General features: G+C 38.1%; 3 protein-coding genes across 7 annotated transcripts in view; all 3 read right to left on the bottom strand.

The window, feature by feature from the left end:
• The window catches only part of LOC134536135 (leucine zipper putative tumor suppressor 2-like), a 221,479-nt gene extending 188,022 nt beyond the window's left edge, over window positions 1-33,457 (bottom strand). The window contains exon 1 of the mRNA XM_063375728.1: window positions 33,125-33,457. The gene's annotated coding sequence lies outside the window, so the exon portion shown is untranslated. The remainder of the gene's footprint in view (window positions 1-33,124) is intronic.
• Window positions 33,458-49,225: 15,768 nt separating this feature from the next.
• On the bottom strand, window positions 49,226-86,768 carry LOC134536133 (uncharacterized). Of its 5 annotated transcripts, none has more exons than XM_063375721.1 (11): window positions 86,646-86,751; window positions 80,458-80,915; window positions 78,089-78,277; window positions 73,289-73,405; window positions 72,289-72,352; window positions 70,564-70,651; window positions 66,785-68,812; window positions 63,412-63,631; window positions 58,393-58,503; window positions 57,873-57,991; window positions 49,226-55,959 (listed from the first exon to the last, which is right to left on the bottom strand). In XM_063375721.1, exons 3-11 carry the CDS (start codon window positions 78,263-78,265, stop codon window positions 55,806-55,808), a joined length of 3,078 nt encoding a protein of 1,025 aa, XP_063231791.1. In that variant the 5' UTR covers window positions 78,266-78,277; window positions 80,458-80,915; window positions 86,646-86,751; the 3' UTR covers window positions 49,226-55,805. The 5 variants fall into 5 exon arrangements, with proteins under 5 accessions (XP_063231791.1, XP_063231792.1, XP_063231794.1 ...); XM_063375722.1 differs by lacking the exon at window positions 86,646-86,751 and adding an exon at window positions 86,002-86,626; XM_063375724.1 differs by lacking the exon at window positions 86,646-86,751 and adding an exon at window positions 86,179-86,560.
• Window positions 86,769-89,867: 3,099 nt separating this feature from the next.
• Window positions 89,868-124,117, bottom strand: LOC134536132 (mitochondrial proton/calcium exchanger protein). The gene is made up of 12 exons (XM_063375720.1): window positions 124,008-124,117; window positions 123,211-123,782; window positions 121,720-121,863; window positions 119,153-119,290; window positions 117,263-117,466; window positions 116,155-116,406; window positions 113,518-113,661; window positions 112,364-112,465; window positions 111,966-112,094; window positions 109,101-109,300; window positions 103,743-103,893; window positions 89,868-101,943 (listed from the first exon to the last, which is right to left on the bottom strand). Exons 1-12 carry the CDS (start codon window positions 124,066-124,068, stop codon window positions 101,572-101,574), a joined length of 2,469 nt encoding a protein of 822 aa, XP_063231790.1. The 5' UTR covers window positions 124,069-124,117; the 3' UTR covers window positions 89,868-101,571.
• Between the last annotated feature and the right edge of the window lie 20,062 nt (window positions 124,118-144,179).

The following is a 144,179-nucleotide window of genomic DNA, read 5'->3' as shown; positions in this document are numbered from 1 at the left end:
TCTTTTGTAGTTTTCTTCTACAGACATACATGTGCTTTAGCAATGGCGTATGTCCAAAAGCTTACATCAAGTCATGCACTCCCAATGCACAAATCTTTCAAAGATAATATTGTGGTTCCAGCGATATCGCGTGGTCCGGCGCGGAGAGTAAAAAAAAAACGGGTAGAGCAGGAACATTTCTCTTCTGTTGGCGTTGTGACTAGTCTGCGCTCGGCCTGGCTGCACGGACTCGATGCAACCTTCGAATATATATACTGTATAGAAGTCGCCAGCCCAGGTTAAAATTTCTAATACGGTTTTGAGGTAGTTGGTTAATTCACCGCCGCAATCGCCACCATCTCTAGGGCATCGACTTGTGGTGGTCCCTAGCGGACAAGTGCCGAACTCTTCAAACACCCCTTCCCCCTCCTGTAGAACGACCTCGAGCTGCAGTGAATGATGGATGAGGGGTGCGGGGAATGACAGCGGGCGACAGTGCTGCATTCTAACGTGTACACAACAACTAAGACGATACAGGGCGTTACGGCAGCGCACTGCAGCGGTGAAGTTCCCAAGCTGCTCATTTTACGCTCTTGAAAAACGTAGAGTAAATCCTATCCACTCGCGACTTCTATACAGTATATATATTCAAAGATGCAACTCTCTAGTACCTTCCCACACTGCGCTCATCCCCTCGTCCACCCACGGTTCGTGCGTCCCACGTGCGCACGCTTGGCCGCTGGTCGCGGCTACTCGGGAGGGGGGGAAACGTCGTGGTTTCGAACCCCGACACCCGGCGTAACTCCAACTTAACGAGCACAAAGTCGCTATAGCCACGGTGCTTCCAAAGCCCACCACGCCATTAGTACCGTTCAAGCGTTCTTTCTTGAAGGAGAAAAACCATCCGGATCCCGCTCTTGCGCATCCAAGATTAACGTTCCATATCCATGTTTATATTAAGCACGAAAATATGCGATCGGTTAGGGTAGGCCTTAGTTTAGAATGATTAACAGCCATGGGCAAACATCTGTAGGATTATCCCCCCCCCCCTGGGGGGGGACGTTAATCATTTCCATTTCACAATTACGATTTTGCGAGCGGAAGCGGACCCCCTGAGCGTTGGTTTTTTTTTTCGAATCCATGGGGGGGGGGGGATGGTAGGGAACTGCCCCCCCCCCCCAACTTATCGGGTTATACGCCCATGGTAAACATCGATTCCATGCTGTACTCCAATTCTTCATTAAAATTTCTACAAAAAACAATATGGCAACTATAGGTTCCAAAATTTGCAAATTAAATTTTACTAATTACAGCAGGTCCTTTCTTTTAGGCCAGTGTGGATCAGTATATTGGCATTATTTTGGGTTTTTGTGAATGAGGGTAAAAATTGTAGTATTTTCAGGTAAAAAAAAATCTACAAAGATAAATTTTATTTATAAAATAATAAACGTCAACAATTAGATTTTCTGGTTAGTGACATTTGTAAGGGCCAAAAAATTAAAAAAAAAACGCACGAGCTGTTCTAGTACACCACAAGTGCAAGCGAAGTACACGGAGTCACAAGTACATAACTGTGTACTTAATAATATTCAAACACGGCCTTAATGCAGTGCAGTCACCAAACGGGTGTTGATACATTTTCATTTAAAAAACAAAAAGCCAGAACCCCGTTGTCGAGAAAAGTCGTGTTCGGCACGACGAAAAACACGATTCTTTACACCGCCACGCATTTCCAGCACGAAAAGCATCAAACTTATTTATTCATGCGTCGCGGTTGGAGATTTAACGATCCGGTGCATGTCGCTTGCATCCTTACAACGTTTTCTCTTTTCCTAATGATCCGGAATAACGACGCGGATGCCTCGTACGGCTCGAGCTTCCATTTATCACGGGGAGATAAGGATGCTACCTCACATATTAAAAAAAAATATATATTCTTTTATGTTTTCAAGGCAGGATCCTAATACTGAATTAATGAAGCACGCCGAAGTATTCCCTTGCTTGTAAATCGCTACGCTAACTGCGCCGGCGGCGTCCTTTGCTTCCGCCCGTCTGGTCGCTTGGTTGTCACAACACAACACATAGCGTAGAACGAGACAACAACTGTAATGGGCCCGCATAGTCAGGGGTGTGTGTGTGTTAAGGGGCGCCGCCTACCCGGGCACACATACGGTGTGTAGAGCTTCAGGAAAAACAACGCGATTTCAAAACTACTCAAGGTATCCGAGTGGGGCCTATTTACGAATAGCATTTAAGAGTTCGCTGAGGACCGAAAAGTACTTTTAATTTCGGATTAAGTTTTTAAACTGTATTTTTAGAAGCGTTAAAATGCCTAAAACGCGTGTTTTCAGAGTAATTTTTAAGTAAAAAACAATCAGTACAGATTCTTGAAAGCACTTAAGGAGCTTGCGTAACACCTTTATCTTCATTTCTCCGCCATATAATGTTACGGTCACCGCTCAAATTTCACAGTTATCCTGTGACGACGAGACGAATGCGCGCCAGTTCAGAGACTTGCGCTTAGAGGCTATACCGCGCTGGAAGCACCAGCGAGAGTCGCGCTTATCATCCCGCCTCACTAACACACATACACCCCTGACGAGGCGGGCCCCTTAAATGAGGCGGGATGATAAGCGCGACGCTCGCTGGTGCTTCTAGCGCGGTGTCGCCTCAACTGGCGCGCAGTCTTCTCGTGGTCCATGGGACAACTGTGAAATTTGAGCTGTGACCGGAACACTATATTGCGGAGAGATGAAGATATAGGTGTATTGCAAGGCTCTTAAATGTTTTCAAGAATGTGTACCGGTTGTTTTACGCCAAACATTTACTCTGAAAACATGCGTTTTAGCCATTTTAACTCTTCTAAAAATACAGTTTAAATGCTTAATCCAAAATCAATAGTACTTTTCAGCCCTCAGCGAACTCTTAAATGCTTTTTGTAAGCAGACCCCAGTCGGATATCTAGAGTAGTTTTGAAATCGCGTTGTGTTTCCTGAAGCTCTGCGCGCCGTGTGTGTGCCCGGGTGGGCGGGGGGCATTAACACTGAGCGCACGAGACTGAGGCAAACAGAACAGTAGCCATCGACCCAGGGATGTCAGAGAGAGCTTTGCCAGTAATTTAATTTTTAATAAAGATCGCAGGCTTTCACGGCCATTGTCTGCAATTTTTCTTGGCTTCTGGGTGTAGGCCGTGTCAGGTAAATTGTCTTGCGACGTTTCGGCAGCTGCAACGACTGCCGAAACGTCGCAAGACAATTACCTGACACGGCCTACACCCAGAAGCCAAAAAATGCAATTTAATTTTTTACTTTCGCCTAACGTGACGTTCATTTAAGGCGGTTGGGACATGCATACGCGGTGTGCAGAGCTTCAGTAGGAGGGGAAAAAAACGCGATTTTGAAAACTGTCCTAGATAATATTAGTGTTTACGAAAAGCTTTTAAGGATGAGCAGCTCTGTTTCTGAATTTCGCTTTTTAACTGTAATTTTAAAAACGTGAAAATGTTTAGGAGTGTTTTCAGAACAATTTAAGACATGAAACACCCGGTATATATTCTTGAAAGCACTCGAGGTACTTGAATCACACCTTTATCTTCATGTTTCCGTCATCTAATGTTATAATTACAGCTCACGACGAGTGTAGAAACACCAGCGAGCGTCGCACTTATTAATTCCGCCACACTTACACTAGGCGGGCCTCTCCAGGATTCCAGCATTTTCCTGGAGTGATCTCGGGATTTGGAGAACAGCGACACAGTATAGCTGTATCGGGATTCAAACTCGGGCCCTTGTGGAACGCGAGTTAAGACTCTTACAACTGCGCCATCTCGTTCCAAGCAGAATTTAAAAAAAAGGTTGTCTGTAAAGTCGGTTTACGGACGATAATTTTACGTGATAACGTCATAAGAAAACATTGATGAAAAATTGCATACTTTTTAATTTTCAAATATTATTTACAGTTTTTGAAAATTTAATTTAAATAATTTGTTTAAATATAATCACGAACAATTAGTTATAGAAATAAACTGAAATCAAATCAATGTCAATAAATTGTTAATTTGAAAAGACGAAATTGGACAAATAAATCAATTTTTTTTTTTTAAATTGCTACTTTTAAAAAGCCCGCCTTAACCTGTTTGATATTATAGAATATTTTCTCGCACGGTGGTTGGCAGGTTCTTGCACGCTCGGCTCAGGCGGAACGTGACAATGAGTCATGCTTTTTTCGTGCGTGCAGCCGGCGTTCATCGATTGATAAGACGTTATCACGTAAAAAAAAAAAAGCATGGGATGAGGATGATGGGTTAGATTTACTACAGATAACTTTCCAAGCGTGATGTTTGCGTCACGCAGCTTTCCTGCCGCGCTGTTGTTTACGAGAGCGCGTGATGCACTGTCGGGCGGAGGAACAGAGGCGTCGTCCCACCTTTAAAAAAAAATGAAATAAAAACGTAGCACTTAAAAAAAACAAAAATCCGGCGCGCGGCGCCGTCTCCCCCTTAACCCAGGGGCCGGCGACCCCGCGCCGTTCTGCAACGCTTAGTTCGGGACCGGATTCCGGGCGTTACGTAGCACGGGGGGGCCCCGTCACATATATTCCTGCTCCTTATTTCCCAAAGGACTTTGAGGAAGGAAGGGAGGAGGGGGGGGGGGTTGACAGGTATTCGACAGCGCGGGCCTGTGAATACACAGGAAAACCACCGGAAACCCCTCACCCACCCCCTCGGACGCGGCAGTGGTTCCCGGGTCGCGGATGCACCGCGGCAAGATGACAGCGGCCGAACGGCGGGTAGAGGCGGTTCGTTGCGACACGGGCCCGATGGGTAGAGCGCGACTACTGCGAGGCGACACCAGCGCCAACGTCCACAGCGTGTCTCGACCTTACATTGCAGCGTGCATTTAAGTGAGCATTCGCTCTCTCTCTTTCTGGATGCACAATTTCTTGTCGTTAGCGCTGTCGTTGTTGGTGTGCTCTGTTGCCAGATGGAAACCATAGAGCGCAAACATTTCAGACACAACTTCGTAATACAATGTAAGAGAGTATATATGAATGTATATCCCTACTAATATTATAAATGCGAAAGTGTGTTCGTCTGTCCTTTCACACATAAACAGAACAACTGATCGACATGATTTTTTATTTTGCATTTATATAGTTTATGGGCTGGAGATTGTCATCCCCAAAGAAGTGAAAAGAGTAACTTCAGTTTTATAATATAAAATCATAGTAGGTATGTCATGGACACACAAACAGTGAGTTTTTATCATTTCTCTACGTCTGACACACGGCCATATAGTAAGTTCTGGAAACTTCATATCCTTCTTCATGGAGAAACCCATCCGCTTAGTGAAGCTCGCGGCTGCTAGCGAACTAAATGAGGTAGTAACAGTTTAGTTGAAAACTTCGTCAATAGATGGCGTTGCCTTGAATTCGTAACGCGCTATCGTTTGGTACGTCCATCACGTCTTGCCTAGGGGTTACCTACTTTCCCACAAAATGAAGCTGAAGATTAGCGTCCCGGTTTCGCTGATGCGTAGCCTTGATGCACCGAGATTGTGCAATCAATGGGACTTTAAAATCAAATTTTCCCGTCTTTTCTAGTGTATGTCCCACAGACTTGAAACTCAGTAGTGATGTTCCTTATATTAATGGCGTGTTTAGACCGGGCAGTGCCGGGTACTTCAGTTAGTATACATGTGTGTGTTTCTGAGTGCGTATGTATGGGATTAGAAGTGGCACACTAAAATAACAAAAGTTCGAATCTTGGTTCAGGCATTTAAATTTATGGTTTCCGTATTTCCAGAAATCACTCCAAGCACGTGCTGGGATTGTTCGTTACCATATGCCATGGCCGAGTCTTTCTCCAGTTTCATCTAATACGTTCACACGACTCTAATGAGCCCGCTGTTAAGCCTAAGTAATAAAAAATGGGTGCGTGTACTTAGGTACGCGCGTGAGAAGTTATACTTCTTTGGCATCATTAAAAAATAGTTTTTAATTGCATGCAAAAATAGTGCGTGGAGTCCCTCCGCGCGGAAGAAGTGAAACTTCGTAATGTGGAAATTAAAATAGGAAGGGGTAGAAATTGATTTTTAGTGAAATAATATTGTATCAAATCAAACTAAAAAAATAAATCATGAAATCATTCAACGATAAAAGCTGTTTATTTAATTAAGCTGACGGGTTCGCCCCAAGGAGAAAATTGACGCGGCGAGACCTCGTGGACATAGAGAAATGACACACACACACACTATTTATGTGTATATGAAACATGATTTTTTTCTGCAATTTAAATTGTAATATACAAAAAGGGTATTGAAAATTGGAACAAATATGGCGGCACTACAAACTGTCAGGATCTTTATTTTTTTTCTTATTCTCTACTTAATTCCTTACTATCGCTCAGTCTTTTTGTATTCCCCCTCCCCAAGAGCGTTAAACGTTTAACGCAACCTTGTTGAAGTCGCATTAGAAGTATAACTTCAATAAAAATTTTGTGTTGAAACAAAGTGACTCTTTTTATGAAATAATTGTTTTGTGTGTCAATAATAAATTAATTTGTTTAGACAGCAAAATTATTTGGTCGTCACCACACAAACATTTGCCAGAAGACTGATTTTTCATTCCCCCAGCGTTTCGTTCAGTTTACCCGCCTCTGAAGATCTTGTTGACACACTCACAGACCGAAGTGTCAAAACGTAATAACGCTAATATGAATAATGAGAACTTGGGACGGACAAAGTCTATACTCACTACCGGGGTGCACCTCCGAATTACTCTATTAAGATAAAACATTAAAAAATTAAATACAATAATTAAAATACTGTGGTGGTTTGATTTACAGTTCATTACCGTGCATCGATACGCGTTAACCCATGCTTCCAGCTCATGGCAGTTTAGAGGGGTGTATGTGTGTGGGTGAGGCGGGATGATAAGCTAGACGCTCGCTGGTGCTTCTAGCGCGGTGTCGCCTCTGGACTGGCGCGCAGTCTTCTCGTCGTCACAGGATAACTGTGAAACTTGAGCGGTGACCGTAACATTATATGGCCGAGAAATGAGGATAAAGGTGTGATGCAAGTCCCTTAAGTGCTTTCAGGAATCTGTACTGGTTATTTTTGGCCTAAAAATTGCTTTGAAAACACGTGTTTTAGCCATTTTAACTCTTCTACAAATACGGTTTAAAAACTTAATCCGAAATCAAAAGTACTTTTCGGCATTCAGCGAACTCTTAAATGCTTTTCGTAAACCAACCCGACTCGGATATCTTGAGCAGTTTGGAAATCGCGTTGTTTTTCCCCTGAAGCTCTGCATACCTTATGTGTGCCCGGGAAGGCGGAGCCCTTAACGCAAGCGGCAACTTAAATACTGATACGCAAACGTAATTCCCGTGCTAAATAGGAACTTGAGAGTATCCGGGACCTGCCAGCGAACGCGGAGACACACACCCCATCACGTTCCTGGCGGCACGGTGGTCCTAGTCTACGGGGGCCACAGAAGCGCCGGCAGGGGTAACGGAAAGACGCACGATTTCCGGGCCGCTCCTCACGACCTGTTGGGAAATACCGCGCGCGGCTCCGGGCGTTTATCTTCCGAGAGAAATGTCCGGCAGCGGTCTTTGTCGCGCGCGGGGGGAACAAGATCGTAAAGAAGGCAGCTACGAAGGTACTTTCCAACGTCTTTCTTTAAAAAAAAATTGATTGTCTGTAAAGTCGGTTTACGGACGATAGTTTGACGTGACAACGTCATAACAAAACATTGATGAAATGATTGCATACTTTTATAAATAAAATTGAATCATTTTTATTCAATTATCACTATTTTGTATTGATACAAAGAAGGAGTGAAATGAAATCTACAATTTAATAGATAAATTTACTTTTATTTGCACTCATTAATTCAAATATGTTTATTACTATAACGAAGAGATTATTTTAACTATAACTTTTATACATGTTTGCTATTCAACTTCTTCCAATCTGTGTTATTCTGTTAAGGATAGGACGATGATAGGAAAAGTAGGAAACGAATGGGAGTGTTTCAAGTTTAATGTGCCTCGCAAAAGTCAAATCGATGGTTCCAATCGAGTGGAAGAGAGATAGATGCGGCGCAAGCGTACAATGAGCGTAACGGGACACAGCGTAACGGGACAATGTGCGTTACGGGACACTATTTCGTGCCTGGAGCCGGCGTTTATCGATTTATTAGACGTCACGTCAAAAAAAAACGCGTACTTATGTTCTTTTTATTAAGAATCACAAGGTACAGGTAGAACAGTAAGCGTGACCTTAAAAAAAAAACTGCAACCTTTATTTTGACAAACAAACTAGTCAACTTCAAAACGCAACGTTCGGATTATTGAAGATAACCAAAAAAAATGATAAGGTAAAATCGACGCCATGTACGTTCTAACACAATTTTCTCGGCTAATACAAGAAAACTCTGAATAAGACCAAACTGCAACTGTGTTCGTTGGTTCAGCAATAAAAAAAAAAGTTAGGAGTTGTAGCTATTGGTTAAACATTTCATTTATATATGTAAGTACATGGTTTTCGATCTGTTTTCTTTACATATTTTTTTAATTCCTTCGAAAATAAAAAGCAAGTTATACGTTGTATGGTTATCGTTTGTTAAATTTAATTTGCCTGGTGCGCGTGCATATCGTTGCAAACTGAAATTTTTCACCCTCGACGCACCTAAAGACGTATAACTTCAAAACGGTCATACTTAGTTGCCCGGATTGGAAAGGGGGAAAAAAAAGGGGGGGGGGGGGTGACCAAGCAGCTGGGAAAAAGCTACTTTGCTTCTTTAGAAAACGACGTAGCTAGGCAAAGCAAACTGCGTGGTCCGGGTACTTTGCAAAGCACCGAACCGAGGTTACTGAAATTATGAAAAAAACATGTTTATTCAGCGTGACGACGTTTGAGTCTTGCCTAAGCGAACGGGCTATAGCTGTGTGGTATGGAGTAACCGCGGAGAACCGAAGATAACTTTGCGTTCCAGCGCAGCGCCAATCACAGATGAAAACACCCGCAAGCATCTTCCATCTTCCGCATTCCTTCTTGAGAAACTTTGACGGCTTTATAAGACGAAGCCTTTTAAATAACTACCGATTAAAAATAAATAAATTTAAAAAAAATAATCCGGGAGGATCCATCTATATCACAGGATCGCGGTTTCCCCCGCGGGGTGCCGGAGCGGAGGTGGTCATTTCGCAACGGTCGGGCTGTAGCGGCGTTAAAAGCCGCCGCCGTCTCTTCGGCCGGGGATCCGCAGATATAACTCCAAGTCGGCGAAGAGCTCAGTATCCATCAACACGCGATAATATACCCCCCCCCCTTTTTATTATCATGCCATCATTTCTTCCGGGGGTGGGGAGGGGGGGAGGAGGCTTTAGGCGGCTTTTCGGGCCCGCAGACTCGATAAGCCCAGCCGGTATTTTCGAAAGGTTGGCTGGCCCGTGACAGGGGTAGAGAGGGAGTTAGAGGGGGGGGGGAGGGGAGAGAGTGTTGCCCAACAGGGGCGATCGCGCGTGTGTCGCCGTGTCCTTCGAATCCTCGGGAAACATGTGAGCCCGAAGTCCGAAAACTCCGCGTTCGTGCAGCTACCGCTTTTCTTCTTTTTTTTGACGTGACAACGTCTAATAAACTGATGAACGCCGGCTGCACGCACGAAAAAGTGTCCCGTTACGCACATTGTTCCGTTACTCTCATTGTTTCGTTACGCTGTGTCTCGTTACGCTGTGTCCCGTTACGCTCATTGTTCCGTTACGCTGTGTCCCGTTACACTGTCGGCGAGTGCAGTAATAATAGGTTATGTTACGATTAACTAAAAAATTATGGTGATTCATATAATTTATGATAGATATTTGATTACAGTTTATTTATATGAAAACTTGTTCATAATTATATTTAAACATTATAGCTACACGCCAGTTTTTAAAATTAATTACAAGTCATCTACACATGAACTGTTTCGTCGACTGTTTATAAAGTGAATGGAAAAGTTGATGTGGTTTTCATTGCTTATTACAACAACAATTTCTGCAATAAAGGTTAATTATTCTTGCATTTTTAAAATCTGGTAGTATAATTTCAAGTATTTATTCTTTTATTATTAAAATAAAAATGATTCAATTTAATTCATAAAAGTAAGCAATCATTTCATCAATGTTTTGTTATGACGTTGTCACGTTAAACTATCGTCCGTAAACCGACTTTACAGACAACCAATTTTTTTACTTAGGTCTATTACACGGATTGAAATTCCCGCGAAAATCCGTTTTTTTTTTTAGGTTTGAAGGGTGAAACTTCATTACAGCCGGTAGTGTGTGTAGAGGCTGAATAAAAAAAAGTCAATCGCTCAGGAATGAGGGCACTCGAACGACACGAAGTAAGTACCTACTAGAGTGAGAAAAAAAAATTGTGAAGACTCTTCGCACGTTTTTATTCCGTTGCCGTATTTTGTTAACGATAGCGAACTTTCGCTTCTAACGCGCGTCGTGTGGCAGCCACGAACCCATTAAGTGATGGTTAAAATGTATAATATAATGTAGAAAATAAATTGATCTATTAAAAAGCACGAATAGATCTGTTTAATTTGCCTGGCAGCATGGGCGGGCCCAACTTCGAAATTTGGAGGGGGGGAGGGAGGTAGCGAATAACAGGACGTTAAACTTCTATGAATTTAGGAGGAGGGATAGAAACCAATACACGCCATCTTGGTTTCAATATTTTTTTTTGCCCAAAATAATTTTTCTATTGTTTGATTTTTCAAATTCTGGCTACGATAATATTTTGGTTTATAATTCAAAAGAATACCTGACGTTATTTGTGAATAACTACCCCGTGAAGTCATTAGCGTTTAGCATTTATTTCATTTTTTTTCGTAATGCCTACGACTGCAATATAATACTGTCATTATATGTACTATGTCATGGAGGTCTTGTCTCTGCCTTGATGATGATGATGATGATGATGATGATGATGATGATGATGATGATGATGATGTATCCGTGACAGTGATGACAACCGCGACACTATGGCAGGATGATTCCACTCAATGAAGGTGAAAGGGACATCACAAACACCCAGTCGTCAACTAGATCACCTGGTTAACTTAGAAACGCACACCTTAGAACAGTCATAGCTTAGAATTCTCGAGAAAAAAAAATTCACATATATTAGAACTGTAGTAATTTAGAAACATCGTAACTTAGAAAGACATGACTTAAAAACATCATAGATTATAACTATCATCGTAACTTAGAAACACACAACTTATAGCTGTCATCACTTAGAATCACGTAACTTAAAAACACACAACGCCGAACCACATAACTCAGAACAGGAATAACATAGAACATTATATCTTGTGAGTTTCTAAGTTATGTGTTCCTAAGTTTTGTGTTTCCAAGTTACACTCGGAAATCTAACCCGGGTCCTTTGGCCCACCAGCCAGGCATGCTAGCCACTAGACAAAGTGGGAACTCTGCCTTAAAGATAAAAAAAAAAATTCAATATAAAACGAAAAATAAAAAATTGTAATGGCATAACAACTGTTGAAACTAATACGGTGTATTTCAGTTCGCATCCCTTCTCCTAAAAAAGAGAGGAGTCGTATGTCATTTGCTGCAGCTAAATATAGAGTTGGCTGATGATGTTGAAGACAAGAAGTGGGCGAGGGAAAGAGGAGACATTACAAAAAACTGGCTAGGTATGTACCTGCGACCTCAAGGCTAAGTGGCAAATTACACCGACAGCCAGCTACTTCTAAAATTATTGCGGAGGAGGAGAAAGAGAACACTACTTGTTGGGGGGGGGGGGGGGGTGGAGCAAAAGACAGCTTGTCATGCGCAATAACTAGCGGCAGTTGGTACACAGTTTCTCTCCGGCGGACGCGATACCCGACGCCGAGATACCGGGCGGTCGTGTGTTGATGGGGGCGGAACGCGCATGCACGCTGTGACATCCATCCTCATTGGCCAACACGGGAGACGTGAAAACGCCTGCTCGCCGTTGCCAAAGTTCTGCTTTACCCGACGCAACACCTGAGCCTGTGACGCAGCGCTATACACATCCGCGAGGATTTTAACCAGTGGTGAAGGGAAACAGGGTTGCGACTAAATAAATATTCTATTTTAAAAAAAAAAAAAATTGGTTGTCTGTAAAGTCGGTTTACGGACGATAGTTTAACGTGCCAACGTCATAACAAATAATTGATGAAATGATTGCATACTTTCATGAATAAAATTGAATCAATTTTATTGAATTATCACTATTTTGTATGGATACAAAGAAGGAGTGAAATGAAATCTACAATTTAATTGATAAATTTACTTTTATTTGCACTCATTAATTCAAAATAAATATGTTTATTACTTTAACGAATAGATTATTTTAACTATAACTTTTATACATGTTTGCTATTTAACTTCTTCCAATCTGTATTATTCTGTTAAGGATAGGACGATGATAGGAAAAGTAGGAAACGAAAGGAATGTGTTTCAAGTTTAATGTGCCTCGAAAAAGTCAAATCGATGGTTGTTCCAATCGAGTGGAAGAGAGATAGATGCGGCGCAAGCGTACAACGAGCGTAACGGGACACAGTGTAACGGGACAATGTGCGTAACGGGACACTTTTTCGTGCGTGCAGTTGGCGTTCATCGATTTATTAGACGTTGTCACGTCAAAAATTAATTTCAGATAAACTTTTACTCATATTACAATCAGACTAGTAAAGTAAAAAAATTTACCACGCACGCCAATGGGGGCAATAGTGGTTTACTGGTCAGATCACCTGCTATCCCGGCCAGATGATCCAGTAGTTTTCGCATGCGGGGAACGTGGCGGACGTCGCTGTCTATCGGTGGGGTCCCCCCCCCCCACCAATAAATTCCCTCAATGTTCCATAATTAACACATCATCACCCCATCATCGTCTCTAGTGACGAGACATTGAGCACATTCGTCCACACGAGTTTTATCTCTAGAAAATACCGAGAAACAAAAAATAGTCACAACTTGTATGAATAGACTGACGATAGGTATCTCATAGGTTTTTGGTGGCATACAACTGTTCCAGCATATCATGAAACTGTTTTTCTTAATTGTTTGGAATATTGTTTTTATTACTGACCATTTTGTTGTTGGTACCGCAGTCTGGTGACTACAATAGTAGCGTATAACAGTTCCTCCGGCGCCAGGCTTCAGGCTGTGGAGCGTGGAGTGGGGTCAGTGACCGATTGCTCTGACGTCACGGCGGCCATATTGGACGACCTTGACCTTTGACCTTCATCTTGACATTTGACCTTGACCCTAGTAGCCATCTTTAATCCGCCATTGTTTTCGTCTGCTGGAGGCAGCCATCTTGGATGACGACACGTTCGCCATCTTGAAATTTGGATGTCATCTTGGAAAAATGTAATTATTTAGCTAGATATTTCGGAAAAAAATTCCGAAATCAACCAATGGGAAAGCAAACATGGGTAGAGCGCACCTATGACTTGGAATTCTACCCATGAGCCAAACGAATCCACGAAATTTCCGGATCTCTAGCCTTTGCCTTATTTGGCTGGGGCTATTCAGGACAGCGTTTATTTTCGCACGAGATTGTTATTTGTAGGCCGACAGCAGAAATGTACCAGAAAGGAACTCAACCAATCACGAAGCACAGACGATGCTACAGTGTTTCAACACACAGCTAGTCTTGAAATCTTTTGCAAAAAATACATGTCCCTAACAATACCGTTCGAAAGAAAAATTTGTTAAAAACATTCTGGCCTGTAGTCAAAATAAATACGTGTATTTTTTGCAGGTTTCTAGTTTCGCGCACCGAAAGAGAAAATCGCGGTTAAAACAGGCGCGGGAAACAGTTTGTGGAGAAAGAAAGTGTTTCCCGCGCCTTACACGTGCCTTCGCTATCACATATTGTTCCTCTCTACTGTGAACTGTGATTTCTCACGCTTTCGCTTCACGTACTGTCACAGCCAAGCATTTAGCCCGACTGAAGTGCATTCCAGGTTGTTCAAGCGCTTCCAAACGACCTTGCCAAGTCTTTAATTTCTGCCAGTAAACAGTAAACATCCTGTCTGAATACTTTGTTTAGTTGGTACAGGTTTAAAAACCAAGCAAGAACAGAAAAAAAACAAAAAAAAACATGAATGTGAATTTTTAACTTATTGCGTTTACACCTTCTACATCTGACGAACGTTTTACCAACACTTTATGAGCATAGAAAGCTTCAATTTTCCGTAACGTTTACACTTTCTAAATTATTGCACAAAATTTATTAATCAATTTATAAGAATTTCACACGCTTTAAGAGAAAAAAAAGGGTATAGAACCCTAATGAATAAAAAAGTTTAAAGCTGTACAGTTGGTAAAGTCTTGCAACTTACGTGTTTTACAAACCACAGTAGTTTTCTTTGCGTTTCTTGCGCTATCGCGTGACTTGCGAAGTTTATAAACTAAGCCTAATGCAGGCCATGTTTAAGTTAAAAGTTTGTTGCAGTTGTAAGCAGGAATGATTGTCGGGAGTTGATTACAAAATGTACAGTTTAGCTGGCACGAACTGTGCTACTTTTTTTCTTCTTTGTTTTATCATCCACCATCGTCGCACAAACTGCTGTCATCGCGAAACACAATTATCGCGCTCTTTATTTTTTTTTTTGCGTCCCGTCGCAGTTCGACGCTGCTGATCGCGCAAGGCTTTGGGTGCAGGGCAGGTCGTTGGTTTGTTTTCTTTCAATGCACGAAGCAGTCAGACCCGTAAGGAGTATTAATTAGTCCATGGAGTGGGTGTATGTTCTGAAGTTGAAGTCAACTGGATAGCTTTAGGATAGCAAAACAAATCGTAAATATCTATATATAAAAATTAACGTTCGTGTGTACGCCTTCTATGCGTTCGCACATCATTCATCCGATTTGGTTGAAACTTTGAACAGTTGTTACTTTCGCGAAAGTATCTGGCATAGTACCATCAACGTGCAATAATAGGTGGGGCCTGAGTTGTATCGGATAATGTTTATAATATGTATGTGTATATATAAGCTTTATTTGTATCCATGGCAACGGACTTTATCATGTTCATGACTTCTGCGTCGCCATGGCAACGGCATTTGCAACGGCAGTGTCGTACCCACGAGGAAGGGCATGTATAATGAGCAGTGCTAGAGTGTTCTGCGTGGCAAAACAGGGGTACTCCAGATGGTATGCTATAAATTTGTTTTATAGCTTGAAAAGAACTCGCTGAATATTGCTAAACAAACATAACATCAACAAAACTGCAAGAAATTAGCGTTAAACTTCATTATATCCAACAATGTTTTTTTTGTAATACAGAAAGGAAAAGAAAAAAGGGGGTGAGGGGGTCTTTCTCATTTTGACTTTAACTTTAAACATGGCAAAGGTTGTACACACCAACTCCCTCACTTATCGCCTCCATGGGCACCAACGCAACGGCGGAACCACAGAACTTGCAATTCGGAAGGAACACTACAGAAATCCCGTTTGGCCAGGAGCAGACTAGGCAGAATTTCATTAATAGCCAGGGGAGGGAGAGGGGAGGGGGTAGTACCACTTTGAGATTTATTGGTGGAAATTAATATTTTTTTTTGACGTGACGTCTAATAAAAAATGAACGCCAGCTGCACGCACGAAAGTGTCCCGTAACGCACATTGTCCCGTTACGTTGTGTCCCGTTACGCTCATTGTACGCTTGCGCCGCATTTATCTCTCTTCCACTCGATTGGAACAACCGTCGATTTGACTTTTTCGAGGCACATTAAACTTGTAACACTCTCATTCGTTTCCTACTTTTCCTATCATCGTCCTATCCTTAAACAGAATAACACAGATTGGAAGAAGTTAAATAGCAAACATGTATAAAAGTTATAGTTAAAATAATCTCTTCGTTAAAGTAATAAACATATTTGAATTAATGAGTGCAAATGAAAGTAAATTTATCAATTAAATTGTAGATTTCATTTCACTCCTCTGTATCCATACAAAATAGTGATAATTGAATAAAAATGATTCAATTTTATTCATAAAAGTATGCAATCATTCCAGCAATGTTTTGTTATGACGTTGTCACGTTAAACTATCGTCCGTAAACCGACTTTAAAGACAACCGATTTTTTTTTTTTTTAAATTCGGAGGGGTAGATATGTCCTCCCCCCCCCCCCTTCCCACCATAAACCCGTGTACGACCAGCATTGAGCTACCCTGATTTCTACAGAAGATATGTAGTAGGCTTACCCGAGATCGCTTCAGGACAATGCCAGAGCGGTACCGGTTTCTCCCCCCAATTCCCTTTGAATTATGGCGCTTATGTACTTCACGTCTAACGGCTACGCTCCGGGGAAGTCAGCGAGTTAAACGGCCCGTGGACTAAGACTTCAAAATTTCTGTGCAAACTGAGTCCAGTGTTCTTTTTTAACTGGCTGCTGTGGCTTTGCGCAACTTCCTAAACTTGTTTGCTCGTGATTCGTGATTCGCCTGTTACAGGCGAAAAGTCCTCCAGATGATCTGCGAGCCTGAAGCTGCCGAGTCATGACGTCATACACATGGCAGAAAATAGACCATTTTTATATTTAGGGTAGTGTTGCGGTTGCGAGGCTACGAAGACGGGACTAGAAAAAGAGAGAGAGAGTTGCCCTCATACATTTCCTGTCGCCGACCGCGGCCGTTGAGTTTCGAAAACAAAAGAAAAAAAGAACAAAGGATGATGCTGGCAAAGGGGAAAGAGAATTGGCGGGAAAGTTCGCAACGTGGGGAGGAGTTTGAAAGAAGCAGGGGGGTGCTGGTGGGGGGGGGGGGGGGGGAGACTCAGCCTACATTTCCGTCAAGGTGATCTTCTTTAGCGCGTGGTTCTTGCTACACGTCGCGCCGGCCCATTGTAGACCATGGTGAGGAGTGGGGGGGAAATGAGGGTTGATCAGGGGGGGGGGGGGTTAGGAGAGAACTGCAATGCTTTTCATGTGGGGCAGGACACAACGGCTGCCATTATGTCGCAAGCCTTCCTGCCCTCCTCTCTCTCTCTCTCTCTCTCTCTCTCTCTCTCTGTCGCGCTCACGAACGACGCCATCTGCCCCCCTCCCCCCTCACCAACTCTTTCATTCCACGTATTATGACGCCAGCTTTGCCAGGCTCTTCCGCCTTAATTTTGAAAAAGTTAAAGCCTTGGGCAGAGTCATATTTCGTACGCTACGCTAACGGGTGGGGGGGTATGTCATCCCCCAAACCAAAAATTTCTAAAAAAAAGTAATTTAAATTAACAAAAGGAGAGAATCAGAAAACAAACCGTGGGTAAAGAGCCACCCCTTCCGAGCCCCCGAAATCCACTCACTACCCTAAATGAAATTTCGTAAATGCTCCTGACCTCGTTGGCAATCACCGCTACAACTAAGGAGTCTTTCCACTAGTTTGGCATCTCTTCAGTAGGTTTATTCGATAGGGGGACAGTAAACGTCAATTATTATTTTTTTTCTCACCCATATTAAATCACAGAGAGAAGTATTTTCCCACTGACTTTATTGTGCTGGAGGAACATGTCTTCCCTAACGGCACAAACATTTTGAAAACTTTAATCCTAATATGAAAACAAAATGGAAAACCTTCCATGCACTTATACTTTTCGCAAGTTCTTGTTATATACCACAACAACATATTGAACACATAAGAAATATCAAAATTGATTGAGGGAAAAAAATGAATCCCAAGAACAGCGCCATAACGAACGATTAACTTTATTGACTTTTTTTTTTTTTTAGTTTGTCACCTAAATATTCTTTCATCATATAGAAGTAGACTGTAGTTTGGAAAACCAAGTGACTTGTTTTATTTAATACAACAGTTTGTTTGGGTGGGAAGATAAGATTTGTGCCTCGCGTGAGTCTGTCGTTCGCGTGGGAAGACCACGTCACTCTTTCACGTGGCGAGAGGTCGTCCAGTAACATGAAACACCCTGACGTGGCGGCGGATGAAGGGCGGCTGTAAGACTGAAAAAAAAAAAATCGCATGGCAATTAGATCTGCTGGGCTGTGGAAGCAGCTGACTTGAACCCTTACCCGGACGTAGCTCCACCTGGGGATTTCTGTATCCCGGTTCCTGTGAAGCCACTCTTCTAGCCCAGCGGGTGCTGTAGTGGTGGAGGGAGCATGTTTCAGTAAGGCGGGGCTCTGGACTACACAGATCTGCAAGCAGACTCCCAATCTACCCTTAAGGGGCCCGCCTACCTGGGCACACATACGGTGTGCAGAGCTTCAGGAAAAACAACGCGATTTCAAAACTACTCAAGATATCGGAGTGGGGTATGTTTACGAAAAGCATTTAAGAGTTTGCTGAGGCCCGAAAAGTACTTTTAATTTTGGATCATGTTTTTAAACTGTATTTTTAGAAGCGTTAAAATGCCTAAAACGCGTGTTTTCAGAGTAATTTTTAGGTCAGTACAGATTCTTGAAAGCACTTAAGGGGCTTGCATTACACCTTTATCTTCATTTCCCCGTAATATAAAAATACGGTCACCGCACAAATTTCACAGTTATCCTGTGACGACGAGAAGACTGCGCGCCAGTCCAGAGGAGACACCGCGCTAGAAGCACCAGCGAGCGTCGCGCTTATCATCCCGCCTCACCGACACACATACACCCCTGACGAGGCGGGCCCCTTAAAGGGCGCACATTTGGGAGGGGCGGAAGGCGGGTGCGTTGGCCTTCGGGCCTCCGAAAACATGTAAGACTGATAAAGTCTCAGGGCCCAGGACACAGCCAACTGTCCTGGTTAGCTGAGTGTGGTAAAAGGGATGAGGCGGTGACCATGCTGGGTTGGTGGCCCCAACCGCTGGTCATTGCCGAAGCCCTAATACCCTCCCGATCAACAAAAGGGAGCGATCCCTAACAGCTCTTTTTTTTTTCTTAAAAGCTCTGGAATGTTATTAAAAGCGAACTGGAACGCTACTCCCACCCTACCCTATTAGGGCGCATATATGGGAGGGGAACGTGAGAATGCCGGCCGTAAGGTCGGAATAATCTGCAAGACCCAAACCGACCAAAAGCAGCGTTCCCGACGCGAAATTCCGTCGTTAGTTTCACCTATCCGGAGATCGAACCCAAGTCAGCCTTAAGTGAGAAGCGTCTAATCCGAACTTCCGCACCAGCCTAGCTCTACGTCTCGTCGACAGAGAGACGTCTACAGGTGTCGAAAACGCACGGAAAACCAAAACATAATTGGGTGTGGAAAAGGGATGGGCCAAATCCTCAAATACCATCAAAATCATCAGTATGCGAGGGATTCGATGTTCGAGGAAAAAGATTCGAAGGAAAATATTAGAGGACAGGAAGTAAATTAAAAAATTCAACACTGATAACCTATGAAGTTTATTAGGGCAATTGTTTTCTTCATACCTATGTTGCTACAATTCTTCAAGATATTGTAATTTTAACATGCAATTATATGCATAAAAATACAATATGTATTGATTCTGGAAACTTAGTTTGTGAAACAACATTTTAAAGCGTAGAACGCTTCGACACATTATTTATAATTTTTATCTATTGTACCTTCTTTTATTTTTTGGCTTTCTGACGCCTATATTCGGATTCGAGGGGTGTATTCCAGGTACTCTCTGGAATTCGAATTGGAGATTCGGATTCGAAAGAAAAAAAAATTGGGATATGACCCATCACTAGAGACAGGAAAAATTCGCGATTTCATTTCGCGATAGACTAGAATCCAAGTGCGTTTAACTTATTGCCGCTTTAGTGATTGGAACACAGTTTGCCTGTAGGACTGTGAGCAATGAATGACCCTCAACGTAAGAAGTATCGAATCACAAGCATCCCAGTAAGCAGGTGCCACGAGTCAGTGGCCAATCAGCTGGTGTAATTTTCTCGCGTACATAGAGGATCGTGCGGAGTCTATCCTAGAGGTCATCGAAGACACGAATTTTTCCAGTCCCTACCCATCACTAGTAAGGAACCATCCTAGCACTTGATAGCCTTTTATTTATTTATTATGTTTTTTTTTCAAGGGAAACAATGCAATCCCGAAATCAGGATGGCACAGCCCGGATTCGAACCAGTGTCTTTCAGGCGCGAAGTCCAGTAACTACGAGCAACCACTCTCTCTTTTCAAGAACTAATTTTTTTTTTGACGATGTTAATTTGTACATTGACCATTTCAGTGACGGTAACGAGAGTTAGGACTTGATTTAGACAGCCCGCGCACTCGCCCGGGACTCGAACCCCAGAACCCCTTCGCAACCGAAAGCCTATCCTCCACTGCGTAGCCCACAAGCTTGCGGGGATCCAGCGACGCGGTGCCTACCCCCCACCGCACCGGGCACACGCTGACGTCAGCGTCTGAGCACTCTTTTGAGTGGTCGACCCACCCACTCGTCGCGACCTCGGGGCGGCGACAAGGTTTGCTCTGAGCACTCCCGAGGCCTCTTCGGGGGCCTGAAGACCAGTGCCACTCCCGGCTGCAACTCTGTGCTCGCGGACAAGCGGCAAGCCTTCTTTTCACAGACCAGAGAGAGCCAAAACCCGAAGTTTCCCGAAGTTCGTGCTTTTTTTCCCCCCATATCTTTAATGTAGCTATCCTAACCAAATCAACCGTCCACAATGTTTTAAAGTATTTATAACGTAGCAAACCTAATTGACCATTAGTATCCTTTTATCAACACCGCCAAATTTATTTACAATGAACAAAAAAAAACCCGAAAAAGCACGATCCCAATTTGCCTCATAACGTTTTCGACCGATATTTTCCATCTCCGTCTCTATATTTTACGTATCAATATGGAAATAATTTGTGAAAAAAATTACGGCAGTTGGTTGTAGAATCCACAAAATTTTAATTTATGAAAAAAAAAAAAAATATTTTATTGGACGATCGTTTTGGTGGACATCTTCCCGTAAGTCGCGCCTCGGTAAGGACTGCAGTGGGTACGTAACCTGCCTGAAAAGAAGCAAACTCCTGCCCTATGAACGCGGGGCAGAACAACAGTAACCAATGCCTAGAGACCGGAAAAATTCACGGTTGCATTTCGCGATAGGCTAGAATCCAAGTGCGTGTAACTTATTGCCATTGGAACACAAGTTTGCCTGAAGGACTGTGAGCCAATGAATGACCCTCAGCGTAAGAAGTACCGAATCACAAGCACCCCAGTTTAGCAGGTGTAACGAGTCAGTAGTCAGTGAGGCTGGTGTAATTTTCCCGCGCGCATAGAGGGTCGTGCGTGGAGTCTATCCTAGAGGTCATCGAAACCAAGAATTTTTCCCGTCCCTACCAATGCCTAGGGACACCTGTATTTCGCGAATACATTTCGTGTCAAGGTATTTCACAAAACACTGTAGCTTTTCTCCTGTGGTTATTGGCTGAGGTCGGGGAGAGGTGTCGTCCCGCTCTTGACGGGGCCAATGAGAATGTTGTCACCGTACTGCTGCACCCTCACAATTTGCCATGACTAGGGACCGGAAAAATTCGCGGATTCAATGACCTCTAGGATAGCCTCCATTATCCTCTGCACTTCTCAAGTAAACACGCGTGTTCATTGGTTACTAAATTGTGAGTCGTCTCCACTGGGTAGCTTGTGATTCGACACTTCTTTGGTCGATAGTCTCTCATTGGCCCAGAGAGCTCCAGTTAAACCGCGAGCCAATAGCAGAACCAGCAGAATTATACACATGTTTGAATTTCAGCCTATCGCGAAATGAATCCGCGAATTTTTCCGGTCTCTACCAATGCCTAGAGACCGGAAAAATTCGCAGTTTCATTTCGCGATAGGCTAGAATCCAAGTGCGTGTAACTTATTGCCGCTTCAGTGATTGGAACACAGTTTGCCTGAAGGACTGTGAGCTAATGAATGACCCTCAGCGTAAGAAGTACCGAATCACAAGCATCCCAGTTTAGCAGGTGTCACGAGTCAGTAGCCAATGAGCTGGTGTAATTTATCCCGCGCACATCGAGGGTCGTGGAGTCCATCCTAGAGGTCATCGAAACCAAGAATTTTTCCAGTCCCTACCAATGCCTAGGGACACCTGTATATCGCGAATACATTTCGTGTCAAGGTATTTCACAAAATACTGTAGCTTTTCTCCTGTGGTTATAGGTTGAGGTCGGGGAGAGGTGTCGTCCCGCTCTTGACGGGGCCAATGAGAATGTGGTCACCGTACTTCTGCGCCCTCACAATTTACCTTGACTCTTAGAAAAAGCTACAGTGTTTTGTGAAATACCTTGACATGAAATGAAATCGCGAAATACAGGTGTCTCTACCGATGCCACACGGACTGTGCGACTCAATCGTGGCCCCCACGTCGATCCACGGGAACGAGAAACCCGGGAATGTCGTTTCTGCGGCTCGCGTAGGTTTCGCTCGGCAAGCAGTTCTCGTGTTCGGGCCGATTGTGGATTGTTTCTGCCTGCACGCCTGAATAACTAAGCAGTTTCTGCGGGCTTGTTTTGTTCTTCGCCCGTGTGGAGTTTCGTCACGTCCGCTTTGTGTTTCGCCCACTTCACTTAGAGCAACAGTTACGTTCTCCTGTCCCGAAACACTTCTCCTCTCCTCCTTCTCCTTCTACCTCCTCAACCCAAACTTTCTAAACCCCAATTTTTTTTTTCCATTCATAATTTTTCAAGTTTTCTTCGCACCTGCAAAGCTATATATAATATATAAGGCCAGGCATTTTTTCGCGAAAAAAAAATTAAAACACTCATCAGACTGCAAATTTGTATGCCTGCGCCAAATGTTGCTTTCTTGTGACAGAGAAGCAATCGTCTCGAAGAGAAGCAATTCCTTATTTGGCCAGGCTATTCGTGATGCAGTTGCCTCTACACAGAACTACTGTGCCGAAAGTGTGGAAACTCAACAACTAATCGTTAAAAAAAAAAAAAAAAAAAAAAAAAAAAAAAATACGGTGCTACAGTGTTTTACACAAGTGGTCTCGAAATCTTTTCACGAAAATTACACACACACAATCACAAACACGACCACACACATATATATATATACATACATAAACACACACACGCCTAATCCCACGTGTGACTTACTCATTGACTAATCAATTCAAATTTTAACCCACTTTCAGATGAGTGAGAAACTTGGATTTTCAAGGGCTCACAGTTCTTGGTCCGTAACCATATCCAACATCCGACAATACAAGAAAAGATACATTCGAGAATCAGTAGAAATAATAAAACACCCAGAAAACATTAATAGAGAAGATGGCTACAAATTAAACAAAATATGGAACCCACTCTTTAGAAATTCTCAAAACATAGCTCCACATCCAACATCGGACAGATCGCCCCTGATTGGCAAAAAAAGCCCAGCCAACCAGAAGAAAGGAATGCTCTGATTGGCCCACAGCTGCAGCCAATCAGGAAGCCCCTTCCCCTCAGGCGAGAGTATATAAAGGCAGAAAAACTGGTAAGAACCTCAGTAGGTAACTGCTCCCTGATGATGGCGACTGCAATGTCGACCGAAACATCGGTGAATTATTCGCCAAGGTAACGGCTACAACCCAGAAGCCAAGCTACTTCACTGATTGTTATTATGTAATTATTATTTGTTTTATAATTTTGAAGTTGGTGCCTATTATAAAATAAAAAAAGAGCGTTTGTAACTAAATACACGTGATAGTAGTGAAACTTCCCTGGCATTACAAACCTCAACTAATTATGTATACTAGCGCTATCTTCATATCCCTTTAGCCAAATACCTATTCTCTGCCCTGTTCGCGTTAGAAACGTTTCACAAAAAAAAAGTTTCACGAAAATGTTGCATCAATTATCGGCATTGAAACATTTAATCTCATCGCGACCAAAGAAGTTTCAATTCCAAAAGTTGTAATTGATGGTCACTAAATTCCAACTCCTGTTTAAAATCAGCTTCAATGCCAGTTAGGAAACAACTGTCGCATCAACTTCTGAGCCGTCCAACCCATCGGCATGGGCAAACAGAAAATCATAGGTCATAAGACATACAAAACAGTATGGTGTGTGTCATTTCTCTCTGAGTCCACCACACTGTCGTATAGCGCTATCCATTTTTCGCTGACAGTATATCATCTTTGTGTTCAGCCCGGGCAACGCCGGGTACTGCAGCCACTATTTTATAAGACAAGAAAGTTGTGTAGGAACGCGATATTTACCACTTTGTGATGTTAACTAAATGTTTTGTTATTCTTTCCAAATGAGTAATTAGGGACCGGAAAAATTCGCGGGTTCAATGACCTGCAGGATGAACTCCATAGTTCTACGTACACTCGGTCAAATGTCACCCACTCATTGGCTACTGTATTGTGAGACGTCCCAACGTAGCAGCCTGTGATTCGATAAAGCTTTGGTTGGGCGTTTCTCATTGGCCCAGAGTCATCCAGGTGAGTTGTGAGCCAATAGCAGAGACAGCACTGAGGTATAACTATTTGTATATTAGCCTTATCGCGAAATGAATTCGCGAATTTTTCCGACCTCTAGGGTATAACTAGGGCCATGAAAATTTCGCGAAAAGATTCCGAAAGTAGCTGGAAATTAAAACACTGTAGCATCGTCTGTGTTTCGTGATTGGGTGAGTTACTTTGAGGTGCATGTCGATTGTTACAACAACCAATCACACTAATTCAGTGTGGAAGCAAACTCGTCCTTAGTGGCACGTGCAAACAAGGCAACGACTTCTCTCGCAGACGGCCGCCAATCACAAGGAAGAAACCGCTGGTGTGGGTATACCTTGTTGCAGTCCAGTAGGCGTTCAGATTTTTTTCGCGAAAATTTCCTGCCCCTAAGTATAACATCTAGCGAGTGTGTGCAAGTACTTGTCGTCGAGGAAAACAAGACCTTTACTCCGCGCCGCCGCGCCTTCAGGAGTTGGGCAAAGGGGTCCAAGGAGACTGGGGCGGGTCCCGAGATGAACTCCACTTTCTCCGCGGAGCACGGAGATGACGCCAGGTGCAAGCCGAGACAGGGAACAGCATCATCCGGCAGTCATCCTCCCTCCTCCTCCCCCCCCCCCCACCCCACCCCCGCGAGCCGACACACACAACCAACCCGCCGAAAGGGAGGTCACGCGGTCGAATGCGTGCCGCGTGGTCACGATCCTGAAAGGCCAGGGGGGGAAACGTTAGAGGCCTCGTTTCTCGACAATTGCGTAAAGAACAGTTGTTACCCCCCCGACCGCAAACAGCAAGTCGCTGGGCGCTTGAGGGGAAACAGGGTTCGACGGTGTTTTTTTTTTTTTTTTTTTTTTTTTTTTAAACGGCACTTCTCGGTTAACCAGAACTGGAAAACTCGTACCAAAATTTGATTCACATTTGAACTGAAATACCTAGGGCCGACGAGAAAAACTCAACGACCGTGGAAGTATCGAACCACGAGCTGCTATGTAAGTCGAGACGCCTCAGCAGCCACTGAACAGGTGACATTGGCACCCTGAAGTACAGAGGTATACGTACAGTCTATTCTAAGAGCTAACTGAACCCGCGAACTTTTCCCAGTCCTTACAGATGTATATATTTAGAGGCAAGAAACGTCCGCTTATTCGCCTCGTGGTGGGGCTTCAATTCAAACAAGTTTACCTTCCTCTGCTTAAGCGACTGGATCACGTTTTGTGTGTAGCACCCTGGGCCAATCCTCAACAACGAGGAATAACAAGCATCTTAAGTCAGCGAGATCCCCAAAATCAATAGACAACGATCAGTTGGCAATTCGCCCAAGCACGTTCGGGCCATTAAGCTCGCAAATTTCGCCAGTCCCTTCAGATAAATATATTCCTCGAGAACCATCAGGAGGAAGAGAGTTGGGTATGGGGGGGGGGGGGAAAGTGGAAGACATACCGGTGTTTTAAGTCAAGTTTGTCGCCAAAAGAAACACGCGAATCCTCTCGGCGTGATATAAGCTCGAACGACCGCAGAAAAACCCGGGAGGATCCCAAGTACGGAATCCCGTTTGGGCAGTTTTCCCGTTGTTGTGCTGGTAACGACTGCACCGGCTTTCGGCCTTGACATTCCGCTCGGAGGCGGAAGTCTGTCACGCGCTGTCACGCACGTCAATTAAATTTAATAATAATAGATTGGGAAAAACTGTTGTAAAATGTTTTTCCAACCCTCTGGTTGGGAGATCCGAACTGTTAGCAAGGTCCCGTGTTTGATTCCTGGTCTCATATAGTAGCTCCGTAGTCATCTGAACTCCACACTGCTCCCAAAAAAGGAGTCCTTGCAAACGCGTCACAGCTTGTGTGGCGAAGGGTCGAGCGCTCGATCCAAGGACTACGTAAAATCCATGAGCCCCAGGTCGTTACCCAAGCGGTTAGGAGTCCAACCAAAAACCCTGCAGACCCCCTTTTGTCTTGAGTTTGTGTGCATAACTATGTGACGTGTACATGCCCAACACCGGTAACTCCTAAAGCATGGTTTAATACTCTGTTCCACGAGTTGCAGGAACAGTTCGTTATATATGGTGCGTCCAACCCAGTTTGCTGATGAACCTGTACTTAGCGTCCGGGAGGATCGTGACGACTGAATTTTGGTTCATGCAACCGTACATTCATCGCAGTGAAGGCAACGACAAACCACAATGGAATATTACCTCGTGAAGAAAAACCTAAAAGGTTATGTCACGGTATGCACACAAGTGAGACGTCACGTACGATTTATCACCACATTCAGGATTGAGCAAAAGGACATAACTTTTTGCAGTACTGTATTACGCCAGTTTTAAAGCGAATATAGCTGATTCAAACTGCAGTTGTTTGACTAAACATATTTGAAGATTGTGTGGGTGTGTGATAGAGAGAGAGGGATTGGGAGTTACAATACTAAACGATATCCTTTTGAGCAATAAAATTTAATTCAAAATTTTGACTTACTCAAAACTATTTCAAACATTAAAAATAATAATAATTTAATTTAAGACGGCAAGAAACAATAACCAAAGAGGCTAGATTGAAAAATTCCGTATGACAGCGTCACTGCTAATAGGAATAACGTTCAGTATTCAAAACGTTAAATAGGCTATAACATTTTTTTCGTTTGTAAATCGCTCAGCTGTATTTCGATATAGACTTTTTCATTATCATTATATCATTATCACGACCATCATTATCATAATCATCGCCATAATGTGAGTGTTATCTTGCGCCTGTTTCACGAATGCGCTCTGCTAGTTGCATGACGAACTCCAGTTACCACCAACCATCCCGTTGAGACATAACTCGCCTTTTCTGGTCTACCTTATCTCTCGGCCTCCATTACATTTATCTGATAAACGGCAGTAATCCTGTTTACACAGTAATAACATGGATCCACGTAGATAATCGCTTTCGAATCCACCACGCCAAAGAAATACAGGTTCAAGAATATTACTTCAAATCAGCAAAGATAGCTCACACTCATGCCGCGTTCGAAATTATAGTGGAGCGAAATTGTTTTGTTCACAAAAATATGAAGCGTGTACGTAAGTACACGTGTTAGAAGTTATAGCCTACTTTATGGCGTAATTTAAAAAAAAAATCAACTTTAATTCTGCATGCAAATAATAGAAATAAAATAATTGAAAGGCAGGAGTGATATTATAAATACGGTTGGTATCAAACAAATTAAATAACTTCATAAAATATCTTCAAATTAGTATGCAAATAATTAATAGAAATAAAATAATAAAAAATAAATAAATATTCAATATTCACTATTAACATAAACACACATATAATATTTATTATTTAATTTTGTAAAATCGAGATGATATTTAATTAATAACGAAAATTAATAAATATGATGAAATTTTGTTCTAATTTATTAATTTTAATTATGTATTAAATAATAATGTAATAATTTACAAAGTAAAAAACATAACCTCACTTACATAAATACACTTGAAAGCGTTTATAAACACAATTTCTATCAATAATATATACAATAATTTTTTTTTATGAATGATATGTACCAGTATTCAATATAAATCACAAAAAAGTATAATTTTTAAAAGCATATACTTAATTTTCATTTGTATGTAACTTTTTTTTATACATTCTATAAGATTTTGTTATATATACATATAACCAATATATACGTTTTTATTTTTTTTATTTTTTGAAACAACTTTTTAAAGTTCCTGAGTTTTACCAGTTTTACAGTTTCGCTGTCTGCGGGGACTTTTTTTTTAGACGTGATAACGTCTAATAAATCGATGAACGCCGGCTCCACGCAAGATAAAGTGTCCCGTTACGCACATTGCACGCTTGCGCCGCATCTATCTCTCTTCCACTCGATTGGAACAACCATCGATTTGACTTTTTCGAGGAACATTAAACTTGAAACACTCCCATTCGTTTCCTACTTTTCCTATCATCGTCATATCCTTAACAGAATAACACAGATTGGAAGAAGTTAAATAGCAAACATGTATAAAAGTTATAGTTAAAATAATATCTTCGTTAAAGTAATAAACATATTCGAATTAATGAGTGCAAATAAAAGTAAATGTATCAATTAAATTGCGGATTTCATTTCACTACTTCCTTGTATCCATACAAAATAGTGATAATTCAATAAAAAAGATTCAACTTTATTCATAAAAGTATGCAATCATTTCATCAATGTGTTGTTATGACGTTGTCACGTTAAACCATCGTCCGTAAACCGACTTTACAGACAACCAATTTTTTTTTTTTTTTTTGTGATTTGATGTCAGCAGTAGGCATTATTTTTGCGATTGTTACGGCATGAATAGAGATCAGTCAGACGTGTACCACGACGGGACTCTGGCGTGGCGTCCCAGCTTCCCCGGGCCTCTTTCGACGCCGCGCTCGACGGTGATCGGTGCTATGAACCCGGACGCCGACGGAGAGGGGGGGGGGGGGCGGGCAATTTCGATCGCTTTGCCAATACATCATGCGGTGCCGGGCGTCCCGCCTTCAAGGCCAACGGCAACTTCCTCCCCCCCCTGCCCCTAACTCCCCCTTCGGAGCTCCTCAGAAGGCGCGGTTTCGTTACCGGTCGACGGAGGCCCGGATGTGCAACTCAAGGTCCCTGCATCCGCGCATCGGCCCGCCGCGGCGTCCAGAACACTCGTCCGCAGACAGCAACACCCCGACGCCATCTTGGCTCCGACAGTTTTTTACGTCAGTAGCGTTTTAGACGTGACGTCTAATAAATCGATGAACTCCGGCTGCACGCACGAAATAGGATGACTCATTGCCCCGTTACGCTCATTGTCCCGTTACGCTGTGTCCCGTTACGCACATTGTACGCTTGCGCCGCATCTATCTCTCTTCCGCTCGATTGGAACAACCATCGATTTGATTTTTTCGAGGCACATTAAACTTTAAACACTCACATGCGTTTCCTACTTTTCCTATCATCGTCCTATCCTTAACGGAATAACAAAGATTGGAAGAAGTTAAATAGCAAACATATATAAAATTTGTAGTTAAAATAATCTCTCCGTTAAAGTAATAAACATATTTGAATTAATGGGTGGAAATAAAAGTAAATTTATCTATTAAATTGTAGATTTAATTTCACTCCTTCTTTGTATCCATACAAAATAGTGATAATTCAATAAATAAAGATGATTCAATTTATGCATAAAACTATGCAATCATTTCATCAATGTTTTGTTATGACGTTGTCACGTTAAACTATCGTCCGTAAACCGACTTTACAGACAACCAATTTTTATTTTTTATTTTAAGAACGACTATACAACAATGTTCTCAGGCTTTCACGGCCATTGTCTGAAGTAGCTTGGCTTCTGGGTTGTAGCCGTGTCCTTGGCGAATAATTTACCAGACGTTTCTGTCGACATTGCAGTCGCCATCATCAGGGGGCAGTCACCTACTCAGGACACGGCTACAACCCAGAAGCCAAGCTACTTCGACTGTACAACAGTCGTGCTGATATTACCAACAGCCAATGTCTAATAGTCTAAAAATATGTATTGTTGTCTAATATTGATGTTTGAAACCGAAGTGTGAAAAAATTATATATTCAAAATCACAACTAACACGCTTAAACGTGTTTCCAAAAACGCGCCTTGCGTAAGTAACGTTGTTTTTGTATTATTTTTATTACAGGTTATATATATATATATATATATATATATATATATATATATGGTAAAAAAAACATTTCAGGACCTTTCAAGAAAAACATTTTTACAAAATGAAACATGATCATTAACGTAATTTTTTAAAATTGTCTGTAGCATACTGATTTTTTAAGCAAAAAAAAAAAAAAGCTAAATCGTCTTTAGAGATCATTTCCTCGCGATTTAAATGCACAGTCTCTATAACTATTCATAGTTAACGTGCGACTACAAACTGAAGTGAGGGTCCAAAAATAAAATGTGAGCAAAAGGGCTAGTAGAAATTAATTAAGTTTTAATTAAGTTAAACATATTTTGGAAAGTAAATTAACGTTTTTCCAGTGAATTCGTAAATGTGGTTAAAAGAGTAAGAAACAATTCCGTCCAAGTGGGAACTGATCCCTGTAATCTTTTACTAATCAATTTTTGCGCTTTCATTTATTTATAAATCCGAATTACGTCAATATTATTTTAGAAGAAGGTTTCAGTTATTTCAGCGAGAAAGTCAACGCGGCTTTACTAAATGAATGAATCAATGCATGCATTAGGACTTGGCGTCTCTTCCGACATTGGTGTCATGGCGGATGTCAACAGTGTCACGATGTGGCGACACGGCGAGATGAAGAAGCAACGGTGAAGGAAAAAGCAACCGCGAGAAAACGTTACCAACTTGAGAAAAAAAAAACACACGGGGCGTTAAGCCGTTGACCCTGTCGGGAACAGAACCCGGATCGCCTGGCGAGGAAGCGATTGATATCTGATCCACCAGACCACCGCGGACCCTGCTCGGCTTTTTAGCGAGGGCGTCAATAAAGTCGATGATAAAAAAAATTGAGGGGGGTGGGGTTGGGGAACGTTTCGCTTGACGTAGCAGTGCTTATTTGCACAGCGCAAGCACCAAGAGGCATGGCTCACAAAATGGTTGGTTGCGTGGCGCGTTCAAACACACCCCCTCGTCCCTTACCATCGGTCGGACGGACGGCTAAGTTGGCATTACACGTCCTCTCTTTTACCTATCCTTCGCCCGGACGGCTTCGGTGCCATCATCTTCAGACGACCTTGGGAACTGATCACAGGCGGCGCGCACAACCTCCGACAAGAAGGAAGGATAGCTCCTTCAGAGCACGTCCCGGAGTCAGATACGGCGAACCTGAACCTTCCAGACAAGGGCCGTCGAGAGAAACCAAGAGCCCTGGGACAAACTATTTTGTCGGGCCACCTCCCTATTTGTTTATTCTACAACTTTTCAAACCCGCACAATTAAGAGAAAAAAAAAATTCAAGATTGTAAACGTTACTATGGCCATAACTGCAATCGTGATATGTACGTATTGCCATTACCTGTATGGTTTTCTGTGAATTCTATTAACAATATACTTTTGTCACTAAATTAGCTTCATATTTGGTTTCCAGCTTCATTAGCTAAAACTTGAGAGCATACATAATTGAAATTATTTCGAAATCGGGTCGTTAAAGAAACGCCTGCGGTGTGTACATAATAAATATGATAAGTTATAATTATTCAGTAAAAATTATTTCTTTAATTTTAAAAGTGATATGGTTAAAAATAACTACAAGAATTTAAGACATTTCAAAAATAATTTGAAGTCAATTGCGGAGTGTGTGCTTTCAAAAATCTATGTCCTTGAAATTATTTCGATAAAAACTGTAACCACAAAATCACAGATGTGAAACAAGACTTGCGTGTACTCGAATCGAAACCTACAAAAACTGAAATTACAACATCAGTAACCGACTAATTAGAACGGCATCACAAATGATAGAAAATCTGCGTAATTCATGAAGAAGATGTTTAATGAGACCGACATCAATTACAGTTATGGAGCGAGGTGGATCGGTCGTCGGACACTTGCCGCTACAGAAGGCCCGGGTTCGAATATCGGTCCAACCATCCTGCTTTCTGTTCTCCGTGATTATCAGAAATCACACCAGGCACATGGTGTATGTTGAAAGAAAAAAAGACGAAAATTATGTTTTTGGATACTACTAATGTTTTTTGACTTTCCAGCATGAATACCTACCTTTAATTTATTTCCACTGAATGAATGAAACCAATGAAAATGGCGGGGTGAAAAGCATTAAAAAAAAATCAAAACGAAAACATACCCAGCGAACATTATTAAAATCGCTATATACCTACATTAAATTACTATTTAAATAACTTCTATCAATATTTACAAGTCTTTTACTAGTTCAACCACTTAATTTTCCTCGAAATAAAAGCCTTACACAACTACTGAGTTTTCCAGAGTTCATTTGGTATAATTTTGCGAGAATTCATACATTTTAACGATTTTACAGTAAGTTGTCACTAACATAACATAACCAAACTTTTACTTTAGTCATGATCACCTAGAAATGCAAACACATAGCCTCGTCGAAATACCAACACTAAAAACCCATACCCTTCGCAAAAAAAAAAAAAAAAACTCATGTCCGTATTTACTATAAATGCTTAGTTAACATGACTCGCGCAGACGTCGAGAAAAAAATGCGATTCACCATGAATTCGTTGAAATATTGAATATCACACAATAACTGATAAGTTAAATAATCATAAAACACACCATTTCTCACTACGACCACTCGTAAATGCATCAAGAGACTAAATAAATTTCAATTTTCTGTGACAATAATATTTTGTCTTCGCTCCAACGGTTCAAGCTCGAAAGGAGCCCATTCAAACGTTTCAATTTTTTTACAACCAAAATGAACTAAATAAACCTTCAAAATACATAAAATACACTAGTTAGAAATTAGATGGATATATTTAAAAGTTCGCGCGCATTGAAACGTCTAATAAACACATAAAATCAAATAACTACAAAACAAATATATTCTAAGTATAGAAAATTTCAGTGCATTCTGTTAAAATGACGACTTATCTTATCTCAACTACTAGCTGAAATCCCAAGATATCCATAGCCTGGACGTACGTAGTTGCCCCAACAATAGAATGCTTTATTGTCGGGTAAAGAACTACAAACCAACATTATAGGTAGCTAGCAATGTTAATATTACGAAAGAAAAAAAACTTATTACTCACCAACTTGTTAATCCTTCATGCAGAACCCTTTTGAATAAAAACGCTGTTTCGAAATGTAATCTTGCAGCCACGGACCGTTTTTATTACGCAAAAACAATCCGAAAAATCAAAACCGATGGCGAAGTCCGTTGGCGGGATTTTTTTTTCTTATCGTTCCGTAAACGCGGCAACCGAAAAGCTATTTGTCTTACGCACTTCTTTCTCCGTGACGCGTTTCGCTGCTGCAGTTCAAACGACGAAGAAAGAGTTTTTTTGCTTTTGACGCGTCCCCGTAGCGGTTAAAACTGTCCCGCCAACACTTCCCTGCCGAACTAGATGTTGCGCCCACTGCTTGCTGCGTTCGACTGTTCGATGTTCACTTGTCTTTGCCCGCCTACTTCCTTCTCCCCGCTGCCTGCTTCGCGCGAAGCGAGAGCAACCAAGCGGCAGGTGCCTGAACTAACCACACCTACCACTTTCCATTCAATGGGGGAGGAAAACTTGATTATCATTCTCTTTCCTGCAGCTACTTTTTTTTTCCCCATCTCTTTTTTTATCTCCGTCTCTCTATTTCCTTCTGGCTTTATTCTCCTCCCCGACACTAACGGCTTTACTTTACACACCCGTAGTGTTTCTTCCGGCATTTGCACCGGCAAGTCATCCAGAAATTTTAAAATAAGCGGCTAGTTAAATGAATTAGCGCTCCAAAAGAAAGGTGCGATAAAAATAATTAGATGAATGGAAATGTGGAAGCACAAGCACTCGGCGGTTTACATTTCAATATAATTACGCTTAATCATATATTTTGTCAACATAGGTATTCATAGACTAAATGTATGATGCAGGCTAAACCGTTTATTGTCTTCTGCACATGGAGCCACCATTGGTTTACGTTTTTCTAAGGAAAAACTGTCATATCAGAGGATGTCAACAAAGCCATGGGTATAAGTTTACTAACGGTGCACAGACATAAATATATGTTTTTTGTTTAAATCTTTAAATGTTAAGCAGTAATTTGAGACAAAACATTTACATGTACGTGTAGATAATAACATATAAAACATTTAGGGCTCGGTTAAACGCGACTCAACTACTTCAGGTAAATATGTTCAACTTTTTTCGTGCGTTTACACACAGTGGAACGTTTTGTTCTAGGCCATTACTCATTCAACCTAAATATGTCGGTAGTTCAGAACGACATCTCTTCTACATAAACCTCTGATTGGCTGTTGATAGTAGCATGGGCGTCGCAAGGATATATTTTTTGGGGGGGACTTCAATTGATTTAGTTGTTGAGGAATATCCATACCCTGGAGAAAAAAAAGCGGGGGGGGGGGGGGGGTCCGGGGGTCCTCCTCTGGGAAAATTTGGGGTTTGAAGGTGCAAAAAGGTGGTTTTTAGGCATTTTTCTTTCCTAAATATTCTAATTATAGTTGGTTGCAATATATAATTTATTTTTTCTAAAAAATATTTTCAGAGAACAAATTTATAAAAACACAGTTAACATATCTGTATTCGGTATCGGACCTGATTTTGATTTTACACGAAGACCGAATTAAAAAGTGCTCACATTACCACGATTGGACTAAATGCACCATGCGCAACATATGGGTTGTATCACAGAAATCATATTTTTAATATAACTACGAAACTGAATATATTATTGGAGGGGACGAAATTGAAGACTTTTATTATTGGGGTGGACGTGCCCCCCCCCCCCCCCCCCCCCCCCCCCGGTTGCGACGCCCATGGATAGTAAAGAGCATAAACAGTCCTTTGGGAAAAACGCAAGATGAAGAATGTTCCTGGCACAAGTTCGTGTAATATTTTACCGACTGCAACAAAAAAAAAAAATATATCTCTTTCGGCACAGCCTACAGGTGTAAGTAAATTTCAAGGTACTTTTTTTTTATATAAATATTTTGGAAACTTCTATAAACGCCAGGAAAATTTTAAGAACTTATTGTAGCCGACGTAACAACCTATATGTTAGTCAATATTTGAAGAAAGATCGATTTAACATTTTCTCATATTCCATGCAGCGAAAATATTTTGAATGTTTTTTACCTTAATGCATCCTGCATTTAATGTATTTACGAATTTTATAATATGCCTAGTAAGGTAGTAATGCAGTAATTTTTTATTTCAAACTCTATTTTTCATCCCTCCCTTGTACTAATACATGGTCATGTAAATATTGTTGGACAAAGGTTGAATGTAATATTAAGATAGTTATTAATAAATTCCGACGAATTTCGTACTAAAAAAGGTTCTTTTTTATTTCAACCCCAGTTTTTACGGTAGTAGTTCGTTTCATCAAACATTGTTCCAGCCAAAGATTTGAGATCAAGTTTAGGCGTTTTACAATAAATTATAATGGAAATGAAAGCAAATATATTTTAAAAAAGTAATGACATTTTGTTTTTCTACCCTTGTTATTTCCACCCTTGCTGGAATAATTTGTATTATCAAATCTTGTTTCAGACAAAAGTTTTAGGTAAAAATTATTTTTAAATTTACAAACAATTTTAACGGATTTGATAGTGTCCCAACAAAGTGATTTATGATTTTTTTTTTAAATTTATACCCCTCATTTTTTCAACACATTGCAGTTATAGTTCGTCTAATAAAAAATTGTTTCAGTCAAGAGTTTTTGATAAAAATTATAAAATCAATACGCAATTCATACGAATTCGATGTTATGCTTACGAACACAGTTGTGATTTTTTTTTGTTCTCCAACACTTGTTTTTTCAACCCCTTGCAGTTATGGTTGGTCGTATCAAAAACTTATTCAGACAATTGGCATTACTCCTACGAATATTAAAAAGCTTAAACGGATGTGATATGTTCCATATTAAGGGAGTTACAACGATTTTTTTTTTAACCTTCCCCATTTCTACCACTTTTTTCGGATCTCTACCGAGATTTTCCTCTTTAGTTTTTATGTATAAGTTTGGAAGTGATTTGAAAAAAATTGCGACAGTTACCGTGTCCAGAAAATTTTGAAATATGTATATAAACTTTTGAGTTGACAGTGGTTTTGGGGTCTATGGACCATGAAACGAAAAACTATATAAACATTTTCCGGAAGACGCACCATGTTAATGGCTACAATAGGTAGTATTTCTTTGAAATCTACCTAGTATCTTGGAAATGTCCATAGATGCCGTGGATTACGAATAAATGGCCCCAAAACTGCAAACTAGAAAAGTTGCAGATACTTTCTGTTATTGCAAATGATGTCCGACACGAATAATTTTGTTTCGAAGCCTATTTTACTGATGTAATGCTTCTGCCTTGTAAAGTGACTAATATCTAAATAAAAAAAAATTAATGTCCGTTTGTTTAAAATCTTAAAAAGTTCTCCGATTGCTTTGAATTTTGGACACAACGTTGCATTCGAATACGCGCGTGTTTTTACTAGCTGCAGTACCCTGAGTTGCCCGGGCTAAACACAGGGTGAAGGGGATTTCTTTCGAAATCAGATGCAGACAGATTTTTTCTTCTTAATTTTAAGGTAAAGTGAACAAAATAATTTATATAACATGCATAACCCGGCAGACGTTGTTCTGCCAGTGTATAATTATTTACCTCTATATATATTAAAAAAAAAAAAATGGATGGTCTGTATGTAATCTAGACTCTATGAAGATCCATAGAAAAAGTGGAAAAATGAATACTGATATTGAAAAGATTCCATTATCTCGCTAATGCTCGGCATGCGTTGCAATATGCCTCATTCAATTTTGTAGGTAACACAATTTATTGTTGAAGCGACTTTCGGGCTACGTACCTATTGTTTGTATCACACACGAACTGAAATGTCGCTGTTTGAGTTTTATTAAATTCAATTCTGTTAATTATCGCTGATCTAGGTTACACATATTTGTTGAAACGATTCGTGCACCACCTATTATAAAATAATTATACTAACGCAGAAACCTTCGCGGGCATGCGCATAACAACTCACCAAAATTTCATCGCAATCGGATGAATGGTATAGGAACACATACGGGACAAACGATCGATTATTCAAGACGTGACGGACGCCTTAAACGATAGCGCGTTTAAAATTCAAGGCAACGCCATATATTGATGAAGTTCAAAACTGAACTGTTATTAGCGCCGTTAGTTCGCTAGCCGCCGCGAGCTCCACTAAGTGGACGGGTCTCACCAAGGAGGACAGGAAGATGGTTAACCTTACTATGATTTTACCCCATTTTCCCCTTCTTTAGGGATGGAATTCCATAGTAATATGTGGCCTAGGTGTTAATCCAGGTTATGAGCTAGCTATTTACCAAATCTGATATAAATCCGTCCAACAGTTCGGGCGTCAAGGAGTAGGTAACAAACATACACACAAACTTTAGCTTTTATAATATTAGTAGGATGTCATACCTGTGACGGAAAAAATAGATAGATAAAAATATATATGGGCAAATATAAATAAATGAATGTTTGTGTAAAGTCAAATATAGAGATAGGATGATATATAGGGCCTACATATGGAGAGAGGTATAGGGAGATAGAGCGAGGGATGTATATTGTTGCGTGCGCACTAGTAGACAAGGCCACGACACGTGCCAGGTACTTGAGCGGGCCTTCCGGCGGCGGGAAACCTTTTCACAGACGAGAGAGCCAAACGCCCGATCGTGCATCTTCGGTTTTTTTTTTGTTCATTGTAAATAAATATGGCGGTATTGATAAAATGATACTAATGGTCAATTATGTTAGGTTAGCTACATTATAAATACTTTAAAACATTGTGGACGGTTGATTTGGTTAGGATAGCTACATTAAAGATACGGAAAAAGAAAAGCTAGCATGAACTTCGGGTTTTGGCTCTCTCGTCTGTGAAAAGAAGGCTTCCCCTTCCTGCGGTAGTCTGGACTGGCGGCCCCGCGCATACCTTTGGGGATTAGAGCGGCCCGACCTCGCCACCCCGTCCCATGCTCCCTCCTTATTCGGTGCTGTCATTGACCCCTTAGTGGCCTAGGCAGCTTTCTGTGGGATTTCAGAGGCCGCCGCGTGGATTGGCGTGACTCGCGACGCGTTTCTGGATGACGCGACACGTCGCAACCACTCCAGTCCGTTCCAGAAAGACGGCCGAGGGTATAAAAGTGGCGACGCCGGCCTCCGCGGGGAGTCCAACAGGCGAGAGAGTGAAGTGCGAGTGTGACCGAGTGGCACGAGACTGTGTGTGTGGAGAGTTGCGTGGTGACGGGCGAACCACTGTCGAGCCTAGCTCCAGTGAGGAGTGCGAACTGTGGACTTGGTCTTAGTGATTTGTGAACAGACATTAAGTTTTGGTGATTTAATTAGCAATGTAAATATTTGTAGCCAATAAAACTGTATTAAATTAATTGAGTTATCCTTACGAACCCGTTTTCTTTCCACATGTAACAATATAGATATATCAGGGGTGCCCACAAGGGGGGGTAACGACGCAGACTGCGTCATTAAAATTTCAGGGGGGGGGGAGAGGGGTGTTAAAAGACGAGAAAAATGTATATATTATTTACATACTTATAGCTTCTAATGTTAAAATACGTTTCTGGTGCTTTGATAGTTGAAAGGGATCTTGTAAATCAAATTGGCAACCCCGCACTTTCCTCAACAAAAGCAGTTTGACATCTGTCGGTTCAGGATGGAAATATTACCTGATATGACCAAAATTGTTATTATAAAACCAGTTTTAACTAATGCAAAATGTGACAAAATGTAATACTAAAAAAGTATTATAAAATAATTGAGTAAATAATTGAGAAAACGGCATAAATAATTTCGGGGGGGGGGGGGGGGGTGGCGCAATATTAGGTTAGGGGGGGGGGTTAGTCATAGTGTTTGGGGGGGGGGCACCTCTGGATATATAGATATACCTAGATACAGAGATATAGTGATATGGAGAAATATGGATATATATAAATAAATTAAGAGAGATTTTTATATAGAGAGAAATGTAGTGAGCTTTATAGAGGGTCATACGTAGAGAGATGTTTTGTATATATGTACCTACTTCAAACAAATTTTAAAAAAAAGAGGCATAGCAACCCATGCCAGGCATTTGCTAGTGATAAAAAAATGCAGATTCATTTTCAATCTCTGCTTACATCATCTGGTATGCAACTAGTTTTGCTGTGTTGCATTACTGTGTAGCCGTACGTCAGTTATGTCTCGGCTTGAATTAATTCAACCTTCTCTGAACCTTTCAGCCAATAATTAAAAATAATATGAAACAGTTTAACATAAATACGTACATTTTAAGAGAATTCACTCATACAACAGACTTCTTTTTTTCATTACCATTAGCTCTCAAATTTCCAAGACATACCCATTAGGAGAACTAAAATGATTAGGGTCACCTGCAGAATTAAAATTTTATGAGGAAAATTCATCTAAATAAATAATAAATAAAAATAAGTTACAAAAATTTTTGAAAGTACGGACACATGCTATCCATCAAACTCATTCATTGGCTACTCACTTGTGATGAAGACTTTTTTTTGCGAGTATTTCTCATTGGCCCATTTCTCCTAAGAACTGAATAAACAGCAGTGGCAAAAAAAAAAAAAGAAACGTGACTTTTTTCCCAACCTCCATTAAAAAGTTTTAGAAAATTTGGTACCAATATCGTTGAGCTACAGGAGTTACTTTTTGAATGCTACCCCTATTTTGCTACTACTATCCCACCTAGGGTTACCAGACGTCCGGCAAAAGGAGGACATGTCCTCCTTTTTATGTATTTTTTTGCGTCAGGCCGGATTTTCCTTAATGCTCCAAAATGTCCGGCTTTTTTTATAGTGAGATAATTCCTGCAGTTACACCATTGAATATATATATTATATATATTCAATGGTTACACTCTGAGTAAAGCGCGCGGTGCGCGCTAATGCGCTGTCCGCAGAGTCACCCCACTAGTAAGTAGTTCTATGACAGCTTGACAGATAGCAGCACATGCAGAAGAACGTGTTTTTAATATGCTGTATATGCGTAGTTTGTTTGATTCTTTATACTGAAACTGTATTAAATGCCAAAACATTGTAAAATATCGTACTCCATGTTAATTAATTTATGGCTTTAAAAAAAAAAAATATTGTCCTCCTTTTTAGTGAAATGTCCTCCTTTTGCGAGGTGAATGTCCTCCTTTTTTGTTATCAGTGTCTGGTAACCCTGGTCCCACCCCAACCAGAGATTGTCCCCAATTACATCAGTTCTGCCATTTCCCTGATATAAAGTTTGATTGACATACCTAGATTATAACTTAAGTCAAGACTAGTGCCAGACTAAGTAACAGCTATGCATGTCTTTAATAGATATTTAAAATAGAAAAAAAAATTACTTCAGAATTTCGTCAAGAGCATACTTTAGGAAAGAGGATGCAAGGTTCATGTGCCCTCTTCTAGACCTGCTCTTGGTTGTTAATTTATCTCCTTCAAAATTAGAATACCATGGTTGTGCACACACATATCTAGTGGCTGCTGTGGTGGTTGAATGGCAGAACTAGGCACTATCTACCCCTTCCGTGAAGCAATGAGAGGGTGGGACACACTCGCTTATATCATATATTGTTGCCCATGCTAATGCATTGTGCAGACAGTGAGAGTAGTGATTAAACCACTCTCTCCCAAGACTCAATTTTTATAAGCCTCAACTCGCCACTAAAGTGGTTCACAGCACACTATCACCACCTCCAACAACACACTATTTCTACATACTTATTGAACTTTACAGCACAAGGTGATGCTTCTGCAATAATTGTATAAAAAGTACCTTAAGTTTTGTACACAATTGTATGTTAAGTCAGGAGCTAGTGGCTCCTCCATGAGTGCCTCTTTACAATTCTGATCAGGGCCGGTGCAAGGTAAATTGGCGCCCTAGGCGAAAAAACTTAATTCCCCCCCCCCCCCTCCCTCCGGACACCACAAAAAAAATTGTCCTTGCCTCAAAATACATCACGTAAGCCTAATATTTTGTCAACAATCAAATGTAAGCAGGCTTTTGTTTTTTTTTATTTTTTACTTATTACAAATCATAAACAGGTCAACGTGGGCTTTAAATAATTACTTATATCAATATAAACATTCCAAACTGTTACAAAAATACATTTTCATCTAGTTTCAATAATTGTTAAACATATTATATGAGCTGTTATGTGTCGTGCTGCGCCGCCCCCAGCTACTTGGCGCCCTAGGCGGTTGCCTAGTTCGCCTATATGTACGCGCCGGCCCTGATTCTGATGGCATAACAAGTCCAGAATAATACAGCTTAAATTTTGGAAAAATAAACCAAAATGAACACTTTCCTTCCATAATAAATTGGTGTTGAGGGAAAGCTGTAAATACTGCAAAATGTTAAAAACAATAATTCAGGATCAAAAAGAGGAAAGTTTAACATCATAATAAAACACAACTGCCTCTTCTACACAAAAAACTGCCATTTCCTAACAGTAGAACTACCTTAAGATGTTTCTACACATGTTCTCCCACAAAATTATACTCTTCATCACTTTCCATAAATCCTTAGGGCAATTCTTCCTATTAAACCGGCTGTGTTTACAGATGCTTCCTGCATACAACGGTCAGCATCCAAGGGAAAAATTACTACAATAATGTTTATTAACTTTTAAACTACATTATTGGTGAATTTTCATTTCCACATGATAACTCAGAATTTTATAATTTTTTCCTCTTAAGAAATTTTCCCTGTTAAGTTTTTAGCATTTAGTCACTCAAAAAAATCTTAACAGGTTTTACTGAATTTTATTTCATGCATTAATTGTAAATTCCAATCGACTTTTGGGTCTAATAACTTAAATTTTAATGACTGTTAAAGGCATACTGTTTCATACTTACAACTTCAGGCAATCCACGACTTTAAAAGGCAAGGCCTTTTCAAAGAATAGTTTTTTTATAGTAAACAAATGTTTACATCTTGAAAGTACAGTAAAACCCTGTTAAGAAGTTTTTCAAGGGACTGGATGCTTAAAACTTCTTAACAGGGAAAACTTCTTAAAAGGGAAAAGTAATTTCCAACGTGAAAATCGATTTTACTCAAATGACATGTAATGTATTCACACAAAAATACACTTACTATCATTGGCATGCTGGAAGAACGGAATAACTAATGACATATTTTTTATCAGTAAATTGAATTATTAAAACTGTATTTAATTTAATAAGCACATTAAAATTAGTATTATCAAAACACTAGCAAAAAAAGCAATAACTAACATTTATTGTTTTAAAAAATATACGCAAATAATTCAAAGAAAGTAAGAGTTGGCGGTTATGGTTTACTTTGTTTTCGTCAAGTGACTTGAATTTTGGTAGAAATTAATGTTAAAATTCATTATACAGTATACCGCATTTAAATTTCCGTTTCACTTATGCTACGTATTACTATTTAGTAGTGTGTTAAACGTAACAAAGTAAAGGTGGGTTTACGATTGAAAATTATGAATTAAGACTTAAGACTTAGTCGTGTACTTACCATATGACTCTATGTAAACTAGTGGAATGGTTTATGATTGTCGTGTGTGAGTTTTGACGGGTCGTGTGCGAACCATATGATGACTTAAGACTTAACAGAAATGGTTATATTTTATATTTTTCGTTAAGACTTAAGGGAAGCGACCAATTACAACAAACCGGAAGTTATGTCTTATTATTGGACCGAGCGAGACAGTATTTTTGGTTAGAATTCGTATATTTGTCATTTGTAATCATCATCCATTTCGAAAAATAGATGTCCCATTTGTCAATAACCTATTTCAAACCTGCTTCTCCGTTTCGAACAATTGCCGAACATGTGTTTTGTGCTGTGATTGGTTAGAATTAACGACTTCTATGTCAATCATAAACTGGAAAATGTAGTTTTGACTTAATCGTGTGCTCGATGTTAAGTTATAATTCTTAAGGAAATCAATCGTAAACCCAGCTTAAACAAAGAATGCAGCTTGCCGAATCAAAACAAATGGCTAGCTGCCATGGTGAAGCATACGGCCATGAATAACTTCGGTGACGTGACCGCGAATATTTGTCCATATTACTCTCTGACAGAGAGTCTCTGTCCTATGAATTTTAAAGAATAATCTATGATAATTATGTTGTTTGAAAATTTTTTTTACATAAATAAAGTGGATTACTGTGAAATTATTCTTTTGAAGCAACGTACCAAATTGCTGTAAATATGGCGTCTTCGTGCGTGTTCGGCAATGTTCGTTTTACAACAAAGAAATATTGTGGAAAGATAGTTGGCAACAGTGTTGCCAACTAAGGGGTATTCCCCCCAGATTTGGGGGTTTTTGGTTGCTTATGGGGGCAGAATTTTACATCTGGGGGCTAGGGGGAATTTTGGGGGTTTCCCGCATATCTCGGGGGAATTTGGGGGAATTACATGTATATTTATGTATGTTTATTTCTGAAGTTGGCTGTATGTTTGCATGTTTCCTAAACTGTTGTTATTGTGTTGTTCAACAATTCAGCATTATTATTTATGATTTATCTAGTAATCTTATAGTGTTATTCTGCATTCTGCAAGTGAACAAAAACTAAAATCAGTCTTTTGTGATGTAATTTTGTAGGTAAATCTAGCCTATATTATGCCAAACAAAAAAATTTATCATAATTATTTGCAGCGATTCAGGCCAGAGTGGTTTTCTGATAATGAACTAAAGGACTGGATTCAGGAAGTTACAGGACAGCCGAAGTTAAATGTCAGTTCTGCATGTGTATTCTGAAGGCACACAAAAAAGATTTATCTGCCCATGCTAAAACCGGAAAACATAAAAAGGCCGCAGAACCATTTTCTTGTTCGAGACAAGGCAAGCCTGTTAAGAAAACGCTAAGCCTTGAAACTGCCGCTGCGGAAGCTGGTATGTGTTTGTTTACCATCTGTCACTGTTCTACCAGATCTATTGATCATCTTGGTGAACTAAATAAACACATATTTCCTAGTGCTACCAATGCTGAACTGGTGAAAATTCATCCCACAAAATGTAGTGGTGTGATTAAAAATATTTTTTATCCCCAGTTCATTGATGACCTGAAATGTGATATTGCGGACAGCTACTATAGCATACTAGTTGACGAGTCAACAGACTTAAGTGTTGATAAGCAGCTTGGAGTTTGCGTAATTTATTTCTCAAAAAAAAAGAAAATAATGTGGTGTCAACTCTCTTAAAGATTTCTTTGCTGGATGCGGGTGATGCTGAAAGTTTGTTTATTGCTCTTCAGGCAGTCATAGAATAATTAAATTTAGATATGCAGAAGTTATGTGGACTGGGGACCGATAATGCATCTACAATGACTGGTATAAATTGTTACCATGTTGGCCTCGACCGTGTGTGATTACTTGCTGGTCACTATATTTAATTGTTTTATATTTATTCAATTTCTTGTTATATTTAATTACTTTTATTTACCTTTTGGTAATTTAATGGGTAAAATTAATTACTTGAACTTTTATGAATTTGCACTGTCGAGCTAGCGAGAGTTAAGTTGGTACACTATACTGCACGCTTTCGGTATTGTTCGGGCCGAGCCGAAGATAGTAGTGATGGGCAGAACGGTTCTTTTGACCGAACCGATACTTTCGGATCAGTTCCGTGAAAGATTCGTTCAGAACGATTCGTTCATCTCGGTCATTTCGTTCTTTTTTGTGTATAGGATCTGGCTCTTTTATCAGGTGTCGTAACTCGTTCATCCTTTAGAGTATTGGCTACGTGTTTGCTTCCAGCCTCCCCTTGTTATCGCGTGACCCGATAACGAGAGGAGGCTGGATCGCGTGGGTGGTTATCTTTATCTACTCTGCATGGGTAAATGAAATTTCAAACGTCTAGTTGTATACTGACTGTTATAAAATTATTGACTGTTGATCGCTGCAAATGCTTCATGCAGTGATTCTATATAATACGGGAGCATTAAATCTAAGAATGTTACGAAAGTGATCTTTCTTAACTTTAATTTGTAATCGCACTATTTTAGCTAGTACTTGAACATTGCTTTTCGTAGCCAGTGAATCACAGTTGCGTATATGAAACAAGATTATTTATATTGTACTACTTTTTAAGTTACAAATATTAATATACAGGCTATTTACACTCTAGAGAGAGTAAAGTGTTTACATGTAGACCAACACATTTAGAGAAAAAAAGACAAAAATTGAATACTACTACTGCGATTCAGTATGAAGAGAGAAAAATGAAGTACATTAATTAACACCTAAATGGTAAGTGTGAACATTTGTAGTTACTTTCCCTGTTATTTTTAATTCATGTTTCCCCCCCCCCCCCCCCAAATTTGTGTATGTGAATGTGAAAACGCAATTCGCAATTTTAAACCACTACTTAACAGTTGACATTTTCAGGTATGTATACTTTTCATGTTACCCTATTTTATTTGATCAGTTATCGTTTGCTCTTATGAACATGCGCACGTTGTGATTACTAATTCTTCAGACTCCTGATGTCATGAATCATTTCACGAACGAATCAGACCGGGCGCGTGGCCGGTTCTCTCATCTCGTTCTCTCGTTCTCTCGTTCTCTCCGCGTTTTCGTTCTTCCGAATCTTTCAAGGTACCGGCTCTCAAAGAGCCTACCGGCTCTCAAAGAGCCGGTTCTTTACATCGCGACCGAATCTCAAGATTTCGTTCTTTTTGAACGAATCGTTCACGAACGACCCATCACTAGAAGATAGTCCGAGTGGAATACTCCGTGTGAAGACCGCGAGGAAAGGGGACTGCTCGAGGTGACGCCGGTGTGGAAGGACCGCAAGGGACGAGTGCCTACGCTGATCGAGCGTGGAGGTTTCGACGGCCGGGCCGCGTTGGAGAGACGCGAGGCGATGGACATCGCTGATGCCCCGGGGTGGTCAAGTGCCACGGCAGCGGCGGACTCGCTGCGACTCTGAAAGTAAGGCTAGAGACCCTGATTTATTTTCTGGTGATGGTTCACCTGCATGGAAGGTGGAAAAAGAAAATTGCAATTTGACTTAATGCTACGTAAAACGATCGTGACTGCGTTTAACGCCTGGCGCTAATGTGATTAATACTCTCAAGAACTTATAACTACTTCTGAAGCGTGCTCGATATAGCTCGATATGTTGCTACAAAAACAATGTGGAAAATACCGTTCGGTAAAAATGGCCATACAAACGTTTTTTTTTGAACTTTCATAATAATAGTTCATAATAGTATTCCTTTTTTTAGTAAATCCATGCGCATGGTGTTGTTGCGATTATATTCCCTGTATCACTTATTAATTTTTCATGTCAGTGCTAAATGTATATTATTATTATTGTATGGCGTCATCACTCGCATTTACAGTATTGCATTAAATTCATACTCCGTAGGTCTGTTTGCTTTATATGTGACGTTCCATCGATCCCACTTCAATTTGTTGCTTATAGAATCTTTTTCGAATCCCATACACACAAGACAGGGGAAGGGTACATATAAGGTTTTTATTATTATTTTCCTTTGCTTCCCTGTGGCGGTGTGTGTGGAAGATTTTTTGTAGACCCCGGTAGCGATCAAGGTTTTTGAGATTGCTGGAGGCCGGGGTTTCAAAATTCTGGACTGTATGTGAAAATGAAATCAGTTGTACCTCATCTTATTTTAATAAGATGTGTTTGTCATTCAGTACAACTAGCTGTATCGAAGGCAGTTGCTGACTGTATGCCCAGGAACCTTGAATTTCTTCTGAGCAATACCTACACATGGTTTTCAAGGTATTCAGGACGTCAGCTCTCTTACAAATTATTGTACAATGCCATTAATGATGGTGGTTGTCTGTTGAGGTAGCTGTATCTCGTATACTGCAACAGTGGCTTGAATTGAAAAAGCATTTTGAAATATCAAGAGTCAGTGAAAAGTGTTATACAGCAGAAATACTATTTCAGATGTTTTCTGACATTCGCAATGAAATATACCTGGCATTCCTTCAGCCTATTCTACATGAGGCACAGCATGTGAACCAATCATTCCAGTCAAATACAGCAAATCCCAGCAAGCTTTTGAATGATCTTGTACTGTTGATTCAGAGTCTTGGAAAAAGAGTTGTACTTCAAGGATACAATGCTCCTGACCTCCTAAAAGTTAATGTTAATGATTATTTGAGCCCCAATCCTGTTAACTTAGGACATGCTGCTGAAGTTAAGATGAGGGAAGCTCGAAAACAAGGAGTACTGAAAGTTGATGAAGAAACTGTAATCAGGGGGCGATGTAAAGAATTTCTGATTACTTTAGTCACCCAACTTCAACAAGAGACTGCCAGAAAATGTGGATATTCTTACTAAAGTATCTATTTTTGCTCCTGAAAATAGCTTGAGAACCATTAAACAACCCATAGTTCCACTAGCAACACTGATGAAAAAATCTAATGCAGAAATAACACTCATAGAAAATCAATGGAATAAAGTCAACTTTGTGGAATGGCAGAATATATCAAGTACTACAGCACTGTGGGCAGAGATTCTAGGCTACAGGGATGCATCTGGAATTAATCCATTTCAGAATCTTGCACAGTTGGCAATTCAGTTCCTTGTTTTGCCGTGGTCCAATGGCGAGGTAGAGTTTTCAGCCAAATGAATTTGGTTAAAAACCACCAAAGAAACAAGATGGAAATTGGTATGCTAAATGTGATTTTGTGTGTTCGTGCTGGACTCAGACGTAAAAAGAAATGCTGCAAAGATTACACATTCCCAACTGATGTGCTGGAAAAAATTGGAACAATGGCAGCGTATGGTGATGTGACCCTCCAGCTTCACGGGGAAGTTCATCAAAAGAACCATCTAGTGTGGAAAAATCAACTAGAACTGATTACTTGACTCTGCTACTGAATGAAGATGATTCAGACAATCCGGACCCGATGGCCTGGGACTCTGGTTAACTGAGTGCTAAAAATGTTTCGAAGTGACTTTGTGTGTTTGCATAAAAAAATTGCAAACGAAAATAGGACTACATTATACAGGTGAGGTGATTTGCCTACATGTGTGTATGCTGTTTAGTTGATAAAACCGTTAAAGTGTTTGTTTTTCCTTAAATTAAATTTTGGTTTTTTTTTTCCTCATCTGGAGGTTTTTCAAGTACCATTTGAGGGGGATTGTGTCCATGAGTTGGCAACACTGGTTGGCAACCGTGAATTTCCAAACATTTCTGTTTGTAAACGTAACCAATCATTCTGAAAATAGCTGTGATATTTTAGTACAAATATTTCCGTTAAAAATCTGAAATTAAATTACCGTAAATGTTAACACGCGATTGTACACAAAGTATAAATATTAATTGTGTAATAAAAGGTTGCCATTTTGAGATACTTCAACATTCACATTTTGACACAAGAACAAATATTTTAATTTTCATCTTTAACAATTGTGATTACTGCAATATTGGGTGGATTTATCGTTTTCCCCGTGAGAGGTAAGGATGTTTTAGTTAATATAAAAAATCGTGAACATTTTGTTTAACAATGTTTCTACTGTTGCTTTCAGCTTGGAACTAATGTTAGCGGTGTTTACACCTTGGGTGCGAAAATAATGCGTCTTCCAATTTTTGCACCTCGTTTATGTAAAAATGGCCGCCTTACATTTGGACAAATACAGTATTAAATGTTTGGAAATATGTAAATTTTTAAAATTAACCTTAAAAAATTGTTCAAAAGCTTAAAGATAAATATTATTTTATTTTTTCCCCCACAAACGTTGAACGTTATATGCGGGAAGCATATATAAAGACAAACGTTATGAAAGGGAAATATTAACATAGGGATATATGGAAGTGATCAAGGGAATAATTTTTTTAACTTAATAAACGGGTAAACGTGTTACGCGGGAACGTCTTAAGCAAGTTTTACTGTAGATACTACCTATATCCAAACTGTTTTATAAAGCACCGTAAAAGTACAAAGCCTACATATACATCCTGACAATTTAATTTTTGTATGATTAGAATGTGCTTGTTTGGCACAGAAGGGTACACTATGTGCATGCCAACAAGTCTACTTGTGAGCATTTAAATAGCACTGCAGGATTCAGCAAGGTAAATTCTCTTTACACCACCAAGACAAAAAATTTGTTTCGGCAAATTAGCAACACTCAAAAATAATTAATGAAAAGATTGCATTGATTTAATTTCTTTATTGGTTAATTCAAATATTACAGTCAAATAAGTATTTTTATTTACGTAATTTAAACAGGAGCATCCATTTTTTCCCTTTTAAAAAATCAAATATCTAATAACAAAAAAATAATATTCTAATAAGAATTAGAAAAATTAAAAAAAAAAAAAAAAAAAAATCCAAAACTTAGTTGATGCTCCTTTACAAAAATTTTTATTCATACAATAGGTTTATAATTCAAAGTTCTTTATGTTTATCATTAAATGTTGCAAAAAAAATTTTTTTTAATGCATACAGTTTAGCTATAGGAAAAAACTGCAACAGTATGTGAAGACAACCAAGATGCATATATTTTGACACTGGAAAGGGCAAACAGTATCTTACAGCAAGATCACCAAATGTTACAGGAATCAAGCTCATATCCATTTTATGATTCATATGATAGTAATGTAATGTCTCACAAAAGCTTAACAGTGTCTCATAATGGCTTTAGACATTCATGACATCTGAGGTTACAAGGGGTTACACATTTAATTACTTTCAAGTGGATATGAAATTTAAAGGGAAAAAATCTAATTATCAAAGGAAATGGCACCTTGGTTGTAACTATATTATTTTATTATTTGAACTAACTGTTGCAGAAGTGCATTTACAAAGGGCAGTATCATTTTACAGAACTGCCAATTTTTTTTTTCCAAATTCATACTAAGTTTCTCTAAAGGCTGTCATGTTTACCAACTTTAAGCAAAATAAAAAAAATTAAGAGAGCCTTAGGTTTATTTAAAGATTCTGTGAGGAACTTGGAGTGCTTCAGCACATCATCATTCAACGAGAAATAAACTATAAATGATCAGTTTTGCCTCACTCCATATTCAACTACAACAGAGAACTCACAAAATGCTGGAGTATATTACAATACCTTTAGGCTCACTTAACAATATACTCACTGGTTCAATTAGCACACGTTCTTGCTATGCCTGAATTTGTCATGGAAGTTGTCACGAAGCACATTTAAAGTTGGTAAACATGACTATTTAACACACACGTACATCCACACTCAAAAATCAAACACAAACAAAAATGTTATTTGTTTCAAGCAGCCAAATCCAAATGTTGTTAGGAAATTAAGTACGTCTTATGTCCGCAACAGAAGCATGGAATTATTAATCAAATGTGTGGGGTGCATTTTAGAAACTTGAAACAAATAACATCGTTGCCGGAAAACATTTTCGCATAGCCTCTCATAACACTATCAAAATAAAAACATGTGCAACGTGACAAAAACCATATTACTCAACATACTATCAACCTATATTTTTTCTTTTCATTATTCAAGTTTTTAATTGATTTACCAATCCAGTTTTCAGTTTAAACTAGGAGAATTTTATCCAGATCACACATTTATAATAGTACAGCAATGACCAATATGATTGCAAGTTAACAGTAGAAGCTAACCCCCCCACCTGCCAGGCACAAAAAAAAAACTCATATTTAAATTAGTACTACTTATAAACATTTGTATTTAATGACAATTTCCAAATCCACTGTTGGACCAAAAGAAAGAATACTAATTGTTTAAAGCTTCTTTCCTGGATGCAAATTCGAGCATCTCCAGATATTAATCCCGAGTTTCACAGCACAACTAGTTATGAACTTGTTTCTAAAACATAATACCTGATAAATGCTGCGAGATGGACGGCTTTACTTTCTACCGGGGCAAGCGGGCCCCCACTGTTTCAACTAACGTGCAATCACAAAATTTCTGAATAGTTTCCTTGAAATTGCTCGAAAGAATAATAAAAAAATCATCTTTCGGGAGAAGCTCCAGTTATCCCAATCACGAGCGGACAGATGTCTACCAAAGAGGGTGTCATTTTAACTGCAGGCCAGGACTTTGAAAGAAAAAACCTTAGGCTTGGAATTCAAATCAAACAAATTGGGTCTAGGTATGCAAGGGAGAAGGGATGCCAAACTTACGACGGAAACATCCATATTTTCTACACAGTAAAAACCCATGCAATACACCGGGGGAGGGGAACTATCATCAGCACTTATCACAAAAGAAAAATATAGTAATAATGCAAATGCATCTTCTTTTAACTGACTTCTTATAAATAGCAATCTTCAAATTTTCACCCTGACACGAAAACTGGATTGAGTCAATTGAAACAAGAATAACTACCTCATTAATAAATAAACTGCAATTGTATTGCTAAAACATTTGCAATCAATCAAAAGCAGTAATTATTATTATTATTTTTTTAATGGTCTGAATAATGTTGACCACTGCAGTCTGCAGCTTATCCTCAAGAGTTTCACAAAATTTTATTTGAGGAAAATGGTCTTAAAATAAACTGACCATTCCAAAAATAAAGATTATTAGAAACATACTGTCCACAGAGGTACATACTTTTGTACCATCATACAAAACTTTCAGGACACATACTTCTGAAAGTAGGGCAATTAAATTTTTGTAACTTCAGTAACAAAAGTCCTTTACAACTTAAACAATTAAAAAAAAAATCCTTTAATATTGAAAACTAGAATTTAGATACTCATATTAAAATTTTACACCCATACATTAGCCACAGAATATACCAAATAAATAGCTTTGCAGGTTTTACATTGCAATTAGTATTTCATAAGTGCATTCTAAGAGATGACATTAGTCCTGATAAAATACTGTACCTGCAAGATTCTCATTTTCAATTATTTGTAGAATCTAGTTTCATTAATGATTTTTGATTTCAGCATTCTCAATACTGACTGTATTACAGCTACACCTTACACACTTATCAATATGTATTAAAGAATATTACTTTTGTTCATTAAATAATATAATGAGTAACAAATTTTGCAGAAAAAAAAATCAAACCAGTACACAGTTCATGATATCCAAAATAAATAAAATTTACCTGATAAAAAACAAACATCATCTATTTGTAAAAATTTCTAAGAAACAAAAACTTTCCACCATTTCTCATCTATGGCTAAAGAATCTATAGGTATTATTAGTGTATCAAAGAATAAAATTTCCAATCATTTCAAATGACTGAAAATAGATTTTTCACGTGAATCAACTTTTCAAAGCAATAAAGATGTTAATTACCTATATAAGATACTTGCTATTACATTTCACTGAACTCCCAGATACAGGCTACAAACCAGAGTGTAACAGAACGTCCAACACGGCCACAAATCCAACATGACCATACAGTATCTAGAACTGGTAACTGGGATCACAAATTTCAATCTTCCAAAAATGCTACACCATCCCCCACAAACAAAAAACCCATGCACAATTGTTTTTACTGTGCACGTCATTAACATCTGTTGTAAAATACCTTCATCAGGTCATGAGAAGAAAAAAAAAATCCTACCATGGGCACGCATGCCAAAGATAAGCTGAATACTTTTTATATTTACAATGCACCTTTCCACCTCATTACAATATCAAGATGCAAGAAAGTGATGAAAGAAAGAGACAAAATATACATAGCTGTTCTATCCAGAAACTACGCAAGCACATTTGTTCAAATGTGTGATCAGAAAAAATTTTCACGAAACGTTAACTCAAAAGAGGACTACTAGGAGTATCTACATAATGTTCACCATATTGCTTCGAGTTGAGAAGAGCGCAACTTTGCACCCACATCAAAGTTGCAGTGTACACTTGAACATCTGTTGTCCACGTACAATCAGCAACTGTGTTGCTACAGCACATACAAAAACCATGCACTCCAATCACACAGACATTCTTAAGCACCTCACACAAAGCTGCTCAGAAATTTTCCACACGACAAATTGTACAAATACACAACTAACATTTCGTACACCTCATTACAGCCGTAAGCCATGAATTCCAAACTCTCAAACAACTATGAACATGCCCTTCAAATTCATTACACATTTGCTATTTTGTTTATCAAACTTATCGATAATTCTTCACATAAGTTTATATAAATTTGAAAACTGAAAGGACATATTTCAAAGGTGAAATTATGATTATAATCTAGGCATCTAAAACTCTCATCTAACATCATTAAAACTATGTTTACCAATAAAATTAAATGCATTTCGATGAAGCAGCATAAAGCTGATGCAAGCCGCCAAAAAATTAGAGATGAGAAAGGGAGCCATAAAATTATTATTGAATTTATATAACTATAAAAAAAAAATCTCACTGAAGGACTTACTCCCAAGTCCTCAAACTAACAAGCTTTGTATAACACAGATACATTCATAGATTGGCCAGTGAATATGAAGGACATGACATTACATTCTTAACCCACGCCACATTTCTCATGACTGCATGCACACACACACACACACAACAAATAAGTTTTGCAGAGCAAAATTCTTTGCAGAAACTTACTGGAAAATTCAAAAATCTTGCCAGTAGTATTTGCAGCATGGTAGATAAATAAAAAGTTTCCATGACAACTTATTACAAGCAAGATGGTCTACAAGATCGATGGATTTTAATAGATTACACAATGGAAAACGACCTCAACATGCTCAAATCTCTTTGAACCCCACTTCTACAAAGTAAACACACATGCTTTGGAAATGGGCATCTCTCAGAACACATGGAATCCTACACCATTTACGAGCTATCTCAGCTCACATTTAATTTTCTACATGTGTAGTCACAAGCAGTGAGGAAAAAAAAAGTTTATGTACACTCCTAAAGCATACACGTACTGCTTGTTTAAACATGCGATGGTACCTACAACAATCAGTGTAAACTAAACTACCAAAATTACTTCTTGGCATATGGTAACTGCTGCAAATGAACAAGAGGAAAAAGAAACTATGCAAAAACAATTTAACTACTGTCACTATAACAAATTAAATACATAGATCCTATTTTTTTTTTTATTATAAATACCAAACATGGTAATTTGCAACAGCATACATATCAAGTCTCCTAGCAGACTTCAAGGTTTCAACAAGAGATAGCACCTTGACTAAGCCGAGTTATGCGCACTCTGCAAAATTCACGCTGGGAATAGAACAAATTTTTCCACCCCACACATATTCGACCTAAAAAAAATATGCTGAATATATATATATTTATACATACACAAAAACTAAAACAAAATGCCTACATCCATCAACAAGAGAGAAAAAAGTTAAAGACTTTCACAGCAGTCACATTACACAAACAAATATGTATATTATGTCTTGGACTGACTGATGCACGTGGTATATCTTTGTTACAAATATCTGAATAATTACTCTTGCAACAAAAATGAATTCAACAATTCTCTGCATAGTGTACACACACATTGTAACATTAAAATCAGTCTACTTTTACTATACACACAAACTGTTTCAAACAATTATAATGCTTTTAATCTACTACTCTATTTGTTACACTACACTACAAATAACGTATCGTAACAATGTTTTCACTATGCAGCGAGACAACAAATGCCAGTTTGACAGTTATTACTCCGCTCATTCGAATGTCTCTACATTGCACATTCTGCTTTTCTTTCTGTGCTGAAAAATTCCTGGTTTGGCAAAAGTCTATGGTGAGATTAGCAGTGTTGGAATAGACTATTTGCCTAGTATGCAAAAAACATGTGAGACTTCACTTAAACAAAAGTTGTATTTTTATATAAGTAAAACTAACAAGAGAAGTTGAACTGTTTCAAAAGAATTTTAACAATTGTTTCAAAAAACAAAATTAACGAAGGAAAATAATTCTCCATAAAACAAAACTGACTATTCCTAATTCAGCACAGCACCGAACAACACTAATATATGAGCCTCATCGTTGTCACCGTCATTCTGAACTTACTCATGCAATATTTTTAATATTTTATGCATTTTTTTGAGCTTACACAATCCATTGAAAAACTCTGCACAGATTTTGATGCCTAATGCACACACACAAAACTACCTACAACATTAAAAAGTCTCCACGTGTGGGCAACTTACTCAAGCACGCACGCACCACATACACACAAACAATATTCCACAGACGGACAAACACGCTAATAGTTCGTGTGGTTAGGCGGCCCCATCATGCACAACAACAAAACAAAGCACAGATAGGGGACTGTCACAAAAACGGTTTCGGCGGCGGGGGGTGGACGCAAACCTTGTTCTATTCCCAGAACGGCAGGGAAAAAACAGCCCTGTTCGCAGCTCACACATACAGAATAAATACACGAGCTTATGTTACAGGGTGCCGCTCCCAGCCGCAGCAGCGACGCAGCCCAGGGGCGGATATTTGCCGCACGCCGCTCCCTCCAACCGAGAGAGAGAGAGAGAGAGAGAGAGAGAGAGAGAGAGAGAGAGAAACAAAAAATTTTCCATTAATAAATTTTATAGCTAATAAGAAGAACGATGGAGGAACGCCCGCTCACTTGAGCACGCACGGCACCCAACGCGCTAAAGCAAAATAATAATATTAAAAAAAAAATAGTCAGAGAATCGGGTGCATGCGACACGGAGCGGGTGGGGACCGTGCACGGAAGGCCAACAGGCCCGCCGCCTGGGGACAGCGCGCGCGGCTGGGGGGAGGGGCAGGGAGGCAGGAGTTACAATTGAAGCTAAGGTCGGCGGCACCCTCAGAGGGTGACCGGTCGTAGAGCGTGCCCGCCGGCGCTACTCGCGCGCAGCGGGCACGCCACTCCCTCCAGGCAGGCGGCATCCGCGACCAGCACGGCCCGGCACGACACGTCCCACGGGAGCGCGCACGCCCGCTGGCTGGCCGAGTGTCTCCTGCACACACACATACACGCCCGTGCACTCTCCCACGGGTCGTTACCACAACGCAGAACGTGCAATTACACCGAATGTACAATAACGCCGAATGTCAAAATTGACCACAACGCCGACAGCTAGAAAACTGCTGTGTACCACAACGCCGAAAAATGATTTTGCTGGGTGGGGAGGGGGGGGGGCGGGAGGGGGGGGGGGGGGCACAGGAGTAAAATGAAAAACAACTGAACGAATTTGTGTGGTAACCTTACCAAACGTAACCTTCGTGGCAGTCATGCAATGACATATTTCGGCGTTGTGGTACACAGCAGTTTTCTAGCTGTCTGCGTTGTGGTCAATTTTGACATTCGGCGTTTATTGTACGTTCAACGTTGTGGTGCGTCCCCCTCTCCCACTCACATTCTCTACGGCCAGCAGCATCGAACCTCCTCTCAGTCCACACACGTGCATCAGGGACGTAGCCAAGAGGGTCCAGACCCCATCCCTCCCAGGGTTAGCTACATAAAGTTACCGACAGCATCATTGTAATCCTTATACATAGTAGGCTAAAATAAATGCATTTCCTCACCGCATCCGGTCCAACATGCCCTTTACACAGCAGCAGCAGGAATTGTGTTTCCGAGTAGTCTATATTATTGATGCCGGTTTGCACATGTTTTAGTTGTAAGCATAATTTTTCATACAAAACTTGACATGTGCGTTTTATATATTAAATAACATCAGTATGTACGATTTGATTCAATTAAAACTTTAAACAATAGACTTATGAAAAAAAGTAACAAAAACAATTACATAAAAACCAAAATATAAAATGATGTTCAGTTTTCATCCCTCGAGCAAAAATCATTACTTAAATTTCTATGTGTTAACATTGGACTTCTACAAGTCTACTGTTTGTTCCCTGAGATTTTGGTGAGAAATTTCTTTTAAAACTCAATTTAAAAAAAAAATTATCATAAAAAATGTTTCAATGGTTATGCTGGACCCCCTCATTCACAAAATCAAGGCCTCCGCCCTGCTGCATATGAACAAGTGAGATAAAGCCCATGGTGTAGCACTTCAAACTATTGGGACCACATCAAACACCTCCCACCTACGATCCCGCTAGGACTGAACTTTTACTATTCACCACAAGTGGGGAAACAAATGCCACGAGTCGGAAGGATTTGTCGAGCTGTTTCCGTTTCCCTTCCACCCACGTCAATGATTAATTCTCCCCGTTACAGCGCAGTCATGGCCTCTAATGACCCCTGTTACGTATAAACACTATAAACTAGGTTGAAAATGGCATGTAGGAACAAATTTTAACTTTTGAACTGTTGGTGGTACTGCCTGTTGAAGGGTACCTCCACTAGGCCCCATTGTTAACTCCGTCATATGAGAATTGAGGAACATGAGGAACATGGTGCAGGTGGGTTGCAACCTTATGGGCAATGGGTGTGCCGTGCAAGCAATTCCGGCTGTCACTCCTCTGTGGATAATCCCTCTGATATAATTTTCTATAAAGTGCAGTCCTCCAGTCGAAATTACAACCCCAACGTTCGAAAGACACAAGGCCCTGTTCCACTCTCAGTCACTCACTAAAATTGTTAACCAATAAGAATTCAATAAAATAATATATCAAAAAAGATCGTGAAAGGAAAAAAAAAGTTAAAACCATTTAGATCCATTTTATTTCTGAGCCACAAAAACCAATACATTACATTAATTCAAATTACATTAACGTAATAAACTCAAGAGTGAGTGAGGGTTCTGCGAACAAACATGCTTACAGAGTTAGAACCTGCCTGCATTTAAAAAAAAAGAGTAACCAAGCAATCTCTTGACCAATCACATTTTTATTTTTTTACGGCATCCAGAGAATTTCCACTACAGACCTACCATGCAGTGTTCCCAACAGGACGACTGCTTACCTTTTGCGGTCCTTTGAGATGACGCTGATGCTGAAGGGTCGTTCGTTATGCTTGCAGCCGGCTTCTCTCGGAGGCTGGGTCGCCCCGGGCAGTCTCCCCAGGATGCAGCCCGCGACGCACTGGGGGAAAGAGACACGACGTGACCCCCACCCGTGGACCGAAAATGCAGGGAAGCCTAAGATGTACATCAAGTTCTGTCCCTGCCCGAACACGCCCGAGTATTCACCTTCGGCCAACCTCGGGTTTATAAATATATGTATATATTTCTCTGTTTATTTTAATGTAGCTATACTAACCTAACTAACCGTCCATAGTGTTTAAAAGTGTTTTAATGTAGCTAACCTAACCGACCACTTTTAATATTTGAATTCATTTTTCCTGCGCAAAAATAAAACAAATCCAGAGGTTGGCCGAAGGTGAATATTCGGGCGTGTTCGGGCGTGTTCGGGCAGGGACAGAACTTGATGGACATCTTAGGCTTCCCGAAAATGCAGGCTGGCACGACGGTCTCACGCTTTACCTTTCCTCTCCCAGCAGGTGTTTGGTTAGGCGTGGGCACACTCCCACGATCCTCTGCATAGAGAGAGATTTCTTGGGGCGACTGATCAGCCGAAGAGAGGCAGGTCACCTTCTGAGAAGAATTACAAGTGCAAGTGTTAAAATATAATATATAATATATGTAGAATAATTAAGACACATTTTACCTTATCACATCTCTCAAATCATAAAAAAAAAATTGCTGCACTATTTATGTACTATCATTAATAAATCAAAAATACTAAGCTCAATGGAAGAAACATTATATACAGCTTCTATAAAATTTCTTAATTTTTTTTCCAGCACAAACATTTCAGTAAAATAAGTGTTTTAAAATAGCTAAAATAACACTTTTAGCTACATGCCAAAAACTTTACATGTATATATATTTTAAATGTTGCAGAAAATTCAAAAGACTGCCATAATAGTAGTACCCACTTAAACACTGTAACTTTTATTTCAAACTGAAGGTCAATTACACAATCTTTTGTCAATAGCTAGCATTCTATTTATTTATTTTAATCATACCGTGTTTTCTAGCATAATTGTCGCACATTTTATTCTAAAATCAAGTTTGAAAAGTAGGGGTGCAACGATTATGGGAAATTTTTTTTTTTTTGTTAGATAAAGTATTCATAAAAACAAAACCCATTCATGGAAAGTACATTTATTTACAAAGTAAAGTATAAAAGAGCATGCCAAACAATTTAAATTAATAAGTAATACATTGAAAATCTTTCTTCAAATTTAAATAGAAAAATATCTGTGATCCAAATGCAAGCCCAACGAACGCGTAACTACCGTAGTAAACAGAGAGTGCGGGATATCAAATGTAGTTATCTCGGTACCGGATAGAGTGCGCGCGTAGCATGCAATCGGTGAGATATCGATATTCGACTACGTGTGCGCGCTCTATACAGGAAGCAACATAACCAAACAGTAATGATTGCAACGAGCTATAGCCACTTTTTTTTTAATGATACACCGCGGTGACTGGGACGAACAGATGAAGGTAAACGTTTAAAAAGTCTTTAAAAGAAAATTTACACATCAGAGAGCTTCGTATTTCTGATATTTAAATAAGTACGCGATAATTTCTGAATAAATATTATATTCATACTTTAAAATACATTGTTTTATACGGATAAGATACCTACACAAAGCGCTCTGTATCCAAGAGTGGGACCAAAAACATCATGCGACGTCTACGCGAGAGGTTTTTTTAATCCAAATTTCATACCTGCCAACTTTTTAGTTTGGTCATCAAGAAAACTTTTAAATTGGGAAAATGTACCGTAAATCAAATGCGGCAATTTTTTACATGCTTTATGTGCAATTATTTTCTATTTTTCTATTCCATTGGTTTCTGCTAATTTACTAATGACATGAATGGCATATCGATGGCCTAGAATGAAAACCTCATACAGTCAATATTGTAAATGTACTGGGAAACTAAACCTATCCAGAATGTGCCAATTTACACAGCATGCATATGAAAAGCAAAATGATCACGTACAAAACAAAAGCAATAGTATTCACTAAACAAGATTACTTAAAGACATACCTTGCTATATCACATGTTTGTTACATATTTCAGTCATCTCCTGATTATCATCCTTGATGCAATTTTAAGAATTAGAATGTGCAGTAGTTGCCTTCTTTGCTTTACCTAATAAATCTGAGGTAAATCTTTGTTCATAACAAACACAATTCCTTGATTTCAACACAGAAATAGACTGCAAAGTTTTAGATGATATGGAGGACCTAAATTGGGTTCTGTTTATTTTACCATACTGAAAATGTGCTCACATTCTGAATTACTGTGGGGGATTGACAGAATTGATAGCATTTGACAGTCTGTTATACTTCAGGAAGCCATCTACTCCACGAACTCTTGATAATTCAGCCCACTTGACATCAACAGTGCCTGCTTTCGTCACTGCCAACCCCGTGTGTGCAGTACTGGTGAAAAAGCTATCAATTTTCTTATTTTATTCCTCAGAAAGCACGTTTTTCCTATGCTTAGGACACTTAACGTGTGTAGTTATGTCGGACCTACCTCCATGAGCAATACTAAAATCACACCGGCACACTGTGCAAAACACAAAAGTTTCTCCTTTTTGCGATTTCAGAATACACGAGAATTCGTTGTTATACGCAGCAAGGGAAGTCTGAATATATTTCTTGTTGGCTAGCTTAACTCATGGTTCCCATCACGTAAATACAAACGAAAAAAAAAAAAAAAAAAAACGGTTGCGCAGCAGTACATTGGAACTACGAACATATAGTCAGCCATTTTGTATATAATATAAGGAACAAGGAACAGACCAAGGAGGTAGGGCTGACGTCACAATTGTGGTCCGTTCCTCCGTTTAAGGAAGCACTTTTTCGCAAGACTTTTTCGTTGCGTTAGTGGAGGAAAACAAACGTAGACCAGTCCAAACCATATACAGTCAAACCTCGTTCGTACGGCCCCCAGTTCGTACGTACACCTCGGTCGTACGTACAGATTTCAGAAACCGTGAAATATGAGGCGAAAAATAAAAAAAAAGTTAAAAAATATGAAAAGTGTAAGAAATACGTTAAAGTTTATTAAAATACAGTCTTAACCTGCAGTGTTTATAACAAACATGGGCTACATACACTTTGCATCACAGTAAAAAATTAAAAAAACCCCGCAAATTGATGGATATTTACCGTCAAAAGCGCGCCGTACGCAGATAAGGTCATGTACTCGGTCAGCTGTTGTTACGGCGCGGTGTAGCCGCCGGCTGGCTCTCTTTGTTCCCTGAGCTGCGCATGCGCAGTATATCTCACTCTACGCTCCGCCCAGACTCGTGACGTTCCATCAGCAGCCAGCCAATAGACGTGAGCTTAGCGGAGAAAAATATATGCTCCACCTCCCGTGTACCAGTTTTGTTCAGTTCTAATACCAGTTTATTGGTATACGCACCAGTTTTCTCGCTGCCATGACACGTTCAAGTTTACGTTCATCTTGATGTCTTGATACCAATGATTAATTATTTACAATTCCCTGAAATAAATGGTTAGTTAAAAAATATGCATCAACTGTGAAATACTTCTTAAATTATAAAATACGTATAAAACAGTTACAAGACACCGCTCATTTTATTTTGTGAAGATTATATCTCATACGCACCAGTATTTCGGCTAAGTTATGAAATAAATACAGTATCAGAACTTACAAGCCACGTAATATTCCCGTTACGTTCATACATAGTGAGTTTACGTTTTTTCCTCGTGCATTTTAGATCGTCTCGTGCTATAATTACTCGGACTTATTGCTACTCTTAACTGACTACGATTTGGATTTTGGTTGGATTACGATTTTCATCTGGATTTAGATTTTTTGTTTCATTACTTGGATTTATTTTGCTTCGGTTTTTGAAGACCTTCGCTACTTTTTGGACACGCATTTCGTACATCATGAGCGGAAGCAAGAGAAAAGCTATTACGCTTATGGAAAAATACGAAATAAATAAACTATTCTATAAAATATATATATATTTGCGATTTAAAATGCTCATTGCAGCCTATAAATGTTACTTTTTCATGATGTTTTTAGGCCTACTAGCTAATCTTATCTACATTTATAAAGAACCCACTGTAATTTTTTATTTGAGCAAATATGTTATGCGTTAATTCCGGCATAATAAACATACGTACATGTAAAAAATTTACTTGTTTGCCAAAGGCACATGTACGTGCCGTGTATAGACACGGCAACGGCAATTCATTTCCCGTGGCAGCGGTGGGAAAAAGTATGGGGGGGGGGGGGGGAGTAGCCACAAATGGACGTAATTTGGCCTCACTGGTTCGTACGTACAACTCGGTCGTACGGACAAATTTTGGAGAACCGTGAGTGTACGTAGAATCGAGGTTTGACTGTATACAAATAACTATCTATCTCTTGTTTTGTTTTCATTCCGCCTTCCGTCGGTGCGTCGGTACAGTAAAAGTTGGCAGGTATACATGGCCGGTACAGTGAACGGTAATAAACCACCACGCAAAAATAAATCCGTAAGATATTAAAGACGTCCGTAAAACAGTATTAAAATCCGTAAAACTTACGGACAATCCGTAAAAGTTGGCAGGTATGAAATTTTGACGCCCTAAAATATGGGTGCGACGATTATGCGATAAAAGAGGGTAGGTACATATTTATTTATGCAATCGAGACCACATGCAGATAGTATGTTCAGACACTGAAACACTTGAGCTTGAACGGTCACACAAATCTACAATGAAATTTCTCCATTACTATTAAAAAAATTAACTTATTTTGCAATTTCCTCTTGCCCACAAAAAATAATTCCATCCTCCACCATCATAGCTGGCATAGTTGTCTCTCCACACACTTTATTTCATACAACACCCTGCTATGTCACTAATAGACCATAGGGGACAAAATGCTTTCATAATTCACAGTTCGGTCGACGGAAGAACGGAGCATACATACCTCCACGACTTTTCCCGAGACTTCAAGTAATTTCCCTAACTTTGCGTGCTCATTCTCAACTTCCCCCACTCGACCCAAACATTTTGGAACACGGGACACCCACCGCTCGTACCATTCACAGAGACCGTAAAAAAATTTGCGAAGTTCATTTCGCGACAGGCCGAAATACAAATCGTTATACCTCGGTGCCGCCTCTTCCATTGGCTCACAACTCACCTGGACGACTCTGGACTGATGAGAAACGCCCGACCGAAGCTTTATCGAATCGCAGGCTGATACGTTGAGACGTCTCGCAAGACAGCGGCCAACGAGCGGGTGTGGCATTTGACCGAGCGTACGTACAACTACGGAGTTCAACCCGCAGGTCGTCGAACCCGCGAATTCTTCCGGTCCCTAACTTATTTTCGGTCCCATTTTCTTCGGATTTTCGGGCTATTTTTTCACGGTTCCTCGAAATCGGGTTAAAATAGAGAGGTGGTCGCAACAAATGGGGTCGCTCGACGAGACGAGTCAGTCAGTCACCTGGGGCGCGGCAGGCGGGGCGCCGTCCTCGGGCCAGTCCGAGCCCAGGTACAGGTGCTGGAAGTAGCTGAGGTCAGAGAGCAGCTGCTCCCCGTCGCGGCTCAGCTCCTCTCGCAGCCGCCGGCGCTGCACGCTGCCGGCGCCCTCTCCCGCCAGCACGCAGCGCTCGCACGCCGCCTTCCCCGCCGCCACGTCGGCGCAGTCGCTCCAGATGTCCGGCCTGCACCGCCCCCCCCCACTCGCAATAATCAACATGAATGAAGAAAAACACAAAACAATACTAATACAATTATAATGTAGCCACCGCTCACCCTCTCGCTCCTGACTGGCTGCGTCGGCACCGACCAGGGGCGCAACAAGGGGGGGGGGGGGGCAAGGGTATTTTGTCCCCCCCCCCCCCCCTTTGAAACCTTGAAGTGGGGGCAAACGGGGGTACAAAGAAATTGCTGTGTAATCAATTTTTAGATGATAAAACTGCTTAAATAGCACCGTTTGCCACCTTGAAATACAAAATTTTCCCGGGGGGAGGACCCTGGTGGCACCAACCGAGCATTATCATCTTGTAACTCCAACCTACCGTTTTACGTCACACCTTTCAGAACTGAAATTCTGTAATAATGTCAACATGTATGTTATAAGCAACTAGGAGCACATCCGCCCAACGCTCTAAATTATTCCAGAAAAATCAGAACACTAAATCAAATACATTTTCCCCCATTGGTGTGTCCGTTATCAAAATTTGTTCATCCTTTAAAATCAATTTACAGCACTAATATTTATCTAAATAAATTTTAACTTGCATTTTTGAGATTGAACAACCTAAACTTAAATTATATTGTAAAAAAAAAAATCCATGAGCAGCATGGTTTAGCAGGGATTGGGCATAACGCTACCTACGTAGGAGCTCGCATTTTCCGAGTTAAGACAAAAGAGTAATATTATTAATACAGAATACAAACAAAATTTTAAAATATCATAAACGATTATTTAACCAACTCTTTAGTAGACTAAAAGCAATTCTGCCATGATTTGATATACATGATTTGCAAAAGCACATCCAGTAGGCGTCAGGTAAACTAGCCCTTAAAACGTCTGCCATTTCTCACAGCTACTGCAGCTGACACGTGGAATTGCATAATACAAAGCAGCAGCAAAACGAAATCTTTCGAAATTGCAAAAGAAAACATTGTTCATTTTGATGCCCTTCAAGGAAAAGCAACAAATGACCGGCATTTAAATATGTGTAGATCAAGCTAGATACTAATAATGTCCAGGCACGCTAACAACTACCAATGAGTAGAGACACGGAAATTTCGCGAATCGCGATATCGCGAAATAACACCGCAATTTACCTTAATTCGCGACAAAACACCGAAATAGCACAGCATCGAGAAATAAAACTGATAATAATGAATTAGACCACCCATGCAAGACATCGCGAAAAACAAGTAAACACGACGTTGACGGCACATCGCCATTTTTCTAAGTTTCAACATGGCCGCTTTGTAGTAATGAAAGTAAATAATGATTTACAGTATTCCCGTCACGTAATCATTACAATTTGAAACGAAAGCAGTAATTGCAATCATAAACTAATTAAAAAGAGAAAAATGTACCTGAGCATCAACACAAAGTTAATAAAAAATACCGGCGATGTTTTCAACACAATATAGCTGCCATGATTTTCAACCCGCTGTATTTACACATTAATCTTGTAGAGAAATATAAATTTTCATTCTTCCTTTCATGTTGAACAGTTAACAACCTCATGCTTTCAACTACGTTTGACTGGCTTGGCAACCTACTCGTTAGAGCTGTAGGTGTAGCAAACCGTATGTATTCGGTACTGACTGAGTAACGGGTGTGCCATCTAGTATCGAGTAACGAAACGTTACACACGGCTGGATTTCGTTACTCGCATTTTTCGTATGTTTTACGCATGCGCGCGCATATTCGATGAATTTACGTTACAAAGAACGATGTTTGTTTATTAAGTATAATATGGAAATTTGTCGTCCAAGTTTTTTACTGTTTATAAGAAAGTATTTTTTACAAATTAGAAATATGTATGTTTTTGTTATTTATTATCGCGTATTTTCACGTTTTTTGTTGTTTTTATCTTAAAAGAGATAATATAATAAAACCGCTCTAATGAGATTTAATTGTTTCTTGGTTAACAAAAACTGTTAATTATCAAATATTGTTAATTGTTTATATTCTATTTATTATTATTTACGTGACGTCATACTGTACGCGTACGCAATACGACTCGATTCGTTGCTGCAACATAACATTGCATGTTATGCGGTATCAGAAGTAACGAGTAACGTAGCGACACGATAGTAACGAGTACTAATTGTTATAGTAACGAATACATACGGGTACACTTTTTTTCGTTACTTTTACACCTCTACTACTCGTAAACATGAACACATGGCACTACGCCGATTGATAAGCAAAATCAGTGACCTTTAACTGCCGTAACTACACTTCTCAGCAAATGCAATACGACCGCAGAGCAAGTGAATACGGCGTCAACGGGACAAAGAACAGCAGCAAGAAATATTAAAAGAATACTAAGTTGAGACATGCCGTGCCGAGGCAGCGCGCTAGGCGACACCGGGCCGTGCCGAGGCAGCGCGCTAGGCGACACCGGGCCGTGCCGAGGCAGCGCGCTAGGCGACACCGGGCCGTGCCGAGGCAGTGCGCTAGGCGGCACCGGGCCGTGCCGAGCTGTTTCAAGCCTACAATTTTTATTTGCCAATAGTGTTGACTTTAGAGTGCAGTATACGAGTATACGCCGTGCCACTATTATTTAGCCAAGCAAAACTTGTAGGTCATAAAACCATTCTCAAAAGTTAAAGTAAACATGAAAAACCAAAACAGCGAAATAAAACCGAAATTTGATTTTTTCAAAACGAAATTTAAGGAAAAATAAAACCATTTTTACGGGACTCTACCAATGAGCAGTAACATGCATTTATCGAATTTGTGATAGTGAAAAATTAATTTTTTTTTTTGGTTGAAAATGCAAATCTTTTTGTTTTAAAAAAATTCAGAGAATCTACCCACAAAAACTCAGAATATGTATATCACTGCAAAATTAAAATTTAAAATTAAATTCACATAGATTAACACGATGATTCGGGCCTGGAAAATGTCAAAAGCACACAATTTCCCACCCCAAATGTTTGGATTTTGCCCGACAGTATAATCGGTTTATAAATTTGTGTGAGAATGATGTGCTTATAAGAAATTCTATAATTGTGTTACTGAAACTGAAAATAAATAAGATTCCAAAGTTTACAGATTACAAGATATTTGTCAGTCTCTGAAATCCTTTTGCTTCTATACCATTTGCTCTTACACTTACCATGAGGGGATTTCAGTAGTAGAGTTGTTCCACAGTTCCATCTTGCCTTCATCACTATCCAGCCACCCATTCCTCCAAGCAAGGATATTATTATTATTGTTGCACTTGAAGCAAATTTTTATATTATTGCTCCACTCATCAGAACCCTTGCGGTCAACATCTGGCCTAATGTCAAGTGCTTCGGTGCCATCACCACCATTCAAATTACACGACGAGCAATCACTAGAGTTGGCCTCCCCGCAGTCATCGTTATCTATGTCGTTTATGAGCTTGGCCACCAGGTGTTCGTCGCCGGGGAAGAAGAATTCTTCCGTCTCGTCGACGGTCGAGATGGTCTGGCGACTTCGCTTCGGGTCCACCTCCTCGTCGCTCATCACCAAGCTCTCTTCTTCATCCTCCACTTCCGTCTGACAGCACTTCTCGTTCTGGCACACCTGGAACTTGGGCACAAAGTCGGAGCCGTCGTCCACGGCCTCCAGAACGTAAATTCTGTACCGGCCGCCGTACGGCTCCTTTTCCTTGTACTCCATGTACTTGCGGGGGGATCCGACGCCCGCTTCCGCCTCCAGGTACAACGTGCCGCTGTCGCTCCTCTTGAACGACACGTTCTCCAAGTTGTTGGGGATCACGAAAGTGGTGCCGTCGGCGTAGTGGCCCACGTTCCCGCCGCGCGACTCCGAGCTGTCCTGCCGGATCGGCCGGAAGTGGGTGCGGCTGGAGGTGAGCAGGTCTTCCTCCTCGGCCGCGCCCTCCGGATTCGCCGCGACGTCCTCCGCTCCGGTGGGCACGCTCTGGTCGGCGGCCGCCTCGGAGGCTCGCAGGGCCGACGCCGGCTCCTGCCGGGGGACCACGACGCTGAAGCTGCTGCCCTCCCCGTGGTGGTTGAGCGCGGTGAGGCTCCCATGCGGGGCGCTCGGCTGGCCCACGGGCCGGCTGATGTGACCCAGCCCGTTCGCGTAGCCGCCGCGCTCCGAGTCGTCATCCGTCTCCGCCAGTACCTGGACGGCGATGCCGCGCGTCACCTCCCGCAACGGGTAGTTCAACCCCCACGACATGTTGTTGAAAACGGGCGGGAAATTTTCAAACCTGTTCCGAGAAGCTGCAGCATCTTCCTTTGGGGCAAAATTAAAAATACTACCCAACTCCAGACTGTCATAATGCTGGTTCAAGAAAATTTCCTTTTGCCGGTGCAAACTTCTGTAGCCATCCACATTCTCAGACTGGAAAGTATTTTTGCCATAATCTCCTGAAACCGTGTTCGTTGGAGAGCCAACTTTGATATCGCTATGATCTACCGATACATTTACTTCCGCAGCATCATCTACTACTTCCTGAATGCCAAGGGGTTGGGCTGCTGCATCGACTACAAAAGACTCGTGCTCGACAGAACCGTCCTGAGACGGGTTGTCGGACCAAATGGAATTGGTGATGTTCGTGCCGCTGTGTATGAACGAATTTCCGGCCTGCCCCGCGGGATCCGACCTGTTCGGGCACTGCGCTTCGACGGGCGACCTTTCGCCGCCGGGCGACGAAAGCAGCTCGTTCAGATCCACGGGCAGCTCCTGCTCCTCGCCTTCCTCGACGTCCTCGGCGCTCCACAAGGCCTCTATGTTGCGGTCAAACTTTGCGATGAGCTGGGCGAGTTTCCCGTCGTCCGCGGAGCGCTCAGGGCAGCCGGCCTGCCGCTCGTACAGCCGCCGGCAGGCCAGGAGTCCCGCGTCGCCCCCGCGGTTCTGCCGGTTGCATCGCAGCACTCGCAGGGGCTCGCACCCGGCCTCCTCGGGACCCAGCATCCGCTCCTCGGCCATGTTCCACGCGAAGCCGTAGCTCTCCTTCTCCCAGCTGCCCTGGCTCCGAAGCTTCATGTTCCCTCGCCCAGCCCACGGCCTGCTGCCCGCCCGTGTGTCGCTCCCCTCCGTCTCCTTCTTCCCGCCCCAGACGGACGTGGCCTCGGGGATCTCGGGGACGACCGACTGGTTGTCTGCCTTGCTCGGTTTACTGCTTAAAGGTGGAAAGGCTTCATAATACCTGAAAACAAGCCGGCAAACCATTACCCACAGCAATTTCAATGGCATGCAATTAGGATTTTTTTCATAGCACATGTGAAGAGAATGAGCTAAGCGAAGCAGACTAGGTAAATTGATAGAGCTGAAGAACACAGGAAGAAGGCCCATGGAAGACCAGGGAGAGGTGAAGTGCACGAGAGGAGAACAATGGAACAGAATGGAGGATGGATGGTGGAGTGACCTAGGAAGATGGGAGGCATTCCACTTTGCTGGACCGGCTGTAAACTGGACGTTGGAAGATGACGGATGGACATTCATTAATGGATGATGATGATATTTATGGTATATTCACACTTTGAACTTAAATTTATAAAAAACTAATTTCAAGTGATTCATTTAATTTTTTTTTTGGTATGAATAAAACTTCTACTTTTAAAGTGGGAAAATTGAATATGAACCTAAACAGTATGTTGGTAACCGAAAGTAAAAATTATTCAGTATGTAAGATATAAATATTGTTGTTAGTATGCTGTTTGGATAGTAAATTCTTTTTTTTTTTTTTTAAATTTATTTTTATCTTTAATAGTCCTATCTGAATACATGTTCCCAATCAGTAACACATTATATTTTTTAGTAAAAGTAAGTTTGCCCAATGCTGACAATTACAGCAGCAAAATCAATGACATCTTAAGTTATATATCATGAAAATTCATGTTGATAGACAATTATGTATGTGTGTGTGTGTGTGTGTGTGTATATATATATATAAACCATAAAACTACATTATATTTTAAATCAAGCCTAAAAAATGTCTGAACAGGATGTAGTATAATTTGACTGTGCCCTAATAATAATAATAATAATAATAATAATAATAATAATAATAATAGTGCACTGCTAGTTAACTTGAAAGTTTTGAACTGGACTACAGTACAGGCAGTTCAACTACAGTAGACCCCAGATTATCCAGGGTCATGACTGGCAAGTGGTCCAAAGAAAACTGAAAAACATGGTTAAACCAATGTTTTATACACACACACACACATTTTTTAAGTAGTTAAATTTTTTTTAATGCAGACTACCTAGACACCTGCCCCTCAAATTGGGTCCAAGGAAAACCGAAAAACACGGTTAAAGCAAGATCTCTTTCTCTCTCTCTCTCTCTCTCTCTGCGCACGTGTGTGTGTATGTATATACTTTAGCAGAGTATTACAATAAATGTGAAGATACCCTAAATAGCTTTACAGTCTGTATAAATTTAAATATATATGCCTACTAGGCAGTTAATGAATTGAACTGAATAGTTTAAGGTTCCAAATATTTTAAAAACTTAGTTACATTTTATACTTGTAATATCACTAATTTACATACAACATCTACAATTATTTTTGGTCTTGGCTAAAGTACTTAAGTTAATGCAGTACCTATACAGAAAGAAACAAAGAAACTTGCTGTAAATAATACTTTTTCTCTCTCTAGAAAGTGACTCAAACATGGCAATAGGCATATGTAGTAAAACATTAAAACAATACATATGTAAAGAGAAATGACTAATCCCAATACAACAAAAATTATTTACCAGAGCTGACACTCCCCTGTTGACAAATTCTCTCAGAGTGTTCCTGCTTGCTTCCTTTATTACCATATAATTTTTCTATAATCTGGTATTGCAACACAGTATGATGTGTTAAAATACTCAAAGATAAAACTCGTAAATCCACGTGTGCTATCACACACACGAAACAGGGCATAGTTGAAATTGTTAATACACACTTTTTTATCTGATCCTGAGGAGATGGTGATTGAAGTTTCTTGTTTGAATGTGGTGGCTGCGACAATTCCAAATGAACACTTTTTTCACCTGTAAACATTTAAGAGGCACAGTATTTTTTTAGAAGAAAAACTGAAAATTTCAAAACATTTACAATTTTGTTTATCAATGGAATTCATGAGAATTAAGAGATGGAAATAGGTTGAGAGATGCAAAGGAAAGGAGAGACGCAAAGGAAAGGAGAGACGCAAAGGAAAGGAGAGACGCAAAGGAAAGGAGAGACGCAAAGGAAAGGAGAGACGCAAAGGAAAGGAGAGACGCAAAGGAAAGGAGAGACGCAAAGGAAAGGAGAGACGCAAAGGAAAGGAGAGACGCAAAGGAAAGGAGAGACGCAAAGGAAAGGAGAGACGCAAAGGAAAGGAGAGACGCAAAGGAAAGGAGAGATGCAAAGGAAAGGAGAGACGCAAAGGAAAGGAGAGACGCAAAGGAAAGGAGAGATGCAAAGGAAAGGAGAGATGACAAAGGAAAGGAGAGATGACAAAGGAAAGGAGAGACGCAAAGGAAAGACGCAAAGGAAAGGAGAGACGCAAAGGAAAGGAGAGACGCAAAGGAAAGGAGAGACGCAAAGGAAAGGAGAGACGCAAAGATAAGGAGAGACGCAAAATGAGAGACGCAAAGGAAAGAAGAGATGCAAAGTAAATAAGATGTGAAGGGAAAGAGCAATGAGGAAAAAAGAAAAGGGGAAAAAAAAAGAAAAGGGTGTTTCCGATCCTTGGACCCCAAGGCCTTCCTAAGGTCATTATGAGCTAAACATCTAGGATGTGATTTGTGCGTAATTTCAAGTGCATTTTAGTGTTCATATGTTTCTTATCCATAGTTTCATTAAGCATGTTTTCTTTTTTTTTAAAGTCATATTTTGCTCGGCAAGGGTTGCTACACTGTTTCTCGTGCAGAATCCCTCGACTAGAAGGAAGCAGTCCGACTTAAAAGCCTGCTCGGGGCCACGCACTACCTGCTGCCCATGGTCACACTGCATCACGACAGCGCTCTCCTGCCTACTTCGTGCAGCCTATTGGTTCAGTATTTAGTTCTTATGACGGTTTTTAAGACAAACTCACAACCAAAACGTCGCAGCTATCTACGGCCGTGTAGTCTCTCAGTGTGGTGTCTGTGTCAAATGGAACCATTAAACATGGTGATAATAAAAATAGTGTGCGTGTACATTATTCATAGTCCATCTATAGAGAGTTTGAGACCAAGTCTGTAACGTTGTCCTGACATATGGTCTTTTTCCTCTCCCACTTGCTCTACCCACAGTGAAATCTGCACACTGTCTCCTAACAATGCAAATTGGTGTGAACCTTACCAGCAAGCCATATAATGACATGAGGAAGAGAGGCTCTAAGGGTAAAAAGGTTAAGAGATGAAATAATATTAAGAGATATGAAAGAGATAAAAAGAGACGGGGAGTAAAAGGGAAAGTGAGGGAAAAAAGATAACGGAGATTTGAAAAAAAAGGGGGGGGGGGGGGGGGGGAGTAAAGGAAATGTGAGGAAAAAAGCAGGCAAAGTGGAAGTCGGTGAAGCAAAAGTTAGGCTGACAAAGAAAATGATGCAATGGCAATGAAAATTATGTGATGGCATTGAAAATGAAGTGAATGCCAAGGAAAATTAATAGAAATCAATAGAAGTGGACAGCTATTGAAGAGAAATGAATGTAAACCTTACCTTCACTCTGAATTTCTTTCAATTTGGCACACAGCTCATCCACCAGCTTTTCAATGCCAAATTTCTGAAAATTCGAATAATAGTTAAAACTCTCAAATACTTAAATTTGCACAAGAAATTTTTTTAGATACATTATTTATGAGAACAATACAAAATTTAATAACTGTACACTACCTAAAAGTTACACGAATCAATAAGTTTTTATGTGTCACTAAACATTTGATAGAAAATGAGGTGAAAAACACAAGGAAAACAATCAAGACAGCTAGCAGCAAAAATCAAAGAAACACATTTTCTACTTAAAATTTTTAATGATAAACACAGCAATATATAACATTTTCAATCAGCAGTATGTGTACTGAAGTTATAGCCGACAACTCTCGAAAGGTTGTTATACTCCCTAGTTAGTGGTCATCCATTAATCACGTTTTTTTTTTAAAAGCAAATTTTTAACCCCCCCCCCCCCCCCCCCCATAAATCACGTGTATTTTTTGGTACAAAATATTTTTAAAAATTTTGGAATATTATCTTTAAATATGGGCAGAATATAATTTAATACTGGAAAATTAAGCACAGTGATAAAAATGTCCAGACACATATTAAGGTTGCAGGTTTATTCTCACTGGCATAAAAAATAATAAAGGAAAGGCTTATATGTGATTTACGCATGTATTCGGCGGGCGGGGATTTTGTTGCCTGGCTACGGCGAGTCAAGGTCACGCGTCGCTTTTCGATTTAGTAGAAATTGCGCGAAAAAATTAATACACGTGATATCTCTCAATACCCCCCTCCCCCCTTGAAATATTTCGTGATTCCCCCCCCCCCCCCCCTTTCGAGCCTCACATGATTAATGGACGATCCCTTACGATTGTATTAGTCCGGGGAGGGAGAAAGGCAGGAAGGAAGGAAGACACAGCAGCGCCACAACACAAGAAGCGCCAAGCGGACAAAGGGGCATGCGGTGGACGCAGCAGCAGCAGCAGCAGCAGCAGCGGTGTACCTGGTCGGAGGCAGACATGAGGCACTCCACAGCGGCAGAGCGCTTGAGCTGCTCGCTGTCCCAGACATGCCAGTGCTCGTCCCGCCGGCCCCTCCTGCGGGCCCGCCGCCCCGTCTCCTACACCCACACACACACCCCCCCTGCCCTCCAGCACGGTCCCCAACTGCTCCGGTCAACGCTCGCTGTCTAGGTCACTTGCACTCGAGGAAAACTCTCGAAAACCAACCAACATTTACAGATAGCTTCACCCCGACTATTAAAAATTAACGATACAGTAATGACTGAAATCATACTTGGGAAAGATAATCCATATACATAATAATAATAATAATAATAATAATAATAAAAAGAGTTCGTTTGTTAAAAGTCGTAAATATCCAAAAATTATTTCCAAAATTTTGACACAACGTTGCATTCAAATAGGTGTGTATTTATATACCTATGTCACACCTGTGACAGGTAACATGACAAAAATACTGATAGGTTTGTGTGTGTGTGTGTGTGTGTGTATATATATATATATATATATATATATATATATATATATATATAGATGTATAGGATAGTTTAGACAGAGAGAGATAAGAGATCTGTTAATGAAACTGTATTGACTTGTTCAGACACGTCGTGAACACAACTTATTCAGAATTAGCAACTGCATTTAAACTCGTGCAACAGTCCTGACGTACATTTACCTAATCAGCAAAATTACTGTGCCCGCATGTTCCGACCTTTAACCGAAGCCTTACCTACCTTTAGCTGCTCGACACTTCCTACTAAAGCCATTCCGTTCAGCTTTCAAGGCCACAGCCAAGGTGGACCCAACTAACAATTGTTACAGCGTAACCTTGAATGCCATCCATAAAGATGTTTACTCCATAGACTAAAGAAATTAACACTTTGAAGGTTTATTCTTATCCATCCTCTGCTGCGACATAACTATTTTCGAACGATAAGTCTCCAAGCTCAACACTATGCTAGTCAACAAACATGGAGATGGGTACCATTTTATTTAAAATCTCATCTTTCACGATTTGTGCATCTAACACATCATTCTACATTGCTTAATTAGAGCTAAATACAATAAGATTTTACATTAAGTGGCTATTGGAATTTAACGTGCATTCAAACGTTTTCCATGAAATGATAATTCTTGTTGTAAACAATTATAATATAGTGCAACAATAATTTCTGCCATTAAGTTACTTATGCATCTGTGATTTCACAGCACAGATAATTTCTTTGGTCCGGTGATATTTTTGGTCACCGAGAAATCCATTGGCTGAGTCACTTCACCGCCAATTAGGAAATATGCTAGGTTTCAATCGAGTAAACACCTCCTGGTGCACACGAGCTACTGCGGTGAGACAACCTGGCTGATGTACGAGTCCAAGGCTCGAAAGTGTCACTCGGTAATCCCCGAATGTCACACGAAACACATATATGCACCGAGGCTTAAGACAACGGGACTCCCGAGATCATATTGGGCTCTGAACAACTTGGAAGCCAACTCAGTGCTAGTGAATTCCAGTTCATGGTTCGTACCCTCTCGTGAAATAAAAAAATTATGGAACTTCTAAGGACCCCTTTACCACTACCGAGAGGTAGAAAACCATTTGTAATATCACAAAATACCTCAAGAAAATTTTTTAATCAGATAGTTAATGCACGAAAAATTATTTTGTTGTTTAGTTAAATTATCTCTGGAACACACATCCAATGCAAGCAAAGTGTCCATCTGAAATTTATACCACTAACATTTAAATTGATCACAAATTACATTTTATAAGTTCAAACTAAGACAGTAAAATCACCCTTTTCACTTTAAACGTGAGATGCTAATTATGAAAAAAACTTTTTTATAAATAAAATATAATCATTTAGCCCAAAATTCGCAAATTGTACTGAGCACATGATGTCTGCTGCGAAGCTTCCCACATAAAGCAAGAGCCTGAACATGAATCTGAATCTACCGAACGTAAACTGTATACTTTATAGAGCGCAAAATAAGTCCGACCACTAAATAACTGTACATCACACAAGACCTCAAAACAACCTGCAAACACAGCTGATGCAACGAACGTGGATGATAAACGATGATACACGCTCCTAGCTATGAGCCCCAAAAGTTTTATCAGGACGTCCACACAAATCTGCAGGAAAATTTCCCCCGACTTTTCCATGACCAAAACTACAAATTTCACAGACGACATTTTCTCCAAATAATTTACCTATTTTACATGCACATCCACCATCCCTATAGCTGTACTAGTTCATACAGAACATCGCATACAACATTTTACAATGTGTGGCCATGCACTAAAACACTATCTGGAAGATAAAAGTCCAAAGTCTGGGAGGTGACATACCTGCGCATGACATGTTCCCATAAATTACTATCACTGAGGAATTTCCATGACTTTTCCAGGTTTTACAGTTACACAGACAAGTCCAGATACACAAATTACCATAACCAATCCAGTAATCCATCACCAAGAAAACCAAGCATATCCATGCCCCCAGCACAACCAACCTGACCTACTTTCAAATAGGCGAATGATAATTATTTTACTTTAAACTCATTTACTTGGGACTTTTGGCATAAACTTCAGTAAAATAACAAACAACTACCTCTTAAATGAGAATGATAGAACAAGGCTGCCCCAAAAAATATCCTATACATCGGTATACTACATAAGCATAATTTTTAAATAGAATCTTTGTACAACTTTATCAAAGCTGAGGTACATTTGATGAAGATGAAGGAAAAAAAGTCCTACAAAATTTTGTACAACCGAATTCTTTTATAATTTTAAATACCTTATGTTGAAATTATTCTTCATGAATTTTAAAGGTTTTACAGATAACCAATTTAACAATTAATTTATCAGATATGGTACATGTTAAGCTTTTCAATTTTATCTCATTTCCTGCCCCAGATGCAGAAACCAGAGTGAAAATTACTATTTGTTGTGTAAAAACAAAAATTTAAAACGAATACAATTAATTGCAAAGGATGGTTTTAGCATAAAGTTTCTTTACCTCTTACAAACCTTAAGTGAAATAATATTAAATGTTTATTTCTATATCACTTAACACTGGCATTTAATATTTAACCCGTCTAATGCCTAGGGATGAGTATGTGGTAAATTGCGATAAAACAGGGAACCATTAAATCTTGTCTCTAACAATACCATAATAACAGGGTTCCTATTCTCTACCCTAGACATTTCCCAGAGTTTTCCCTGCCCAACCAAATCCCGTTTTATTAATAAATTTTGTAAAATAACAAAAATATATTACACTAAAAATACGCACTGAAAAATGTTTCAACCACATGTAACATGTCTAACAGCACTTAAAACCTTTCACTCCATACACAGTTTGCACTGATATTTCCATCACTGCTGTGCCTTCAACGCTGGCAGTCTAACATAAAACCACTATATATTTGATCAAACTTTGGAAAAATATATACAGTAGAACCTCGATGATACGTTCCCGTTTCATACATTTTCCCGTGTCATACACCGATTAATTTCGGTCCCGCCGAAAGTACTATATTTACAATGGTTTACTTTCCCGGAACATACACTTATAAAATCATTAATTTCCCGTTTCATACGTTTTTAGGAAGCGGAAAAGCCCTAAAATTCACAATTTTTTTATATTTTCCTCCTTATAAACTCCGTTTAAATGCTTTTATTTTGAAAAACATTCATTGTTTACCTTTGCAAACGTAAGAAAATAACTTTATCGCACCATAGATATGGATAGTATCATGAAGACTGTGCACTTCGCAAGTAGCATCTATGGCCAGCACCAAGCGAGACTAGTGGCGCAAACTAGCAATGATCATGAAAATGGTGCACGCGCTTTACCAAGGCACGGATCTCATATTTTGTGCGTTCATTTATCTTTGAACTTAATATATCCGTTTGTTATTGTTTTCTTACGATCTGATTGTTTTGTATTTTATGTTTCTCAAGTTAAAATTTTTTGAAAATTGTTCTGTTGCATAAAGTTGTTTGTAAAATGAAATAAACAATCAAAAATTTCTGATTTTCTTTACAATAGCCTAATTTTTTAAATTTATAATTTAGCCTTGGTGACTTTTCCTTCCCTCTAAGAAAGGACTTCATTAACATTTTGTAAGGCCACTGTTTCTCATGTCAGCTTTACTTGATTATGGACTGTATTTTACATTTCTGGTTGTTTTATTATATGTATATATAATGGTGAATTCATATCTTTCATTAATATAATGCAATTATTTACACATATGTATTTATGTTTAATCTGACATTATGCTGGTATGCAAGATTGGAAAAAAATTTCATTATTGCCATTCCCTTTTCATACACTTTCCCGCATCATACACAATTTTTGTGCCCTCCGTTGAAAAGTGTATGACAGGGGTTCTACTGTAATTGTGACCTGGTAAATGACTTTAGACTTTTCACAGTACTTCAAATCTCTAAATCAATACAGAATTGATTCATTAGTTTTTTTCTTCTTACGTTTAACGATAACAGATATATTTTCATTTACAAATGAAGTACAGACCGGTTTTAAGACATTAAAGAAAGAAAAGAGTACAAAAATATATAAAAAAATCACCAATCAAGTTCGGTAACTTAACATTTATTTTCCAGGTTTTAAATTTTTTTTTTCCTTTCAATTCCCAGAGTTTTTCTTGTTTCCAGATTTCCCCCTTCTACAATGCCACGTTTATTAAACTACTTTACAAATTAAATAGTACGAATGGAAAAGTTCAAGAACACAACGTGGGGCACTTACTTTTTCTTTGGAAGGCGAGAGGCTGAGTGGATCGTCCAACAGGTCGAGAGTGTCTCTCTGAAGCAAGCTGAGAATGTAGCGCGTGTAGACCACAGCATCAATCCCACGAGCTTCCAGTTGCTCATCCAGCCAGTCTTGGACAGCTGAGGGCATGGGTACCAGTTGCGGGTACTTCATGCTCCCACAATCCTGCACCAAACACAACCACTCCGTAGGACACACGACACTCATTCCAAGATCAAAGCTACTTCTGACACGGAAATAAGGAGACACACTTTATTACAACTGCAACCTTATTAACTACACAACAAGCAAAAATGCAATGCAAGCAGGGCTAGATTTTAAGGAATATTTTAACCTGCCCAACGGACAGGTGTAATTGAAAATTTGCCTGTCCGCCATCCAATTTGCCTGTCCGCTGTTTTACCCAAATAAAAAAAGTCGCTGAAAAAGTGAGAAAAAAGGATTTTTGCTATATTTTGCACCTATTTTTATCACACACTTAACATCCTTATTTAATCATCATTTTCAGACGAGTCACTGTCTGAGTCACTGCACGAATTACTTGGCTGATTCTGTCTTGAACATCTTCGATAAGGAGGCTGAAAGGGTCGACGTTTTCTCTGAACATTATGATACCAGAGATTTATTGCTGGTGCTAGATCAAACTCACTTACAGCCATTGTTGTTTATTTATAGATTATAGATATTGTCAAAGACGTTTTATTTGCGGTCGCATAAATGTTATTAATCACCTCTGCTGCATTAGTGCGTGCAAATAACCTCGGCGTCACAAGTTGCACCTGTCCACCGGACAGTTGCCTTTTTTATTTTGCCTGCCCGGACGAGATTTTGCCTGTCCCGGGCAGGCGGACAGGTGCTAAAATCGAGCCCTGAATGCAAGCATCACCCAACTTTCAACTTATTGCATTTCTGCCTTCCATATTTGAAGGACTATTCAGAAAAATTTTAAAGACACAGACTTTATGTGCATAGATGTTTTTGTTATATACATGACCTTTTACACTTTTTAAACTTCCCAATTTAATGGTTTCACAATAAATTTTAAATAGCCTAAAAAAATAAATTTGGAGTAGAAATTTACATTCTACATTACAAATTACAGTGATTGTCTTGCATTGGTTTGTATATTGCATTGCTGCGACACTGCATTCATAGGGTAATTCATAAACCAGATCTTCGTATCGGTTTACAGCCCTGAACGCGATGGGGAATTTAATAGGAGCCAGTCATCCCATAATGTGACGTTAATCAGCACCAAAGCGGACTGAACCACTCAACCTCAAAACCAATAAATAAAAAAATCCAAAATATAACTTCTAAAATTCAAATTTGATGAAAGGCAAAATGGTTTGACCACTCGGCCTCACTCCAAATCGGCTTACATAGACTACAAATTTGTGCATTTTATCAAATGTGGTGGTGGGTGAGCACGGACAGAAACTTGTACACATCTTCCGTTTGAAAAAAAAAAATTTAATGCAAGATGTTGACCAATTTTTATCAGTAGTTTGGCCATGATCCATTGCAAAAAAACAAGAACCACAAATCAAATAAACATAAGCTTACTGAAATATTCTCAACAAACTACTTACATACTTCAAACTGAACTTTAAACATCACCACATAAAATCAGCAATTCCACAAGGATACAATAGGTTTCACGTAGAAAATTCCAAAGTTTAAAACGTTGATAACTAGCAAAGTAACTACGAACTGACCTACCTAAAATGGGTACTTACGTATTAACGCCACCACAGCTACAGATTTGGCGGTTTTTAAGTGCCACCAATCTACACCTAAATTTTTTGCGACAAATCATAAAATAAAACACTGGTAACCTTTCCAACTGTCAGAATAAATTGTGCTACCACCTGCAATGTTTTCAATAATTTTATCAAGGGTAGAGCCAGTTTATTAGGAACAGTGACAACAAACGAATTCCTTCTAGTTTCTGAGAAATCCCAGTTTTTAGCTCACATTTCAATATCTGTGCATTGCCGCTGCCACCGCCATTAATTGTTTACCCACACAGGTTTGTGTTTATTTTTTAACGAACTTTATTCAAAAATTGTGAATGGTCAATTAGGTAAGATTAGCTACATTAAAACAACTTTCAAACGTTGTGGACGGTTGGTTGGGTTAGTATAGCTACATTAAAAAATATTATAAAATTATTTCTTACGGTTGCTTAGGAATTATGAATTGAATTTATGATGTAGCTATCCTGACATAATCAACCGTTTCACATGATTTCACACGCATTAGCGCAACTTCTGCTGCGGTGGCGTTAATACGTAATGTACCCTTAAATGTTTCCACGAAACACGATGACCGGCTTGGCTTACCTCAGCATAGATCGAAGGGCGAAGCTGGGGGCGGGTGTACGAGCTCACGAGACGTCCGGACGGGTGAGCAGTCGTTGCCTAGCCGCAGACTGCCGACTCTGTGTCTACTCCTCATGGCCACGAGAGCCGAGACTAGCCTCCCGTTGGACCGAAACTGCCACGTTCTTCCGCTCTGTCGCGCACTCCGAGTGAAGCCAGGTCAGTCTCGCCGCAACGCATGGGGCTGGAGCCATCAAAGTGTTAGTGTCCGACATTTACTTCAAGCAGCAACTCGCAGAGGTTTGCCAACGTCGAAAAGTTCTTTGAACAGCAAGGTTTGAATTTAGAACGCCGAGAAATGTTTATTAATTAACACACAAAATCATGCATTTCAAAGTAAGATTATAATTTTTTTTTTAGTTAGTTCATTGTGTTTCGAGACTGCATGATTTGTCGCCTTTCACCACCCCATCTTGAAACTGAAAACAGAAATCACAAAATTGTTAACAGCACAAAGATATTGGCTGACATGTCAAGTTTAGAAGTGGAATGACATGATTCCATTTCTCAATAATTTAATGAAAGACAAGATGATCCAAACCAACAAGTCATTCAATAGTGATTCGGCTCTACATCCACAAACAAATTTGCAGACGTCTGGTATAAATTATACCAGTCTCAACAAAATATTCAGAATTTATAATAACATTTGTTCTACCATTAAAAAGTATATTAGTCATATCATGGTTCACAGAGGCTATCAACTAAAATATAATATCTGGCCAAACTTAATTCATTCAATAAAGCACATTTCCCACTACATCACATAAAAGTGTATTCAAATAATACAAATTATGCACTAAAAAAATTAGCACTTGAAATGCTTACAACATTGTAAAATGCACTACTATGTAATTTTTAAACTAATATCCTCCATTTTGTTCTTCACAAGAACATTTCTGACGGTCAGAAGTTTCAGTATCGTGCAATTGCATACACCCACATTTTCTTTGATATCATCCGATTATCAGTTTGAGATAGTAAGTATTTTTTTAAACTATAAAAACAATAACAACTAAATATTGTGTGATAAATCTGAAACCTGATAATTTGATCTAATAGATGGCAATTTGAATTTCAAATAAATATACCTTAAGAAAGTAATTGTCATATAAAAAAAAGGTAAGCAGAAAACAAAGAGGACAATTCAACAACGTCTGTGCAGAAACCACGCTACTATGTTCGAAGTCAAAGGAGAAGGGGGAATGCACACAGCAACAAATTCCTTTGCAGAGTCTAGCAGCCACATTTCAGTGGCGAGATAAGGCAGGCTTCTCAGAACAGTTAACGAGGAAATTCTCAACACAGATAAGACAATGTCTCTAGCAGCTTCTGTACAAAACAAGTATGGGCTCGTAAAGATTACACAAGTTTTAATCATGTTTAAGGTGGGGTTTCACATGCCATATTGATTTCTCTCTCTCATCATTACTATTAGTAAATAACTATTTAGTGCTGTAAATTCAACACTATAACTCTTCTGCATTTGTTTTTCAAAAATATATTCAACTGATATTTCCCAAGTATGTATTAAATAATGGGCGTAAAAAGTTGCACAAGTGGTTGCAATTTATTGTTATCACTTGTGGAACGGAACGTTTTACAGTAATTAAGTCACACTTGGTAACAATTTCAATAAAATATTTGTGAAAGATAAGATAAGAGGTACAATGTTTAATTTACAGAAACAGCCCAAGAGAATCGCTGAGTCAGGGGTGCATGTGTGTCAGTGAGGCGGGATGATGAGTGCGACGCTCGCTGGTACTTCCAGAGTGTATCGTCTCTAAGAGCAATGCTCTGAACTGGCGAGCAGTCACTTTGTCGCAGTGGGGAGAAAACTACACTGTGTCAAATTAAAATACATTATCTTACTGTAAAATAAGTTGGTGTGGCTAAATCATAAATTCGCGAGTGTGCGGGAATAAGGGGATAAGTCAAATGAATGTTGGCAAATTTTTTTTTTTTTTTTTTTATGGTATGGAATAAAGGAGAACAAGCTCTACAAAATGGTCCAAATGGGTTAGGTCTAGCACCCTTGTGTGTTATTCTATGGCACTGAACTTTTGGAGTTACATCACAAACTGACAGTTTTCGTGCGTGAAAAAGGGGATAAGTAATTTACAATGACATTTTGACATATCCCCTTTTTCCCACGCACCCGCGAATTACAATAATAAATACTATGAAAGTGTCACAATACTTACAAGATTAAATAAACGATCAAATTGTACAGCGTGATACATTTGGAAAATCCCTGCCTTTGTGATGTCAAAAAGCACGGGATGGCCCGGACTGGTGAAGATTACTTCTTGGTCACTTCTCCCCTGGTTTTCTCCACCCCCTCACCAACGATAAAGGCAGACATGTTCCAGATGGGGTTAACAGCTGGAATGGGCACGTTCCTACTGTCTGTCTGCTGGACAATCTAATTTTGGTAAATATTTAAAGTCCTTTCTGATTGGAACACGTGGGATTAGTTAATGATATTTTGTTTTTTACCCATAAAGGTTTGTAGGTTTGGTTTATTTTACGATTTCCGTAGATTTCATGATATTTAGACAAAACGTACTGATGTAAAGTGCACCACCAGTTCAGAAATTTTGGGTCAAGTCTACATCTTCGATACCGGTAAGCAATGTGTGTGTGTAGGCCCATGTATGGTTGAGAAATGGAAGACATATTGAAGATGGCCAATGATGATAGATTTGAATGGAAGAACGAAGGGAATTAGTAGTAATATGCAATATTGGTAATATTGAAAGAATGAACATCATGAAAATAAAAACAAACGACAGTGTAAATTTAGTAGCGAAAACAGTGGTTTTGGTACAAGTAGGAGTGAAGTAATTAAATTAGCATATAATTGTAACAGAACATAATTGGAATGGAATATCTTGATAGTAGGCGAGTGTTCAAAAAGTATATCTTAAGTATTTAGTATACAGTAAGAAGTTAGTTGAATGTGTGTGGTAATAAGTTTAGTATCCAAGAGAGAAAGGAAAATTTGTGTTTCTTCACACTGAATTATTTTAGTGTTATGGCGTAGAGAATTAAGGTGTAATCATGATTGTAATGGTGACGAGGGACATGAACTTGTTTGTGTTTCGTGAATTTAATGGTGGAATTTCTAATAGATTTTAAGTAAAATTAATATATACGAGAGCAATATTGATGGTTGTAATCAGGCGTACACCCCATTACTTTAAAACCCTTGCCTGGAGCAGTTAGGCGCATGGTTTGTGAAGTTAGCAGTAAAATGCCTAGTGTAAGGCACCCTGTTTGTTGCAGTTGCCGCAGGTGTGCATGAATCGAGGCAAACAACTCTGACATCATCAGGCCGGCGGGTGTAAGTAGCCACCGAGCCAGAGGTCAGAGGGCCACTCCGACCAAGGACTTCAAGGGAGCACCCTGCCGGAACGACAAGTTGCCGAAGAACAGCAGGCGGTAAATATGTAGTTGGGCGATATTTGTTAAAAAAAAAATTTTAAATTCCAAAAATACTTTTATTCTATGCTTTTTAACTTCCTCTTTTCATAAAACCCGGCGGAGATAACAAATTACAAATACTTTAGGAGATATCGCCGTTTTTATTTTGCAATACAAGACCTATGCAATCATTCGACCGCCGCAATTTTTTATTTTGCTGTGTGTTCGTGAATGCCTAATTAATTAAAATGGTCGATTAGGTCAGGTCAAACACATTATAAATACTTTCAAACTAAGCAGACATTAAAAATAATATGAATTAATTTTAATGGTTGTTTAGTTTTAAAGTATGTATTTATAATGTAACTGACCTGACCTAACAAACCGGGACAAAGGATGAACAGTAGGAACTCACATATTTTTTTTAACTTATTACTTGCGCTACAATATACAAATGACAAATAAAACATAAAAATTTGAAACTTTAAGAACTCACCTAAGTTAGAGGTGGGGAAACAATGGTGAACGCCGCAAGAAAAAAAAATTCATACTCGTAAACAAGAAACAACGGTGAACGCCGCATGAATGCATGGATATTGTGATGAAAATTAAAAAATTCAATATCTCCTAAAGTATTTGAAATTTCTTATCTCCGCCGGGTTTAATGAAAAGAGGAAGTTAAAGAGCATAGAATAAAAGTATTTTCGGATTTTATAATTTTTTTTTAACACGTCGCCCAACTACATATTTACCCAGCAGGCCGGCGAGTGTCGCGATCAACCCACTGCACGGGGCTTTAGTCGCGATCCTTGGCTTACTAGTCAGCATTTGCGGGAGGGAGAGTTCTTATTCTCATGTACCTAATTATGTTTTCCATTATCTTAGGTTCAGAAAAGGCTAGGTGTTTTGCTGGTCTCGGTGATCGTAAAGGAAGTGTAGAGTCCTTGTAAGGTTAGGCGAGTGACATTTAAAATACTGTCAAAACACAAAAAAAAAAAGACAGTCACAAAATTGAGTTCTTTAAATTTAGACAAGAGTTCTGGAAAATTCTGCAATTATGATTGGCTTTCATACAGAGGAAAATTATGTGGTTTACCAAACAAAAAACAAGTGAATTTCCATTAGAAATGATTAAACTTGCTATAAATAATTGCTATTGCAACTTTAATAAATTTCACTTCAGGTTTACATGGCTGGATTATATAGTGGAAATCATATCTTTCCATGAACATGCTGCCAGAAAATAATTCATGATAATGAAATGAAATATTACAGCTTTGCCATTTTATAGAATAATTAACCAATGTTGAGGTAGAAACACACATTTTCAGCTTTTTTATTTTATTTCATTTCAGATTCACCCCCTCTTTTAGATAAATATCAATACTTGTCAGCAGGACATTAAAAATATGAAACTATTTATCCTATATGTTGTCAGTTGGATCATGTATATAACTTACCTATGTGTAGTCAGTACACCAATTATGATTCCGCAAAATTAATGCAAATTTGAATGTGATAAAAAGTCAGAAATGGATCGCTGGAAAGCAATATGTATACACAACCTTGGCAGTACATAATAGAATGTGACTTAACAGCATCCTTGCACAGATTAGATAGGCCTACTAGATTGGATATGCTAACCAAGCATCTATGAATCTTACCACATGTGCTCTAATCTCACTTCAAGCATATTAAACCTATTAGGAAATTATACTATCATCCAATTAATTAACTTGGTAGACCAAATATAATTAAATGTTTCCAATTTCAAATAGGGAAAATATTTCAGCATACATTTGCCTGAGCTCAAAAATTAACTGGTCTGTTGAATCCCTCTGTGTTACTTACATTCCAAATAATGTTTTCTTGACACTAATTGAATGAGTCATACAGACACCACCCAACTAGTCTAGTAAGTTATTTAAAGAGGTTGGGGTGAAAACCAACATCAAGGTACAAAAAAGTCACATGAATACAAGAAGATTCATGTGTTTACAACCGACCACCGCCCAATCAGCGAAGTTCTGTTCGAATTAGCATTCCACGAATTCATCATGTAATGTCAGGCCTACTTACTACAACAATTGCCTGTTCGGTTGAGTGCGTGTTGTATACTTCAAAAGAAGGTGCAAATACATTCAACAAAGGAAGTTATCAGCAGCCTAGGTCACGTCAGTTACGCAATCGCAAATGACATTCCGAAAACACCAAGCAAATTCTCGAGTGTCATCGCGATGTTCACTTTAACCTTACCGTCGGAAATGGTTTTCAACAAAACTCAGGTGAAACCACGTCCGACGCGAAACGAAAGTGCGGAATTTGCCATTGTACAACAAATATCGCGCACACGGAAAACGATCCCTCGAGGAGGAAATCTTCGAATTTTGGCAGCGTCTCAGCGACTAGACATGAAGGTCAATACCCACACGCCCATTGTGGACGCGATCCATATTCACGTCATAAAACGTTAACGCCCGCCGCGCGTTAAAAAACTTCGGGCACGAGAATGCCGCTAACTGTCAATCCGCGACAAATCGCAAACATGGTCAGCAGTTATGCACTGAGTCACACGCACGGGACGTGGTTGCGAAATCGCGTTTCCAAAGGCGTAAAATTAGCTGCATTCAACGCGTGCTGGAATGCGGGGAAAGAAATCGTTTCCGGGGTGAAATATAAGGGGCGGATGTTAAAACTGCACTTAATTACCTGAAATTACGTACCTGCGATTTTGAAGGGATGATGCTCCACCCCATAAAAGCCTTGCATACTCTACTAGAAATTAAAACATGGCTGATTGGTTACTTCCATTATGGCCGCCAGCCCAGTAGCGCCTCTAGCGAGAACAAAGGTTTGCGCGCGAAAGTTGCCGTCGAGATGCTGTGAAAAAAGAAATACAAATCCACAGTTGTGAAAAAAAAGTGGAATAAACGTGTTTTACTCGACCGGTGTGGCTGAATTATTGTTTAGTAAAAATTTATTAGTATGAAAATTTCTCAATCTGAAAACAATTAAAGAAATTATTAAATAGATTTTGATACAAATTAATGATTTAAATTATTTCTTATTTGTTAAGTATGTATAGTTAAGTATTATAAGAAGAGTTATTTAAAAGTAATTTACAGCAAATAAACCACTATATTTTTTATATGGGATAAGAATACTTAAATGTTCTTAAAAATGCACAAAAATTAAAAAAAAAAAAAAATCATTTTCATAATGGTTTATTTTACTGTTACTGTCATAAATTTGCATAGTTCTAATACAAGTTGAATCTGAATTCAAATGACAAATTTTGGCAGTACCTTTGAATATGTATACTGTATATATATTCAAAGGCAGTATACATTCATTACAAAAAATAAGTTGAAACATTATGGGCTAAATGCTTCTCAAGGCTGGTGTAGATGAATCTCTACCATCAGTTTATTGCAAATATGCAATAAAGTATTTAAGACTGAACCAAAATGATTTAATTGAAATAATAGGGGTGTAAACAAGTCACAAGAATTTATGCAACAAATATTTTGTCTGAAAAAATTGGAATGGACTAAGTAATACATATGTTTTCACAGATGTTTTTTAGGTCTTAAAAATGTTGTACACAGTAGGTATTGAAAGCCACATAGATAAGTGTATAGGCAGCGTTCATATCTTAATATTTTTTACTTTAAAATTAATCTGTAACTGATTTAATTTCCATATTGACAATTCAGACTGCATTCCATTTCTGGGCTGTGTATGGAGAGCCAAAGAGGCACACGATGCTCAAGCTATTCAAAGTTTCTAGATCTTGTGCACAGACATGGGACCTACAAACAGGGGTGGTTCTAGGACCAGGCATGCCAAGCAACCGCCCAGAGTTCCGTGCCAGCCCTTGTCATTATAAAATATGGACATTTAGGGAGGAAGGATTAAATTATTTGAGTGTTATTAAAAGTGGAGGGTTAGTATTCTTTCAACTTTGTGTATCCCTTATTTGGCATTAAAAAAATCACGTGAGTCTCTCAGTACTCCCCAGAGATGTGTAACATCTAACCGTGGTAACGAGCAAATGTTCTAATGTTCCAAATACACTTCTAACATGAAACTCAGACAAAATTTAACGTAGAATTCTTTAAAATAATGCTGGGTGTAATTGTGTTTTCAATTACATTTCGGATTGCGAATTACACAAGTTTCCACACCTGCAGCTAGAATTTGTTGCTGGAGCATCTATATTAACTATAGAATCATTTGATTTGCAGAGCAGAATTTTAAAATACATATTAAAATGGCTCCAATGAAAGCAAAAAAAGACTTGACAAAATACTAAACCCTGGCTCAGAATCTGGTTTTCAACAAAGAATTTTATCTAAACACTGCCCATCTTGTTAAAATTCATCAAACAGTTGATACAATAGAGTTTTCCTTTGGCTTTGTGAACGTTGCCTCGCGTCATTCACCACAGATGGCATCACCATGGTGAAACATTTCCATTCCATGCGACTTCCATTCCATCCATGGAATTACTCCTACCAAATGCTGTGTACCGAGAGCTAAGATGTCACACAAAAAAAAATTGTCTCATATGTCTGGGCGCACACAGAATCAGAGCAACACAACATTACACAATGCCTCGTGACAGCTTAACACCGTATTTTCTTTAATTTATTTCTCTCCACATCATTCTAGTAATCAAATTGTGATATTCCTTCAAATATTGATTATATAAAATAGAACTTTCCTGCCTGTACTAACATAAATATATACCAGTCAATCTTCATCCCGCACCATACAGAGGAAAAATCAATTGAAAAACTTTACCTCAAATAAAGTAACTATGAAAAACATTATTTAACTAGTAAGCTATAAATACACCACTGCATGCCTTTGTTGACAATTTTTTTTTATACTGAAAGTCTTCACACAACGAAGTTGGTGCAGTCATTTGATTTTGACACCTCGTGTCCGATAGCAACAGTTTGGTGGTGTTGTGCTGCATCGGATTCTGCTTTCTGCTTCTACATAAATACATGGAAGTCAACTACTATCAGACAAAATGTTGCATTGCGTCGTACCTTATTCTGTTTGCCCAGTTTAATGACGAGATTCATCAGGATTTGGCCCCTCTCCAAAATATAAAAGCCTTACAAAAGTAAATGGAGAGGACTTGCTAAGACGGGGCCACCTCTGCCTCTGTACATGTGTACAACTCCAAAAATCACAATTGATTGTATCTTTTTCGTACTTTCGAGGATGAACTTAAATTAAAATCAACAATTTATATACCTCAATTATTGTAATTTTTTTTGTATAAGGATCAGCAAAACTAAGCTTTTTTTGCCCTAAGCAGTAACCATTTTAAGGATTTTCAAATTTTAACCATCACAAGAGCTCTATAACCCAACCTACCCCTCTTAAAAAAAATTGTCACAAGGAAACCTTCAGTGTGCACCTGTGTTGTCATAAATTGTGCATTCATATAAGCTGGGTCCGTGTCACATAGAACTGTTTGCCAACTCTCAGAGTTTGTTAGAAGTCTTTTGTTCTTCTTTATTATTTGTTCTGTTTTTGTCTACGTTAGCCTCATTATAAGAGTATAATTTTCTTAAATGGTGGTCACTAAAATCTGTTAATGTTTTGTTACACATAATACGATTTAGTGTACTAAACAAACCATTTTAAACAATTCCACACTTTCACGTAACTTATTCATAGTCATATATATATCAGACCACATAAATTTTAATTTTCATATGCACAGGAAGTGTGCATAATGAGCCGAAATTAGATTTTATGCAACTTTTGAAAAAGTTAATTAAAAAAAAATTGTAGCAACTATAATTATGATTCAAAATCTTTATACATTATATACCAGCCACAGTAAAATTTCAAAGAAGGCAAATACATATTCCACATGCACATATGTAAAATGTCCAGATATGTACAAAAATAAAAAACAATTTTTTAAATTTATTCATAACATTTATTTTACTACAAAAAATAACACAATATATACATGTGGCAGCTATTAGCCATTTAATACTGTTTTCTACTCTGGCATCAATGTGGTTACAACTGTGCAACTTTATAAAACAACTCACACCAGCTTTAAGAGAAGCCAATATACATTAGCACATGTGAAAGCTTTATATGCTACTAAGCTTAATTATAAATTAGGGACTTCAGACACAAAAACAGACACGTTAGAAACTTTTTTCAATTTTTGTTTACTTCTTTAATAAACACATTAAAAAAATGTTTATGATAATAAGCTCTTCTCGCACATATATCCTTTGTGTGTTTACAATCAGTCATACATATAATTACTGGAACTAGATATTTATGCGAATGTTAAAAGCTCTAAAAGAATTAATAACTAATAAAAACAAATGTAGTGAACTCTAAAACTGTTTTTTTTGCTTACATACAAATATTTTAAAAGTTTAGCCTGGCACTAAATAAAATTTTGAAAGTTCTCAAATCAATGAAAATAAAATAAGTTAAAAAATAATTTAAAAGATAAGAACTCGTATCACCCCACATATATAACTTTCTAAACTGAAGTTGATATTTGAGTCTCGACAGCTCAATGTTCAGCATCATATGGCAATTCTTGTTTAAAAAAACAAGTATAAAATTTAATAATCATATAATTTGTAGGAATATTTTATTTTAAATTCTTAAAATAAAAGTGTCATGTAAGTAGTATTATTTTACAGTAAGCCGTATTGAGTGTGTGTTTATCATCAGGGCCATCAAGAGAAACTGGGGGGCAAAACACTTTTTCAGGCCCTCTCCCCATTTTTTAATGTACAATTTTTTTTTCCTTCAAATCAAATAAAGAATTAAACACTGAATATGGCAATAACGGTAAATATGAACTGTGTGTATTGTATAATTAGCAATAAACTTGATTTTTTTTTTAAATTCTACTGTCTAAAGTCTAAACTCATGTATTAAACAATTTTCAAAACTCAACCAGGCACTATACTTTCTTGAATACCCTTTTTACATACCTTATTATTGTTAATATTCTAAACGGAAAAAAAAAAAAAAGGTGTTGCAGGAGGCATACTGTTACAACCTGTAGTGAGGGTTGTGTTACATTGATACAAGTGTTTGTTTTTTGTTACTCTCTCCTGTAAAATTTATCTCCAGGAAGTCTCGGAGCTTGCCAATTTGACAGATGAAACAGCTGTTATCATATTTGGGAATAAATCCGCTCCACTTCACAACAGCCCATATCTCTGGCCGCAAAAAAAAAAATCCCTGTTGGGAATTTTTTTTTGCGGCAGTATGTGAGCACACAAGGGAGAGAAAAAGAAGGAAGTTGGCAGGTTAGAAGGCGATGAAGCAAAAGACTGAAAGATGCATGATAGAAGCAGTCGTCCAAGTATAACTGTATTGTACACATATTTTTTTTTTGGTATCAATACTAATTTATAACGATCCAGTACACATTATGTAATACAATTAATTTGTCTCGAATACATACATTACATTTATTATTAATTACAAACATTTTTATTATGTTTTACTCAAATACCACATCACCCATGTTAACAATTTGCCACTAGAAAGGCACAAAAATTTTAACACGTAAACCAAAATGCTATCAGGGAAAAAAAACCTGTTCACTATTTGTTATTTATTTTTTCAAACATTAAAATTAATTAATTTAATAAAATAGTTGAAGATAATATCCAAATTCATAAAACATATTTTGGGTTTAAAATTTTCCTGCTGTATAATATTCTCAAGTTCATTAATGCATATAAATTATACCTACTTCTGTGTATTTGAGATACATTTGTTTATAATAACAAGCTAAAAAAAGTAAAGGGATTAAATTGTACTTAAAGTGTTCAAACAAGGAAATTTGTTTAAATAATAAAGGATCAATGAATATTCACATTTTAGGGGAAAAAAAAACTATATTACGCAAAATTATTTGGTTACAAGCATATGTTCATTACAGATGGGATATTCTGTACAACAGAACGTAAAGTTCAACTACGGGTGACTTATTACTCATCAATCGCTGCCACTATGTACATAACAGACAAAACAACACCAGACCGGCTGGGTTTTACATAAATCACAATATTTACACTTACTTCACCACTCCAAAACCAGGATTTATTAAAAACCAGTGGCCACATCATGATCCACTAAGTGATACCTACGACCATATTAAATTGCAGGTGAGTATTTGTCACCTAGACTTAACATAAATTTTTCCAAGACTGCTTATTTAGACTAAAAGAATGCTATAAATTTAATCTGTGAACATTACACACAATCTAACTTCAGGAAAAGAAGAAATGTTCATATAACAGTACATATAACTAACACGTAACTCCCTCACTTTCCTATGGTTCAACCATAATTTGAGGGGGCAGAATGGTAAACGTCCAGTTACGTAAAAATTATACTACGATTGTATGTTTCAATTCACTAAGTAAAACATTGAGACAATACTAAAACAAAAATGTAAAAACATTCATCTTGTGTTGGAAATGAAAATATTGTTAAAACAAAATAAAATACTATACATAGAAGCTTTAGCCTTCCAGAATCCCCCACATACGTGAATGCTCTGCTGAATTAACCCTGGACAGTAAAACATATGTTAAAAAAAAATTACAAATTGCTACAATAGCACATCATTACATTTTACACATGCCCAACTCATACTAGTAAAGTGCAAGAATTATGTATCAGGTAATTATTTTTTTTACCCGGTAACTGTCATAAAAAAGTGCTGTGTGTTCTTTGAGGAAGGGAGCCAAATATGCCAGATATTTCTTCACAAACGCTAAGCAAATATTTTAAGGATTTGATCAAAAGACAGGTATATTGGGTACTGATGTCTTTAGTGCTTGCTGCTATTGTATTACATAACCCCTTATTTCTAAAAATTTTGCAAATTAAAATTCAGGATGCCAAACTTGCTAATATAAAATACAGAGCACAACATGTTACATGACCAGCACTATCATGCCAAGCAGGGGCGTAGCCAGGGGGGGGGTTTAGGGGTGCAACCCCCCCCTCCCCCCCTTAGCACCAAATCTTTAATTTCTTATTAATCACTCAAACAAATTTCATATTAAAAATAAATTTTTTTTTATCATTACAATATTTAAATTTAAAGTACCAAAAACTGCTAAAGTAGCACTATTTTACACCTTAAAATCCAAATTTTCCCGGGGGAGGACCCCCGGACCCCCCACTTTAATACGGGGCGGCCATGCTTCTTAACACCCCCCATACACAAATCCTGGCTATGCCACTGATGCCAAGAGAAGCATGCAAACACTTGAATTATAAACTTTTTTAAAGTTAAAAAAAAAATCAGGAGTCCTTTTAAATACGTTACAAAGCACCATTTAAAATTTAATTTTAGAAAAGAAAACTGATACCTTCATGTTTTGAAAATCACCACATAATAGCATCTAATTACCTACATCACAAGTCAAAATTTTGGGAAATATATAATAGAAAGCAGCAATTTGTTAAATGCACTTGAAATTAAAGTTACAAAAAAATAATTGTAAAATTTACATAAATACAAAACAACTCTAGTTAGACATGCACACCAGTAATATGAACACTATTAATAGAATCATGTAAGTTTAATAATTATACACCAAGCTATAGAGTTCCAATAATTTTATTCACAAACCAAAATATTTGATTAACTCACAGTAAAAAAAAAAGTGACTAAATAATAAGTGTTAACGTTTACGGTCATACACAAGGGTGAAGAAATACAGGAATTGGCAGATATTATATTGGTATACAGTAATGGCTGTTTAATTCAGCGTGTGCCAGATTAGTGAATTTGCTGGATTATCGAATTTCAGCATAGTTTTAAAGGGAACACCAAAGAAATATCAGAACAGTACTACGACTTTAACTGTCTCTCTCTGTCTCTGTCTCTCTGTCTCTCTTTCTGTCTCTTCTCTCTCTCTCTCTCTTTATATATATATATATATATATATATATATATATATATATATATATATATATATATATATATATATATATAAAAATTAACTGCTCTATGGTAAGACAAAGTATACTGTTTCAACATCTTTTTGTCGTTACGCTGCATCCGTGAACACACTCCAGAATCCATCAAAAAATCTGAACTTGAGCAGCTCAATTGGTGTTGACGGGCGACAGGGAATGCCGAAACGAGCAATTTTTAGTTTAGGAAAATATGCCCAGAAACAAAATCCTGCAAAGTCACAGTTGCGAAATGTAGCACACAGATTTAACTTGGCGGGCTTCGGGACACTACTCCACTGGTCGAGACGACGCGTGATCGCAGCACATTGGCGTAACGAACGCTCCGCAGGGAAGCACGCAACAAGCCGAGCGCGGACGTTTAGAGTCGACCATACGCAGTCTGGTGTACATCATCAACCTGCGTGGTATGAACTGCAATTGTTTTTTTTTTTTTTTTTGCCTGCCTGCACACCATTAACATACTAGCCGACACTGCAAATGTGAAGTCTTGTCGTGCTACTTCCGTTTGTCAAACTGTAATATCGCAGCAACGTACCCGCTAACAGTCATCACTATGCTAGTTACCAAAATCCAAACCAGTTTATGTACCACAACCAACCATTCACTCTGCCGTACGCTGGACCGCTGGTAGCTAGTGCAAAACGTGCGGAACATAAGAATGCCAGATTAAAAAAATGCCAACAGTAATGGGAAAATGCTACTTCTTGGCATAAAAATGTGACAGTACATAAGACTGTTCCAATACCTCATACCTCAATACCTCCAACTGATACCTGATCCTACAATTAACATTTACAATTGCTAGCCACACTATATGATTAAATAATCAAATAATTTTTTTTTTTTAAAGTTAGTTTGAGATCATTATTTCTAGAACTAAATTCAAAGCAAGTTCATTGAAGATTGTGGATTACTTATTTATAAGGTAAACAACTTAATTTTTATTTTCATTCTTGTAGTTAAATAGTGCCTAAGTTTATAATTTTAGAGATTTGCCTTTAGTAATGTAGTTAAAATAATTCAATAAAGATAAAAAAAAATATAACAATGACAAATACGCATTGCAAGTATTAAAAAATAATCCCAATCCTTTGAAACTTGTGTTGATCGGTCAAGAGCTAAATAGAGGCCAATATCAAATTACAGTATGGGGTATAGGAAGACCCCTAATAATGAGCAAATTGAATAACCAGTGTGTTCACACAATTGAAATCTCTAATATTTCCTTGACTTTTCCATCACCAAATTTACAAATTTCCATGACTAACTAAAAAATAATTATCTATGTTTCAATTTTCAAAAATAAAGATCCCCACAGCTAGCCTTGTTCTCTTTCCACTTTATTTCAAAGTGAACCTTGCAGACACCATTTTATAGTGCCTATGACTATGCACTAAAACACCATCTTGCAAAAACAATATGCTTTCATAGTCTGGGTGATGGCAGGCTGGGGCATGAAATTTTCCACTTCAAAATAATATCACTGGGGAATTCACATGACTTTTCCAGGATTTCAAGTAAATGACCAATCTGACTTTCAAGTGGAACCACTATTGTCCTAACATGAATTTGGATCTTCATGAAAAAAAAAAAAAAAAAAAAAAAAAAAAAAAGTAGCATGTGACGACATTTTTAAGGACAATGCAGCAAACACAGTTCTTTGCGTGCATAAAGACTTCTCAACACTGGCATGAATTTTGAAAATGTACTCAGCAGGCTATGAACTAGTCTTGACTACAGTGATTACATATTACTAATAAAAAAAAATAATAAAAAAAAACAATAAAAAAAGCAGAAGAATAAACTAATACACAAAGAGCCTAAAACCAATATGTTAGAAATAAAATCTGACGTTTCTGAAATTATACCCACCTGCCCCCAAGTCTTCACAAATATGTACTGTCTAGTGTGATTATTTCCTTCAGAGAGAAAAAAATAAAACTTCATATTATTTCAAGCAGGAAAAATATCATGATGCATGTTACCATCATAATTATAAATTTGTAAAAAAATTTAAACTAATTTTTTTAATAGCAAAAGTAAAAAAAAAATACTAATATTTTGGAAGTAAAATTTGTCTACTTGTACAGAGATTTAATGGGGGCCAGGAAATGCCAAAAGAAGCAATTTTTGTCAAGGAAACTATGTCCAGAAACAAAACCCTGAAAAGCCACAAGCGCGAACAGCAGTGTGCAAATTTGAATTTGGTGGGCTTCAGGAACTATGCCACTGGCCGAGAGGACACGCGACTGCAGCGCAGTGACGTTCCAACACTCTGCGGGATCAGGGCCGGATTTAGGGGATGGCAACTGGGGCGAAAGCCCCGGGGCCTCCACAAACGGAGGACGCCCACAAATCACAATAGAGACTTCGGAAAACAATCTTTCAAATTCCGACAAGCAAACACTAATAAACATCTTTTCCTTTGATATTCTTTTTTCGCTGTTTTACCTTTACCTACAGTACTTTGTACATACATGATTATATTATTGTTAAATTTTAACAGAAATATTCATTAACACTAAAATTTAATTTCATATAATTCTACTTGATTTCACAATAAATTATTTATTGTAAAACTCGACTGGAAAAAAATTGTTTTTTATTTGGAAAATAATTTGGGGCCAGGGGGCTTCCACTCCTCTGTTGCCCCGAGGCCTCCAGACCTCTAAATCCGGCCCTGCGCGGGATACAGGTGACGAGCCAGGCGCAGACGTACAGAGTCAGTCAAACGCACTAGCAACCAGCAGTCTAGCGTAAAACATAGCAGATAGCCGGTTGTGTGGCACGTTCGCACGTTTGGATTTCGGCAAATAGTGTAGTGATGACTTAGCGAGTACGTTGCTGCAATTACAATTCAACAAGCAGCAACAGAACGATAAGTCTTCACATTCACAGAGCTAATATGTTAAAGGTGTACAGACATGCAAAAACCAATAACAGCGGTTAATACCACGCAGGTTTATGTACACCAAAACTGCACGTGGCCGACTGAAACGTCTGGGCCCGGCTTGTTGCCTGATTCTCACGGAGCGTTTGGACGTCACTGCACTGCGATCACGCGTCCTCTCAACCACAGGAGTACTGTCCCGAAGCCCGTCAAATTTTGCACCTTTTAACTTTGCAGGGTTTTGTTCCGGGCATGCGTTACTTCAAAACACATTTCTTGTTTTTGACATTCCCGTAAATTTACGCCATGCAATTCCCGAACTTTCTGCTTAGTATACACATACAGAATTTAAAAAATGTTCACAGGCTTGGCAAGATGTCAAGCAGTACAGGTTAGGTGCTTAGTAAATTAATTATAAGATACACAATGCCCAAATATCTAATATTTAATTTCTGTCGGAATCTCTCAGAATCTTGAAATAACCCCCTTGACACAAAAACCCTACATTTCGCGCACTCTGTCTAAGTCCAGTGCATTTACATTATTTGTTCACATCATCTAATATTTCCCAGGTTGCTTTGCTTCTTTAAACTAAATGGCAAAACCGGTAAACTCCTTTTCTAGCAGTGCCACTTGAAATTTACCTCCAGGAAACTGTTTCTGTGCATCTAGAAAATGTCAAAGCAACAGTGTTAGTCACACGTGATGCAAGATAAATGGAGAAAAGGGTGCTTTGCTGTCGACTTAAATTTTGTTGTCTGAGATTGGATACGAAAGAGTTTCCTTACGAGAATGGAAAATAAGGCGATATAATTTCCACGTAAAGAAATATCCGCAAAAGCATCCTTAGAAGCTTACACGTCATAAGTGCACCTAATTCCAATAAGCATCAACTAACTGTCCTTTCTTTCCAGCAAGAAGGAGAACATAATAGTACTCAGTTTAATTTTGTGTCTTAGTTAACACAAATGATCGTTGGAAGTCGATTTAAAAAAAAAAGCTAAGTTGGAATGCACTATGTATGTATGTATGTATGTATGTCTGTTTGCTATCTGTGTGTAAAAGTAATCTGATAGCTTACTTTTATATTTTAAGTGCATAACTGTCATTGTGATATAAAATAAATAGTCGCCGCAGCGTAACACTTAAGCTACCTGTCTAAGAAATTGGAGATAGAATAACTTTTGTGCTACAGTGAGGCCTCAAATTAACAAGGTTAAGGCCGGCCGTCCACTGGAACCGTGAAGGGACGAACATTCCACCGGTCGTGTTCGGCCGAACAAACAGACGACCGGCAGAGGAGCCAAAAGAGCAATCACTGGAGTCGACATTTGGCCATCAGTTACCAGTTGTGTACCATCAGGCTGCGAGCTTTTATATGCATGTGTAAATACATACATACACAGACACACACATACTAAACCATGGCTTGAACCTGATTTTTGACAAGTAATTTTATCAAAACACTGTCCACCTTTTTAAAATTCATTAAAATGTTAATCTTAATGTATATAAATCCAGTGTCCTGATGTTTGTTTCCAGTGAACTCTTCACCAAGTCAACCGATTTTGATGATAATTGGCATTTATGTGTAATTTTTTCCAACTTGAGAGATAGGATAGTTTTTATTTTGATTAATGGTCTTAATAATTTATAATTAATAATAATAAATAACCGATCGCCATGGGTAAACAAAAATCAAAAAATCATAGGTCATAGACATACAAACAGTAATGGTGTGACATTTCTCTATGTCCAACACACTGTCATATAGTGCTATCCAGTTTGCTTTAACTCGCAGACAATAAAGCTCCATGTGTTTAGCCCGGGCAACGCCGGGTACTGCAGCTAGTACTATAAAGTTTCCGCAAACATTAGATGTCTATATATTATTGAGTATTAAAGGATAGTTCGGTCAAATGGAATGGAAAATCCAGTCTCCATGGGATTGGGCCATCAGCTGTAAACGGCAGAATAGGGAGTGTGTAGTGGACGCGTTCCAATTCCCTCTCTTGTTATTGGATCTTTCTGCCATTTGTGGCCACAGACGGTCATATACTTTTCAGTTCAATTCTGTTGCTGTGGACGGCCAGCCTAATAGTCTTGCTGTTTATATATTGTAAATATTAACCAACTTGAATAAATAGTTTCAAATTTAATTATTATTGCAATTTTAGCGTGACATAGTCTTAACATCAGTAACAAAATTAAATCATTTAATGGGTGAATATTTGATACTTTATTCAGAAACTTTTAAAGTAGAGTGTCTATAGTCTTAACATCAATAACAAAATTAAATCATTAAATGGATGAAACTTAACTCAGAAACTTTTGAAGTTGAGTGTCTACAGTCTGACCTAAAATGGGCTCAAACTCATGTTAGGAAGAAATAATTGCTCAAAGTTATAAAAAACAATTTACAGGCCAAAATAATAAAAAAATTATGCAGCATTCAGTACACAACTTAAGGCGAGTACTAAATTATTTTATTTGATCTTGTATCACAGACAACATTACTGGCTATAATTAAAATTCAACAAAAAGAAGAAACAGAAAGAAACATCTATAAATGAAAAACTACATGAAAAATACAGATTAAATTAGAAGAAAAATGGAAACACATTTCTCTGCTCCAACTACAGACACATGGCATAGTTTCAAAACAACTGCTACAAAATACAAACTAACATTTAATAACTGTTATACAAGAAGTACTTTCTATTTACACATAAATTAAATTAGACCCGAGCTTGTGTTACAACTAATAAAATAGTGAAAGGACAAAATCCATTAAACAGTTAGCAACAAATACTAAATATTTTGCAAACTGCACCACTTTGAATACACACCATTACTCAATACATGCTGGAATCAGCACAAATCTGTGACATTCTTCCCAATAATTGGTATTGTAAACTATCCAAATTCAAAATTGTATACTATAGTGATGATCAAATCATGCTGGGAAGACTTAAAAAAAATTATGTTATTAAATTTTTGTTGGCCAACCAACACTTATCATTTAGCTACTACAGACAAGATTTTATGGTTTTATTTTTAGTCCAATTACATTTTTAAAACAGATGATATTGATGTGTTTGTTTTATTATAGTACTTACTCCACCAAAAAATGGGTAACATTTATATAATGCATTTTTACAGTGAAATAATTTTCTAATGAATTGGTCTAAAACATAAACATTCAGAACAATCAAAATAAATTAGTAAGGATTTATGGTTTAAATGGAGTCAATAAGAGATGCAAAACTAAACAAATTTAATAAAACTTTCTGAGCCATGCACATTGGTACAATTTTTGTCCAGAAATGATGACATTCCTTGAATTTCAACCATTAAAAGATTGGTTTTCTTAGATTTGAATAAAGTTTCGTTTAAATCCTACTTTATTCCATGATATAACTTAAATTTCAGTGCTATATGGTGTTAACTTGCATTTCGGTGTTATTTCAGTTTTATCGCAGTTCACCATATAATCTTGTCTCTACTAGCTAAAATCACTGGAGGTTCCAAGACTACATTTTCACTGTGCTTCTTATAGACGTTTGTCTCATTTGTGCATCTAGATATTAAACTTGGCAACTTCTTTCCAAAACTCTTGTACATCCAGTCAAAAAATACGATAGTCGAACATGAGTCACAACTTAGTACTCAGTAATGTTACCTTTCCAAAGACAGTGCTCTTTAAATACTTAGACTATTTAGAGTATTACTCCTTATCAAAATAAAAATTCCTGTTGCATTTAATTGAAACCAATTGAGTGACAAGTCTGGCAGCAGAACACAATAGCCAAAACAACCATGCCCAAAAATTTTGTACTGAACATTAAACTATCACTTAAATTTTCCCTTAGCCACGTAAATAGATTATACCATCGCCGCAACTATTACTCTCTCTCATACAACTGGTATCATTACAGAATCCTCATCATGTCAACAAAATTTAAAGACATGGTTTCTGCTGGAATTTAAATAACATTATACCCCTTTTACTCAACCTCGTACTTATCAAGAAACCAAAGAAAAATATTAAAATCATGAGACAAAGTACAACATGTTTACTGCATCAACTATCATAAGAACCAGGTGAAAAAATTTGTGTGAATTAGTGAGTTCAGGAGCGAGTAAAACATGATATTCTAACAAAGATTCTACCGTGAGTGCTGCTATGCAAGTTCTGAAGTTTGTGGCAAACTGCATAATGGAAAGACATTACTACAGTAATGAATACTCGCACAAAAAAGTGCATTTAATAATGTATTTTTAAACAAGAAAAAGTTGGTTAGTTCTCAGTTATGTCTAAAACCCCAAGGCTACAACATACCTTCATTTAAATTAGCACCACTTTGTGTCAATAGTTCAGAAATTGTACTCTTTAAAATATGCAACCAAATATAAAAATCTGGATTTTATCAGTTTAATGAATTAGAACTATTTGAGCTACCAACTGAAACTCCGCAATTAGTTTGTAAAATTACGTGAAAATTTGACGAAAATGTGTAATACAGTTTTATTAAGATCTGCGTAAAGTGTGGATTTGAACATAGATGCAGCACAGTGGCAACATGCCAGATAGGCTTATGGTAATAATAATAATAATAATAATAATAATAAAAATAAAAAAGGGGTCATGTTTGAAAATTGCAACACAGGCCCGAGGTACAGCAACGTTAGTGGCTACCTCGAAAGGGCTAGGGCCCATTACGTCCCAACTCTGGCGATCACAGTGTTTTGGAGCCGCCCTTGCCCTCGGCAGGGCCGTCGATGGTCGCGGCGGGGGGCTTGGGCTGCTGGGTGGCGGCCATCGCGGCGTTGGCGGGCGTGGCGGCGGGCGCCTCCGCCTTCCTCTCCCCCTCCTCCTGGTCCCGGGCGCGCTCGGGCGCCCTTGCCGCCTGCTCCCGGCCGCCGGCCTGCTCCCCCTGCTCCTCCGTCGCCCGCCTCTTCTCCAGGTCCTTCCGGCCGGACTGCTTCTCCAGGGCCCTGGCGATCTGGTCCTCCAGCTCCAGCACCTCTTCCTTCTTCAGCACCTCCAGCAGCTCGTCCAGCTGCTTCCTGTCCAGCTTCACGTTCTCGTTCCCGACCGCCTCGAGCACCTGCGACCGCCACGCAACACAGCATCAGCTCCTGCTGAAGCCCGACGCGACGGCCCCGGTGCGACCAGGGCCGGCGCGTTCACACAGGCGAGCTAGGCAACCGCCCAGGGCGCCAAGAAGCCGGGGGCGGCGCAGCACGACACACAACAGCTGATATAATATGTTTAACGATTATAGAAACTAGATAAAAAAGGATTTTTGTAACAGTTTGGAATGTTCATATTGAATTTAAGTAATTATTTAAAGTCCACGGTGACATGTTTATAATTTGTAATAAGTAAAAAAGTAAAAAAAAAAAAAAACACAAGCTTGCTTACATTTGATTGTTGACAAAATCTTAGGCTTACGTGATGTATTTTGAGGCAAGGAAATTTTTTTTGTGGTGTCCGATTGGGGGATGGGGGGGCATTAAGTTTTTTCGCCTAGGGTGCCAATTTACCTTGCACCGGCCCTGGGTGTTTCAATGAGAAGATTCCGGGTGCGCCCTGTGGTGCTCAAGAAAAAACACGTCTCCAGATATAAAAACGAGCACAGTTTACTCCATTAACACATCATAACACACTACGGGTTTTGCTCAAAAAGCGATTTACCGTGTTTTATCGCATCATCGTCCAACATTTTATACTAAAATTCAAGTTTGAAAAGTAGGGGTGCAAAATTTATGCAATTGAAAGGTAAAGTTATTCATGAAAACAACACCTGTTCACGGAAAGTACGTTTATTTAAAAAGCAGAGCATACTAAAGCGTGCCAAACAATTTAAATTAATAAGTCATTGAACAAAAACATTAATTATAAAAATGAAAACTGTAACCAGAACGTGAGCTGGAATGGCTAGAACTAACGCATAACTATACAATTGTTGCGCATAAAAATCGCCGTAGTACATACTTACCAGGAATGAGTGCGGGCTATCAATATCGATATGTGACTACAGCAACACACTCTATACGGGAATTGACATAACTAATGCAATGATGCCAAATAGCACTGGCTACATTTTTATTAGCGATACACAGCGGTGACGAAGACGAACAATTAAATTTATAACTCTGAATACATCTTTAAAAGAATATTTACACATCGGACAACTTTGTATTTATGTGAATTAAATAAGCGGTAATACACAAATTAATATTAGATTTAAACTTTAAAATACATCTTCTTATATGGAAAAACTTTACACAAAGCGCTCTGAATCTAACAGCGGAATTATGAAACGTTGAGATTTCATGCGAGATATTTTCCCCAAAATTTTGACGTTCTAAATTAATGGTGTAACGATTATTCGAGTGCGATGATTATGCTATAAAATACGGTAGTTCAGTACCACCCTGCAGTCGCCCTTTACTGTTTGTAAAGAAACCTTGAGTTGACCATCCATATACATCTGTGTGGCATTAATTATCATAACATATTGTTGCCTATTCCGACATTTTCCATATAATTTTTGCAGCCGACTGAACTTAACCAACCTTTCACTTAAGTGTTGGTTGTCTAATTTTCCAGAAGTTGTTACATGATGCGAAAAACTTATTTTTTTTTTAGTGGGTTTGTAATTATCATTCTTACTATTCAAATTAAATATTAGTATTTGAGAATAATTTGGTATTCCGTATTCGTATTCAATTTATCCCTTATGTTTAAATTAATACAAATCAGATATGAAGTTAGCAAATGAATTTATATTTAAAATAAGTTTGGTTTTATGACATTAAATGATGTATGCAAGCATGAAAATCATTGATACTATTTGTATTTATCCCCGAGTTTTCCCTGTCTGTAGGAACCCCGACTTACTTTCAGCATGTGATCCACACGGATGGCTCCATCCTTGTCCAGATCCATCTTCTCCAGAACTTCACTGATTCTTTGCACCAGCGAGTTATCAGACGAGCTCTGAATGTGTCTGATGGCACTTAGCATTTCTTCGATGGTGATCAGATCATCACTGAAAGCATCAAGTTAGAAAAAAAAAAAACCATAGTATAGTAGGTACTATTTTAAGTTAACACAAGATACATTTTTATATAATAACTAAGACTGAGCATGGATAAAAATAGAAGATAATTAATACAGTCTGTCCGAAAGCTATTTTGGTAATCAAACAGGAGTAAATCGAAAACAATACTCTTATAATAAAAAAAGAGTGTATAGTTAGGTACACACGTTTCAAGTTATACTTTACGGCATTAATAAAATATGAACCTGTTACATTTTAAAACACATATTATAACACTAAGTATATGTTTTTGCTAAACCGAATTAAAGCCCTCTGTATATACTCAATACAAACAAACCTTCACCTTATTGAATTGAATTGAATCAAAATTTAAGATTTAAATGTAAAAATTTAATCACAAAATTATTTTATTTTTCATGGTGTCGAATATACGTAAGCTAAAAATTTGTTGTGTATCTACAAAATGATGAATGATACTATTCAGAGTCAACAAAGAGTTGTCAAAATTGTAATGCCAAGATTCTAACATATTTTTGAAATTGTTATTATATCTTTTTATGACTATAAATTATAAAGTAATAAAGGATAGCTGTACAATTATAAATATTTTTTTAACACTAATGCATGGTGTAAATTCTGCTTGGTTTACAAAAGCAATATATACAGCTGAACCACAAGGTTTTGCCACGTTTAGGTGATTTCCATTCCAATCGATTTGAAATTACTTGTATACTGAGAGCTAATATGTTACACATCAAAAATGTGCACTTCAAGAGACTTTTGCTTAGTCACTAATAATTATCTAATAGATTTCCTAAGTTTAAAATTTCAAAATCATTGTACCCAAAACAAACTTATTCAAACACAAAGCTTCACATTTTATATATATATATATATATATATATATATACACATATACATACATACATACACACACACACGCACATATATATATATATATATATATATATATATATATATATATATATATATATATATATATATATACAGGGCTAGATTTTAAGGAATATTTTAACCTGCCCAACGGACAGGTGTAATCGAAAATTTGCCTGTCCGCCATCCAATTTGCCTGTCCGCTGTTTTACCCAAATAAAAAAAAATTCAAAGTCGCTGAAAAAGTGAGAAAAAAGGATTTTTGCTATATTTTGCACCTATTTTTATCACACACTTAACATCCTTATTTAATCATCATTTTCAGACGAGTCTCTGTCTGAGTCACTGCACGAATTACTTTGCTGATTCTCTCTTGAACATCTTCGATAAGGAGGCTGAAAGGGTCGACGTTTTCTCTGAACATTATGATACCAGAGATTTATTGCTGGTGCTGGATAAAACTCACTTTCAGAAGGTGACTATTTGAACACGCATGAGGCAGACAGTGTATCATCATTTAGACAGTTTCGCCAGTCTGTCTTTATAGACTTCAGTCTTTACAGACTTGAGCAGCCCGTAACAAAAACTGATCCAGATGATTTTGAATGCGTTTCGCAGACTTTGCAAAACATTTGTTTTGTTTCTGTGTCGTAACGAAGCCAAAGAAACTCGGAACACCAATACGTTAAAAAGGTACGGGACCGGGCGATTTTGTCATATTTAACATTATATTCTGACTTGTCCTCGTCCGTTTTTCTTTTCTTTTCTGGTGGTTTTGAAGCACCAGTAATGAATTTCCACATTGTGTAACGCAGTTAATTAAATACTTAAACAATAGCCGTGACAAGATAAACTGTAAAAGATTACCGTGTCCTCTGTAAACAAGTAATGTTTATTTTTTGATGCAACAGTTGACAGGCGAATTTTCAAGCAGTCGCAGTCACTGCGGCCACTGTCAGCTGTAACTAGAGTACGCCGTGAAATGTTAACCACGCGATAACGCTTTTCTGTTAACCAACTATGTTAAAGTAGAGCAAGGAATTAGTAAAGTCGCGATTTATAAAGACAATAAATCTAAAAAATTTTTTTTTGAAAGTATGCAACGGTAAATTATGTAATTGTTGGCTGCACTGCAACGAAATTAATATTAAAACATGGCAACAAAAACAAACATCATCGGTGTGAGACGTTTTGCATCTATAGCATACGAATACGACTATGTTACGTGAATCATTACGTGAACGTAAGATTTTAAGAATTATGATTCAGAAGATTTCATCACGGTTTGTACATAACCTACTTTTTTCCCCGCGGTATACAATAGCCAGAGTCGTCCGTCACAAAAGAGCAGCCATTATTGTTTATTTATAGATATTGTCAAAGACGTTTTATTTGCGGTCGTGGTCGCATAAATGTTATTAATCACCTCTGCTGCATTAGTGCGTGCGAATAACCTCGGCGTCACAAGTTGCACCTGTCCACCGGACAGTTGCCTTTTTTATTTTGCCTGCCCGGACGAGATTTTGCCTGTCCCGGGCAGGCGGACAGGCGCTAAAATCGAGCCCTGTGTATATATATATATATATATATATATATATATATATATATATATATATATATATATATATATATATATATATATATATTAGGGATGGGGCGAATCCTGATTTCCTCGAATCCGAATCCTAACTCGAATCCTCGACTGGAATTGCCGAATCTCGAACCCGAATCCGAATCTTTTAACAGATGATGTCCACATATCTAATGTAAGTGAGATGTATTCTGCTTGCACTAAAAGTCCCTTGACTTTATCACATGTAGTTTGGTACATTTCTGGTATAGCCTAAGTGTATATAAAGACAAAAAATTTTTCTTGAGAAATTTCAGTTTTAGTACAGATTAGCGGTTAGGATTTTTTCTATAAATAAGCTAGAGGTCTGCGAGCCTAAGAATTTTACTCGGAGCCGAGCTCGAGCTTTTGTGGTACAGTTACACTTTTGGGAAATTATTTTTATCTTAAACTTAGTATAAGGTTTGAATAAAGTATTAAAATGAAGTGGGCTTATTAATTTTGGGTAAGTATTGACAGTGTGTGTTTACATTTTGCACTGCTAGAAAAAAATAACATTTTTTTTTCCATTGAATCTTACCTGTTTCCATTGGTTCATTAGTAACTGATATCATCCAACTAACATAACCAAGTATATGTTTGTGTAAATGTAACATATCTTTGGGAAAATTTCATCCTTGTCAATTTTTCTGGAGTCCTTACTGAGCTTCAACAAACTTAGCACCAAAAATCATGTTGTTTGAAAAGTACATTCACATTGTTTCAACATTTCCACTTTTCAGCACAATAATTCTGAGAGAGATTGTCACAGAGTATTAAATTCTGTTCTTTAATCTATCATGCAGAACAATAATTTGTTTTGCACGTTCAGGAGTTAAATTAGCTCTACGATTGGTGATAGTGTTTCCAGCAGAAGAGAAGCATCTCTCGCTGGCAACCTGCTTGGCTGGAATGCTTTAGTAAAATTGCTTAACCTCAAAATTAGTGTCATAAATATCTGTAACTGGTCATTAAAGTTTAATCAATTGAAAGTAATAAAAATAAAAGCATTTTACTTCATTCAATTTACACTTGCAAAAAAAACATACACACACACATAAACCTACATGGAAATGAAAGTCTTTTTCAATATCCTGAAATCTGAAATATGTTTACTCATGTCATTAAATGTAGAGCTGTATTGAAGAAGCCGATTTTGCCAATATTTAGTTGAATCGGCATTTCTGCCGACTTCCGATACAGTACGCTTGTTAATTTTCGGCCGATATTACTGAAAAACGAAAGAGACTGACATAACCTAAAAATCCACGAGTACCATTTTCACTTTTCGTAGTAGTACTGCATTCTTTCACATCACATTATTTCTTAGCAAAATGTGCCAACCGTACATATCAAAGTTTAACATCCTTTTTTTTTTCAACAATGTTCTTTAATTTAATATGTCATAAATAAATAATACATTACTATCACGGTAAATATACATCTCGGTTGTTACAGTAAATATAGTGCAAATATGGTAGCCATCATGCTTCTGTAGTAATTATGGTATTCTACAAAGAATCTTTAGTTCTTATTATGGTAATTATCTTAAAATATCTATTGGCTTTGTACTGTAGTTATGGTACATCATCCATATTTCTTCGTATGTTGTTGTTCATTTGTCTTTTCTTCATATTTACGTGCGCCATTATTTGAGACAGAAAGTTTCAGAAAAAATTTTAACGGACTTTATATCACACATTTAATGGCGTAAATGATGAGACCTCGGGCAATTTAAACGCTTTATACGGAAAAACCTACCATGCGGGACCTCGTAAGTGAGTTTTACTGTATTTTTTTCCCCGTAAATAGTAAAAAACCGAATCCTTTGACGAATCCTATATCAGACCCGCCGAATCTTCGAATCCCTAGGATTCGGCGGATATTGGATTCGGTCGCCCCATCCCTAATATATATATATATATATATATATATATATATATATATATATATATATATATAAATTCTGACATTTTTACAGACTCTTTTTGCGTAATGACTGTGTTGTACATCTCTATGGTGCATAATTATATTAATTATCCATTATTCCTAACTCTCATGGTGGTTTTAATGAACCTCCTAACTAATGCATGTTTCCCACTAGTTAAAAATTCACTGAGAAAAAATGTTGTTGTTATTTCAGTTATTCATAAAATTTAAATTTCTTAAATGTTGGACCTGGAAAAAATTGGGACAGTTAAATTATGTTTATATATATATATATATATATATATATATATATTAAATATGAAAGAACACATGGTTTCGTAAACTATTTTCATTAAGAAGAGGACCTCAATGAAGAATTTTTTTTTCTTTCATTCTAACTAAAAAATCTCAACTTTTTCAATAAAGAGAAGAGTATTTTCGAAACCCCAAAAACCTATGGCAAAAATTTTCTCTTCTCTCTCTCTAAAATATTTTGCAATTTTTGTTGTTGGTTTCCTGAAAAGTTTTATATGTATACACGTGTGTGTGTTTGTGTGTGTATGTATAAAGAGAAAGAGAGAGAAAGAGACACAAACACACAGTAAGGAATTAGGAAAGAGGTGTGACTTATGATAGCTTCCGAGAACAGGTTAAAGACACTCGGCTATATTCACTAGCGACATCCTAACACTGAGGAGGGGTTAACGGAAGAGACGAGCAAAGGACTTGGAACAACCCTGCCCCTCCCCCCCCCAAACCGCACCTCTTCTTCTCCTGCAGCTCGGCGGTGACCTGCCGCACGTCGGCCATCTTGCGCTCCTCGCGCCCCAGCTCGCCCAGCACGGCGTCCATCTTGCCGATCATCTTGCTGACCTTGTTGTAGAGCCGGCGGGCGGCCTTGGTCTCCCGCACCTTGTCCAGCCTGTCTCCCGCCTGCACCAGCTGTTCCAGGTCCACCAGGTCCTGCGGGCACACGGGCAACCCACAAGGATATATTTTTTGGGGGGGGGGCGGGGACTGCAATTGATTTTGTTGGTTTCCTGAAAAGTTTCATACGTATACATGTATGTGTGTGTGCGTATATATATATATATATATATATATATATATATATATATATATATATATATATATATATATATATATATATACATACATATAAAGAGAAAGAGAGAGAGAGGCAGAAACACAGTAAGGAATGAGGAAAGAGGTGTGACATATGATAGTTTCCAAGAACAGGTTAAGAAACTCGGCTATATTCACTAGTGACATCCTAACATCTATGAGAGGTTAACGGAAGAGACGAGCAAAGGACCCTGGGGAAAAAAGCGGGGGGTCCGGGGGTCTCCCCCCCCCCCCCCGGGAAAAATTGGGGTTTCAAGGTGCAAAAAAGGTGGTTTTTAGGCATTTTTTTCCCCTAGATATTCTAATTATAGTTGGTTGCAATATATAATTTATTTTTTATAAAAAATATTTTCAGGGAACAAATTTGTAAAAACACAGTGCTCACATTACCACGATTGGACTAAATTCACCATGCGCAACATATGGGTTATATCACAGAAATCATATTTTTTAGTATAACTACGAAACTAAATATATTATTGGAGGGGACGAAATTGAAGACTTATTATTGGGGGGGGGGGGGGGGGACGACGACGACCATGCTGCGGGCACACGGGCGACCCAGAAGTGGCGGGAGTCCCAGGCCGACAGGTGGAACTGGGTCGAGGCTTAAGGGGGCCCGTCCGGTCAGGTAGTGCACCCGTGTCAGTGAGGCGGGAATGATGAGCGTGACACTCGCCGGTATTTACAGCGCCGTGTCGCCTCTGAGCGCAAGGCTGTGAACTCACGCTCAATCTTCATGTTGTGCATAAGACAACTGTGAAATTTGAGCGGCGACCGTAACATTACATGCCAAGGAAATCAAGATAAAGATGTAAAGCAATGTCCTTAAGTGCTTTCCAGGAATCTGTACTGGTTGTCATATGCCTGGAAATTACTCTGAAAAAAAATTGCAATCCAGAAACAAATACTACTATTCGGCCCTCAGAAATTTCTTAAATGCTTTTTGGAAATGTACCGCACTCAGATATCTTGAGTAAGTTTTCAAATTGGGTTGTTTTTCCTGAAGCTCTGCACACAGTATGAGAGCCCAGGCAGGCGGGGCCCTTGGACAGCTCGTTAACACTGAGGTGACGAAAAGTGACGAGATGGTAATGATTAAGGGGCCCGCCTACCTGAGTGCACACACACACACACACAAAGTGCAAAGTTTCAGAAGATACAAGGCAATTTAGAACCGCTAAAGATATCCGAGTGAAGTCTGTCTACAAAATGCATTTAAGAATGCGCTGAGGGCGGATGGGTAGTTCTGGTTCTGTATTTCATATTTTTACTGTATGTTTAGAAGGGCGAGAATTGCTAAAACAATTCTTTTCAGAATAATTCTTAGGCGTGAAACATCCGATACAGATTTTTGAAAGCACTTAAGGGTCTCACATTTATCTTCACATCTCCGCTATGTAGTGTTATGCATACCGCTCAAATATCGTATCTGCCCCATTCACAACGAGAAGACTGCGTCCCAGTCTACAGCCTTTCACTTTGAGGCAATACTGCACTAGAAGTACCAGAGTGTGTCATACTTATCACCTCATCACATCGCCTCATTAACACAAAAACACCCCTGACCAGACAGGCCCCTTAATGAAGCACAGACAGAATGGGTGAGGGAAACGGGACTACCAAAAGAAAACCCAACGCCAGCCTGGTTTTCCACTTGTGAAAAATCTGTGTTCGACACCACCGGGACTCGAACCCAGACCTCATGCTGAGAGGCAAGTGATCTGACTACTTGACTTGACCACTTGACAAGTGGATTACTTCACGCACAACCTCATAAACTTTGATCCCAGCATAACCTTGACCGATTTAGATAAAGAAATACACACAAAAAAAAAAAAAGTTTGCTTCGTTATCAGAGAAAGCTTCTGTGACCGCACATCACAATACAATGAGTCACGCCAAATGAGAAGTCAGTACTCAGGACTTTTCTGCATGATTGCATATTTCCCCCCACATACTTTCGCTAACCTGGATTACTGTTATCCCGGATAGGCTTTGGTCCCAAATGATCTAACTAACATATACTTTCTTTGTGAACAACTCACTACAAACTACTTGCAGCACAAGAATTCCAACAGTAATACATAATAGCCTAGTATCTATGTAAAAAAAAATTAAAGCCTGGGATAACATGGAGGGAAAGTATAATTAAAATAAATAGGTAAGGAAATGAAAGAAAACTCTACACTTAAAGTCATTTAATAATATAGAAACTTAGAAACCATTTAAAAAACAGTAAACTGACTTTTTTTTTGCAACATCTCTTTACATTTTTTAAAAATCAATATGAACAAAATTAGGTAGGGTTTTTTTTTTCTTAGTGAAGAGTATGTATATAGTTTGTTACCAGTTACTCGACTGTTCTGGGACTGTTTGGCAGATGTGTTTGGAGTAAGGAGTGTGTAGATAAGAGGTTTGACTGCATTACGCAGGGCAGATTTATTCAGTTACGTACATATTTTATTCAATGAAATTCATCAATTAAGTATGTATCGCTCACCTCCTTATAGTCTTCAAGTTCTTCCTTCAAACTTCCCAGCTCTTCCTTTTCCACTATCAGATTCTTTTTCTCCTTGGCTAGAGAGTCCAAAGCATCTTCAAGCATCTCCAAATCTTCCGTTGTTAACTCCTGTTTAAAAAAAAAAAAATTCATCGACGATGAATACAATATGTTTAATGTAGCAGTATAAATTAATTTCAGCTAAGTGAAACAACTTTTTACACTTCCTAGAGGACCAGGGAAAAAAATTAAATACCGGATAAAAATAATTTACACTGCATTAATATTATAATGAATAGCTGTAAAACTAGTAATAAATACTGTTCCAATGAAAATTTATGAAGATTTTTCAGGTAAATAAGAATTAAGTACAGTACATGAAACTGCGATACACTTACTTCTTTCTTCTTTTCTTCTGAGAGAAGCTCCTTGAATGCTAGGATATGAGAGGTTTCATCAGTGAGGACCGGTGCTTTATCCAGAAGAACTTCCTTCACCTCCTGAAACGTTTCATTTGTTATTTTAGAATCCTGTACCGTACACGGTTTAGTTAGTTACATTCATTAATTCTTTTTTACGAGTACATGTTGAACAGGGATATTGGACACACCACGTAATACATAAGGACAAGATTATGTACCTATATGGTGAATTGAGATGAAACCGAAATAGAACCAAAACTTTACCACCATATTGCATTGAAATTCAAATAAAATCATGAAACGAAACAGCATTTTAGAAAAACTTATTTCACAAAACATTTAAATTTTAATATGTTTAATTCAATGAACTTAATTTTTTCAGCATGAAGTTCGTACCGAAATTATCTAAACGGATTGGAAAAAAAAAATTAATTTTACTTTGATCGAGCTTGCATCTTTTATCAGCAACTCATTTTTACATTTCTCATGTCTGATCAATAGGTTTTCCAAACAACCACTTGCAGATTAATTTTTATTGTGAATAGTTCTGCCCAAGACATAAATATTACGAATTATTTTATTGTAAAAGTGCACTACCTATATAATAGTCAAAATGGCACTAAGTTTGTGAAATTAGTATTAAGAAATAGCTAAGTATGATTTTTGTTGGAAAAACACTACCTTTATGAATAAAATGAATTTATAAAAATAAAAACAATAACACTAAAATAATATGTTTTTAAAACAAAATTCCTTAACATATAACCATAAAATCTTCTCTAATAATATGTAAGACTTAAATACAATAATAAAGAGACAACAAAATTAACTACAGGTAAATATAAATATTTCTTATAATTTTTCAATTATTTAAGTCCAATGCTGGTTCTGCAAAGTCATACAGCAAACATCACATTGAATGATTATAGGTGAATTTAATCTTGCAATGTGTTTACCCAACTTTAAAAACAACAACACAGCAAAATTCCTTAAATGTTTTTTTTCCATTTATATTCTACAAAGGAAAAAAAAAACAGGACACAAGGCTAGTCATATTACTTGCAGATAAACTGCACAGAAGCAAGAATGATAACACACGTCACACAACTGACCGGTCTGGACGTACTGACCCTCTCTGTCTGCCTCTGAAGTTCCTCCGTCTCTTCCAGGAGTTCCTCTTTGATCCTCTTCTCCTCTTCCTTGATCAGCTCCAGCCTGGTCTTGTTGTCGATCTTGCCTTCGCGCTCTCCGATGGCAGCTTTCGCATGCGTCACCTGTCGCACAACAGACCACCGCCGCGCTGAAACCAGCAGATGCCAGCAGCTCCTCCAGATTAGGAGTACGCCCTTCGGCTGATTCCCAGCCCGCTGGTGCTCCACTCTTCCTTCGCCGTTATCAACATTACAGCATTACCAATCGCTACATTTTTATGAAGGAAATGGACATATTTCTAATTAACCACATTGTACTATTAAAGAAAAAAAAATACCTAGTACTAAAAATTTAAAGAAAAATAAAACATTTCAACAAACTTTAAATTCATTAAGTCCCATCAAATTATCAATAATAATTTTACCACACAGACTGACAGACAAAAAAATTTTTTTTGGGTTAAGATAAACTTCATTCATAGGTTCTCTAAACTATTTATCTTGTAAACAAAACTGACTGGCGACAGTAAATTTCCCTCACTAAAATAATATTTTCCAGTAAATTTCCTGTCAATTTTGACAGTCGGGACTCCGTCAACATAAAACAAAAACAACAATAACTATGAGAGAGTTAGGGCGTGCGTTTCAAATTTTGAAGCTTATTTTAAATATTTACCTGAAATAATATCAAGCTTGTGTACTTTCAAAGTACATAACTTGATTAAATGAAATCACAAAAAATTTGGATTGCAATTTTTTTTGTACAGTTAGCTATCAAAGTAAAAAAATATTAATAGTTCTATGATATACCTACAAAAAAGGAACACTAAATGGATTACAGAACAAAAATATACATGCTTGAATCTAACGCTAATGACCGTTTCATTACACAGTTTGGAATATTTTTTCAGACGGATACATCAATTTAACTTTACATTGGGGTAAAATATTTAAAGAATTCCGACACTGTGAGTGCATGCGTGTTTTTTTTTTTTTCACGAACATCGGGGGACGAATCACATACCTACCGGTTCCTTGCAGATGCATCGGGCATGTTCCTAGTTCAAAACTGGGTGCTGTAATTTGCAGAGATTTAAAATGAAATATTAAGCCTTACATCTGTCAGAAGGCATGGTATCTCTGATCAGATATACATGTAAATAAATGTAAAACTATTTCCATAGCACACATCACTTTTATTACCGGCATTTAACAGCCGAGAAAGCCAACACACAACATGGTTCTGCGAGGATACAACCGACTTCACGTAAAGACAAAGAAACACTTCCTGTATCAACATGACAAACATTAACACAAACTAATATAAATGTTAAGAACCATATATAATGACAATAATCATGTAAAGTAAGTCATACGTAAAGACATGCAAAATTCGCAGATTCATTTCGCGATAGGCTAGCATCAAAACAACTATACCTTCGTACCGCTACTGCGATTGGCCCACATTTTATCGGGGGAACTGTGAGCCAGTGGGAAACACTAAACCAAGAAAGTGCTGATTACGGACAGCCTAGTTGAGATGTCTCACGGGTCTGTAGCCAATGAACAGGTATCATTTCCGCGAGTATTTAAAGGACTGCGGAGTCCATCATGGAGGTCAATGAATCCGCGAATTTTGCAGGTTTCTAGTCACACGTGATAAATTAGGGTGTTTTCAACAACATCTACAGTGAAAGCCGCGGAGTGCCGAATTACGGACAGCCTAGTTGAGACGTCTCGAGCATCGGTAGTCAATGAACAAGTGTCATTTCCGCGAGTATTTAAAGGAATGCGGAGTCTATCTTAGAGGTCAATGAATCCGCGAATTTTGCAGGTCTCTAGTCACACGTGATTAGGGATGTGCGAGTACCCAATATTTTCGGGTACGGTTCGAATCCACAATTACTCGAACCCGGAATCTTTGTACGTACATGGATTCAAACAGTATTACGAATATTCACAAAAGTTATAAATTAATTTAATACGGCTCAAAAATACTAGCAGTGAAAAATAAAATTAGGCTACTATTACTTAAGTATTTATATGACGTATCAAAGAAAGATATGTAAATTAAATAATTAACACAGTGACATTAAAAGAATTTCGAGATTTCGAGAGTTTAAACAATAGTTACGAATTTCATAGTATAGCAAACTATAAACTAAAAACAATTACATACCTACAAGAAAAAAACGTCTTGGCTATTTATTGGAGAAAAAATGGTTTCGTTTGCTGAAACGTTTATAAAACTGAGATTTCCCTGTCGCGTGTAGTTTATTACGATTGAGTTAGAGAAACGAATATGTTTTGGTTTTCATATTTGAAAGTGTTTATTACTAATTATGTTTACATAATTATAAAAATTTTTAAATTTTTGTGTAATAAATAATTGCCAGTAGTTACAGTTAGAAAAAAGAGAACACACATTATTTTTAAAATAATCAGTTATTTTTAAATATTCTGTGCTTAATATTCGGAATTGGATTCATATCTCAAATATTGCCAGGGATTCGAATCGGATTCAAACCGAACTGAAAATCAAGGATTTGCACATCCCTACACGTGATAAATTATGTCGTTTTCGAACGTGTACAGGGGTGGTGTCGGCCCGCTCACCAGGGTGTCGGGCAGCACGGAGAGCGTGGCCTTGAGCTGGTCGGAGGCTGGCACCGTGTCAGGCAGCAGCAGCGCCCGCGACAGCAGCAGCAGCGAGGGCGGGACCTTGCGGTTGAGGCTGAGGTCCAGCCACTGGGCCAGCTGCGCACGCAGCCCCGCCTCCGACACGCCGTAGGCGCGCATGCCGCGGGCGCGGCACGCCTGCTGCAGCTCCCAGGGCGTCAGCGACTCCAGCCCCTCCTTCGCGATCACCTGCCGACCGCACCAGACGGGCTCGGGACGGGGTTCCGCGTTTTAAAACATTTAGGGCTGTGCGCAGGGGCGTAGCCAGTTGGGGGGGGTTTATGGGTTCCTAACCCCCCCCCCCCCCCCTTAGCACCAAATCTTTAATTAATCTCTTATTCATCACTCAAACAAATTTCATATTAAAATTAATAAAATTTTTACCATTACAATATTTAAATTTAAGTACCGAAAACATGCTAAAAAAAGCACTATTTTACACCTAAGCCAAAGACCAAGATCACTTAAAAAGTTTCAGTACATTATCAGGAACAAGATTACATAACACCAAAAAGCATTTTCAATACACCATCTAAACATCAAAATGTAAGTTGATACACCCTAGAGCACACCCCCCACCAACTCCCACACATGTTTAAAATGAAAGTTTTAATAAACATGCACTCAAGTACCCATCGTAACTACGATACAAAGGTGAAAGATCACAATGCAAACTGCAGTCAATTCGTATGACACTAATGAAACGTTTGTAATTACCTACCTATTGCAGTTAAAAATTGTTTTTCCAATAAAATGCACCCTGTTCAGCTGGCTACTTCGGTTCGAAGAGACCAAACGTAAAAAAATCTGTCGGGATTCGTAGGTACGGAAGTGCCCCCAACCGTGCAGGAGCGCATACGGAATTTCGTTCTGGGGGGAGGTGGGAAAAGTAAAGGGAGGGAGGTGTTTGCATGCGTACAGAACCACTTTTCCCGCTCCTTGCTTACGATTCTCTTTTTTCCCCCCTTCGTCGTCGGGAACGACTGATATTTTTTCCCAGGGATCGGAGGGGAAGGAAGGAAGGAAGGAAGGAGGGGCTGAGCACCTTGTCGTCGGCCGCCAGGTTGCGCAGGCGCATGCGCAGCTGGAAGCGCAGGAAGGCGACGGTGCCCAGGGGCTGGAGCTCCAGCACCCGGCACAGGGCCACCAGCTGGGGGCGGGTCAGCGAGTCCAGCGTCAGCTCGTCCTCGAACAGCTTCGAGAACCTGATGATCTCCTCGTTGCTCGGGGGCTGCCCCGACGAGCGCAGCTGCAGCCGACATGACAAACACACACACACGCTCATCGCCGGCACGGTCCAGGCCCTCGGGTCTCGCGGGCCAAGAGCGGCGTCTTCCCCTTTGCTCAAAACCAGGGGCGTAGCCGAGGGAGGGGGGGGGGGGTTAGGGGTTCAACCCCCCCCCCCTCCTTAGCACCAAATCTTTAATTAATTTCATATTCATCACTCAAACAAATTTCATATTAAAATTAATAAAATTTTTATCATTACAATATTTAAATTTAAGTACCGAAAACTGCTAAAAATAGCACTATTTTACACCTTAAAAATCAAAATTTTTCCGGGGGAGGACCCCCGGACCCCATCACTTTAATACGGGGGGGGGGGGGGGGGCCATGCTTCTTAACACCCCCCCATACACAAATCCTGGCTACAGCACTGCTCAAAACACGTCGACTGCCAACGCGTAACGAAACCCTTTACAACTGGAAAATCAGCACTTGTTAAATAGGCTGTTCTGTGACTACGGAAGTTAAAGAGTTCACCCGAAAGTTGGTGAATTCTAGCAGCGCCCAGCACCAAATTGTGTCTAGGCGGCCATCTTAATAATTTTTACTATCCTTTTTTTGGACACACAAGCAAGGAGAAAGTTTCGTCTGCATCCAACCAACAACAAAAAGAAAAAACACTGTTACATGTCCACGCTCCGAGCACAAACAAATGAGAAATACGTATATGCAAATGGTCCTTTTTTTAAAGTCACTGAACATAGGCCAAACGTTATTTCTTATTTGTAACACGCCTATCAACAGTTTAAACTACATAACATATTTGTGCACAAAAATAAGCACTACGTAGTTGTATTGTATGAATTGTAATAATGAGCGAGTTCAAGAAAGAACGTGTAAACGTATCCTGGAACACCTAGACAAAATGAAGTACGAAACAAGAGGATTTGAGGCCGAATGTTTACAAAAAGGATGCTTGGAGAACTACAATGAAGATTATGTGATAAAAATATGGTGTATATGCTTATAACCGATGGGAGTTGCATGTATATTTCTGTTAGTGGAACTTGTTGAGAGAATATTTCTAATTAATACAAGTGGCAGCATCATTACAATGATAAATGTTTTATTAAAACAGCTGATATGTAACTGGGCTGTGTAGATTCAGCCAGGGGGCTGACACTAGTAAAGGCCTACGAAGCTAATATCTGAAGTTATTCCCTATGCTATTACGAAACTCAAAATAATGTACTAAACTATATGATTCAATGGTGTGCTTTGTATTTGAGCAAAAATACATGTTGCGTGCAAGTTATAATTAAGAATCCTCCCGAAACAAAATGAAACACTCTTGAGACAAAATTAAAAAGCCGCCCTGCATTGCTGTAAAAGTAAATTTTTTGAGCATACAAATAAAGTACGTATATAGACTTTTAACACGTATGCATTAGTTATTGGCATTAGCTGGTATGCAGGTACTTGTAGCTTATGGAATGTTGTGCATGTGGATAGCTTTTATTTTATTGTAATAAAGGTTGGGCTGACAACATAATTATGACACTAATACTTGATACTGCTTTCAACTCGATACTTTCAATAGACATAATTTTTGATAAAAAACAAATGTTATCAAAATATAACAACAAAAAAATTAAACCATGGTTTGGAATTAAAGGCAATATTTTAAAAACCTCAAGGGATGTTTTACCCTCGTCACAAAATCCATGAATTCTTTCACGCCTTCGGACATGCGTCCTTTGCTTTCCACAGCCATTTCGTCCAGCGTGACTTGAAGGAACTTTGCCATTTCCAGTTTCACTTTGAGAGACTGCTTCATCTTGTCCTCCTGCGAAGGATCAAAGAACCACTGTGACTTATGACTTGAACACAGTTGGAAAGTACAAAAAAACAACACAATGCCATGACATAAAGGAAAAATGTACGTAACTGCACTATTTAACAAGATTATGAAATTACATGTAGAAACTTGTATAGTATAGTTAAAATCTTATAAAACCAAACAAGATTAGTACCTTCTATACATTAATAAAATTTTTATGAGTTTTAAAGGAGCCCTTTAAGAATTTAATAACTCAAGATATAGGTACATGAAAATAAATAAATTTTTTAATCACATAATTTACAATATGATAAGATATTATTTGAAATTAAACTTTTGAAAATTTTCTGCTTCACCACAGACAAAAATAACACAGTAACAGAGAGTATTTTAAATACTAAACATACAGCATTGTGAAACACTCACACATTGTATGTACAAAATAATGCTTGCGGCCAGAGTACAAAACAAAAAAAAATCCACTCTAAGCTATGTTTTTTATCATGCGACTGGAATAGAACGTTTATTAAGGAGTTATACAGGACCCATAGTGAAATTGAGGATATTTTAGCCTTTTAGCCATAAAAATCTAGGAATTTTACATAAAAGATGTCCAAAGATATTAGTAATATAATTTTATCTCAAAAAAATAATAAAAAAGTGTCCCAGATTAACTTTTTAAACTAATGCACATATTTTACGATTTCTGAAAGAAATAACAAAAATCCAGTCTCTACCATCCCCATAACTGGCCAACATCTCTCCCATCAGTCAATATTTAAATGACGTGTTCCATAGCCTCATGGCGTCAACCAGAAACAGGCTGTACTTGGAACAGCTGCTAAACTTGTTGGTGTGTGCTTACTGCTGGCAACAGTAACATTAATAGTACTCGTTGATTTATAAATAGACCCTTTTGTTGTGTGTGTGTTGTCGGGACGATATACACTGGCTGTCACTATTTTTCAAAAAATATATATAGACATATATATGTGTCAATGGTACTGTTATGCTCTTGTACTGTAACCCTTAGAAACATGCATAAAATGTTATTATCATGAAACACACACTCTTGGACACAAGTAGCTAGGTAACATATATCAACACATAGGGATATAATTCAGGTTTTTATTATTAAAAATAAAATGGCTATTTATCAGGGACAACTAACATATGTGTAGAGATATAAAAATCAATATTAATATAATTAGATAAAATCACATAAAAACAATCCTAACGATACTGAACATGACTCGTGGATATGCGCTTATGTAAATTAAACATCAGGAAAATACGTAGCACACATGAATCGTTCACAAAAGTTTGTTAGTGTAAGTTCAGAAAATAAATCAAATGATGTTTTTACGGACGCATTCTTACATAACAGAAAAAATGTTTGAAATCATAGCACAATTAATTAGTATGATTACTATTTATGTTTATATTTGGGTTCGTATTTGCCTTGGCTTAACTCAGTTTATATGGTACAGACACGAAACTTGTACTCCCATTTCACCTCTGGGTATCACAAAATAAAATAATAATTTAAATCTTGGAAATAACAATTCATGACGTAGTTCAGGATAATTGACACCTTTTACGTGAAAACTAATCAGTTTGTAGTCAAATCGAAGTGATTCACGAAGAAATTACATACAGCTGGGTATGTCTATGGGCGATACAAAATGCAAGATCTTTACTTACAGATTTTCACTCCTAATAACATATCCGTCAGAATATGCCCTTATAATCTTACACATTATTTATTTATATGTCGTTTAAGCTCATCCTGAGTGTCGGATGGCATAATCTAGCTAGCTATCTTTCAAATTTAAAATAGGCCTCACGCCTTTGCGTCGGCATCAGACGCCTTCATACAATCATTCTTATTAATTAAGACGTTCTAGACGCCTCACATCTAAAACACGGCTTCTCATTGGCCGAAACCAAAATCGGTTTTCGTAATTTACAATATAAATACCGTAAATAACACTTATTAATACAATTGAAAACACAGAAATGCGGTAAATTTAAAACGAAAATTTCCAACAATGAAAATTTCTTTAAGTAATACCCCGAATAAAATCATCGTTTATTCGTTAAGTTCATTAGTCCTTAGAGGGGTATACTCAATTGACTGTCCATATAAGTCCATTTCAGGTCATAGAGCATAGCTCTCGTAGATATACATAATTAATAAAAATATATTTAAATAACTTTTGCGGGCGAACAATATACAAATTAAATAATAAAATTTCATAATAATAATAACAATCAAAATAATAAGATTTTATAAATAATATCCTTAAAATAAATCATTACTTTCTGTGCATTATGAAAATAGTAACAGCACAAGGCCTTTAATGGAACGCAAATAAAATAAATAAATAAAATAAATTTTTCTCGCTGAATGAAAGCTTCACGCTATCCCGTACCTTCTCGGTGGCGGTCTGGAACGTGGACGGCAGCATCCCCGGGAAGAACTTGATGGCAAACGGCAGCAACAGCTCCATGAAAGGGATTATTATGAAAACTGAGAAAGGAACTAATCGGAACACATCGCCAACTGTTCGCACCAACTGGAAAAAAAAAAAGGCGATAGCATTATTTGGTAAGGAAAAAGAGTGATCATTAATGATGGGTAACTTTGCATAAGTGTGACTTTTCTGTGGAAAGAAATGACTTCCGTGGAAACAATTTCTGAAAATAGTATTTATGAGCTACAGTTTCTTTACCGTAATTTTTTTAATTTTTTTAATGTCGCTTACCTCACTTAAAGAACCACGTGTACCATTTCACATTATTCTGATTGAAGCAAACCAAATTTAACATTTTCAAATTGTAATCTACTGATAAATTACTCAAAACATCACCAGTCAGGTAGAAGCCTCACTTAAGCATAATTACCCTTATTTATAACACACATTACACAAAAATCAAATATTAATTTTAACCCTCAGCAAAAGTAAGTGTAAAAATTTACTTACATTTTTTGTCTTATTTGATGTAATCTAATTGTTTTGAAACAACTTGTGTGTAAAAGCCTTAGTCTGCAAATTTATGTAAATCACGGTTTTATTTAATGTAAATGTTGGACAATTAATATAACATTTCTTTATAGAATTGGTAAATGTTCCATATCAAGCATTTATCTCTTGATCCTGATGCCATGATCCTGTGGTACATGATGCGTGCTGATTTAATTCAATATGTCGGAAGAATCTGCACGAGAGAAATTGCAAAATAATTAAGAATTATGATTGTAGGTTTAAAAAAATTCCTTTTTATTTGACTTACGATCATAACTCATTATATGACAATATTTTTATGTACAAGATCTTCCAACATACTGAATTAAAACAGCAAGCATCAATACCAAAGGATCAAACTAACATGATTATGCCATCAGGATCAAGCCTTCAGGATCCAGGTATAAACTTCAATATGTGAAACAAAAGAATTAAATGTGTTTCTTTTTTTAAATTCTTCATAGTTGGCTACAATTGTGCTAAACAAAAAGACACACTATCGTGGGTAAACAATGAATGGGAAAACACAGGTATTGGAATGTAAGCTTTAAACTGTTATTTTTTTACAAACCAGTAGGAATTAAGAAACCATTCCTTCTGGTAAATTCATTGAAACTTTTAGTTTGAGCAAACCATGTTTTCCAATTTTTTTCTTTTCATTCTAAAAAACCGCTGTCCAAGTATTATCATGTGTACACTATCATATCATCAGGATCAAGGGATTAACATGGATACGCGATACCGCACTTTAACCTCAAAACCTTCAAAAATTACCCATATAACTTTTCAGAATGAAAACTATAATTTCAATAACTTTCAGATGCAGATCACCATTTTTGCTAGTAACTAAGATACATGATAATCAAAAACCAAATAAAAACCTTTCTATAACTTTACCTGCTTATGTTCTCTCCGTGTCAAAGTCTTTCCTTTGAGAACTCGCCAAAGAAGCTTCCGGGAAATGTTGACGTCAATAAACAGCAGCCGAAAGCCATGGTAGTAGTGCATGACTTCATCCACAATCCATTGCTTCCATGACTTCTTCACCTTAATCTGATCTACTGCAGCAGCTTTCTTCTTTTCAATCTCTTTGAGATCCTCCTTAAGCGCCTGAACTGTCTCTTCCACTTTAGACGACGGTTTGCTAGGTTCTTTATTAGGCAGTCTCCAATGAGACGACACGTACAATTGTCTCGAAATGATTAAACGGTTTTCAATGTAATTACCAGGTCGTGCATGGTTCAAAAGCATGCCGATTCGGCCTGAAACTGCGTTATTTACTTGCGCATCACATTTCAGCGGATTGGGAGCTACATTACATTGCACTGTTACGCAAGCTCCACTACTCGCCCTCACGACGCCAGAAACATATCTGCTTGGAGACGAAATCCAGCGACTTGAAGAAGACCCGAACAGCCTCTCATATTTGTAAACATTGCATTTTCTCCAGTGTTGACAGCGACAGCCACCTAAAAAAAAAAAAAATTATATTCATATTTTTAATAAAACCTCACAATTAAACTAAAATAACAAACAAATGCAAATAGCCATACTTTATGTCACTCAAAGGTAGCCTACAAAATCTATTTAATTAATATACTACTACTATTGCGAAACTACAGGACCTTATTCATCATGAACAAAATAATAATAATAATATAGCATAAACTGTACTTAAGATGGCTTGCACATACTTTTAACAACATTTTTTGTGCTGATAACCAGTGACTTCTGTTTGCTAAATAAAGCATGCATATTTATAACACGTTACTCTTCTCCAACAAAAACAGTCGGCAGCCATTAGTCCACCAGTCACAACTTTTTTTTTATTTGGATATGTGGTTTAAGATTGCGCTGCAGGCCAGAAAAGGTGTAAGCTATTTTATAAAATAATGCAATGAAGAATAAATAAAGTCATTAATGAAAATCTATCTACATCAAAGTATAACATATAATTTAACGAAATGCCTATAAATCATTGTTAAAATAATTATTAATGTTAAAAAAAATAACCGTTATTGATTAGTAAACGCCAAAGTACTTTAAGGTATTGTTTTAAAACTCTTTCTTTTCTTAAAATTATAATAACAAGAATACTTTTGAATACAAAATGGTGTCTTAGGATTTCTATCGTTTTACTTTGTTATATATAATAAAAAGAGATCGAATGGAACATGTGTTACTGAAACACTGAGTTAGGATTTGTCAAGAAACAGCTTGCTGCATCATAGGTAGTCACTTTTTACCCTCGCCATCACCAAATGGTTCCGCCCATATCATTGCGGAAATGATGTTTGCCAAGTATAATAATGGTTACTAAATATGGGTTAGAATATCCGTCGTTAAAAACAGTACCTTTGATAAACAAAGTTGTTTAAGACTCTTTCCACCCTGCAAAAATGTACACTTCAGTCAATGTTTTGGGCATAAATATATAAAGAATATGGCACGACAATGAACCTAAGAAATAAAAAAAAAGGCTTCTAACTGTTATCATGTAATCATGCACACATGAAAAGAAACGTTCCACAATAAAGTGGAAACAGATCTGGACTCACAAGATCCATCTGCAGCATCTACAATGCACAGAAACCTAACTAATAATCTACAAATGTAACAAATTGCATTGTTACGAAAAGTTAATTTAATTATAAAATCCAAAAAATGTAGTGTCCCCCCCCCCCCCCGGAGCGGCCCACGGGATTACGCTCTGGAATCCTTAGCTGGAGCGGCCCTCGGGATTACGCTTTAGACTTCCTCCCCCCCTTGGAGCGGCCCTTCGGGGATTTCGCTCTAGGCTCCTGTTCTCCCCCTCTCTCATATCCTCGCTCATGCCTAGTAAGAGGGCAGGCAGACGACATTCCAGGCAGGGCAATCACCAGCCGGACAAGAAGGAACTCTTCGGTAGCGCCTGAACCCGCTACACCTCGGGGGCTTTAAAACCCTGGGACACGTCAGTACTGGATAACTAGCTCTACGAAAGAAACCCCCTCTTAAATTCAATCACAGCCGAAGGCCTAGTGAGCCATGCCGGGGCAGAAAGCATCGACGCCCAAAACCATTGGTTAGCGACTGTGCTAGCCTGGCGCCCACCGGAACATACCCACACATCACCACCTCCCACTAGGCCCCGCCCAGGTCTCGAAGTCAAGACCGCGGGTGACGGCATATTTATTTAGGTTTTACATCTCTGTCGATGCAAGTAATTTTTGACAGAAAAATGCCATTCAAGTCAGTGAAATTGCGAGAGGAATCAGCAAAGCTGTATACTGGGGTGCCCACAAGGGCGGGGGGGGGGGGGGGGTAACGACGCAGACTGCGTCATTAAAATTTCAGGGGGGGGGGGGGGTGGTTAAAAGACGAGAAAAATGTATATATTATTTACATAATTATAGCTTCTAATGTTAAAATACGTTTCTGGTGCTTTGATAATTGAAAGGGATCTTGTAAATCAAATTGGCAACCCCGCACTTTCCTTATCAAAAGCAGTTATCTGTCGGTTCAGGATGGAAATATTACCTGATATGACCAAAATTATTATTATTTATTTATTTATTTATTCAATTTTTGTTCTGTAGATCCCATATGGAGGTAAGGACTCCGGTATATAGAACAAGTCAGTTAATACAAATATATACATATATACAAACAAACTGTACAACCACAAAAAAAAATTACACAGTACTTTTTACATTTCAAACGTAAGAAAGAGATTAAAAAAAACATGGGTACATAAAAAAGAACATGGGTACACAATAAATTGTATAAACTGAAGTCTAAACCTCAGAGTGAAGAGTTAATTTACAAAACTCAATATATTTCTCGTTTTCTGATGTATTGAAATAAAATTTACCAGAGTTTAGTTTTATTATCTGTTATTAGGTCAAAGAATTCTAGAAGAGAGTAGGAAGGATGTTCTAAGAGAACTTGTTTGATTGTTCTTTTGAATATATAGGTAAATCGGTTATATTTGTGACATTTTGTGGCAATAAGTTGTAAATTTTTATGCCTATGTAATTTGTGCCCTTTTCATACTGACTGGTATTATGACCTGTTATTCTCAATTTATTGGAGTTTCTTGTGTTGTATAAATGAATATCTAGATTTTTTTGTAAATAGCGTTTCTCCTTATGTATGAATAATAGTATTCTTAGTATATACTCGTTTATGACTGTTAAGATTTTAAGTTTTCTGAATTTTTGTTTACAGTGAGCTGACATTTTGTCATGTGTCATTATACGAATAGCTCTTTTTTTGTAATTTTAGAATTGTTTCAATTCCCACAGAGTTTCCCCAGATTTCTATATTATATGTCATTATAGAGTGGAAGTGAGCGTAGTAGACAGTTTTTAATGTTTCAATACTATGTCTGCCAGTCTTCTTAGTACATAGCAGGATACACTTAGCCTGCTAGCGACAGAGTTAATATGGTCTTTATACTTTAGCTGTTCATCTAAGTTCACACCAAGGAATTTAACATTTGATATTCTAGTTATGATATTACTGTTAAACTTTAATTCAAACTTTTCTTCTACTGGATTATGTCTGTTCCTAAAATTTATACAATTTGTTTTAGAGGTATTTAGTACAAGTTTATTTGCTTCCAACCAGTGATTTAGATGGCCAAGGATTAAATTTGCCTTAGATACAATGTTGTCTACATTTTTACCTTTCACTAGTATTAGAAAATCAGTTTAAATTAATGCAAAATGTGATAAAATATAATACTAAAAAAGTATAATATTATAAAATAATTGAGTAAATCATTGAGAAAATGGCATAAAAAATTTCGTGGGGGGGAGGGGGGCATCATTATGTTAGGGGGGGTGAGTCATAGTGTTTGGGGGGGGGGGGGGCACCTCTGATGTATAGACTTCCGCCTGTCTGGGCACTCAAACAATGTGCAGAGCTTCAGAATAAACAAAGCAATTTGAAAATTGTTTAAGATAAAATAGTGGCGTATGTTTACGAAAAACATTTAAGAATACGTGTAGGGCCGATGAGTAGTTCTGTTTACATATTTTGTTTTTAAATTATATAATTTTAGAAGAGTGATAAAGGCTAAATGATTATTTTCAGAATAAGTTTTAGACATGAAACGTCTGTTAAAGATTCTTGAAAGTACTCAAGGGTCTTGTATTACAATTTTATGATAATTTCTTCACAGGGCGACGGAAGACTGCCATAATGATAGTATTCCGCCTGGCCTCTTCGAAAAAGGCGGAAAAGTACTATAACGGAAAAGTGCAATACGTCCATATTTTCTTACAACCTCCATGGAATGAGTAAAGCAGCATTGCCCTCAAAATAGTGTATAGAATACTCGGTAGGTAGCGCTGTAAACTCTCTAGCTGTTTTTCAGGTTAACTTTAAAGATTACAGATAGCGCTTCTGACGGTGATAGTTGCAAAAACAAATCACTTCCTGATCACGGGCGAGAAGAAAGAAATGTTTCCAAAAATTTATCATAGGTAGCACTCTATTCTTATTACAATCATTAAAAAAAAAAAAAAAAAATGTGGTACCTACCTAGTATTCCATTCTGCCAAATTTTCTTATACATTTTACGGAATGAGGAAAACGGCCTTACTCGTAAAATTGTTATGTAACTAGCTTCATAGAATTTACATTTGTACACACTGGAATAATTGAAGTAATTGGTACCGGTAGATATTTATTTAATGAGTGCAAAACCAATGCAAATATCAAGGATTTTCTTATGTACTGTTTTCATTATTAGGGTGACGGAAAACAAAAAACTCAGATATTAAGATTTTTAATGTCTATAACAAATTATTTAAAGTCTACAAAATGTGTTTTTAAGATGCTGAAACGCGAGGAAAATAATTTTGTGTAGTGTAGTTTGTTGGCACAGGGCAAGCAGCACAGGCTCTCTAGGCACGTACATCGAATGTTGATGGGCTTTGCACCGGCTTGCAGTCTTTCAAAAATAAACTCTGCTGAAATTTAAGTATTTTTTATATTAAAAAATACTACTATGCGTAGCATATTATTCTCCTTCATTAAAATTGTCAGATCAAATTGAAATTCAGTTTTTTGTTCCTTACAGCAACTATAAACGAATTATGACATAAAATAACAACAAAAACACACACCAATGCGACAAAACACGAAACAGCACAACACACAGATAGATAAAGATTGATAAAGTTCATGTTAACCAATTGGTTTTCACAAAAATCTTAAACAAAAACTAAAATGGTGTAGCTATACAAAATAAATATGTAGATTACAAACGTTAAACAATGCATATTTAAAGATTATTCAAAAGAAGTTATAATTTTTTAAACATTTATTAGTTACTAATGGTTTTAAAAGTGTCACTAATTCTGTAATTCAAAGTTGGATTTTGTTAATCCAAACCGAGTCATTATGTCAGAACCAACAAAAATGGTAATAAAATGAAATAATAAAAAGTGTATCACTGATCGAAAGTCTAATAAATATAAAATGCGAATAGTTTACATTTATAGAAATTCAACCTATTGAAAATAATTTAATTTGTCTGAAAATTTTAAATAATAATTTAAGAGCTTTTTTCTGCATACTTTCATTTTTTTTCTAATTAAAATTAGTTTATGTCGAGAAAGTTATCAGTTTAATAAGACCTAAAGTTGGTGAAAAAAAAAAAGCTTCGCATCCAATAAAATTCAAAGTTCTTAAAAGAGGATACCACGTTAAATCTCATTACTTACTATGTGATTATTATGTTTAATTTAATTAGTTTTTTTATTAAAGGTTATACCTACCATAAATGCTATCGTATTTCAGAGACGTTTTTTAGCTTTAAAATCAGATCTGGACAGCTGAAATATCTTGCTGAATAGTTACACAAACTTAATTCCCAATTATAAATTTTTTTCATCAGCAACTTTTCTTGATCAAATATGATTACAGATGGAATATCATTTATTTAATATTAAAGAGTATTTGAGAATAACTACTACTTTGCGGAACACCTATTACCATGAAATTTCATTTGAAAATTTGACTATTTGTAAGATAATAAAACATATATAGCCTATTCCACACAATTCCTGACGAGGCCTATATTTTATTCATAAGATTGTGTTGAAAAGAATCAAATGCTGAAATAAATAGAATATTTTATTTATATCATACATATATTTATATCATACGTGTGTCTGCGTGTTAGACGACCCTGATTGAAAACTAACGTGGTTTTTCAGAAATAATATTTTTAGGAATAAAATTAATGTAGCTATTAATATTAGAGTGAGTGAGTTGAGTGGAGTCGGGAGTTTCCGGGCGATAGAGTCGCGGGCGCGGCGGAGGCCCGAGTGAAGTTGCGAGCGAGGCGTCGAGTGGGATCTCGGCGAAGGGTGTGACGGCGGCGGCGGAGTCCCACGAGGGGTGCTGCGACGAGAGTTGCGGCTCAGCGAGGTGTGCGGAACGAGTGACTGGTGAATTGACATTTATTTAAGTGTAATTAATTATTTGCCAATTTAGAAGATTATTTGTAAGTGACAAGTAGTGGTAATAAATAAAACTGTGTGTTTGATAAAAATCTTTAATTGGGCTATCCTTTACGAACCCCCGCGGTAAATCGTAACAATATTAAAACTTATAAAATACTACATAACAAAGGTTTTTGACTAAAATTTTACCTTCAATAATACTTAAATATATATATATTTAATATATACCGATAAATGGTTGAACACACAACATCGGTATACAACCACTCACTGAGACTGATACACACTTCATTCAAATATTTTATGTTCAAAAGCAAAATTTTTAAAAATGTTTTAAATATGTTTGTTTGAGCTTGGTTTATAACATGTTGGAATGATAATGCTACAGTTACTAAAAACTAAAACGCTACAAAACTAAAAAAAAAAAAAAAGAATTTTTGCAAAACTCCGTTGTTTATAACATGTTGGAATGATAATGCTACAGTTAATAAAAACTAAAACGTTACAAAACTAAAAAAAAAAAATATTTTTGCAAAACTCCGTTCCCCCGGAGAAACCCCCGGAATGGCCACCGCATGGGGAGCCCAAGAAAAGAAACGGGCTCCCCATTTGGAAGCCACCTGGAAGGTTTTTTTCTGTTCCACCCACCGTTTCTTTGGTAGCCTGACTTGTTACAAGGGATTGTATTCCTACCAGAGAAAATGCCACCATTCTCTCTGGGCAATCCGCCTTGGAGGAGCCGGGGCGCGAACCCGGGTCCTACAAGTCACAAGGCAGGCGCTCTACCCCAGAACCAGAGTGGTAGAGCGTATACTTGCAGTCTTCTTAACACTGACATGATGTTATTCCACGAGTTTACTGTAGTTTCGTGTTTCATTAACACGTGAAGTTCGTGCAGTAACATTTAACCTCGGTAACGAACAAATTTATGTCTTTTTATGTTGTTCGTTCAGCATGAATTATGTAATTTCATAACAGTGAAATATAATTTGTATAACTAGTCTGCAATGTTTTAATTGATTTCCTGCAAACAAACTTACAGTCCCGCTGTACAATAATTATAGACTAGTTAAGAAATATGTAAGAGCTTGCACTATCAATGATAAAGTTATTTTGAAATAAATGTTAGATATTAAAAGAGTGTGTTTAGTTAAAATATTTGTATGCTTACAAACATGAAGTAAAGTGAATAAAATTTTTTTTTAATTGGTTTTAAAACCACAGAAAAGTTAACTAACAGCTAATACTGGAAAACTATTCAAACAACGGTTTGCAAATAACTAAATATAGGAGGTACTGGGGAAACACGAAGCATAAATGGTAACAATATTTTGTAGTGATACAGTTATTTAAAAAAAATGTACAAATGAACAAATATGTAAGTTTACATGAATATTTCTGTTCCATTAAAAAGGAAATTTACGGTGAACACCGGCAAACAGAATAACTCAACGACGAAACTTTAATTTAAAAATTTAATAAAAAAAACAACGGCTATACAGAGACGCAAAGGTGAACCCAGCGATGTGAATAAACAGTGATGACAGCACGGACGAACACCGTAAGCAACAGTTGAGCAAAAAAAAAAAACACAGAAATTTGGAAACCACGACGATGATAGCGCAGACTAACACAGTATATGATTCCTAAGAAAACTGTTGCGGCGTTTCGGGAAACTACATCTTGATTTAATTTACATAATATTTATATTGTTGTTTGTCAGTGGAAATTTTATTTAATGAACTACACTGAATTTGTTGATATTCACATATATACTTTCTTTAAACATATTTGTGTTTTGTTTGTTTTATGTGTATAGTTGTTTACACTTCTGTTAAAAAGGCACAGGTATTAGTGCAGAGAAGCTTATTCAAAAGAGGAACCTGTTTCTGTAAAAATAAGTGTCAAGACCGTAGTAAGAGGGAGGGGGAGTCGGGTGCCAGATTTATTTAAACAAAGAATTTTATTTGACAAAAAATATCAATAGCAGTAATTGAAAAATAAAACATTTAACAGATCGTCAACTAGCCTAAAAATGTATTTTCAAGCATTATGTTTGTAGAAGAGTTTCCGGAGGAGGGACTGGTTTCTGCCCGCCCCTTCCACAAATACTGTCTACACCCATGGTAAATGTGTAAACAAAATCACATGTAGTTACACGCACTAGTACACGATTTACTCAAAAGACGTGAAATAAAATTTTGGAGACAATAATTTTTGATAGTTGTACTTATAATATTAGATGTCAGTAATTTTTCATGACATGTGATGATAGCCTAAATGGAGTACTATAGTCTTAAAGTATGTATTTGTACTGTTATGCAATAATCGTACACTCACGCCTGTAGCATAAGGAATCACAACAAGGCAATCTGAAGATGAGAAAAGATACACTATCGAAGTTTATGGACCGAGTCGTAAGACAATACATTCGTATCTATTTCAGAGAACATAGTTTCAAATCCCGACTGGTAATTGTGGTATTATTTTGACATGAAACGTTTTAAAAATACAGCGAAACATATGGGTACCATAAAAAGTCTGATGAAAAGGTCTGTATCATCTAGCTTTAACATTTTCCTAACTATATAGGCTTCGGCCTGAGACGCACCTAAGTCTTCCTTACCTAGACCTCCCAAATACACTTAGTTTAATTTAGGTTGGGAAAAAAAATTCTGTTCATTGTAGCGCACGACGCAGATGTGATAGCGCGGTGATTCGTGTGATTGTGTTTAGAGAACTGACAACACTGGGCTATACAGATTGTACGTTCACCAAAAAACATTAATTTTGATATTATGCCTTCGGTATCTCATTTATCATATCACAGGCCAATGATAACATCGAATATTAATTGAAATGAATAGTAAACTACCATTTAGTGTCTATTATGAATAAAAATTTTTAATAGATAATAGTCAATTTCTCGTTTTTGTTTTAAAACAATACACTTAAGCGACACGCTGATATAGAAGTTTCATGTGAAACCAAAGGGCGTGAGTCTCGATACAGCCCCACCGATTTTTTCAAGAAAATTGGTAGGATGGTTCCGTACTGTAGGTCATGGCTAATTCCTTTCACATTGTCGCTCTACTGTGGCGTTGTGTTTTGCCGACTGCATTGACCTCGCTATTAATATGTTTACGGACAAGCAAGCATTTCAGAATAAGAAGAAAAATAATATCGGTAATAGGTTATTCCCATGGCAAACATACATAAAAATGATTTCAAGGATTTCATAAATTAATATTCTGAAATGTTTTCACTTAACCAGCTCATTACAGTATTTTTAAATTATTTCTTAGTCATTGAGGCAGTTAAAATATTGTTCTAATTTCACAACTACTTATTCAGTAAAACTTAAACAGCAAACGGAAAGCGTTCTCAAGTAACGTATTACAAATATTCCGTATTCACAGTTCGGAAATGCTGTGATTGTTTTTATCTATTCTTAATGGCAATTGTTTTTCTGTACATCTATATGTTAAAATACTCTTCTAATGGTTTTCACAGCACATGCTAAAAACATAATGCTAGAATCACAATACCCTGTAACATCCCCAACAAGACAAAAACAACACCACATACATTAAGAAGTAAGGTAGTAGTGAAGTCAGCCCACAAAACATAAACCCCATTAGCCCATCAGAAACATAATGTGGTTTTTTTTAATGATGTAGTAACGTAAAATTACATATAAGTATTTTTGAAATCATTAATGCTTAAGTTTATTTTATTGTTCTTTTGATGGACATTACATAAAAAAAAACTGAATTGAATTGTCACCTATAAGTATAGATGACTATACATCTGTTGGTGATAATCTGTCGTGGCATTTTAAACATATGATATAAATAATGCAATATTTTACTTACTTAACCGTCGGTTGTCAGGGAAATTTGATTTTCGGTCACTAGTTTGCATTTTTTTTTCAACTAGTGGCTTGGAGTTAAAGCATTAAATAGAATCACAAGACTTATTATGCTGCTTATTCATACAAATTCTTTCTAATATAATAGACATAATTTACTCATGTCGTTCGAGTATTAGGACTGTTGTATGGTCACGTTTTAACTTAAGGTAGTTTTCCGTCGCCCCCAGGCGGAATTATTCCATGATGGTAGTCTTACAGTATGGTAGTCTTCCAGTATGGCAGCCTTCCGTCGCCCCCCGTCAAAACAGGAGGAAAAGTGCCATAATTGAAAAATACCATATTTTTATTTTTACAGATCGCGGTTATAAGTATACAGTGCTGCTTCCTATAACCCGTTTTTGGAAACATTTGTATCTATTAGTGCGCGATCTGTTGAGTTGATTTATGACTGGAACTACAGAAAGTAACCCAAGAAACACTACTTCGAGAACAGAGCAGCTGTACTCATTCCATGGAGTGTATATGGAAATATGATAGAATTCCGCTTCGTCCTTTGAACGTATGGCAGATTTCCGTTATGGTACTTTTCCTCCTTTTTCGAAGAGGCCAGGTGGAATAGAATCATTATGGTAGTCTTCCGATATGGCAGTCTTCCGCGCCCCCTTCTTCACCATATAGTGTTATGATCACAACTCAAATCTAATTATTGACTTATGCAAAACGAGAAGACTACGCAACAGTCCACATCCTTGCACTTAGAGACGAAACTGCGCTAGAAACACCAGTGAGTGTCACACTCATCACCTCGCCTTACCAACTCAAATAACACCCCTGGCTAGGCGGATCTCTTATGAGACCTATACAGACTGTCTCCAGGACACGATAGTAGGACCTATTGTTTAGGATAATTTACAGCTTCCCATGACAAACAAAACCGTCATTATTTTTGGGCTGATGGGGAAAGGATGAATGAACCTAACTCAAAATTTTATAATTATTTTTAAAGTTTGGAACATAGATATAAAAAAATCCAACATGTATCGTTTTACACAGATGTTTTATGGCTCGTGTGTAATTCATAAGAAAAAAAGGGGGGTTGTCTGTAAAGTCGGTTTACGGACGATAATTTTACGTGATAACGTCATAAGAAAACGTTGATGAAAAATTGCATACTTTTTAATTTTCAAATATTATTTAAAGTTTTTGCAAATTTAATTTAAATAATTTGTTTAAATATAATCACGAACAATTAGTTATAGAAATAAACTGAAATCAAATCAATTTCAATAAATTGTTAATTTGAAATGACGAAATTGGACAAATAAATCAAATTTTTTACATTGCTGCTTTTAAAAAGCCCGCACTCTCACGATTCAGCTGAACTCTGCGTCGCGCCACTCTCAGGGGGTTCTCGCACCCTCTTCGCCGATGTCGCACTTAACTTCGCTCGGAATCCGCTCGAAACTCTCGCCGCACCGTCGCGGGACGCTGTCACCAAACTCAGTCGCCGCGGCGTCCCTGCTTAAGTAGTCTGTGGCGCCCTTCTCGAACCGACGAGAGCAGCTGTGACGAGACGCGTCATCTCGAGCCGACCCGACGCCCGAAGCGTCGAGAATAGCTTCGCTTGCCCGCGGAATTCCCAAGGCCGCTCAGCGATAGATAAAAGCACCGAGGATGGACGCTGCGCGGGGAGTCGGGGGGAAGGAGGGAGGGGGTAGCGACGACCCTTGTAATCCGGCCAGGTACGCGTGGCATACCTTACGTCAGTGTACGGCGCGTGACACCAGTGGGCTGGCAGGGCCGCCAACCATCTCCGAACCTGGCGTGCGTGCGTGTCGCGGTCCTGTCTGCGTTCGTAACAATACCTATGCAAACACTTTAAGAGGAGACCCAAGTGTTATTACAATGTATGCCTACGTTCTATAATAAAACCTCCTTAGAAAATATATTAGAATGTATTAATGTTGCATCCATGAACCTATGTGCTAAGGTAAAAATATAATTTTTTTTCTGTGGATTAAAAGCGTCTTCCGTCCTATCATGAAACTGACTTGCTTAAGAAATACATATTAAATAAAATTTCCCGTTTTTAATTTCGAATTTTTTGACTTGAATAAATATAGGCTGTGTATAGCTGTTTCAATTATTTGATTAATTCTCAAAAATTTTGACTATTTTTTTTGCATCATTTATAAGAGTGCCAATATAATTAATTGGTCGCTTGCAACACACATAAAAAATAACCTCCTTGAGCTATTGTAATTATTTTTGACCGATAAATTTGATCATAAATTCAATTACTTACCAATAGTGTTCATCTTAGAGTGTTAAAATTACTTTTGTCGATACTCTTGTCTAATGAATATTCTCAACGTACTGTAAAAAAAAAAAAAAAAAAAAACTTTGAAGTGAAACACGATAGAAAGCGTTAAGAGAAAATCCGAGCATGAAAAATTTCTTCCAAACTTTGTTTTTCTATCCCATTTCCCCTAATTTTATAAACAGTTTTGCTGTTATATCTTCTTGTAACTTAAAAGTTTAATGAAATCAGCTCGTTTGTTAGTTCTCGTCGAGTTTTTTTTCCTACCCCTCCCCCCCCCCTCTTCAACCTCCGCACGGGGAATAAGTTCTGTCGCTTGCAAAACTCGGAGTGCGAAGTTTCGCCGCGGGCGAGTTCTTGTTAGAGAAGTTTGCATTGCTCTCGGAGTTGTCGGGAAGTGGATGGGTCCTGTCGGGTTGGCCGAGTGGAGGAGAGGTGGAGGAGCGATGGGGGAGGGGGGGGTAGGAAAGTAGGGGACGTAAAGAGGGTCGGCTAAGCTCTCCGGGGAAGGAATGGATTTCTTCCTGTGTGTAAACAAGTATATATAAGTCATCCTGCCGGGGACGAAGCGAAAAAAAAAAACCTGTCCTCCCCCACCCCCTCCCCTTTTTCCAACCCCAAAAAAAATTAAACTTTGAAGCGGGCATTTCTCGAGTTTGTACTGCGTTAGCCCCGTGACGTCAAACGAGAATACTTCCGGCGGTGAGAAACGGCAGTCTTCTCGTCGTGCACAGAACAACCACGAGATCTGAGCGGTAACCGCACCATCACATGGCGGAAAATTAAAGATAATGATGTAATACAAGGCCCTTGAATGCTTTCAAGAATCTGTACCGGGTGTTTTTCATGCCCAAAATTTTTTTTCTGTAGACACGCGTTTCAGTCATTTTCACTCTTCTGAAAGAAAAAATATATAAAGTTTGAAAACAAGATACAGTAAGAGAAGTACTCTACCACACTCAGCGTATTCTTAAATGCTCTTCGTTACGAATTCATGTAACGACTAACGAATACAAATGCGTCGGGCACCGATGCATGAAGTAAGAACGCATAAAATTGTGGCGGGAAATAAAATAATCGTGTGTACAAGACATTAACTTAATGGTAATCGTTGTAAACATACAGATTCTTTATAATCTGTAGCGGTTAACTTTGAAATTTAAATCTCTCTACGTTTTTACATTCACTTGGAAAGTCTTTTCATCAATTCAGGTTTATATTTTCAGACGAACATCATATTCGCATGGTGTTTGTCAACAACCCATGAATAATATTTTACTATGAACATTTTCTTTAACGTGTTTCACTCATTAAATAGTAATCAATTAATATATTTCAGAGATGCTACACAAATTTATGGTTTGAAACACGCTTAGACGATCAAAAAACAGTAAACATATTATATAAGTCAATACTGATGCACGTGGGATTATGCAATCATCCGCTGTCACCGGGAACACACTATATTTGGTAATGAAATGTACCACCTGTATTTGACTACGTATTGTAACTTAGTGTCAGTAGTTAATATAGACCTATATATGATTATAATTTAAAAGAATTAAGTCTAGTTGGGGTGTTGGAACAACTTAAAGTTCAGCCACATGCGTCATAACAGTGGACAAAACCATATTCGACACTTATCACCACAAGTCATGCTGTCATTATGTGATATTTGCTGCAATATTGTGAACATCAGAATAATTATAGATTATTTATTTGCTCATAGATTTACTGTCAAATAAAACCAAAATTTGCAGTATTTTGAGTATTATAAATTAACTTTACATACCACCAAAAATTATAATGGATTATTTGTATGAAAAAATAAAATGTTTCACCAGTTTCTTTCATCGGAAATATCGATTTTAAATATTAGCTAAGAAAACACTCCAAAGTCATTATGAATTATTTACAGAGATTTTTAATACAATTACAAACATGCAAATTTAAAAGTTCAGTAATTAAATAGTCTGAGCGCGTTATTTTGTATAGACTAAAAAAAAATAACTGTTTTAGCGTGGTATTTAGTAGATACACGTAAACAAATAAAATAATAAAAACATTCTGTGTGTGTTTTGTTGAACTTTTATGTTGAAGAGTTACAGTGTTTTAGCTTGATGTCTCATCAAATTTCCACTTTCGGAAGTTCTAAACTCGGCCATTAGCTTCGCCAGCTTAGTTGTCAGCAAACTACGACAAGGGCAAATCTGTCGTCTTTGACAGGTTTTTTTTTTAGCGAGACCGCGAATAAACAGATATACGACTTGACAAAATATTCAGCCACAACGAGAAGGAAGGTACTATAGAGCGTCTCACGTTTAGTTTGCAGTACGGAGCAAATGACGCGCACTGTTGCCAGAGCGATTCTTCTCGGCAACATAAATTAGTTGCGTTCCACTAACTAGATTTATGGCTCATTGTTAATTGTATAAATTAAAAAAAAAAATTAAAGTTAAATATTTTTCGATCTTTTTAAGACAATAACATATTGTCTCTTAAAAGTATCATTATAGCAGTAGTCATTCTGAAAACGCCAATTCAATACTAAACGCCAATTCTTTCCACAAAGAAATGAATATAAAGAGTGAGAACTCAAAGTTAGAACTAATGCTCTTATTTTCTTTGGAAATCCAGGGACAACATAAAATACGTTAACTTTTTGAAAGTGAATGTTGGCAACCTTGGTTTTTGTAGTAATTCGTTCCTGGAAATATTAACCATATTATGCTTAAATTTATTTATTTTGTAATACAGAGCATCCAAAACACTATGTTATTTGCTTTATATTTTGTTTAAAAAATTTAAAAAATGCATAACAGTAAAGTAAGAGTGTTTAATTCATAACTTTAGTTTTTATTGAAGAAAAACACACACACACACACACGTGTAAACGTCTGACAAAATGCAACATTTTCTCCAAGTGAATGTTCTTGGACTATAAACTTTTATTACATCTTTAACACGTGTTTAGTGTTTAATAAACATTCAAAGATTTTATTTAACAGTCATGCTTATTTCATTGCCACCAAAATAATTCAACATTTTCAAAAAAGTTCCAAAATTTATTATTATGACATTAAATCCAATATGTAAATCCATTGAATTATTCAAAAATTATTTCAAAACAAATCATTATGCCATTATATTCAATTGGTTACTTCATATTATACGTCCATTTACATAAATTATGAACTAATAATGTTTGTAAAACTATTTTTATTTAGGTTAGTATGTACAAGAAATTTATATATCCTCCTTATATTAAAATGTTTTATTAATGTTGATATTTCTCAAACGCACAGTTTTTCAGTGACCATATTCCGCCTATTCAGTTGCTCTCCCCTGTTTTTTACACGAGAAACTATTTGTTAGCAGCCGGCCACTATTTATTTCAGGTATTCCATGTGCTATACTCGAACAGAGCCAAAATGTTAATATTAAATTGTAAAAAAAAGGATTATGACGAAGACATTTGAAACCAACTTGGCATCTTTAAGTTCTGTTTCCTTAGAAGTGTGTGTCTATATATATATATATATATATATATATATATATATATATATATAATGAAGATGAAGCAATTCTGAAATACTTTTTCCTTTACAGCACACAGCTGTAAAGGAAAAAGTATTTCAGAAATTTCAGAATTGCTTCATCTTCATAATGTATTGCTTCAAAAGCATTATATATATAAATATATAAAAATGCTTTTGAAGTAATACACTATAAAGATGAAGCAATTCCCAAATACTTTTCCTTTTGGAGCACACAATAATTCAGATATTTTTCAGAAACGTTTTACGAATTTACAGGAAGCTATTTTTCTGAAACGTTACAGAGTTGTCTAAAACTAGTGTGCTATATGGCTTATATCTGGCAACAGCGCACACCGAAACAAAGAAAGAGATAGTGGCAGAAATCATGTCTCAGAAAGAGAGAGTGGTAGTCCATTACACTGCACACTGCCAACTAAGGATGAGACGCGCTATAGTAATTAAACTTCCTTCAAATGTTATAGCTAATTAAAATTTACGAATATATTTGAATAAGATCTTAAGTGTGCGAACGTTAAACACTTTGAGTGTGTGCTGTTAGAAAAAAAAACTGCTCAGATTAATGATGCGTTCTAGTTTTTGTAGTGACTCTATTAAAAAATTCAAAATTAATTACGTGGTCATGTTGAAGCAGAATAAACGTAAACGGTTAGCCAGCGGAAGAGGAAATGGCGCCCGTGGTTCCATTAGCGTTAGTGGACTGGCTGAACCACCTTTCGTGCTTCAAGCAATCAATCAGTCCATCTATCTCTCTCTTAACTGACCATCGCAGTTGTATCGTGCAAAGCTCCCATCCCCTCCCCACTACCCGTGAACCGTAATTCCCCTTGACGGTATCGTGTATGCAACCCACATGACGGGGTTGTGGGAGCGGTGTACGTCCTATCAGGGGCATTATTGTCATGGACTACGCGATTTGCAAACATGCATCGTGGGTTATGGCATTAGGTAATGCCGCGTACTTTAACCAGCCAGCGAATTTGCGAACATTTGTTCACCGTTTCAACATTGTTGAAAGATTAAATAAACCATGGATGTGAGAAAACTTAGGGAGTGAGTGTGTGTAATATCTGTCATGTTAATAATTGACGTTAAATCAAAAACGATCACCCAACGCCCTTTTACATCTGGTGTGATGCAACAGTCTAATAGTACATAATTTGTTTGTCAATCAAGACTTCATGTGCTGTAAGCGTAATTTTTGCATTAAGTCACACTCTACGAGGATGCCTGTATCTACGGTATTCGTGACGTCACCATGCTTGTTTTTGAAAAAAAGTAAAGATTTTTGTTATATTTTTTATTTACGTATGGTTTTAACTATTCTAAAGAAAATTACAGCTCTTTTAAGATTATTGGTTTGGTGAAGCACAAACGTGGCGGAATTCAAACATTTGATTTAATAATTGTTCTGATAATGTATTTAGACGTAATGTAATTGCTTATACTGATAGGAGGTCAAGAGTGCACTTAAGAACGTTTTGCCTTCCTTCCTACTCACTCATTTAGAATGAATGTCAGCAAGAATTATTTAATAATCATAACTAGATGAATGTTATTAAGTTTTCTTGAATACACCAGTGTGAGTAATGTGAAATAATCCAGTATAATGGGAGGAGTGTCTATAACAACGCATTTTCACTGTGAATTGAACGCTGAAAATATTATGTATAAATTAAATTTTGCAGCTTAAAGTGATCTATATAACTATTTTATTCACGATTACAGCTGAGTAAGTACTATGTTAATAACTACGTACTGCAATAACTTATTTTATTGCACGTAAGCAATACTAGGAAAATTATAGTACCAATCTGTGGTCTTGAATACTTTTTACCTAATATTATTTGGAATTGACTGGTTTTTGTGATAGATGCCTTGAACTTTGCTTCAGTGAAACCGTAAAACTGCAGTAGGCCCAGAGGCAATGGAAACTAAGGATTCAAACTCTGCTAGCGATGGAAAATGGTTAAAAAAATAAGGTACTAATACATTTTAATTCTTTAATGAGCTCCTTTGTGTTGGTGAACATTAAATCAAACCTTTTATTAGTTTTGCCAGTAAATAAGAGTTGGCGGAGAAGAGTTAAAGGGTGATTGCAGTTCCTTGAATTCGAAGGCGTAGTCAGAGGGTATAAGTGGTATTCGCAGTATGAATACAGATTTCCCCCCCCCCCCGCACATAGGGTAGACACAGTGGCCTCGATAAAGTTTTTGTGGAGCGCTGTCACATGCAGTAAGCCTCCTTTACAAATCTTAGACAGGCTAAGATTCCGTAATAGAATGATAGCAGTTCCAACCTTTAGGAGGAGTTTTTGAGAAGGAAAACCAGTTGCGTAAAGGCTATTAAAGGAAGTCTACCGGATAGTGGACTGCTTCATCTGCTGGCAACACTGAATCGATAATACCTGTATTCCATATCTGCTAATCCAAAAGACTTAATGTCATTGATGGCGGCAGAACTGTTGTTATTGGGGGGTCAGTATGGCTCGTTCACACAGCCAGTTCATGGACTGCGATTGGATATCCTAAATATTAGGATATATTCTAGTTATTAGGTCTGATATAGTTGTCAAGCCAGGCTGTCAGAAACACATACTTTTCTTTTTAACTAAGGATAGTCTCCGTTCCCTATTTTGAGTAGCAGTAGCAGCTTAGAAAACTCTCCAGCAGAAATTTCGCCTGTTAAATGGACCTCATGTTTTATTAAGAGAAAGTTTTTTTAATGCATGCTTTAGCCTTGTCATCCCGAGTTCCTCTGGGTACAATAGGAAAAGTCTGTTGAAAGTCGTCAGCCAGCAGCACAGTAACTGCACCCATATTCCCATCATCATCACTAATGTCTTTAAGTGTCCTGTTTAGTGCTTCAAACCAGTCCTGACGTGCCATTGTACTCTCATCCCATACAATGAGTTTACACTCGCGGAGAACTTAAGCATTGTTTCTCTGTCTATAGATATTTCTACCACGGATAAGATTGAACCGAAGTTCGAAGGAAGGATGAGTCTTTTTCCCACCTTCTGACGGTGTAGCAGCAATACCAGACGAAGCCACCGCTAAAGGCGTTGACTCGATCGATTCCAACTTTGTTCAGAAGTATGTTTATTAAAAAGGCCTTCCCGGTGTCACCAAGGGCATAAAGGAAAAAAACAACAGCAAACCCGAGCCAGATTGAACACTATTTAAGAAAGCTGCTTCTGTGTTAGGGGCATTACGTTTCTGGACACCACTTGCATCCAAGCATTTGTGTAGTAGTTTACTTCCCTGAGATAATATATGTTCTGCAAAACGGTCTCCACGCCTTTGAGGTAAAGTTTGCCCTCCCAAAAGCCACTCTGTATCAGACACTTATTTAATAAGTTATCCATTAATTGTTGTGCGTTGCCCAGGTCAATTGTTCTCTATTTGTCGTATGTTGTCCTCCCAAATGACTTAGCGGATCGGAAAGTTGACAGAATACTAGCATCACTGCGAAGAGATTAAGTGGCGAAACACCCAGTGAGGCTTCCTCCAATATATTGTCCCAAAGCTTGTCAATCCTCTAGCAAACCAAGCACTTTGCAGGCAGATTGGAACGAGGGATGGAGGATACCGTTTACATAATTAAGGTCAGAGTGCCCCGAGTCCCATGTAGTAGCAACCGGAGATTATACTACTCAGTATTGTTTGTGACGGTGGCGGTGAAGGAGCGCGGTGACTCACGCATTTATGAAATGAATTATGTTGTTATGGATTGAGTATATAAGACAGTGGTTAGGTAAATGAGCATCCCAGAGCGGAATATTTACTACCATCGACCAAGGGCGTCGTCAGCCAATGGCCAGCCGATGGCCTAGGGGGGAGGGGGGGGGGAAATTTGTGGGAAAAGTATGTATTTTTTTGCATTTAGCTACATTATTTTATAACTCTTAAGGCTCTAGGGGGGCAACTGCCCCCCCCTTACCCCCCCTGGCGACGCCCTTTCCATCGACACGTAAACAGCTGAATATATCTCATTGCGTTTAGGAGCAGTTAGGCGATTAAAAAAAAAACGATTCGACCAACTGCACGCGAGGTGATCCTGCTGGCAACACTGCGCGGGAGTTACGTCTGCGGAAGAGAGAAAAGGGGGGGGGGGGAAACCGGAAACCCTCCACGCGAGGGGCGCGCGGGCATTTGAAGGTAATCATCGTTACGTCGTCGACGCCTCGTTATCCCTCCGGGTTTCCGGGAAACACTATCGCGTCAGGAGCGGCGAGGCTCACCTTGCGAATTCGATCCCTTGACGCGAGGGGGTTGGGGTCTAGAAGGGTGGTGTTTTGGCGAGTGCGATCGATGTCTGGAACAGAGAGAGAGAGATAGAGCGATCGAAATACCCCGTTCCCCCCCCCCCCAGATATCGGGTTTCACTTGGGCTTCACTCACTCTCATCTCCACCCTCCCCTTCTTTCAAAAGCATTGTTTGGTGGCTGCCGATAGCTGCAACCTACTCCCCCCACCCCCCTCCTTACAAAAAGGGGACGAACAATAGCGAGCGCCTTTGGCGGAAGAATCGTTTCCCCTGCGGAGGCCTGCCACCCCCGAGTGCGTCTTTGTGCTCCACCGGCTCGACACAATGCGAAGAAGAGGGGGGTTGTTCCAACCCCTTCTTCCTGCAGCTCCTCCGGCCGGACTGGC

Source organism: Bacillus rossius, chromosome 10 (genome assembly GCF_032445375.1).
Source record: "Bacillus rossius redtenbacheri isolate Brsri chromosome 10, Brsri_v3, whole genome shotgun sequence".
NCBI classification, from domain to species: Eukaryota; Metazoa; Arthropoda; class Insecta; order Phasmatodea; family Bacillidae; genus Bacillus; species Bacillus rossius.
Note: the sequence above shows the minus strand (reverse complement) of the source record. Positions and strands in the feature narration are given on the sequence as shown.

Bases quoted from the DNA above. Each gene is read 5' to 3' on its own strand.
- LOC134536133 (XM_063375721.1), bottom strand. From the start codon at position 78,265: ATGAAGTACCCGCAACTGGTACCCATGCCCTCAGCTGTCCAAGACTGG. The intron at 58,504-63,411 runs GTGACTGACTGA...AATTCTTCTCAG, and splicing joins CCCCGCCTGCCGCGCCCCAG to AAGGTGACCTGCCTCTCTTC. The intron at 55,960-57,872 runs GTAAGCAGTCGT...GTGTGTGTGCAG, and splicing joins ATCTCAAAGGACCGCAAAAG to GAGACACTCGGCCAGCCAGC.
- LOC134536132 (XM_063375720.1), bottom strand. From the start codon at position 124,068: ATGCATGCTTTATTTAGCAAACAGAAGTCACTGGTTATCAGCACAAAA. The intron at 112,095-112,363 runs GTAAGTGTATCG...TTTTTTAAACAG, and splicing joins CAGAAGAAAAGAAGAAAGAA to GAGTTAACAACGGAAGATTT. The intron at 101,944-103,742 runs GTAAGTCGGGGT...TGGCGGTCGCAG, and splicing joins GTGTGGATCACATGCTGAAA to GTGCTCGAGGCGGTCGGGAA.